The following is a 111,634-nucleotide window of genomic DNA, read 5'->3' as shown; positions in this document are numbered from 1 at the left end:
TGTGTAGTAGTATAGTAGCACTAACACAAGTCCCACATCGGGGAGAATTGGCGAAACCGTGAGGGGAAGTGGTTATAAATTGAAAGTATATGATATTGTTAAACAAACCTACTTGGATGGAGTTATTGTATATATATTACTGTCCTAATGACTTTACTCAATGGCGCGACATGCATGCAATGTAGAATTTTTGTTGTTCGTCGCTCTCATTGTGTAACGACATTGTTTGTGATGGTATAGATTGAGTCTCAAATTTCTTCATACCTTTCTTGACCTTGGGTTTGGTTTTGTTTTCTTGATTTCAAGTTCGCTTCTTTTTCTACTTCTATTTTTTTTTCCTTTTCCATAAAATATATTTTTAAGGAAAATGATACGATAACACCATTTTTTATGTACCACTCATGTACACCCACCATGTAGCAGGGTTATTTTAGTAATTTTACATCACACCTTTACCCCTTTTTGGATGAGTTTCAATGTTTTTGCCACATGTCACAATTGTATGTGGGTGTTAATGGTGTATGCCACCTAAAATGGGCCATGTATAAGGGCTGTATTTTGAATAACATAGGACACACAAAGAATGGGATCAAGTTTAACCGCAATCGACTTGCAATTGAAAAATTGGCACAATCATGCTATAAGTGAGTTCGAGGCCAATCCATTAAGATCAGATGGTTTAGATTTCAACCTCTGAATTTTAGATTTGAATCGCCCAATCTTGATTGGACAGATCCAAGGTGTTGACTGAACATGACTGCATCCAATCTTGAGTTCGCCTAATCCAATTCCCAAACAATGATTGATGGAAAGTGGTCAGACTTTTGACGATGGAGTTGAGATATCAAAACAAAGGATATGTTCACGTCGTCACACTTTTTGAAACCGTTGGATATTGTTGTTATTGTTTGTGTTGGTTGTGTCTGTCGGGTAATTTTTTTATCGTTGTCCTGTTTATAGCTTCTATTCTTTTTATTCTTGTTGTTGTTGGCTGTGCCTGCCTACTTTTTTTGTTATCACTCCGGTTCTCAATGGAAAAAGACTCTAATAACCTGGTGTTCGACTTTGAGGGAAGCAAAGGCCGATAAAAAAAATTGTTCCACTAATGAATCAAATTTAGGATCTTCTGAACAATTCGTTCTTGGTGAAACTCATTGACCATTTGAACCTAATGTTTGGTTTATGCTTGCTAAATTTTTGTTGATTCGGTTCCACAAGAAAGAGATAATCTTACGACCACTAAATTGATCTTACATATATAATTATTTGACGGCGTAAATGCAACAATACCCTAAAAATTCAGGTTCAGAAATCTTCAATACTTTAAATATATACTTTGATGATGCAACTCTATTATCAAGAATGCAACTCTATTATCAAGAATGTTGAGTACACTTTCACGATCATTGAGATTAGTCATAACCAAATAAACAATATATTTTGCTTAGACATAAAGTTCAAAGTATAGAGGCTTTAGTACAGTTTGATCACAATATATGTGAGATGGCAAGTTTTGTACGTTGTTAATTATGGGAAAACATCTATATGAAGAGGTTGGGCAAAAAAATAATTGAAAAATAAAGAAGCTAAATGGAACTGCTAATGCAAAATTGTTGTATTAATGAAGATTTTGATCATGATTAGACATAAATGTTAAATGACAGACACCACTGTCCCTTCCAATGGCAGATATTGTTATGTTTATTGATAAGTATTCATATGGTACCTTTTTATATATCTTAAAATTCATTTTGTTGTTTGCCAATTAGATTGTTGAGGTGAAGTCATGAATTTACTTATAAGTTGGAGCAAACTTACATCCATTTTTCCTCTGGTTTTGAGCAGCAATAGAAATGATTATACATTTTTAGCACAATTTTCCAAGCTTCATTTACTGTGTTAGCATGGAAATTGTTTTCAAGAACATGAAGCTAAGTAAGTTGATATATTAAAAACGAAGATTTTTCATTGAATAGACGATCATATTTTCACTTATGTTTTTTTTTTTTTTATCAACTTTTGATTTTCTTTTTTCTGTTGGCTCAACAAAATCTTTATCTAAAACTTATCCATAGCAAAGTTAAAGCATAGTTCCATCAACCTTTTCTACATAGCAAAATTTGTTCTTCCATCAGACTTGTAAAATGTTGATTGCACTTGCTGAATTTGATGTCATTTTGATTCAACCTGGCTCTTGTTACAATGTTGGCAATTTAAACAGAATTCTATGAACTCACAAATAAAATACCATTATTTAGCAGCACAAAAGCTTTGCATATGGAACTCGTTGGAGACTCCTTTTAATTTCTCTTATACTTCTCACACAACAACAAATTTACTAGATATGAAAAACGATGAGAAATTGTTGCGCAAGTTTTTTTAGCATTGAGTACAAGTGGCAAGTGAGGTGTAGATCGTAGATAGTAGAAATATGGTGCTTTAGTCCCAAATCACTAGTCAAGATATATAACATAGGTGGAGTTATTCTATATATATATATAACATCACGATGTTCTTCCAAGTATATATGGAGATGTGTCTATCAGTCTCAATGACATGGTTCCGTTCCTTATTGATGTGCAGATGTTGATGTTAATGTAAATATAGATTTTGGGTTGTCACATCTACACATCCATGAGGGCGGTAATCATGTCATTGTGTCGTCCGATGGCAGTAATTGAGTTTAATAGTTTTAACAATTTGCCCATTAAAAAATTGGTTGATACAATCATCTAATAGAATCAAATCAATTAAACTAAACAAACAATTTGTAAAAAAAAAAAAACAATAATTTTCTAAATTAAAAACTTAATGTAAATAGTTGATAATTTCATTAAAATTAATTTTTTTTTAAATTACAAAATAAGTTACACCAAAATTCTCTTTAAAATATAATCATAATACCAAAAATATCCTTGTTTATATACATTTTACAAAAACCCCTTTTCTTCTTGACTCTAATTATTTGCCTCTTTCTCTCTCTCAAACATCAAGTGAAAGGTGATCAAATTTTAATTGAAGGGTAAAGATTGAAACACAAAGTCTTCTATTTAACCTCTTTTCTTCATGTTAATGAATCATTCATTCACTACTTTGCTTGTATGTATAAATTAAGAATGGTAGTTGGTGGCGGACAAGAACAAATGAACAAATTATAGGTCCAAATCATGCGTGTCAAGTATGGTTGTGGTAGGATGAGTACCTCTCTTTTTTGGGTTGCAAATTTGTTTCCAAGAGACAAGATGACACTTCCTAAGAAATTTTAGAATATATTATTGAGAATTTTTGTAGACATTTTACCTTAATAATATCTTGACTTAATTACAATTTTGAAACGTCTAATTTCACTCACGAAATTGGTCCCTCCTTTTTAAAATCACCTAACTTTTGTACTTTATCTCATTTATTTTTACTTAAAAATGGTGTTGTGAAATATTTTAAATAACGTGTCATACAACCCAATGATGCATAATGATCAACAACCATAAAATTACCGTAAAAATCCTAAAAACATCAATTTAAATATGATATATCACCATTTTAAAGTTTAAAATTCTAAAAGAGAGCCCAAAAATTGGGTGACTTTAAAATGAGGCATCAATACCGTGAGTGAATGAAAATAGAGGGAAAAAAATTACAATTTATTGTGTGTGTGTGTTAGATTATTTTGAATTATCACTAAACTAAAAACAAAGAATTAATAGCTAGGGGTGTTCGTGGGTGGGTTTTGGGTTGGGTTTGGTCAAACCCAAAACCAAACCAAATATCCGTTATACTATTGGGTGGGTTTGGGCAAACCCACTAATTTTTGGGTAAGGTTGGATTGGGTAATGGGTTACCCAACTTATTTTTCTATTTTTTTAATATTAAATGAATAAATGACAAGTCCTCGTAATTTTGTTTTAAAATAGTACTCTACTTTTTAATTTTCTTAAAAAAAATGTTTAACTTATTTTACTATAATTTTATGCATCATAGAATATCAAATAATAAACTCCTTCATAAAATACTTGCAACAAACTAAAGTTGCATAACATAAAATTGCATTAGTATCAAAATAACCAAAAGTACAACATATTAATTTGTAACTCTAGTATATTTTGATTTTCAATATATAGGGTACAATGTGTATGTTTTGGAAATAAAACTTTCTTCTACCCTATGAAAATAAAAAAAAAAAAATATTAACATTATTGGGTAAATGAGTTTTTTGGGTTTGGGTCTGGTTTTACCCGAAACCCAATTATTTTTATGGGTTTTCCATTTTTAAAAACCATACCCACCCAATTACCCAACCCAACCCTTTTTTTGGGTTTTTTGGGTGGGTTTGACCGAGTTTTTGTGGGTTGACCCAACCCATGAACACCCCTATTAATAGCACTTTTGATCTTCATAATATGTTTAGATTAACGTTTTAGTCCCTCCACCACCACTCCATTTCAAAAACTGAGTTTTTGATCCTCCTATTTTATAACTTTCTAAGTTCCCACTAAATTTTGAAATTTTCTTTTTGATTTGGTTTCGTCTTAGTCCCGTTTAGATTAACGTTTTAGTCCCTCCACCACCACTTCATTTCAAAAACTGAGTTTTTGATCCTCCTATTTTATAACTTTCTAAGTTCCCACTAATTTTTGAAATTTTCTTTTTGATTTGGTTTCGTCTTTAATGACATGACGAGTGAGATGAAAATTTCTTTTTGATTTAGTGTTTTTTAATTTTTCATCCTATAAAAAAAAAAGAGAGAGACTAAAAGACTAGTAGTTTATTTAGGCATAATATGAGGACAAAAAGTTCATCCGAACCTTGTAAAAAAAATGTTGAAATTGGTTTTTTGTACCAATAAATAAAAAGTACCTTCATTTTTCTTAAATGAGTAACATCACAATTTTCTATCGACTTAGTTCAAACCAAAAAGCCCAATAATATAAAAATTTAAAAATTAATTTCCGTAGCCAGGAGTCGAACCCGGATTAGTTCAAACCAAAAAGCCCAATAATATAAAAATTCAAAATTAATTTCCGTAGCCGGGAGTCGAACCCGGATATCTAGTTCAAAAAATTTAAAATTAATTTCCGTAGCCGGGAGTCGAACCCGGATATCTAGTTCAACTTTGCATTTGCAGTTGAGGAAACATTCCATTGTGCTACTACGGAATTGTTATAATTAGAGGTACAAATTATTTTATTTATTCTGTAAACTGAAATCACACCATGTGGATTTCAAATTAATTAATCACTACTCCCTCCATCCCAAAATATAAGCAAAAATTGGTCAACAAAAGCTAATGTATTTGGTTAAAAATTTGTACTAAATACATTAACTTTCGTTGACCAATTTTTGCTTATATTTTGGGACAGAGGAAGTACAATAGAAGTTTAATATTAATGGTACAAATAAAAATAGTCTAAACATCAAAAGTTTAATATATTTTTTTCTTCAAAAAAAGTTTAATATTTTTTTATAAGAACATTAATTTTTTTTTTTGAGGGAGGGATTATAAGAACATTAATAAAAGTTAAAACTTTCTTTAAAAAAATATATTTTTATTTTAGATAAAAAAAACCGAAGTTAAAAACAAGTACTATATCTATACTATATATAAAGAAAATACGTTGTTTTAATCTGATTTTTTGTCTTTTCAATGATTCCCTTAAGTAAATTTGACTATAAGGATGTTATTTTGTTGGTGTCATTCAAAAAGATAAGATTTTATATTCTATTTATTCCTATATATTTTTTTAAAAGATATTATTTTTGTTATATTGTTAGTATTATTGGAAAAGATAAGTATAAATTGTTACAATATGAAAGTGTAAAATATATATTATCTATACCTATATTTCAAACAAAATTTGATAAAAACTACTGTTTGTAAATTATACGCATTAGTGTTATAAGAAGACAGGACAAATTGTGCCCGTCTGAACGCTATATATAAATGAAATACATGGTTTGTGGATAATTTTTTCATTTTTAGTTATGCTCTTAATCAAATTTTCCTATAAGAATTGTTATAGGATGTTATATTGTCTGCGTCAATAAAGAAAAGATAAAATTTTATATTATATTTGTTATATTGTTTGTGTCATTTAAAAAGATAAATATAATTTGTTTCAATATGACAACGTAAAATATCTCTATCTATAATTTTAGTCAAAATTAAAATTTTATAAAAACTAATGTTCATAACTTATACGCATTATCGCAATAAAAAAAAAAACGTTCATGATTCTAAAGATTGATCTTGAAAAAGCTTTTGATCGGATTGATTGGAATTTCATTTTGGACTCCATGGATAAACTACATATTCATAATAATATCAAATTCTTGGTTAGACATGGTATGGAATCGATCATCTCCATGTCCTTTTGTCCTTGCGATTGAAAGATTAAGTCTCAAAATCAAGGACATGGTAGAGGATGGAACATGGAAACCATCAAAATTTGGTAATGGCATATGGGTTTTAAGTTATCTCATGTTTGTTTTGCGGATGATCCTGTCTTTATTGCCTAAGCATCCTTAGAACAAGCTAATATGATCAAAAACTTGCTGTATGAATTTTTATGGTGGGTCCAAATTGAAAATGAACTTCTCTAAATCTAAAGTGTTCTTTATGAAGAACCTGCCAGATGATATGGGAAAGTAATATTAGCCATGTGTTGAGAATGGAGCAGAAGTATAACTTTGGCTCCTATGTTGCATAATCGCATCACAAATGACTTAAATGTATAAATTTACATGGCAGTTGATGGCGGACAGGAACAAATTATGGGTCCAAATCATACGTGTCAAGTACGGTTTTGGTCCGATGAATACCCGTCTTTCTTGGGTGTACAAATTCGTTCTCAAGAGATAAGATTAACACTTCCTTAATTTGCTCATTCCTTTGTTTGTGAATCATTCATTCATTAGTCAATTGTATAGTTGAATTCAATTGTATAGCAGCATACTAGCACTTACATAAACGGGCTAATAATTTTCCGAGAAAACCATGACAATGGTTTTGAAGTAGAGTTGGTGACAAAATGAATACAAAAACGCCAATATGATGATTGTGCCTCTGAATTTTGATGAAAATCACAGGAAAACATTGCCATGAACTCAACAACAGAATAAAATTGCCGTGGCATGAAAACGTGCAAAACGTAATTGACTGATGCAACAACTCAATGCAAACTAACAGACTACATATTGTGTATAGATTCAACAAAGGATTCTTCTAGTGAAACTTATCAAAAATTAAATAGAAGCATATGGTTCAGTGATGCTAATCACACAAAAGTTAGACCATAAAGTATCTCCATCTCTCACAATTCTTGTAACAAAACCACCACTGAAACACACCAAACATGAAAGAAGAAACGAGAAGAGTAGAGGGGAAGGGAGGAAACTATCAGCAAATAACAGTCTAATCAGCCGCTTGAAAATGGCCAAAAACTCAAGCTCAAATTTTGTTGAATGCGACATTGTCACAGCTCTGGACATACTCGTTAATTGGCTCAACATACAAGATCATCGATAATGGTCAACATGAATTGCAGCTTCTTGATTCCGTATCCAACAGCAACCAGCTTGGCTGTAACAAATGCAACAAACCACTTCAGTCACATAGGAATTAATTTTTTTTATAGAAGGTAGATTACATATGCGTGAGAAAGATTGAAGCAATTTCAAGTTTTTAACATACATGCTCCCCAGGTTAAACCAGGAATTTCAACGCTGCGAACAGCTTCTTCATGTCTGTCTCATCATCCCATGGCTTAACATCAAGCAGATTGGAAGACTTGCCTAAGAAAAAAAGAAAATGATGAGTTTCAAACAGTTCAAGCAAGAAAATATATTTATACATATAGTCTTTATGAGTCTGTCCTAAGTTAAGTCTCCATAACTTTCAACCATGTAACAATACATTTCCTACCACACCAAAAAACACTTTTTCACTTCAGGATTTCTTTTTCTTTATATATAAAAAGATCGATTGCCATCTCAATTACTTTTCCTTCTGGAATATTCAATCAAAGATAAGTGGGCTAAAAAAAGCACTAGAAGTATGGTGTTTTAGTCCCATATCGCTAGTAAAGAAAATATCAATTTTTAAATGTTCAAATATTATCTCCCATTTTAGAGCATACTTTGAAGAGGGTTGGAATTTCTAATGCACAAGTTAGGAGCTTGTCATTTGTGATCATTTTTACTTCAGCTTTGCTATATGGTGCAATTGATACAAGTACGACCTGCACACGATAAACGGTGGTTGTGGTTTATATTTTTGAAATAAATAAAAGTTTTTTTTTTTTTTTTAGGGAAAATAACTTATATCATTTCATTAGAAATTAAATTAGTAATACATGTTGGAATTTCATCAAAGATGTGGAAGCTAGGTAATAATGTGGCTGCCTTAGCTAACTCATGAGCAACCTCATTTGCTTGCCTCCTAATAAACTCAACATGAGAGTTTGTTAAAAAGGTATTACAAATCTGGATACTTTTATCCATAATGGATCCAAATTCGGTGCTATCTCCTCTGCCTTTGTTAAAATAATCAGCTACTGTTTTCGAATCTACCTCAAAATCAACATTTGTGAGCTGAAGTTCATTAATCCACCGAATTGCATGATAAAGTCCCAAAGCTTCTCCAATGTCAACTGGACATAGTGGTGAAAACCACATGGTCTTGGAACGAACGTGATTTCCTTCTGAATTGCGAATACACATGCCTATGCCTACTTTATTACTGGATGTAGAAAAAGAGGCATCGACATTGCATTTGAGTCTACCACTCCTTGGTTTCCTCCATCGGGTACTACCTTGCCTGTTATCCGTATTCTGACCACCCTGAGATTGAGGACCTGTGCTTGTAGGTGAGTGAGGCTGACCTAAGAGACCCTGCTTTCGATTCGCCTTCCTCCATCCTTCTAGGAGATGCTTAGCTCTTTCCAGAATTGTAACTGTCGACTCTGACACCTGTTGCCACAGCTTTAAATTACGGGACTTCCAGATACTCCACATTATTGTAACAATACTCTCCATTTGACTTGCCGACAACTTTTGCAATAGATTGAATATAATGTCTGGTGCATTATCAAACTGATTCAGGGATGGTGCAATCAAATGCCAGACATTTGCAGCGTTCCAAGCATCTATGGCAGTCGTGCAATGAAAAAATATGTGATAGCTATCCTCATGTGGATCATCACACTTAACACAAGCTGATGGACAATTAACTCCTCTACTTATCAACCTTACCCTTGTAGGGAAGCATTCTCTACACACTCTCCACACTAAATTCTTCACTCTTGGGGGTACTTTCAATCTCCATATACCACTCTAATATCCTGGTTTCCGCAGATGAGCATTGTTTGCAATATCTTCAATACATATACGGTAGGCACTTTTGACCGAGTAACAGCCATTCTTCTCGGCCTTCCCGAGTAAACCATCGGTATGCACTTGCGAATATAAAGGAGTATTCAAAATACTTTGAGTTGTTTCTGCTAAAAATAATTGCCTTATTAGCTGTTCATTCCAGACTTTATTACTTTGATCAATCAAATGCCCCACAGAGTAGTTTTGAAGGTCCATGGCACCAGGGCTAACAAGAGGGATACTCAATCCTGTCTCTATCCAAGGTTCACCAATAATAGGAATATTAAATCCAGACCCAATTTTCCAACGAGCACCTTGCCTGACAACCACCTTCGCGCTATGGATACTGCGCCACACAAAACTTGGGTTATGGCCCCATTTCGAATTCAAGTAACTGCTATTCGGATAATACTTGGATTTAAAAAGTCGTGAAACTAAACTATCTGAATCAGTTTGTAGCTTCCAACCCTGTTTTCCAAGCATTGCAACATTAAAGGCTGCCAGATCTTTGAAGCCCATACCTCCATGGTTTTTGTGCACTGATAACTTTTCCCAGGATAACCAATGCAGACCTTTGTTGCTTGCACCTCCATGTCCCCACCAGAATGCATTCATCATCTTTTCAATTTCGTCTAATAATGTATTTGGCAGTCTGAAGATACTCATAACATATGAAGGAATAGCTTGAAGGACAGACTTGATCATGACTTCCCTCCCTGCTTTGGATAAGCACTTGCTGCTCCAACTGCTTATCCTTTGCCACACTCTATCCTTGATAAAACTAAACGTTGCTTTTTTGTTACGCCCCACCATAGATGGCAGTCCAAGATACTTTCCGGTGCCTAAAACCGCACGCACCCCTAGAATATCTGTGATGACCTGTTGGAGTGGCTGCTCAACATTCTTGCTATAAAATATTTCTGATTTGGGGAGACTAATCGCTTGCCCTGAAGCTTCCTCGTACTTCAATAAGATTTGCTTCATCACATTTGCCTGGTTCTCGTCTGCTTTGAAGAACAAAAAGCAGTCATCGGCAAAGAGTAAATGAGAGACTACGGGAGCAGAGTTGCAAATTCGAATCCCTTGGAGTTCTCCTCGTGATTCAGCATTTCTGATTAAAGCTGACAATCCTTCAGCACAAAGAATAAACAAATATGGCGACAAAGGATCACCCTGCCGTAATCCTCTCCCTGGGATGATAGGGCCTACCATGTCTTTGTTCACAATAACTGAATAATCAACTGTCTCAACACACATCATAATCCAACTAATCCACTTGTCAGAGAAACCCATCTTATGCATCACATCTTTAAGGTAGGACCAATCTATCCTATCATAAGCTTTACTTATGTCCAGCTTTAGTGCCACACTTTTGTCCTTTCCTCGTGGTTTAGTATTCATGTAATGCACCACTTCTATTGCCACTAGTGCATTGTCCAAAATAGATCTACCCGGTACAAAAGCAGACTGAGTATCTGCAATACACTTATGCAGAATCAATTTTAGACGATTGGCTAAGACTTTAGCCAACAACTTATACAACACATTACAAAGTGCTATGGGCCTCCAATCTTTCATAGATCTCTGTTCTGAACCTTTTGGTATCAAGGCTATGTTTGTGGAATTCAGAGACGGCGGAAAATGACCTTCATTAAGCCATTGACAACATTCATGGAAGATATCATCACTACACGTGTTCCAAAAATGCTGATAAAAACCTGGATTAAAGCCGTCTGGTCCTGGACATTTGTCAGGGTGCATAGAAAACATCGCTTCTTTGAATTCTTTAATACAAAAAGGAGCTGTTAGTTGCTCGTTATCCTCTATACTGATGACCTGACTTAGCAAATTGACGACCGGATTACGAGAGCTCTCCTTTTCCTGAAATAATTCCTCAAAGTAATTTTTTGCAATTGAGCGCATTCCCACCTCGTCAGAAATACGCACACCATCATCATTTTCCAAAGCTAAAATCCTGTTAACTTTTTTCCTAGATGTTGCTGCAGCGTGAAAAAAACTTTGTATTCAAACCCCCATCTCGATACCAATGCGTTTTGGCCTTTGCCTCCAATACATATCATCTTGGATGAGTAAATGATCAAGTTTCTTCCTCAAGGTCTCAAAATGAAGTTCATCTTGAATTCCTCCAACACCTCGACTCCGGTTCAACTCCTTTCGACACACTTCAATGTCTATACGAAGTTTGTTGCAATGAGATTTACTCCATTGCGAAAGATCATCCGCACAGGCTGACAACTTATGAATGACATCTGAACCACTATTACTCTGCCAACTATCTTTAACAACCTCATTCACTCCTTCTTCTATTCTCCAAGCATTCTCAAACTTGAAAGTTCTTTTTATTCGAGTAGGGCGCACCACTGGTGTTCTTTCAAGCAAAATTGGAAAATGATCAGAAGAAGGGGCAGCAAGATTCTCTAATCTGACATGTGGAAACAATTGCATCCAAGCTTCATTAGCTAATGCTCGATCTAACTTTTCCTCCACGGCTCGAGGGGTACCTAAGCTTTTGAACCAAGTGTACGGGTAACCCTCCATATGAATGTCAATGAGGCCAGCTTCCTGAATAGCTTGTCTAAAACCACGAATAAGCCAATTTGGCCTAATCGCACGCCCTTTTTTCTCTTGGGCATGCAAGATATCGTTGAAATCACCAAAAATGCACCATGGGAGATTGATATTCCTGGCAAGACTTCGTATAAAATTCCAAGATTCCCTTCTTCTCCCACTTTCCGGATATCCATAAAACCTTGTTAGTATCCAAGGGCCATGGTTACCCTCTTCAATTCTTGCACTAATATGATTAGACGAATAGTTGAAAATATTCCAATTAATTGTTTTTCGCCAAAACAAAGCGATGCCTCCACCTCTTCCTATCCTATCCGGAGAAAAACAATAATCAAAACCCAATAAATAACGGAATTCCTCGATTTTATTAGTGTGGATCAACGTCTCACTTAGAAAAAGGATACTGGGATTGTAGTACCGTACAAGGAATTTGATTTTTGGAACTACACTCGGGCTTCCCAGGCCCCGACAGTTCCAACTGACGAGACTCATTTTTCCCGGCAGGCCTGGTGACCAGGACCCGCCGATATATCATTACCCTCAAAAACAGGATTATTTCTAAGAACAATTACATCATTATTATTTCTAGCTCTTTCTACTTGCATGTCCTCCTTTCCTTGATCACCTTCTTTAGCAATATCAGTTCTGGGCCTCTTTTTAGGCCCTTCTTTGAGCTCCTCCTGCTGCCCACCTGTTCTGTTGGCCCCACGTGCACTAGCCATGAAAGAACCAGGCTGCACAGGGTTGCGTGCCAGTGTAAACTTGCGCTGCTTGTTGTTTGGTTGGAAGTGAGCTGGTGCTTTATCCTTCCTGACTGGCTTGGCTCTGCTTGGCTGCACATTTTTGTCTTTATTGGTGGTAGAGTCAAAGAGAGCACGATAATCCACAGCCTTAAAAACAGGGGACATCACTGTTGATTGCACATTAATTACATTTTGACTGTTCTCCACTGTTTGCACCTGCAAAAGAGCTTTACTCACCTTAAAAGCAACATTATTCTCTGCTGACTTATTGCCAAATAGTTGACGAAAATCAGGTGCTGACATTTTCTTTTTATCATTAACCAATACTGACTGCAATAAAGGCTGACCGTGTGGGTCCCTTGTCTGCTGAAGATTATTGTGTAAAACAAGCTGTCCTTGATTTGCTACCCTTGTCTGTACACGTGGGACCATGCTGCCCCCTTCCATTCCTTCTTTCCACGTGACTTCATTCTTGTCACCATGTGGCACTTTATTGTTTTCTCCCACCATTGAACTTTGTGGGCTCAACCTAGCTTCTTGTGCTTCTTTTTCAATCAGTGCCCAGTATGCTTCTGCACCCCCGCCATGTTCAAACAAGAATCTATCCCTCTCTGTCATACCTTCTACCAACGCTTGATTAATTTGATCCGACTTTGTATGGTTCGGAGCAAAAACATCGTTCTTATTTTTGACCCGCTCATTTTTGGACCCATTAGTGTTAACTTCTGTAGGGTCAATCTCAGTCCACCACCTTACTAAACCTGCTCCGTCAGACCTTTGACATTCTGTGAACTTATAGAAAGTTAATGCCCTTGTCTCTAAACTAATATCAACTTTAACACGTCCATAAATGCTATGCATGGACTTTCCACAACCGTTATTTGAAATAAATAAAAGTTAAAATCAAAATCTAATCCAATGGCTATTATAAATAATCTAATGGATATAATTCATTCGTTGCTTTTCGTTTCTCTGCCATCGTACCAAGCAGCTTTTTCCTTTTTACTTGTTAGATTTTCAAATTCATTTTCTTCCGTATAAATCATGATACCATCTCAAACCTAGTCAAATTATCCTTATCAAAATGCGTTCGAACCTATAAAAAACATCAACAACCCTTTGCATTAAGGAATCAAAGCTTTCAGAAATATCCATAATTTCATCTTCCTTCAACATTATATGTTGGCTGAGCAAGACAATCAATTTGTTTACTCTTTAGCTTTGGTCTATATTGAGTAAACATTACAACCTAGTCGCCATATAAAATTCCTAACTTTCAATGAAATTCGTAGAGACCATAATCTTTAGCTTATTCATATTAGAAAATCGTTCATCACATACTCGATAAACACTAACATTTTTATTCTCCCTTCTTATTTATCAATAGTTCATTCCACATGCCTCCCCTAGCATTGATGAAGTAGTTTTGCATCAAAAACAAGATAAGTATTTGTATCGTCTCCACAGGGATTAGTGCGACATCACGGATATTTCAACATCAAATATCATTCTAAGTAAAAAGGGTGATTGTTTGTTTGAATTTACAACTATGTTAACTAAATGCAAAAAGTAAAAGATGAGATTAATAAGGATTGAAACTTGTTAGGAGTAGCGTTCCTTAACCAAGCGTCACACGTAAACTAATGATCCATACGAATTCTAGCTTTATAAACAACATTATCACAATCAATTCTAAACTATCCTTCGTGTCCAAAGCGATATAATTAATTCTAAGGTATCGTTTAAACATTCGTGTCCAAATCCCTTAAACGATAACAAAGTCGATCGAATAACCTAATCGACCGTGTCCAGCCTGATTAAGTATCCGAAAGCATTTAACTCTTGATTATGGTGATTATCACAAGATTAACAAACTTGTCAAGAATGATATAACCTAAGATATATTGCTACTCTAGCTCTAGATTCAAGAGTTTGTGTCCAAATCATCTTGAATCTCATTGAAAGCATTAACACAAGAATAACAACAATATTGAATATAAATTGCTAGAATCATATTTTGCAAGATCAAAAGATTACATGTTAGCAAGAATCAAGTACCTCTCATCCCAACAAAGAGTGTTTAGCTACACATCATCATGGAAGCCTTGCAAGGATGGATTGAAAAGGAAGGAACCATTACACTTGTGATGTCTCAACAAAGGAATAAGGATCCAACTTCCAAAATCACTCTCACTTCATATGATCTACCCTATTTTCTCTCTAAGATATTACAATGAAAACTAAGAGAAAAGCTATGAAAAACTAACTAAGTTCTAAGACTATCCAATAATTTCCCCTAATGAACTACTAATATATATAATAAAGCAAGCCCCAAAATATCTAAAAATAATATCTAACATAATATCTAATAATATCTTACATAAATATCTTACATAAATATCTTACATAAATAGCAAGTGGGCCACTTGAGTGAGGCTAAACTTCTATTTTAAAGGGCTGAGTTTTTTACACCTACGCTAATAGCGAAATATACGCTATTAGCGTGGTTGGTCGGCCTAAATGGTGGCCAATGAGATTCTGCCACGTTGCTCCTTTTGCCCTGCTTCGCCCAAATCACGCTAATAGCGTGATTTTCTGGAGCTTTTACGCTAATAGCGTAATATACGCGAATAGCGTATTTCTTCAAACCCAGCTTCTGCTTCGCTCCAGGTACGCTAATGGCGTACCTCTCTGGACCAATTTCGCTAATAGCGTGGAACACGCTAATAGCGAATTCTTCAAAACCAGCTTTTGCTAATTTGCACTTTTTCATGATTTTTGGTCTTTGCTCAGTGTCTTGGGGTAAATTTCTGCATAAAAGGATAGAGTAAGATATATAAAGCGTAATAAGGCATTTAACGCTAATTTCTCGGCTTTTCCTTCAATAACTTGCAAAACAAGTAACAAAAAGTGCTTAAAATATAACACGAAATTAACACTTTTTAGCACTTATCAAACTCTCCCCAACTTAACTCTTTGTTTGTCCTCAAACAAAAGATCAAACAAGTAAATGACAAGACACAAGTACAAAAGGTTTTGAAAACTTTCTCAGACGAATGATTTAAAAGTGAATGCGCGGGCAAGTCTAAGTTTCCAACTAATCTAAAATTCTACTACCAACATGAGATGAGTCCTAAGTACAAAGTTCGTATCAAATATTTCAAGACAATAATATAATTATTCACGAACCACACCTAACACACTTCTTTGAAAGTAGATAAACAATTGAAAACATAAAAATGAGGGTTATGAACACACATCCGGCAATCAAGTTAACATTCCAATCAAGTTATGTGTCCATCCAAATATCATTTCAAAAGGCATGAAAACATGGATCAAAAGGTCTTTGAGGGTTATAACTTGGCTTGGCTACAAAAGAAATGTCATTTGTGGGGCAATTGAAATCAAAAAGCCTATCAAAGAGAAACATTTCTTGTATCAACCATTAAAATCCACAATCTTTCCTACCAATCATCACAAACCCTTGGTGCTTAAACATGACAAACTTTGATCTTGACAACTTATTTTCTTTTTGGATTTTTCTTTCTTTTTCTCTTTTTCTTTTTCTTTTCATGTACACATTGTTTTTCTTTTCTTTTTATATTTACAACAACATATTGTCTTGATCAAAGATAAAATTACACCATTATACTTGACAAAAGATTTACATCTACCTTCTCTCCCCAACTTGAATCAAAATACACCCTATTTGAATGTTCCCTTACTCTAAGGCAAAAGAGACAAATAAACATTGAAGGTTTAGGGTTCAATAATTAAAAACATATCAGAGTCTTAAAGTGTGTCAAAAATGAACTGGATATTGAAAAGTTTTAAAGGCAAATTCATCAAGCATTGTGCTTATGAATTGACAGTTCGTAATTGAGGACTCCGATTCATTTGGCTCAAGTGGGTTAGCAAATACTCGCTCTTCTCACAAAGTAGGCTATTTGTGGTCAAGTATGTTTCACTCATTAACAAAAAATGTGCCTTGATCACTTCCATGCCTTCACACAATTCAAAACAATTATTGGATTTAAAATAACACAATCGAGTTAAACAATGAATCCGGTCTCCTTGCATATGTACAAACACTTGAGGTTTCCTCACTTTTAGGCTAGAACTAAGTGGTTCACAAACAAACACATTATTGCGAAGAACTAAATGACATGAAATTTACACAAAGTACCCGTTCCATATTCGAGTAAAAACCTAGAAAAACTGGAAACTTGTACCTTGGCTTTGCGCTTTTGATCACAACTATGAATCATTACCAATCATCTGAGATTTGAAATTAAGCAAGAGTGATACAAAAGACTTCCACAATAATATGAAGTACTAAATTAACCAAAAGTGCTAACACATTATTTTAACAGTAAGAGAACTTACCAAGTTGGGTTGCCTCCCAACAAGCGCTTGTTTAACGTCGTTAGCTCGACGCCTTTTTCGTTAGGGTGGCCAAAATGAGACGGACAATACATCATCCTTTGTATTCCTTCTTTTCGGGAGGAATTCCATGAACTTAAGATACAGATGATGTGGAGTCCATGTCCTCCTTAACTTTGATTTGAACAAGGCGAAAATTTCATCAATGACCCGGTCAATTTCAGCCTTGCTCACTTTCTTCCTCTTTTGTTCAAATGTTTCTTCCTTGCTAAGTAACCGTTCCTTACTCTCTACCACCTCTATCACTTCTCCGCTATCAACAGTTTTGTCCTCTTTAGTAAATGACCTTTCTTGAGGAAGTTCGATTTCATGTGGTGGACCACATTCCTCTACTATTGCATCTTCCTCAAGTTCAACAACACCTTCTCCAACAATCTCTCCGTCATGAGTGGATTGAATGTTGACTTGATTATCCATGATTTTAGCTTGAATCATCTCCAACTGAATTGATAAATTCCTCAATCTTTGGTTGGTATTTTGCATGTTTATCATGGATTGTTGCATGAAGATATTCAAAGTATTTTCCACATTGGTCATTCGTTCATCTTCAAAAGGATATTGCTGATGCTGTTGATATGGTTCATACTCGGGTGGAGTGTAGAAGTTGTTATAACCATGATCAGCCATGATTTTGTCTAGGTGATGATCTGAAATGGAAACAACTAACAAGAAACTTTTCTTTGTTTATCAAAGAGGGGTTAGTGGTAACAACTATTAAGTAAAGAAAAATATTTACGGAATATGTACGAATACTTAAAACAATAAATCAATCGTTCTATCTATGATATCTAAACACCATTCCCCGGCGACGGCGCCATTTTGATGAAGTAGTTTTGCATCAAAAACAAGATAAGTATTTGTATCGTCTCCACAGGGATTAGTGCGACATCACGGATATTTCAACATCAAATATCATTCTAAGTAAAAAGGGTGATTGTTTGTTTGAATTTACAACTATGTTAACTAAATGCAAAAAGTAAAAGATGAGATTAATAAGGATTGAAACTTGTTAGGAGTAGCGTTCCTTAACCAAGCGTCACACGTAAACTAATGATCCATACGAATTCTAGCTTTATAAACAACATTATCACAATCAATTCTAAACTATCCTTCGTGTCCAAAGCGATATAATTAATTCTAAGGTATCGTTTAAACATTCGTGTCCAAATCCCTTAAACGATAACAAAGTCGATCGAATAACCTAATCGACCGTGTCCAGCCTGATTAAGTATCCGAAAGCATTTAACTCTTGATTATGGTGATTATCACAAGATTAACAAACTTGTCAAGAATGATATAACCTAAGATATATTGCTACTCTAGCTCTAGATTCAAGAGTTTGTGTCCAAATCATCTTGAATCTCATTGAAAGCATTAACACAAGAATAACAACAATATTGAATATAAATTGCTAGAATCATATTTTGCAAGATCAAAAGATTACATGTTAGCAAGAATCAAGTACCTCTCATCCCAACAAAGAGTGTTTAGCTACACATCATCATGGAAGCCTTGCAAGGATGGATTGAAAAGGAAGGAACCATTACACTTGTGATGTCTCAACAAAGGAATAAGGATCCAACTTCCAAAATCACTCTCACTTCATATGATCTACCCTATTTTCTCTCTAAGATATTACAATGAAAACTAAGAGAAAAGCTATGAAAAACTAACTAAGTTCTAAGACTATCCAATAATTTCCCCTAATGAACTACTAATATATATAATAAAGCAAGCCCCAAAATATCTAAAAATAATATCTAACATAATATCTAATAATATCTTACATAAATATCTTACATAAATATCTTACATAAATAGCAAGTGGGCCACTTGAGTGAGGCTAAACTTCTATTTTAAAGGGCTGAGTTTTTTACACCTACGCTAATAGCGAAATATACGCTATTAGCGTGGTTGGTCGGCCTAAATGGTGGCCAATGAGATTCTGCCACGTTGCTCCTTTTGCCCTGCTTCGCCCAAATCACGCTAATAGCGTGATTTTCTGGAGCTTTTACGCTAATAGCGTAATATACGCGAATAGCGTATTTCTTCAAACCCAGCTTCTGCTTCGCTCCAGGTACGCTAATGGCGTACCTCTCTGGACCAATTTCGCTAATAGCGTGGAACACGCTAATAGCGAATTCTTCAAAACCAGCTTTTGCTAATTTGCACTTTTTCATGATTTTTGGTCTTTGCTCAGTGTCTTGGGGTAAATTTCTGCATAAAAGGATAGAGTAAGATATATAAAGCGTAATAAGGCATTTAACGCTAATTTCTCGGCTTTTCCTTCAATAACTTGCAAAACAAGTAACAAAAAGTGCTTAAAATATAACACGAAATTAACACTTTTTAGCACTTATCAAGCATCAATATAAGATCATGATACTAAGATTATTCTATCCGTGAAATGTCCTAACATCTAAACCAAAGAGAGAGTCGGTCTAAGAGCAAGGTTACCAAATCAATGACTTTATGTCTCTAAAAATAAACAAATTTTACTAAAATATTACTATAATCTTTAAAAAGACTTCATCATAAAATCTCTCTTTAGTCTTCATAATAATTCGTTTGTGTTACTGTCGGGTAGGTTGGGACCAAATAGTGTGCCAAATATTTATCAAAAAGTTATCACCAATCTTCCAACAATTTTATTTATGTAACAATATTTAGAATGTCAAATGCTATGCTAAATATAGTTAATCGTATCGTAGAGATTTTTTTTTACTGCCCCTATGACCAAAAAAATTGATATGTATGCCCCTAGTTGAAAACTATTGATACAAATACCCTTGTTCTTTATTTAAGTTGGCGAGCATAACCATTTTTTCAACATCTTGCAGGCTTTTTTCTGAACTTCTGTGCTGCTTTACATTTTAGTTGGCGAACATTTTTTTTTTTGGTTTTTTCTTCACGTTCTTTATTTTGAATGGCGAACTAGCCATTTTAGTTTTTTTTTTTTTGCTCTTTATTTAAAATGGCGAGCATGCCATATTGAAGTAATGAATGGGATTAATGGATGCTCATTGATTTGTACTTGTACATGTGTTCTTATATATAACTTCCAATACCAGTTGCACGTAACTAATTAAAAAACTAATTGAAAGAAGTTGCCTTCGTGATTCCCACAATATTACTGTCTTTATCTAATTGAAAGAGCATGTTCGCCATGTCAAAAGTAGAACAAAACAAAAAAATAAAAAATAAAAAATGGCATGTTCGCCATGTCAAACAAAGAACAGGAAAAAAATATATAAAAAATGGCATGTTCAGCTAAAGCCTGCAAGCTTGCAGAGAGTGTGGAAAAAAAGAATTTTTTTTACTGCCCTTATGACCAAAAAAATTGATATATCTGTCCCTAGTTGAAAATTATTGTTGTAAATGCCCTTGTTCTTCTTTTCATTTGGCGAACATGCATTTTTTTCAAACATCTTCTGCATGGTCTGAGTGAGCTCTACATTTAATTTGGCGAGCAACATTATTTTAAGTTTTTTTTCATGTTTGTAAATTCAATTGGCGAGCAAGCTAATTTTTTATCCCTCCCTCCATATACAAAACGGCGAGCATGCCATTTTTGTACTTCATATAAAATGGCGAGCATGCCATTGCTGTATAAAAAGCAATTTTATATCTACAAAATACAAACATGGTAGGTAGCATTGAGAAAATTAAAAAAGTTACAGCAAGCAAGTAGCTAGGGCTGTTCACATTACACACGTTGCAGTGGTTGGTTTGACAAAATATGTTCATGGCACCAAATATGTTAATATAACAATGGCATGCTCGCCATTTAAAAGATAGAACACAAAAAAAAAAAATTAAAAGAAAAAATCATGCTCGCCATTTGAAATAAAGAACAAGAAAAAAAAACTTAAAAAATTCCTACTCGCCAACTTAAATTCAGAACGCACAGAGTTGTACACAGAAAAGTTGAAAAAATGACATGTTCGCCAAATGAAAAGAAGAACAAGGGCATTTACAACAATAATTTTCAACTAGGGGCAAATATATCAATTTTTTTGGTCATAGGGGCAGTAAAAAAAATTTCGTGGAAAAAATGGGTATGCTTGCCAAGTGAAATGGAGAATAGGGGCATTTGTATCAATAGTTTTCAACTAGGGGCAGACATATCAATTTTTTTGGTGATAGGGGCAGAAAAAAAAATTCTCTCGTATCGTATGATATTAAACATTCATTATTGAGTAAAAAAAGTTATCATCATTACGTAGAAAGAGTCTTGGTGATTTTCGTAGTGCTGCAGCATAGTGGGAACCCTAGCTCACGTTAAAGGTAGTGATAATTAAGAGGTAGAGCCATGCTTTGGGGCCCTTACTGATTGATAGATATTTCCTAGAAATTGATCTTTATGCACCGATTCCTCTTTAAATCAGGTTCGATTTAATAAGAAAAAAAATGTCACATGAGGGTACTTTATTTTAACTTTTGTGTCAAATTAATAAATGATTTATTTTCTTGTCAGATAAGTTTATTTATATTTAAATAAAAACAGTTACAGGGATATATCCACCAAAATATACAACATTGTGCATAATATTCACCAAATTATAAATCACCTTGAGCATAATATTGATGTTGAGTGGTGTCACATTCTTTGTATGAAAAATTGAAAATATATACCAGAAATGGATGGAAAATGATGTCGGCCTAATGGTGTATATATATTTAAAAACACAAAGTAGTGACTTAACAAGGAAAGAAAGAAAATTAATTTTACACAAAAATTAAGAAAAATGGCCCATATGCAATCATATTTGAGACATATTTTTAGTCAGTCATGATAGTTTAGTCATTTTCGTTGGACTCAACTTCATTAACGATGGACTAATTAATTTTATTAACTGAAAATGAGTTTACTATCTTGAACTTAAATATGATGGGTCATTAAAATATTCAAACTTATATTTAGAAAAATTCTGGTCATGCATGAGGGACAGATAATAGATGTCGTTAGGGGTGTTCAAAACCGAACCAACCCAATAGAAAAACCGCAAACCAAACCAATCCAAACCGAAACCGCAAAAAACCGCACTTGGTTCGGATGAATTCGGATGACTTTTGCACTGAACCGCGTGGTTCGATTCGGTTTGCGGTTTGCATCTCAGCAACCGAACCAAACCAAACCAAACCGCAAGAATAATGAATATTACTTAAATATGTACTAGCCCAATTACATAGCTCAAGAATAATCTCTTTTGATTCGATTTTTCCATCGTTGCACCATCAGGTTTGATTATAATTCCTTTCCATCTCTTTCAATTCATTTCCAGTGATGAATTTGTTTTCTTTACTTCCCAATAATTTGTTTCATGCTTATGTTTTTTCTTAATTTTACCTATTTTGATATAAGTTTTACCTAATATTTTATCATATAAACATCAAAATAAAATGTCCTATGTTTATTTTGTAACAAGTTGGCAATATTAGAGTTAATGTAATATTTTTTTATCTCGCGATAAACCGCACAAACCGAACCAATCCAAACCGCATTGGTTTGGTTTGGTTTGGTTTGGATGACTTTTAAAAAATCAACCGAACCAAACCAAACCGCATGCTTTTTTATCTCGCGGTTTGGATGACTTTTTTGCTCAAAACCGAACCAAACCGCACCGCGAACACCCCTAGATGTCGTCAGTATTGTAAAATTTGAATGGATCCACCAAAATTAGGCAGGACCATTGATTATGAAATAGCCTTTAAAAACCACGACAGGGTGATGATATATATATATATATATATATATATATATATATATATATATATATATATATATATATATATATGGGTTATGATAGAAGACACCTTTTATGAAGGTGTCTTTTAGCAAAGTTATAACTAAAAAGTGAAAATCACACCTTAAGGTGTGACTTGTTAAAAGACACCACCAAAGGGTGGCTTGTAGCAAAACCCTATATATATATATATATATATATATATATATATATATATATATATATATATATATATTATGCCACCCTTTTATACAAGTAAGTCATGAATATTCTGATTTGGACATTTGTTTGACCTGAAACTTTAGCATTTTAATTTTAATCACTATTTTTCAATATGCTATTTTAAATTTTTATGTAGTATGTTGCATGAAATGTGTTGATAAATTTGTTTTATATATGTTTTTAATATAAATAAAAATAACTGAAAAACGTTTTAATGAGATGGTAAAAAATCTCTTCTACCTTGATCAGATATCTTTAGTTTGAATACAATCAGGAGAGTGCAACAATGTTAAATCTATTGATGAGAGTATTTTTTGAAAGATTAGTCTCTAAATTTGCTCGCAGAGGATACAAAGTTCACATAAAATAGCATAAACAAAAATAAATAAACGGTCAATTTGATCCCTAAACTAGCATTCTTTTATCAAGTTAATCCCTAAACTATTAAAATCAACTAAAATATCCTAAAGATATGAAAAATACATCAATTTAGTCTTTAAACTACTGTATCATGAATGAGGGACTAAATAGTTATTTTATTAATAAAGGGCTAAATAGTTAGATGAGAGAATAACTTATGAATCTTTTATTTGATTTTAATGTTTTTTTTTAAGAAATTGATTTTAATAGTTTAGAGACTAAATTTGCGAAATGTTGACAGTTTGCGAACTAAATAGTCTATTTATTCAAGTAAAAATAGTAGATGTATGACATTTTTTTTGGACAAAATGATAACAATCTCCCAAAATTGGATATATGATCAAACAAATAAGTTTCTGATTTAAGCAATAAATTAAAGACAATGAAATTTCGAGTGTTCATTAATAATCACAATAAAACCATTGAAAGATTGCTTTGGAACAAGAAAAGTGTTTATTTTAAAAAAATAAAAATAAAAATTAAAAAAATCCGCAGCCGGGAATCGAACCCGGAATTCAATTATCGAATTATCCAAGATGAGCTACTGCGGAAGACTTGTCATTCAACGCAAAATAAACTATAATATACATAGAGACCACTGTTATCTTTTATTCTTTGTGTCTATTCGTGGTACTTTTTCATAAAAGTATCTAAACAATTTTGGACTATTTTAGAGTCTATTTAATATGCATTAACAATATAAATTCGTGGTACTTTTTCATAAAAGTATCTAAACAGTATTTTTGGACTATTTTAGAGTCTATTCAATATGCATTAACAATATAAAAGAATTGTCATGTAAATACAATTAAAATGGTAAAATAGAACAAGGATATTTAATTTCTTAGGGTGGACTCGTACTCACAATTGTCCACTTCTTAATATTTCGTGTGTGCGCCTTTAACAGCCACAAAAAATGAAGCTTAATCTTATCAAGAAAGTGATAAAAAAGACAATTCTTTTGATTTTCTTTTGGAGAAGATACGAGAGTTCCTCTCCTTCCAAATGACCCAACGACAAGTCAACCAGATCACATGAAAACATTGACTAATATCCCTCATGAACAAATGAGAACCACCAAATTGCATTGTGTGCATGGAGACATCTCCCAGAAGAACAGAAGAAATCACCAACCAATATAAAACACAAGTCCAAATGCTTCTAAATAAATCATATTCTGATAACAAATGATTTATATATTCCTCTTTTTCGCCCATCAGAAAACAAAAAAGAGCCCGAAAGAACAACCCCACGACGAGGCTAATTGTCTTTGATCGGAATCCTCTTATTCAAAGTTCTCCATGCAAGAAGAAATACTTTAAGAGATACTGTTTTGTTCCAAACTAACTCTACAGCGGGGTACAGTCCAGCTGCTCATTTTGTCTCAGAACATGGTAAACTTCTTTTTTTAACTGAATGTCCTTCATGTTGATAATATTTCCAAATACATTTATCTGCCATATTATCATGCGATAAAAAAAAAAAACAATAAAGAACAAGACTCCATAACCTTCTCCTCTTCCCAAACAAATATATCATTATTTGTTTTTTGTCTGCATAAAAGTATATTTTTCTTTTCCGTATGCAAAATTTAACTATATTAGAATTGATCTCTATAATATATAAATATTTGATTTTAGTTCCTCTGATGTTAGAGAGATAAAAGACTAAAATAAATATTACAAGATATAACAAGGACATATTTTATATGAACAAATTTTGTAGGCACTAAAATAAAACTAAAGGACCAAAAGTATAATAAGATATTTTGTATTGGAAAATTAAGAAATTATTATTGATTAAATTGACAATAATGATAATTTTTTAACCGTCTTTGAGGGATTTGAATTTCGTTCCTTAAAATTATAAGACTAAGCTCTTACCACTAAATTAACACATCAAATAGGCTTAAATGGTCTGGACATGTAGAGAGAAAACATGTAGATGACGTCGTAAGAAGAGTAGATTAGATGGAGGAGAGTTGGGTCAAAAGAGGTAGAGGAAGACCTAAGAGAACTATAAAAGAAACTATTGTAAAAGATTTAGAGGTCAATAAGTTGAATCCAAATATGGTTTATGATATAATACTTTAGTGTAATTTGATCATGTGAATATTAATTGGTTTGTAGGAACAATACATTGTATTATATAGGGACAAAGTTCAAAACTTGAACACCCCACTTATACACTTTAAAAAGTGAATTCAATGCACTAGATTAGTTAAAAAAAAAAAAAAAAGTTCATCTAAACCAAAATTAAATTATATAAGATGAAATTCCTTTACTTATTTTTTACCAAAAACTCAAAAGTAATAAAAATTAAATGAATGACATCACAATTTTACTTCTAGTGAAAGAAAATCAATATCCTCCCACATAACTCAAACCAAAAGGCCATTTATATCAAAATATAAAAATTAGTTTCCGTAGCCATCCATTGTGCTACTACGGAACTGTTGTAATTAATGGTTCAAATTATTTTATTTATTCTGAGAACTGAAATCACACCGTATGGAATTTAATTACAAAATCAGCAAAGAGTTTAATATTTTATTTATTTATTCTTGCTGATTTTTTGTTGATCAAGATTTGCAAGAAAGAGATGATTCAACATTTTTCAATGTTCTGTTGTGCACTTTCTCCATCAGTTAGCACAATAATCTAATTTAACAATTCGATCATTGAAGTGGAAGTAACTAGTAAGTAGTATAGTGAATTAGTGATGTTAATATTATAAGTGGCGAGCAAGTGAGTGACGTGTGGAAGTAGAAGAGAGTAGAAATATGGTGTTTTAATCCCACATTGCTAGTAAAGATACATAACATATGGCGAGCATTGCTTCTTTTTTTTTTTTTTTAAATTTTTTTTTCCTTAAAGAACATGACATTACATAGAAAAGCCTGCGCACTTTAAATAAATTTTTTTTTAAATTTTTTCAATGATCGCCAAATCAAAATAAGAACATGAAAAAAACTTTAAAAAAATCATGCTCGCCATCTTGTTTGAAGAACTGGCCGAATGTTCAGAGAAAAGTCTGCGCAGCTATGCTCGCCAATTCAACTGAAGAACAAGGGCATTTTGATCAATTGTTTTCAAGTAGGGGCAGACATATCATTTTTTTTGGTGATAGGGGCAGAAAAAAAATTCTTAGATTGTTTGGTTAAACAACTTAATTAAACGCTTGTCATATAAGTTTTTATTAATAAATTATTGGATTTATTTTGTATACACCGATAGTGTAAAACTTATATAAGTGTAGTGGAAAAACTTTAATATTGGATGTATAAATATTTTTGGCGACCTCATCCTTTAAGATAACTTTTGAGATGAGTTCTAAGCCTATTTAACGATTTGAACTATCTCATTTGTCTTGTCTAATGAGCAAAATATGCCTGTATTTTATGAGGGGAGAAATAGGCAAGATAACATCCTAAGGCTAATGACTACTCAACTAATTTCAATCAATTTCTTATATAGGGTAATTGTGGTAGAGTTCATAAAACTCTCTCTATCTTTGTTGTGGTTTTCACTTATTACTAATAAACAAGTTCAATGTTTATAATTTGTCAGAGAACCAATTGATAAGATCTGCAATCTAGTAACTTGTTTCTTGCCCAAGGCTTGTTTACATCAAACTCTTTGCTGAATCTGAAGTCTTGCTTCAATAAGACTATTAAGGTGATTTGATTACATTATTAATAATGCAGGCTTGGTTTCTTAGTTGGACGTTTTAACACATTGTTGATTATGATGCTCCTCCAAAATCATTGTTAGTGTATGTGTAGTGAGTGTATACAATGCTTTGGGTGCCTGTTCCAATTCATATTGATTGGAAGCAGACTTACATCCTTTTTTCCTTCTCGTTTTGAGCAGCAATAAATTAATGAGTTCACATTTTTCATCATTGTTGAAAGGGTCATACACTAAAATACTAACTAGTTGTTGAAAGGGAAATACAGAACGTTTTCATGTGCAGATTGTGTAAAACTGTTTGGACAGAACACAACTTTTTTGTTCCATTGTCCTATTTCTCATGAGAAAATCACCATTTCAAACTCGATTTTGCTATACCCCAAAGTCAAAGTAAGGAAAATGAACTACCAAATCACAATTAGCAAATAATAATAAAATTAAGCAAAAACAAACTCATATTTCAATCAATAAAAAACACTAATTTATTGAGGAACAAAAATGAAGAGAACAGAACATACCTAGTAACAACATGTGAAGAGACAAAGTATAAAGGATTTTGCACCAACAAAGTATACCTTATACTTGTGGTGTGATCCTTTTTGGTAAAATTGTTTTTGCATCTTAAAAAAAAGACTTTTAAGTAAAGTTTTTTTTTTCTAAATAGTTTTAACTAAGTTTTAATATACTGTCATCATCTGAGCGCTCTAATATTGGACATTACAAGTGTCTCGGAAATTAAAAGCATTAAAAAATCACTCACTTACGAAGAAGGCTTAGGTAGGCACAAATACAAATGAAAAATGTTGGGACATAGTAATGTCCAATCCTATCTCCTATATATATAATCTAACCTTCCCTCTTTTTTCATAACTCTTTGCCACTCACACTTACTTTACAACCAAAATTCAAATTCAAATCTAAAAACAATTCAGAAGAATGGGTGATTTACAGATTCAACCAGAATCCATGTTGATCCCTCACAAACAGAAACAATCCATGATTATTCCAACATCATCAATGCTTCACCATCACACTATTCACACTCACAACAACTCTGTCAAACGCCGTTCACCATCATCATCTTCTGCTGACCAACTATCATCCAAGAAGCATTCTTTCAACGGAAGCAATATCACCCATAATGGCTTCTCTGCCATTACACTTCCTTTCAATCTCCGTGGCAATGCTCTTCGCAGCTGTGTCTCTGACCCATGCACCTTGCCGAATCAATTTATGCCGGTTAAAGTGTTGTCGACTAGTTTGCCGCCTCTGCCTCCAATCAGGAGATGTATATCTGAAGTTATTGATCCTTCTGAGGTTAAAGAAGCAGTTTCTTGTTATTTGAACTCTGCTGAAAAAACCACCCCTGAATCTGATTCAATGGTATGTATTGAAACTTGTGTTTCTTGCTAAAAAAGTAATCTTTTTTTATATTTGGAATCATGGGTTTTCTTTGATTTTTGTAGAAGCTTAAAAGGATGAAGGATCGGTTAAAAGAAATGAAGAAAGTGTGGGATGAAGTTATGGAAGACGAGGAAGAAAAAGAAAAAGAACAAGAACAAGAGCCCTCTCCTGATGCCGAAGATGAAAAAGAACAAGAACAAGAACACTCTCTTTACTCTTTTGTTGCTGAAGATGAAAAAGTCATATCTCAGGTACATGTCTTGAATCTTTGACTGGTATATCAGAATATCTGCATAAATAATGTAGAAGAATGTAATAAGTATCTAGACTTTCCCTTATTAACATATATATATCTGAAGTAAAAAGGTTATTTGATCAACTGTGTGTTGTGCTTCCCTTCAGTGAACTTTTCCTTTGGCTTTTAATTTACCAATATGTGAGAAGCTTCATGTTAAAGGGTAAAAATGAAATTTTTTAAAACAGAACTTTATTGAAGATGACACATTTAATTATAGTTTCTGAAGTGTAGTGTAGCTACCTTTATTCCCACTTAGTTATGTAGGATCTGGGAGTTTGGCTTAGAATCATAATAAATGGTTGATGTGATCATAGTTGCACTTGTAATCATGGTTTTAAATTGCGATTGCAGTTGCACTTGTGGTCACACTGTGAACCTTTACATTGTGGGAAAATGCGGCTGATGTGACTAAAATTGTAGTTGTGATGCCCTTGTAGAAACCTAAAAATCCTCTAAAATGCGGCTGCAATTGTGTTTGCAATGTAGTTGTGGCGACAAGTTAAAACTATATTCATGACTTTCAAGATTAATTGTTGTTTCATGCTGAATGAGTTCATTTTTGTTTTTGTAGGATGAATTGGGAAATGATTATGAAGAAGCTGTTAGTGTAGAGTGGATTGATAAGTGTTTAAGCCTTACTTTCAAGTGTCCATGTGGCAAGGGATATGAGGTTCTAATATGTGCAAACAATTGTTACTACAAGTTGGTGTAGAAGAATCAGTATGTTTAATTGATTCCTTGGGGAGGATCACTTTTGTTTATATTCTGTTTTAGTTTGGAAAAATCTTGTCTGTTTTCATTTGTAGTAGCATTTGGTTGTCACTCAAACCAATCTATCAGTTTAATAATCTGCTCAAATAGTATCATTAATAGATTGTTTCATTGCCTTGTGAAATATGTATCACAGGTACGCTTTGGTACCTTGGTTCCTGCGAATTCTGAGAGAATTATGAGAGAACCGGGTCGCCAAAGTACCGCGAACCGGTTCGCTGAACCCGGTTCGCGGTTCCTAGGGCGCTAAGTGAATTATGTAACTATGGTCCCAAGGCTTAACATCAAGCAGAATGGAAGACTTGCCTAAGAAAAAAAAGAAAATGATGAGTTTCAAACAGTTCAAGCAAGAAAATAGATTTAGAAAGGTAGTCTTTATGAGTATGTCTTAAGTCTCCATAACTTTCAATCATGTAACAAAACATTTCCTACCACACCAAAAGAACAAGGCAAATTGAACAAGTAATTTTTTTACATTAAGACTAAAAAGAATGTTTACTTTCTTTCTTCTCGGCGGGCTTTTTAGACGCATCCTTTTCCTTTGCTTCCTTCTTATCCTCTTCTCTTTCATCATCAAAGAGGTTAATACAATTATAACAATGATGATGGCTTAAACATCACAATAACTAAGGGAGATAGAAATAACTTCAACTTCACAATCACCTTCACAATAACTTATACTTCACTGCAATTCTAGAATACAAATACTAACTTAGATAATACTGCATCTTTACTACAAATACTGCCTCTTCTGTTTCTCACTCAAAGTTTTACCTAATAGACCTTAAAATATGTCTCTCACTCAGAGATAATTCTACATTCACAAATTCTAGGTACCCTCCAACTGCCACAATTTGATTCATCCAGCTAGCGATCCACATCCACCTTATTCCTTTTCAACTTCATAGCCTTAAAATAGAGAGTAGTAGTTTTTTTGTGCAAATGCACACATTTTGTCTCTTCGACCTACGAGGCCAACTCTAAGATCCAATAATGTTTCTTGCGCCACAACACTAGCTTTGGGCACACTTTGTGTATGTAGTAGTCTTTCCTTGAAGATGCGATATACAACTATGGATTGAAATCTATGCTCCGGCGGTAACTGTTTTGGACCAAAACTGAAAATCAGGTGTTTTTTGAAGCTGATCATTAATTTGTTTGTGCTTGAGCAAAGTTAATATCAACAAGAATTTAGAACTTTGTATTCATGTATTTCACATCACTCAAGTGCTGATCAGCTGGTGCTAACTTTGGATGCATCCTATTTGTACATTTTGTGTATCTTAATTCATTTTGTTGTTTGCCGATTAGATTGTCGAGGTGAATTCACGAATGTCTTCACAACAGTCAAACGAATATTTGTTTTGTGAAATAAATATTTCTCCAGACATTTGTTTAACCTCAATAGCCAATAAGTATGGATTGTATTATGGATGAGTTATTGATGAGATGAGATGGGAAAGGAATGGAATTGTTGATATGAGGATTCATGTGAGAACTTTTCATCCTTATGATGGTGATGTTGTTAGAAACTTGAAAACTAACAAGATTGATGAATTATATGTGTAAACACTAACACCGAGTCCCACATCGGGGAGAATTGGTGAAACCGTGAGGGGAAGTGGTTATAAATTGAAAGTATATGTTACCGAATGATATACTTGGATGGAGTTATTGTAAATTTTACTGTCCCAATGACTTTACTCAATAGTCCTACATTCAATAGTCCTACATGCATGCAATGTAGAATTTGTGTTGTATGTGGATATTGATGTGTTGAGTCACGACATTGTTTGTGATGGTATAAATTGAGTCTAAAATTTTTTTACCAAAACTTTTTTGCTTTGGGTTTTGGGTTTTCTGATTTCAAGTTTTGATACTTTCTGCTTCTATTTCTTTTTACGTAAGATATATTTTTAATAACCAAATAATAATTAATAGTTTTGAAGTTAATTTAGGTATATTGAAAATAGACTATACAAAAATAATTATGTATCCCAATTATTAGTATAATTTTTCATTGCAATTTTATACACCCTCCGGTCACTATTATAAACAAAAAACTACATTTTAGATTCATTCATTAAATGATGTATGAACCACATACATCATTTAATGAATGAATCTAAAATGTAGTTTTTTGCTTATAATAGTGACCGGAGGGTGTATAACAGAGGACACACAAACAATGAGATCAAGTTTAGATGCAATCCAAAAATCGATACAGTCTTGATATCAGTGAATTCGAGGTCAATCGATCAAGATCAGATGGTTTAGATTTCAACCTCTAAATTTAGATCTGAATCGCTCGATCTTGATTGGATGGATCAAAGGTGTTGACTGAACATGACCGCATCCAATCTTGAGTGTGTTGGAAATTTAGGTCTTAATAATAAAAACAGATTTCATAAAGCATGTTCAAATTCAGAATGAATAGCGGAAGCAAACAAAACATTGAACATGATTATGATCGGATCTACGACATGTTTGATTTATCAAGAATATTAAGAATTAGGTATTAGGAATACCTGGATGAAGCTTTGATGACATCCCTCTCAACAACAACGAGGAGAAACGATCTGAAATACACAACATATGTTAGCGGCGGCTGATTTGGTTCTTCCTCAACTAGTACCTTTATGCCTCAAGTTCTCTTCAGATGGGGAGAAGAGAGAGTTTGCCGTGTACGGTATATTGGGGACCATAGCCTCTTTTATATTGGATGGCATTAGGGTTTCCCATTATTCCGTTAATGGGTCATCCAGACATCCACTCATTGAGTCCATATCAACTAATTAAATATTTAATTAATTATCTAATTAGAAATCTAATAGCCTTATTACTTAATTTGATCACTAATCAATTAAGGCTCACAATTGATAAATAGCTAATATAATTATTATTACGATATTTGCCCACATAATGATATTGGAATATTATTAAATAATAAAATATTCCAACAGAGTGCGCCTATTCCAATTCCCAAACAATGATTGATGAAAAGAAGTCGCACTTTTGACGATGTAGTTGAGATATCAAAACAAAGGATATGTTCATGTCACACTTTTTGAAGCCGTTGGATATTGTTGTTATTTTTGTGTTGGTGTTGCCTGTCAGGTAATGTTTTAGCGTTGTCCTATTTATAGCTTTTATTCGTTTTATTGTTTGTGTTGGTTGTGATCGTTGTTGTCAGCTATGCCTGCTATTTTTATTGTTATCACTCCAGTTCTCAAGGGAAAGAGACTCTAGTAATCTGGAGTTCGCCTTTGAGTGAAGTAAAGTTTGACAAAAAATTGTTCCTCTAATGAATCGAACTTAGTTCTTCTGAACAATTCGTCCTTAGTGAAACTCATTCACCACTTGAACCTAATTGTTTTGTTTATGCCTGCTAATTTTTTGTTGATTAGGTTCCGTAAGAAAGAGATGATCTTACGACCACTAAACTAATCTGATACATAAAATTATTTGACCGCGTAAATGCAACAATACCCTAAAAATTCAGGTTCAGCAATCTTCAATACTTTAAATATATACTTTGATGATGCAACTCTATCATCAAGAATGTTGAGTACACTTTCACGATCATTGAGATTAGTCATAACCAAATAAACAATATCTTTTGCTTAGACATAAAGTTCAAAGTATAGAGGCTTTAGTACAATTTGATCATAACTTATGTGAATTGTCAAGTCTTATACGTTATGGGAAAGCAACTATATAAAGAGGTTAGACAAAAATATTTGAAAGATAAGGAAGCTAAAGTGGAACTGCTAATGCAAAATTGTTGTATCAATGATGATTTTGATCATGACCAGACATAAATGTTAAATACAGACACCGCTGTCAATCGTGCTAATCGATACTGGAAGGAAGCCAGAGTCGTTAAACGCTAGGGTTGTCGCTGCAGTGCCACATCAAGTTCATGATTGGAGTGTATTCTTCCGGTTGAACCGACAAAATATAGAAATTTGGAAGAAAAAACAAATTAACAGTATAAAATTAAGGACTTAAAGATTACTAATTAGTTCTAGGAACTAAAATAGTTTTTGAGATAAAATTTAAATTCGATAAAATTTAAATTCATTTAACAATATGAGCTATATAATTTGTCTAATCAGCAAAATATGTCTTTAGGCTAATGACTAAAGTTATTACAATCAATTTCTTATAGGATAATTGTAGTAGGGTTCACAGAACTCGCTCTATCTTTGTTGTGATTTCACTTACAACTAATAACTATTTCAATGTTTATAACTTGTCAGAGAACCAATTGATAAAGATATGTCGTAACTCGTTTCTTGCCAAGACTTGTTTAGATCAAACTCTTTGCTGAATCTGAAGCCTTGCTTCAGTAGGACTATTAGGGTGATTTGATTTCATTATATTAATGCAGGATTGGTTTCTTAGTTATCAATCTTTTCTGAAGCTGATCATTAAATTGTTTGTGCTTGAGGAAAGTATATTTCAAAGCCCTCCCCTCCCTTCCCCTTCAAACTCGCAAACAAAGCCTTTGGGGATTTGACGTTTGACACATTGTGGATTCTGACGTTCCTTCAGAATTACTGTTTAGAAAGTTTGTGTATGTGTATAGTGTATAACATGCTCCGGGTGCTTGGTTCAATTCATATAGGTTTCCAATTTGTACACCTTTATCTTCTTCTCCCTTTTCTTAGATATGGCATTAAAATGTTGATTGCACTTGCTGAATTTGAACTTGATGTCATCTTGATTCAACCTGGCTCTTGATAGTATGTTGGCAATTTAAACAGAACACTATGAACTCACAAACAAAATACCATTAATTTAGCAGCACAAAAAGCTTTGCATATGGAACTTGTCGGAGCCTCCTTTTAATTTCTCTTATACTTCTCACACAACAACAAAAGAAAATTTACTAGCTATGAAAAGCGATGAGAAATTGTTGCGCAAGTTTTTTAGCATTGAGTACAAGTGGCAAGTGAGGTGTAGATCGTAGATAGTAGAAATATATGGTGTTTTAGTCCCAAATCACTAGTCAAGATATATAACATAGGTGGAGTTATTCTATATATATAACATCACGATGTTCTCCCAAGTATATATACATGGAGATGTGTCTATCACGGTCTCAATGACATGGTTCCGTTCCTTATTGATGTGCAGATGTTAATGTTAATATAGATTTTGGGTTGTCACATCTACACATTCATAAGGACGATGATCATGTCGTTGTGTCGTTCGATGGCAGTAATTGAGTTTAATAATTTTAACAATTAGCCCATTAAAAAATTGGCTAATACAATGATCTAATAGATGATATCACTTTTATCAAAAAAAAAAAAAAACATTAGTATTACTCTTTGATAGTTTAATCAAATCAATTAAACCATACAAACAAATTTGTAAAAAAAAAAACAATAATTTTCTAAATTAAAAGCTTAATAGTTACCTAAAATGCTTGGGAAAACCCAAAACAAACCAATAGGATAACAATATTATTGATGTTTTAGAACATGTGAGACTAAATTAAAAAAAAAAACTAAAATATTAAAGTTGTATTGGTGTTGATAATTTCGTTAAAATTAAAATTTTTAAATTTCAAAATAAGTTACACCTGAAATTCTCTTTAAAATATAATCATAATACTAAAATTATTCTTGATTATATACATTTTTACAAAAACCCCTTTTCTTCTCTAACTCTAATTATGTGCATCTTACTCTCTCGAACATCAAGTGAAAGGTGACCAAATTTTAATTGAAGGGTAAAGATTGAAACACAAAGTCTTCTATTTAACCTCTTTTCTTCATGTAGCGAATCATTCATTCACTACTTTGCTTGTATGTATAAATTAGAATGGTAGTTGGTGGCGGACAAGAACAATTGAACAAATTATAGGTCCAAATCATGCGTGTCAAGTATGGTTGTGGTCGAATGAGTACCTCTCTTTCTTGGTTTTGCAAATTTGTTTCCAAGAGATAAGATGACACCTCCTACGAAATTTTAAAATATATTATTGAGAATTTTTTAAGACATTTTACCTTAATAATATCTTGGCTTAATTACAATTTTGAAACCTCTAATTTCACTCACGAAATTGGTACTTTATCTCATTTATTTTTACTTAAAAATGGTGTTGCGAAGTATTTTAAATGACGTGTCATACAACCCAATGATGCAGAATGATCAACAACCATGAAATTACCGTAAAAATCCTAAAAGCATCAATTTAAATATGATATATCACCATTTTAAAGTTTAAAATTCTAAAAGATGGATCAAAACTGGGTGACTTTTTTTTGGTGGTGGTCGGGGTTTGAACCCCGGACCTTGCATATATTAATTATGTATTGTCCATACCAACTGAGTTATGCTCAGGACAAAACTGGGTGACTTTAAAATGAGGCATCAATTCCGTTAATGAATGAAAATAGGGGGACAAAAATTACAATTTGATCTAATATCATACACACATATCTATTGTGTGCGTGTTAGATTATTTTGAATTCTCCCTGAAATAAAAACAAAGAATTAATAGCACTTTGATCTTCATATTATGTTTAGATTAACGTTTTAGTCCCTCCACCAGCACTCCATTTCAAAAATTGAGTTTTTGATCCTCCAATTTTATAACTTTTTAAGTCCCACTAAATTTTGAAATTTCCTTTTTGATGTTTAGATTAACGTCACCACCACTCCATTTCAAAAATTGAGTTTTTGATCCTCCAATTTTATAACTTTTTAAGTCCCACTACACTAAATTTTGAAGTTTTTGATCCTCCAAAATTTTATAACTTTTTAAGTCCCACTAAAATAACTTTTTAAGTCCCACTACACTAAATTTTGAAGTTTTTGATCCTCCAAAATTTTATAACTTTTTAAGTCCCACTAAATTTTGAAATTTCCTTTTTGATTTGGTTTCGTCTTTTTTTTTAGTGGTGGCTGGGGTTTGAACCCTGGACCTTGCATATATTATGCATAGTCTAAACCAACTGAGCTAAGCTCACGAGGACATTTGGTTTCGTCTTTAATGACATGACAAACTGAGTGAGATGAAAATTTATTAAAATTGTAAAATAGGAGAAAATATCCAATTTTAAAATAGAAGACTAAAACAATATTTCACTACCAAAAATAGAAGACTAAAACAATGTTTTAGTGTTTTTTATTTTTTTAATCCTAAAAGACTAGTTTATTTAGGCATAATATATGAGGACAATTAAACGAATAACATCACAATTTTCTATCGTCTTAGTTCAAACCAAAAAGCACAATTATATATTAGTGTTTTTTATTTTTTTCATCCTAAAAGACTAGTTTATTTAGGCATAATATATGTGGATAATTAAACGAATAACATCACAATTTTCTATCGTCTTAGTTCAAACCAAAAAGCACAATTATATAAAATTCAAAAATAAGTTTCCGTAGCCGGGAGTCGAACCCGGTTATCTGGTTCCTGGTTCAGGTTCAACTTGGCAGTTGAGAAAACATTCCATTGTGCTACTACGGAATTGTTGTAATTACTGGTGCAAATTATTTTATTTATTCTGTAAACCGAAATCACACCATTCAAATTAATTAATCATTACAATAGAAGTTTTGCAAATAAAAATAATCTAAACAGCAAAAGTTTAATATTTTTTTATAAGTACATTAATAAAAGCAAAAACTTTCTTTAAAAAAATTATTTTTGGTTTAGATGAAAAAAACGAAGTTATAACCAAATACTATATGTATACTATATATAAAGAAAATACGTTGTTTTTAAGCTAGTTTTTTGTCTTTCCAATCATACTTTTAAGTAAATTTGACTATAAGGATGTTATTTTGTTGGTATTATTCAACGAGATAAGATTTTATATTCTATTTATTATTATATATTTTTTTTAAAGATATTATTTTTGTTATATTGTTGGTATCATTGAAAAAGATAAGTAAAGTTTGCTACAATATGAAAGTGCAAAATATATATTATCTATATTCTATACCTATAATTTCAATCAAAATTTGATAAAAACTATTGTTTGTAAATTATACACATTAGCGTTATAAAATGACAGGACAAATTGTGTCCGTCTAAATGCTAGTATATATAAATGAAATACATGGTTTTTGGATAAATTTTTCATTTCTAGTTATACTCTTAATCAAATTTTCCTATAAGAATATTGTTATAGGATGTTATATTGTCCGTGTCAATAAAAAAAAGATAAAATTTTATATTATATTTGTTATGTTGCTTGTGTCATTTAAAAAGATAAATATAATTTGTTTTAATATGAAAGCGTAAAATATCTCTATCTATAATTTTAATCAAAATTAAAATTTTATAAAAACTAATGTTCATAACTTATACGCATTATCGCAATAAAAAAAATGTTTATGATTCTAAAGATTGATCTTGAAAAACTTTTGATCGGATTGATTGGAATTTCATTTTGGACTCCATGGATAAATTGCATATTCCTAATAATATCAAACTCCTGGTTAGACATGGTATGAAATCGATCATCTCCATGTCTTTTTGTCCGTGCGATTGAAAGATTAAGTCACAAAATCAAGGACATGGTAGAGGATGGAATATGGAAACCATCACAATTTGGTAATAGCATGGGTCTTAAGTTATCTCATGTTTGTTTTGTGGATGATCCTGTCTTTATTGCCTAAGCATCCTTAGAACAAGCTCATATGATCAAAAACTTGATGGATGAATTTTGTGGTGCGTTCAGACTGAAAAATAACTTCTTTAAATCTAAAGTGTTCTTTATGAAGAACATGCAAGATGATATGGGAAGTAATATTCATATTAGCCATGTGTTGAGAATGGAGCAGGCATATAACCTTGGTAGCTATCTTGGAGCTCCTATATATGATGCATAATCGCATCACAAAGGAGTTTTATTCCTTCATTCTAAAAAATTATCTAACTGGAAAGTCTATTCTCTTTCCATTGCAGATAGAGTTACTTTGGCTCAATCTTCTCTTGATTGCATCCCGGAATGTATCATGAAAACAATGGATATTCCTGCTTCTATTTGTATCGAAGCGGAAAAACTATGTTGTAACTTCATTAGGGGTAGTACAAATGAGCAAAGGAAGTGTGATCTTATCTCTCGGGAACAAATTTGCAAACCCAAGACAGAGGGTGACCTTGGCTTTAGAAATCTCATAACTTTGAATAATGCTTATATGTATAAATTTACATGGCAGTTGGTGGCGGACAAGAACAAATTATGAGTCCAAATCATACGTGCCAATATGGTTGTGATTCGATGAATACATTTTTTTTTTGAAGCGCACTAGGAAGAATCGAAATTGAGACCTTAATGAGGAACACGCTCTCAGGTACCAAGTCAATATCACCATACCAACCCAAGTGGATACCCTTATTTCTTGGGTTTACAAGTTTGTTCTGAAGAGATAAGATAACACTTCCTTAATTTGCTCATTCGTACTTCATTTGCTCATTCTTGTGTTTGTGAATCCATTCATTCATTAGTCCATTGTATAGTTGAATTCAATGTGACTCGAAGTGGTTTCATTACTCTACTAAAATTATTGTAGCACTATAACCTCTAGATAGTTTTACTATCTCTCACTCGAGGTTTTGCCCAAGGCCTTGCAATTTGTCTGCATGACCTTTTGTCAATCAGAAGAGGATTTCATGCGATCGAGATAATTTTACATTCATACATTCAATGTATCCTTCACAATTTGATTCATCCAACAATCCACATGATTTATTTTCCTCTTCATAGCCTTAAACTAGAGAGTAGTAGTTTTTTGCTCAAAGGCACACGTTCCTGTCACTTCGACCAACGAGGCAAACTACAATATTCCATAATGTATGTTCGGCCGCAACACCAACTTTTGACCATACTTTGTGTTGCAGTAATAGTTTATCCTAGAAGGTCCTATATATAGTTATGGATTCCGTCATCGTCTACAACTGATAGTCACTGTGAATCCCGCCATCATCAGGAAGGGTGGGCAAGAGAGATGACATCTCAGGACACCATTTTTGGGTGTCTTCTTTTGGGGTTTCCTTTTGCAACAAAAAATACAAAAAGACATTAGAATAGTTAAAATGACACATCTTTATATTGATTCAACCAAGACAAACTTTAAGACCACCCTGAACATCATACTCCAAAGTGGGATTTTTGTTCTTTTGGGTTTCAGTGGGACTTCATATTCATATTCAATATCGATATTTCAATACCATAAATGTATAAAATTGTAAACGAAAACTTATGTCCTTGTGTGTTTACGTGTTTACATGAAATTTGATCAAAACTTAAAGAACCATTTGATAAATCAAACGGGGATATGGTGCTATCCACGGCATGATCGCAACTTTACATATAAACCTTGAATGATTCCAGCAGTATACTAGCAAGGGCTCATAATTTAAGGGAAAACCATGCCAATCATTTGGTGACACAATGGAATCCAAGAACGCCAATATGACGATTGTGCCTCAGGATATTTATGAAAATCACATGTAACCACATGTAACCATTATTACCATGAACTCCAACAACAAAAAATCGGTGGTGTGGAGATATAGCTTTATATTAGACCACCATAACTGCTTTATTGGCATGGCATATGCAAAAGGTTATTGATTATTTTGACAACTCAAAGCAAACTAACAGACTTCATATTGTGTATCGATTCAATAAACGGTTCTAGTGAAACTTATAAAAATTTAAATAGAAGCATATGGTTCAGTGATGCTAATCCCACAAATGTGCATGGTGTTTGACATGAATAACATTTAGACCATTAAATATTTCCATCTCTCTCACTCCATACAATTCTTGTAACAAAACCACCACTGAAACACACCAAACATGAAAGAAGAAACGACAGAGTGGAGGAGAAGGGAGGAAACTATCCGCAAATAACAGTCTAATCAGCCGCTTGAAAATGGCCAAAAACTCAAACTTAAATTTTGTTGAATGCGACAATGTCACAGCTCTGGACATACTCGTTAATTGGCTCAACTGTGAGTCTTTCTTCAATGAGGTCGTCTACAGATACAAGATCGTCAATAATGGTCAACATGATCTGCAGCTTCTTGATTCCGTATCCAACAGCAACCAGCTTGGCTGTAACAAATGCAACAAGCCAAATCAGTCACATAGGAATTGATTTTTTTTTTTTTTATAAAAGGTAGATTACATATACGCGTGAGAAAGATTAAAATTTCAAGTTTTTAACATACATGCTCCCCAGGTTAAACCGGGAATTTCAACGCTGCGAACAGCCTCTTCCAGCTTCTTCATGTCTGTCTCATCATCCCATGGCTTAACATCAAGCAGAATGGAAGACTTGCCACCTGTAAAAATATCACTTAATGAGTTTCAACCAAACTCAATGACCACTTTTCTCAAAACTATGCTTATGCTTAATGTAATGCTTGATGTAAAATAATAAAAATTTATAACGACTAGAAGGAGAGCTTACTCTCTTTCTTCTTTGCGGGCTTTTTAGATGCCTCCCTTTCCTCTGCTGCCTTCTTATCCTCCTCTGTTTCATCACCAAAGAGGTCAAGATCATCATCATCTTCAGCAGCAGGTGCAGCCTGACAAATAAATTCCAATGATCAAATTAGTTAGTAGTTCCTTCAGTGACTTCAATACAACTGTAACAACAATAACCTAAACTTCACAACAACTTGGGCATGTGTATAATGTAACGTCAAAGTTTTAGAAGTATTTTTCTACAAGAAAAAAGCACTGTCCTTTCATAGTTACCAACTTAGCTAACAACTATGTCACTTGGTAAACATCTCTATCAGGTTCAACTAACACAGGATCAGTTATGTTCCATCCTTATAGTATGTCATGTCAAAAGTAAACTATAGTATTATGATTATACAACTACGCATTGTTTTATCTTGTTTTTTGTATTTTTGAGAAATACAAAAAACAAGATAAAACAATGCCTAATTGCCTATAATAAACATGCAATGATTAAAAACATGCGTGGATCTCATTAAGAAAGGAGCTCTACAGTACTGGTTGTCCCTAATACTACTCTAAAAAACCATCCATGTTGCTATCTTGGCTGAAAGCAATTTCAATAATAAAATTGTTGGAAATGTTTGAAACAAACTGACTTCACTTCTGAAATAAAAATAGAGTACTTTGGCAATAATGTTTCAAATACAGTAATATGAAAGACGAGAAGTATTGTCCTTTTTCGTGTGGATTATTTATTTCTTTGTAGTATTGATAATGAAAATTACAAAATGTCTTCTAGGCATGCTAAATTCGAAACAACCAATAAATAAAATCAAAGACTCAAAAATATGAAAAAACAGAATACAAAACACTAGAGTTGGCAATCATAATTATTGTTTTTCACTTTTGAGCATGGCTTGACTACTTAACATTTTTTAACCATATTTACAATTGACAATAACTTAATAACTATATAAAGTCAAAGATTTTATGTAGTTCAATTCTAGAATGTTCGCAGATTCTTCATTAATAATAATCTTTCAGTTAACTGTACATTATATACACAGACATATCGATATTGTTACAAACTCAAGATATCAAGTTCTACTTTCTGAAAATAAATGACTAGGTATGTATTAGCTTCTTGCTTATTTTCACTTAAGATGAAAAGCTTACAGGTTTAAAGGGATCATGAACTTAGACAAGTGACAAATTGAAAAGTTGAGTCTCAACAGATGCCGATTTCAAATTATGTTGGATGTTATAAAAATCTGAATATCATTGTAAGATAATTCAGATTTTCTGATTCCACAGTATATTACTGAAAAATGTACCCAGTGTTACTCTAAGAAATACATCAAATAGATAAACCATACAACTCTACGTGACATAACAGAAATAATGAACATATGAAGTAACACGAAAAATTAAAATTGAGGGAGATACATACAGCTTTAGCAGGTGCTCCTGCAGCTGGAGCACTTCCACTGAATTTCACACCTTGAGCTTTTCCAGGGAAACTAATCATACAAAATTAAAATCAATAAATAATTTAAAAATTAGCAAATAATAATCAAATCAAACAAAACCAAATTCATATTTCAATATAAAGATCAATAATTAAGGAATACAATTGAAGAGAACAGAGCATACCTTGCAGCAAGATGTGAAGAGACAACATCGTACCAACCAGCAACATTGGCAAAAGCATCACTTGGTTTCTCCAAAACATATCCATACACTTTGATATCATCCTTTGTCAATTGATCCCTGAATTTCAATAACCCAAATCTCAGAAACAGTAAAAAAAAAAAATCTTCCCCATTCAAAACAATAAAATAGAAAGAATTTAACAGAACTCATATAGAAATTGAAAAACCCAAATCTCAGAAACAGTAAAAAAACAATCCAGCATAGAATTTGAAAAACCCAAATCTCAAAACAGTAAAAAAAAAACCAATCTTTTCAATTCGAATCAATAAAATAGAAGGAATTTGAACAACCCAACATAGAATTTGAAAAACCCAAATCTCAGAAACAATAAAAAAACGATTTTTATAATTTGAAACAATAAAAAAAGTAGAAATTGAGAGGATTTTGGGGTTACCCAGAAATATATTTTTTTCCAGAGAGGAAATCATTGAGGGATTTGAGACCCTCTTCTGTGTGAAGATCTGAGAAGGTAACAGCCATTAGGGTTTGCGATGAATCGGTGGCGGAGAGTGAAGAAGAGAAGAGTGTGTCGAGTGTTGAAAGTTGAGAGTGAGTTTTGGGCTTCAATAATTGGTATTTATATGATGCATAATCTCAAACCCTAAATCATACACACAACTCTCCAATATTATTTTTTTTTTCTTCACGAAAATATTAGTATTAGTATATTCTTATTTGATTCGATTTTATTTTTTATTTATTTTTTTACATGTTTATTGAATTATTTGTGACATTTTACTTTCTCAATGGAGGGTCATCGTGTGAGTGGGGGTTTATGATGCATAATTAAAAAAATCAAGGTTACCAACTCACATTTTTCAATATACTTTTGCTGATTTGTTAAAATAAGGTGGGTTAGAGTTACTTTTTGACCTCTAAATCACTTTTAAGTTGTTTTTCTCCTTTCCTATTTAAATAATTGATTTTTTTTTCATATATTTAATTATTATTTTCATTGTTTCATCGTCTTAGTGCAAGGACGTTCTTGACTTTATCGTCTGTGTATCGTTGTTTGTTTTTCCCATATTGTGTTAACTGTTTGTTCGATTTAGATTGTCAATCAGCTTCGATTTAGTACAAATGCAATCAACGTGTTTGGTATCGTTAATGTTACAGATCCGCGTGCAATTAAATAGTCATATCGATAATATACTTTGTCGTTTTATGTCATTAAATGGATGTTGTTGAATTTGTTCACATATTCATTCATTTTGATGGATTTTCTTGAATTTTCTAGTGAAATTTTAGCATAAAAAAGTCTTTCATGAAAACATGAGATTTCTTGGGATTGTTTTTCTTTTAAAATTTTACTATCTCTCTCTCCCCTCATCTCCTATCCCTCTCTCCATCCCCTCTCTCTCCCTCTCTCTCTCTCCCTTCTCTCTCTCCCTCTCTCTCCCCTCTCTTCTCCCTTCTCTCTCTCTCTCTCTCTCTCTCTCTCTCTCTCTCTATCTATCTATCTCTCTATCTCTCTCTCTCCCTCTCTCTCCCCTCTCTTCTCCCTTCTCTCTCTCTCTCTCTCTCTCTCTCTCTCTCTCTCTCTCTATCTATCTATCTATCTATCTATCTATCTATCTCTCTATCCCGCTCTCTATCTCTCATAAAACAATAAGAGTTTGTATTGAGAATATTATGATAGAGAGTGTGTTGTAGTCATTTCTTTTCAACGAGTCATTGAAATTTATAAAATCTTTTGAATCCTTATAAATCTATAAAATCATTTCAAATCTTTTAAATTCTTATGATGTAAATCCATCAAAATTCAAATTTAAAATCCTCATAGTCTTTTAAAATCATGAAAGTCAATAAAATCTTGCAAAGTCTTTTAAAATCCTCGAGACTTTTACAACAAAAACTATCATTTAAAATCCTAATCCAATACACTCCCTGAATTGCAATAGATGAATACAACTTATTTTTAATGAAGCAAAATACTCATTTTAATCCTAATCCTTAAAGTTGACAAAAATTCCGAATTTAAGTTTCAAATAAATTCTCTTTAAGTTTTTCTAAATTTGAAATAGATAATTTAAGTTTCAAATAAATTCTTTAACTTTGTTAGTTTTGTAAGTTTTCATGTTTTTTTTTGGTGGTCGGGGTTTGAACCCCAGACCTTGCATATTTTGATGCATTGTCCATAGGGATGAGAATATGCCAGGCCAGACTTTGATAGACCTGAGCTTGGCCTACGCAATTTTTTGCAAGCTTCAACCTGGCCTATGGCCTTTCATAGGCCTATTTTTTTGGTTTGGCCTAATCTATTTAAAAGTCTGGTCTGACCTGGAAGCCTATTTACAGTCCTACTTCATTAAATATTCATTTTTGTCTAATTCTAAATAGGCCAAATTGGCTTTAAAGCCTATTTCATCGTAAGGTCTGTCTATTGCTATAAGGTCTTAAAAACCTATTTCACTATAAGGCCTCAAAGCGTATTTAAAAAGTTCATTATTTGAGTATTTTTCTTGATTTTTATTCTAATATAAATTATATTTTAATATAAATAAAAAATAAATTTTAATAATATGCATAAATAGACCGGCCTATCAGATTTCGTAGACTTTTTTTATAGCTTAAGCCTGACCAATTTACTTAAATATGTTTTTTAAAAAGCCTAAGCCTAACATTTTTCATAAACAGGTCAGACCAGACCAGACTTAAACAGACCAGGCCGTAGGTCCATGTAGGCTGGCCTGACCTATTCCCAACCCTAGTGTGAGCTAAGCTCTTTTTATGTTTTTAAAAGGGTAACAAAGTGAAACTTAAAAACTTTACGGGAATAATCAGGTATTTTTGTCAAATTAAAAATGAAAAGAGCTAATATTTTGCCTTTAATTTAATAAAAAAATTAGGTCATTTTTTGTGTCACTTTCACTTTCCCTGGTATCTACGAGTGAACCCTTCAAGCCGAGTTACGATATCTCCGAAGGTGCCATTTTTTTTATCCCTTTTGCTTTTCAATTCGTAATTTCCTTTTTGTTTCTTGCGATTTTGTGATTATCTCTGAGTTTGTTTCCCCTTTCATGTTTTTATGTTGTTATTGTTTTTAAGAGATCACGAATGAATTTATGATCATAGTTTCTTTTGTTTGATCACTTTATTTTCTTAATCCTTGGCTGTTCCTGTGTTTATTCTTATTCAATTCCTATTGCATGTTTATCTTTGTTTGAAGATGCCCCATTTGTTTATTGTTGTCTCCTATGATGCACGGATACAGACACGAGATATGACACAGACACCGACGCACCGACACCACTAATAATTTGAGAAAATCACATAATTAAGTGAAATCACATGTCCGACACCGGGAGACACCTAATGTCCTAATCCGAGGAGTGTCTGCGTTCATAGGTTGTCTCCTTTGTTGCCTTTGTTCCATTTTTTGACAAATTCAAGGTAGTAAGCATAAGTAGACACCTAAATGTACACGTGAAGAGGACCAACATGAGGTTCACAAACATGTTGGTACCTTTTTCTTTTTAGATATTTTGATTTGAGCTTCGTGTTTGGTTGTTATATTTTGGATTTTTTCAATACCATGTGGGTCAATTTAGATACTAACATCGTCCTTTTTTAAAAATTTCTACAAGGATTTATGAATTTTTGGGTCTAAACCAAACAAATCAAATACTACCTAAACATTGATAAAATGAACACTTTCACTAAAAAATGTTCATTTTAATTCAATGATTCAATACAAATTCACTAGTAAATGTTCATTTTTGTCTCTCATTATGGTTTAGATTTGGTTTCACTTGATTCTTCTGGTAACACTTGTTTCAGCTTCCGGTCATATCTTCTCAGGTGTTGATTTTTGCTCGATTTCCTTCTCGATGGCTTCGGAGAAGGATTCACCGGAGAATCAAGGAATTGAAGATAGCGAAAGAAGTCTCCATGGAAGTGTCTCTTTCCAAAAAGGAGACTCGTCTCTAACAGCCAGAGATCTTCATGATAAGCTTTCTCCTCTTTGGAAAGAGGTGGTAACTTCTTGGAAACTTACCTCCTTAGGCAAAGGCTACTTTGAGTTTCAGTTCTCATCGGTTGAAGAAATGCGTCAAATTTCAGCATTAGGTGTTGTTTATCTTAAACCTGGACTTCTGAGATTTTTTCCATGGTCCAAAGACTTCAATCCAAACAATCACAAGCAGTCTTATGCTCAGGTTTGGGTTCGATTTCGCTATCTCCCTCAGGAGTATTGGATGCCTAGAACTTTGTTTGAAATAGCCTCTGCCCTAGGTACACCGCTAGACATGGATGAAAACACTGGAAACAGAGAGAAAAGAACATTTGGGCATTATGCTAGGTTGCTAGTTGATGTGGACCTATCTAAAAAGTTGTATTACTCTATAATTGTTCAAAGAGACGGTTTCGAATTTCCTTTAGAAGTGATATATGAAAAACTTCCACAATACTGCAATATGTGCAATCAAATTGGGCACAAGCACAACATTAAGCGTTGTAAGAAGCTAGTGGAAAAATCTAGGGTGGATTCTAAGGAAAATCAGCCCAGGCCAGTTAAACATGTTTCGAAAGAGGATATTAGACCTAATGGGGTTAGCCTAGAAGCTGCAACTGTGGAGAAAGACAATTTAGCTAATAAAGGCACTTCACAAACTCTCTCAAAGGAGAACCCTGACCTTGTTTTGGACATAGCTAGAACAGTTGAGGTAGCTAGAGGCAAAAGCATTTCTGAAATTTGTGAGAAGGTTCATAATATAGATATAGATAAATTTGCTTTGGGGGACAACTTAGCTCTCCAGTCCTGTCTCTCCGAGCCAGCTTTGACTGCTTTAGCTAATAGTATCAATGTTCGGGGAATTAATAAGTCTCCTGTGTTATTTGGCGAGCATTGCAATCCTGTTATGGGTCAGAATCTTCAGACTTCTCCTGACAACATCATAACTAGTACTCCCTCGGCAACAAACTATACTCAAAAGTGAGTCAAAGAAAGTTGATGTATTTCGTCCAAATTTTGTACTAAATACCTCAACTTTCTTTGACTCGCTTTTGCTTATATTTTGTTACAGAGGCAGTAGCTCTCTTGATATGGATCAATGTTTTGACTTGTCTATCAATTACAACAAAGGAACTCTCAATAAAAATCTGGTTAACAAGTCTGCTCTTCAGTCTTCTACTCCAAGACTTGACTTGATGGGTTTGGTTAAAGACATCAACAATCATCTATGATATAGATTTCAACCCTTATGCCTCTTGTAGGCAAAAAAAGAAAAAAATTTGAACCAACAAACTAGAGAAGGTAACACTGGTTGCATCCAATCTCATTCAAAAACGAAGATTTTGTTATGATGTGCCCGTAATGTGGCATTGTATGATCTGGTCTAATTCTTTTAGCAGCTGCTGGATGTCGGTCTCTGTAGAAGTCTGGCCTTTACTTTGGATATCTGCTGTCCGGTTTGTAGTTTCAGCAGATTCTGTGTTTGCTAGTGCTTGTTAGTCTGCTGTGTTCATTTCTGATTTTTAATGTAATCTGAACCTTGTCTTAGGAGCAGGGTTTGCTTTGTTTTTCGTATAAGTAGATAGTTTTTAGTAGCTAGTCTGTCCTTAGAAGTGGTTTTAGACTGCTTAGGAGGATAGCTGCTTTTCTTTAATCTTTTTTGGTTTTATTTGGGTTTAAGCTTAGTCCCCCAATTTTATGCTATTAGTAGTTATTGATCGTTACTTTATAAGGTCAAAATGAACAAAAACATATGATGAAGCTCTAACTCAAACTGATGGTATGATCTTCACATTCCTTTAAATACTTTGGACAATTGAGAAGGGAAAAATTGCATTGGATTCTTTTCCAATCTGAAATAGAAGAAATTGTGGGTGTCAGTTTATTACAATCAACAAAATGAGTACCAATGAAAGAACACGACGACCTCTATAACACCGACACCTATGATCGAAGGTGTGTCGAGTGTTCAACATGTGTCGGTGTCCAACACCGACGTGTGATCACATTTTCAATTAATTTAATTCTTTAAATTATTACCAATGTCGATGTGTTAGCATCGTATCATGTGTTTGTATATGTGTTCGTAGATGAGAACACACAAAAAGTATGGCAGACAACCGAATTTATGTAGGGAAATAACAAACCTGTGTGTTTTTCATGTTGTAGACCAAGACCATGTATCGATCATTTCATCAATGATATACAGTCATCAGATATATAACAAGCGTAAATGTGGGAAATAGAACATCACCTTCATCATTAAGTTTCATATTCATCTTTCGAATACCAAATTTTGACTTTATTTCCACTTTTTAATATCTCTTTAGGCTTTAAATATTGAGTGTAAATATTCCGGTCCCTATACAAAATAAAGGAAAATATTATAAAAAAAAAAAAAAGAGCAATAACATATAGACAAACAAGAAGTCACCAAAGCACTCTGGCATAGATTGGTGTTTGAAATTTTCATTCTTCTACTGAAAAACCCCAAAGTCAAGCCAATTTTATGCGTGAATATGAAGTTGCAAAAGAACCATATGCTTCTAAGTTAGCCATGTAATATGGTCACTTTCTTATGAAAAGCAGAGAAGATCAATACTCAAGTTACATTTGAATATTAACACATTTCTACATAACAAATTTACTGGAAAATTAAAATACAAGAGAAAGAAAGACTCTGAAACCAAATAAATGGACATAATCATGTTAAACTTATCATGATTTTTCATTCTTTACAATAAGATATTTTAAACAGCAAGAAAAAAAAGGGAGTCCTGCCAAAGTACACATAATATGTAATGTATCCCAACGATAGTAGTAAGGTACCGTTTGGCCCGGCTTTTTTTTCAGCTTATCTACATTTTTAAGGAGAAGCTAGGCCAAACACAATATCAATAAAGTACCTTCTAAAAAAAGTACTTTTTTTAGAATGGATAAAATTGAATGGAATGAGCTTTGACCAAAAGTTGTTGAATGCTACTTCAAAAAACTACTTCTCGACAATTTATTTCACAAGCACCTCTCTTCAACTCACGCTGGCAACCTTTTATTTTATTTTTTCAATATGCTTTTTTCTTCCATTTTATTTTATTTTATTTTCTTGAACCGGTCCATTTAATTTTATTATCTATTTTTGAAGGAATTTTATTATCTTTTTATCACTTATATATTAATTTCAATATCTTTTAATTATCACAACCTCGCAAATATTTTTATTCACGCTGTCATTGAATGACACCGAATAATTTTATTACCTTTCTTCAACCTTGGAAATATATACACACACATATTAGCGTTTAGAGTAATACTTTATGTCCGTCTGTATATTTTTTTTGTTACACTAATGCGTATAATTTTTTTTAGTGTTGTGTAATGTTTATAATTATTTTTATAAAATTTTGATTTTAATTGAAAGTACAAGTGTAGTTGCCTAAAAAAAATTATACTTATATATTTTACACCTTTGTATTGTAACAAACTATGTATATCTTTTTCGTATTAAAAAAACTAAACATATCTTTTTCAATGACATCAACAATATAACAAATATAATATTATATAATATAAATTCTTATCTTTTTGATTGACACTAAAAATATGATATTCTTATAACAAAATTTGTTATAGAGTATAATTGGAAAAGAAAAAACCAACTATTCTCATTATATATACACACATATATCCTTAAAAAAAAAAAAATACACACACATATACATATTATAGATATATTCATAATAAATTCAAAGTTTTTTCCTTGTGAGTTTATCTCAGTTGATAAAGATAGTGCATAAATATATGCAAGGTCCGGAGTTCGAATCCCGGACACCACCAAAAAAGTAATAAATTCAAAGTTTTGTACAATATTTTGTCAAACAACTTTTAACTTAAAAATAACTTTAAAACTAAAAAACAATAAAGAAACCAAATATCTTTAGCTTCTTCCTTAAAAACTTTATTTTAACTTTGTTTTAAAGTAGCTTTTAGACCCAAAAAAAGTCTGGCCAAACGGTACCAGCAAGTTTTCATTACCACATTTCTTTACATTAGCTTTTTCTAGTACAAAAATTAGCCGACTCTTCTCAACTATGTGATACATAAGAGAAATATTTGTATAGCCATAATCTCAAATCAAAATCATTTAGACACCCACAATAAAACACATAACATTTAATTATTTAAAAAATATATATCATTTAATTATTTTCTCTTTCATACATTTTACATTTGTTTAGTTAGGATTTGTTAATATATATATTTTTTTTAAAGATAACATTGAATTTGTATAATTACTTTTAATTAAATATTTAAGACTTCAGGAAGCCAATTAAATATATATTTTTGGCAAACCAATTAAATATATATTTTTGGCAAACCAATTAAATGTGATTTTAAAGTCAAGGAATTGATTAAAAAAAATTAGTTCAGATCTAATTACAAGTTGTTGTTTAAGTTGCGGTCTTAATAATTTTAAAAAATTTAAGTAAAAAAAGTCAAGGAATTGACAAGAGCTCTATAGTCTATAGTACCAGACGCCCTTCATACTACTATAAAACATCATCCATGTTGCTATCATAGCTAATTACAACCTCACAGGTAACAGTTGTAGGGAACTCAGTTTGAGGCAAACCCACATACACTTAAAACATCATATTAATACTACTTAATTACAGAGAGGAAAAAAAATAATACAGATAGGTTACACCAAAAGAAAGGCCTCTAAAGTTGACCACAACTAGACCACTGCAAAGGTAAAACATCTACACGACACGACCAACAGAAGTTCCAAACCTAAGCCTTAAAGGATCCTCCTCATCCTCTAAAGAGACAAGTTCCTACGCAATATCATTCATGATTGTTGATGAGATGCGCCATAATTTGTTGTGGGGGCATGGGAAGAGATATGGTCTGTTTATTATTGACTTCACATCGGATAACTCGTCCGTCAGCTTTCGTAACCCTGGCTATAGCTCCAGTATACTTCAGCTGGTTTGATGTGTGGTCAATTTGCCAGGTTGATGGATTGTCTATCTCAAGGAAATCGAGCGATGTCTGGGGTGGCGTTCAGCCAAAAAAATGCAAGAGTCATCTCCCAACACAAGTAGGTAACACAAATAGGCATGTGTAACATTTAATTCACAAAAATAGCAAACATCATACATATGCAATTAAGATCAACACTTAATATCACAGAACATCACCCAATAATTCAAAACAAGAGATGCACCACATATCCTATTTGGTTAGTCTACATGCCGATGCATATGATTCCAGGACATCACCTCCCCCACAAGCGCAAAAATGTCCCAACTGGACAGCACCAATATTCCCACATGAATTACATGCCCAGAACCCGACCTAGGTATTATCTGAGGCACACCGCCTTTACAAGGGATTATCATCACCTACTTGCAACTAAATTCAAGCTCACCCATGTATGCAATGTAATCACCTTTATTAATCACCAAGTAAGGACTATTCACACGGAGTGTCCAAGTTAAATTTCAACTTTGTTACCAAACCCACCCAGGTAGATACAAAACCATCACCTTTGTCAACCATCTGTTACCAATCAATTTTATTTTTATTCTTTTATTATAGTGCGCAAATAACCATTCCTCGTCAACACAAAATATTGGCATAATTCAATCATACTCACATGCATCAAAATCATGAACATACATTTCATAATCTAAAAATCACCATAGCATAACTCACTTGAACATCAACAAGTAGCATACTCAATAAACCATTTAGTATCACATCATCATCACCAAAAACACTTAAGACATACTCGTATCCATCTGGACAAATAAGTGGAAAGATGCCCCTTACTGTTACAAAGGTCGTTCCAAAAATTATGTGCCGCGAGGTCTTGCTCAACTCCTAAACTCTTGCAACAGTCAAGGACAAGGGTTTCACTATTATTTTTCACTAGTTTTTTTTTCCCCCAATTGTCCATGAATGCGAGAGAGGGAGAGTAGTGAGGGGTCGGTTGAATTGTGTGAGGGTGCTTCTAATCACTTGTAATTATGGTTTCTTTTCTAGCAAGATTCAAATCTTACTACAGTAATAATAATTTTCTTTCATTCTAAACAAAAATCCTAATGTGATTATACTAATATTCCTGATCTGTTAAAAAAAAGTTATATATTCACCATTCAACCACATTTACAATTCACAGTAACTTAATAACTCAATAAATTATAAATTCAAAGAATTTATTCTACAATTCTAGAATGATTGCAAAATCTTCAACCTTGTTACACTAATCAATAACGATCTTTCAGTAATTGTACACCATATACATAAACATATCAATACTGTTTCAAAATCAAGATACCAAGTTCTATTCTTTTGAAAATAATTGCCTAGTTTGTATTAAATTCATGCTTATTTTCATTCAAGATGATATGCTTAAATGTTTATAGGGACCATGAAGTTAGAAAAGTGATAAATTGAAAAAGTTGGGAAGCAGCAGATGTTGATTTCAACTTATGTCAGAATTTTTTATTCGAAAATCTCATAGTCAATATAAGATCATACAAAAACTTCTGATTTCACAAATACTTATTTGAAAAATTTATTTTAGGTAACTCTAAAACACATAATAAAAGAATCCAGTGTTATTAAATAGCTGCTACAGCGGCGCTATACTGCTATAGCATAGCTGAATTTGGACAAACCTCTATTGTGCTGCGATACACTATTTAGTACAAAATATTACCAAATAGATGTTACAGTGGTGCTATATTATATGAAAATTGCTCATCTCACGAGCAATTTCAAAAGTGAGATGAGCTATGATGCATAGGTACGGGTACGGTACCCAGTACCGGTACGTAATACGGCAAATTTTAAAAAATGAAGGTACAGGTACGTTGGTATAAAACATATAAAAAAAAAAAAAAAAAGATTTTTCAAGTGAATTACTACACTTCTATCATCATGTTGCTTGGGAGTTTAACTTTTTGTGTGCATCCCCTCTACTATTTTCATCAAAAGCAAGAAAGAGAATTAAAATACAGTAAAAAAGAAAAATAATTTTGGTTATTTTTTCACCGCCCGTACGTTTTTGCTGCACCAACTACAACGAAACAACTAAGTAAAAATAGGTACGCTTTGGTGCTAAGTTACGAGTACCATATGCGTACCCGGTACCGGTACTTCTCCATGTTTGGAGTACCCATGCTTCAGAGGAGATGAGCAATGCTCATATTCTACAGCACTAATGCATAGCAGAATTTTAACAATCCACTATTTTCCACCATATGCAATTGACAAGATTGAAACAAACACATACCAAATAAGAAGCCATGCAACCTTTTATGGAAAGAAAATAACAGAAACCATAAACATGAATTAAATTAACACAAAGCAATGAAAACTAAGGGAGGTGCATACCGCAAGGACAGGTGCATTCCCACCTTGAGCTTTCACAGAGGCACTGCTCATACAAAATTAAAATCATAAAAAAAAAAGGTTCAAAAATTAGCAAAATTAAACAAAACCAAACTACTCAGATTTCAATCAAAACAATAAAAGAGGAAACCAATAATCTATGAGGCACAAACACTAGACACACTGACTCCAAACCAGTAATAATCTATGAATTACAGACCATGACACCAGACATACAACGACACTACACGACACTAGTAATAATTTGAAAAATTGCATAATTGAATGTAATATGTCGTGTCGAACACTCACAAGTGTCTGATACTGAACACAACTTCTATTAGAAGTGTCGGTGAAAGACAATGACACTGACTGAAAAATCACATAATTGAATGTAATGTGTCATGTCGGACAGTTAAAGGTGTCTCACACCGGACACAGCTTCTATTAGAAGTGTCGGTGACACACAATGACTTAAAAATAGATGTGTCACGTGTGGGAAACTTATAAGCTAGTACACATACTCCTCAGATTAGACGTGTTTTGGTGTCGGATACATATGATTACATTAAATTATGCCTTTTTTTTTTCTTCAAATTATTATCGGTGTTCACATGTGCTTCATACTATGTTATAAGTGTCTTACAGCGGACACGGCTTCTATTAGAAGTGTCGGTGCTAAAGAGCTGATAATTTAGAAACAAAAGCAAAGAGAGCATACTATACCTTACAGGAAAACGTGAAGACATAACATTATACCACTTATCAGCATTGGGAAAAGCGTCACCTGGTTTTCCCAAAACAGCATCAAACACTTGGATATCCATCTCAGAAAACTTATCCCTGAATTTGAACAACCCAAATCACAGAAACAATAAAAAATCAATCTTTAACATTTCAAACAGCAAAAAAAAGTAGAAATTGAAAGGATTTTAGGGTTACCCAGAAATATAGGTCTTTCCAGAGAGGAATTCATCGAGGGATTTGAGACCCTCCTCTGTGTGTAGATCTGATGAATTGCCATCCAAAAAAGAAAAGGTAGGAGCCATTTGAAATTGTGCGATTTCTTCCATGGCGCGAAGAGAAGAGAGTGTTGCAGAGAGTTGAGACTTGAGAGGATATAGAGGGAAAGATGGAAATTCCGTGGTTGATTGATGAATGAGAAATGAATAAATGATATTTATATGACTATTTTATAACAAGAGTTTTTTTTATTAATTTTTTATTTTACAATTCTCCCATTGATCTCAATTTGACTTGATTATTTTTTGGTAGTGGCTGAGGTTTGAACCCCAAACCTTGCATATATTATGGATTGTCCATACCAACCGAGCTCAGCTCACAAGGACTCAATTTGACTTGATTTAAGTAAAGCATGATCAATAATTGTTTCATGCAAAAATTGGTCTTGGGTTTTTTTAAACATTTTATTTTTTGATGGAGTTCATTAATCATTTAAGTTCAATTATTTGGTTTGAGCAAGAGTTAGGATTCTACAATATCATGTCTCTTGTAAATACTTCCTCTGATTTCATACATGAATAATTTTGTTTATATTAATCGAATGATTGATGTATTTTGTTAATATTATTATTAATCGAATGATTGATGTATTTTGTTAATATTATAAACTAGAAACATTAATTATTTAATAAACCTAAAAAAGAAAATCTTTGTTTCTACATGAGGTCGGAGGTAGTTCATAATTTCACAATAAATCTTGTATAGAGTTGGCAGATCCTTATCTTACATGGGGACGGCCCCCTAATCTAATGGAATGTATGTTTGTTTCAACTTTCAACTATATTAAATTTATTTATAGAAATAACTTTTATGAGAATGTAAGGATGAAAGTTTTATTCACCAACATTTTTAAAAAAAAACGTTCTTGCTTAGATATACGGGCTTACCTTGTCGATGATGTACTGCAATCAATGTCTTGAAATCAGTATTTATCGGCTAAAAGGAGAATGAATCTTTCAGTTCTTCAATCATGCATGTACAGAGGGTTGGAAGTTGTTTGTGACAAGAGAGGGTTGGAAGTTGAGAAAGGGTGAGTATTATGGTCAATATGTGGCTCATGATCTTGGTCATGGACAGATGTCTCATATTCGTGCTTTCTAATTGTGGTTTTGACGATGGAGTAATACATGAGTTCTATGTTGGGACGACTTAATCCTTCTGGAGTTTGGAGTAAATCTCGATCACGAATATATCCTTATGGATATTGGCATATGTTCGATGATTCCAGTATTGGCGTGTGATATATATAAATATGACCTATGCATGTATTACAATACGATGGTCCAAAAAAGATGTTTGATTAATGTTATAATAATTACGAAAATCTTTATAATATGTAGGTTAATAGGTGGTTGCAAATGAATTTTTTTTTCATCTTCGTGAAAACTTTATTCTCACCATGTTGTATAGTTGAGCTCGACTAAGATATATAAAAAAAAATTAAAGAAAGATTTTTTTTTAAAGAAAATTTAGAGAAAGATGAATTAGAAGAATTTGGAGGATGGAAAAGTTTATAGCGACCATCATTCACTGATAATCTTTAGATGGACTAAAAATGAAAATTGGTACATTCAAAGAGACTATACATATTTTTTTTGGTCAAGCAGTACATATTTAACTCTAACTATTAATTAACTTACTATTAACTAACTAAAAAATTACTTATTTATTTTTAGTTCCCGTGTGCTTAGCTCAGTTGGCAGAGACATTGCATAATCGTTGCATAATTTATGCAGGGGTCGGGGTTCGAACCTCGGACACCCCGACAAAAAAAAAACTAACTAAAAAACTTTTTTTCCCTAAAAAAAAACTAACTAAAAAACTTTTTAGAATACTTATCTATATAATTGGGTAAATGTAGGAAATAAATATACCGTCATTACTACCATCAAACCTAAAAAATATATCTTATAGGATCAAGTGAACAATCACACAAATAGCCTTCTTGTCCCTTCAAGCAAAGGCAATGAAATAACGTTTTGCTGGGTTTGATTTTCGTTGTTAGAATAAAGATAGTAAACTCATAAACCCTAATATAATAATTAAACCCGGATTTTTATTTTTGTAATTTGATTTTTAATTTCAGAATTTTCTTTTTTTATTTTAGTATTATTTAACTTAGATTTAAATAATTTTAGACATGGATATTAGTTAATGACATGGCAAACCTTTGATCGAACTCAAACATGTCAACTAAGTTATTTAATTGTAATAAATTAGTACTTTAACTTTTTTTGTACCACTTATATCTTTTAAGTTATTTTATTGTAATAAGTTAGTCATTTAAGTATTTTTAGTAACACTTGGGTCCTTTAAATTATTTAATTGTAACTATTAAGACCCGAATAACTTACATTTTTAAGATCTAAAATACCCCAAATTGTTACGGTTAAATAACTTAAAATCTAATTGGTATGGAAAAAACTTAAAGAACCAACTTGTTGCGATTAATTAACAAAAGAGACCAAAGTGGTACAAAAAAACTTAAAAGAACCAATTTATTACAATTAAATAACTTAAATAACCTATGTTTTAATTTAGTCTAATGATTGTTGTCACTCATCTTATTTGTCTGACTTGTTTGGTTATTTTAAGTATAGTATATAGGTATCAATTTTGATTTTTGAAAAAAGCTTGTTGGGTTTTTTGGTGGGACTATGTTTTAGCCTTGAAAAAACTACATATGCAATTGAGAAAAACTTGACCATTTTGGCCTTGTCCATATTTTTAAGTGGAACGATCTAAGCTTGTTTGAATCTTAGTGTGACAAGAACTTCATAAAAACCCCTAATATGATTTTACTAATATTGCTGATCCATAAAAATAAAGTTGTATTCACGATTCCACCATGACTTGCAATTCACGGTAACTTAATAACTGGATAAACTTTAAGTCATGATTTATATTCTATAATTCTAGAACTAGAATGATTGCAGAGTCTTCAACATTGTTATAATAATCAGTATTATCTCTCAGTAATTAGTTCACCATTTGCATAAGCATACAAAATCAAGATATCAAGTTATATTCTTTTGAAAATAATAGCCAAGTTTCCATTAACTTCATTCTTATTTTCATTTAAGTTGAGAAGCTTAAATGTTTATAGGAACCATAAAGTTAGACAAGTAACATATTGGAAAGGTTGGAAGGAAGCAGATCTTGATTTCAACTAATGCAAGAATTTGGAAATCTCTCATACAAAATTTCTGATTCAACAAATACTTATTTGAAAAATTTATCCAAGGTTACTCTAAAACACATAAAAGAAGTCAATGTTGTTAAATAACAGCTATAAGTAACACTATACCACTATATGCGAAATTTGGACAAAACACTATTGTCCCATGATATACTATTTACTACAAAATTAGTTAGTTATAATTTATAAAGATGTTTTTTTCAAGGACGGAAAAAATTAGTGGCATGAGATTTTAAGGGACAACAAATTAAAGATCATATAGAAGTTCTGAAACATATGCTGACAGTAGACAAAACACACAATTCTCAGAACATAAAAACAGAAAAATTGTGTTGCAAACACTATAAGCTTTTTATATCTTGTCATGCAAGTTACTGTCAAATAAACGACCGCCGGCTTCAACATCGTCCTCCATATTACTGAAGTCAATACATAGACATGGATCCATGAAGTCATCAAGGAGGTTTGCTTCAGCATCGTCATTGTCTAATGAACTGTTGTGTAACCAAAAATCTGGATCCATAAAGTCACCATGATACTGAGTCTCCATAGGTGGTGGAATTTGAGGATAGTCACCAAGCATCATAGGTGAAGGAAGTGGAGCCATAGGTATATGAGAAGTTCCAATAATGCTACCCCTGAAAGAAATTGATGAAAGTAACTGTAAATTTAACACCTCATATAAACAATTTTAACATATAAAAGAAAATGGAATAATTACATAATCTACTCACCTATCAATCAATGTTGAAGTACTTCCCACATTATTGTAGAACATGTTTGGGACATCAAAAATTGATGGATATTTTCTAAATTTCAATTGTGGTATATTAGATTCATCTTCTTGTGAATCCTCAACTTGTTGGCTACTATTCAACTCATCATCCGGTTCCATCTTGTCAGGGAAGGGTGACAAGCCACGCTTTTCAAGTTTTCTTTTTCTCGCATTCCAAAAGTTCTTGATGTCATTATCGCTTCTTCCCGGTAACTGACACAAAAAGAACGAATACAAATTAATGACATGATCAACAAAATAAGCAACACACAAGTGGTGAATATTATAGAAGGATAGATCAATATTTCAAATTAAAGAAAGTAAAAGAAGTAAAGCATGAATAAGAAATTACCTCCTGAGCCAGCTTAGACCATTTGAGTTCACCAAACTTTTCATAGAACTGAAAAACTTTTGTTTTTTCTTCTTCACTAAATGGACCCTTTTTCACATCTGGTTGTAGGTGATTATACCATCTTAGACGACAACTTTTACAGCAACGTATAAGCCCCGCATTTTTTGATACCTCGTTCCAATTTCTTGTTCCATGGTTTTCCACATATGCTTTTAATATTTCATCTTCTTCTTTGGACCATGTTCCTTTTTTAGTATCGGCTGATGATGATGAAGACATGATGTTAAACTAACTGATTTACGTAAGGCAATATAGTTTTTAATGATGTTAAACTAATGTTGAACTAACTAATGATTCATATTTATAATAGATTGTTATAACTGAATTGCCTAAATACCACAAAGTAAGGAAGTTAGAGTATAGTTTAAAAAGATAACTATAGTTTTTTTTTTTACAAAATATTAGTATAGTTTGTTTTGAGAAAAAAAGATAAAGTATAGTTTGTTACAGTATGAAAGTGTAAAATATACTTACCTATAATTTTAATCAAAATATATAATAAAAAAATATTGTGAAAGTTAAGATAAAGAGGTTAGAAATAGAGTTTTAAGCAAGGAGGTGAGATTTTAGTTCAATATAATACTAAGTAAAGATTAAAATAACCCATAAAAGAGATTAAGATAAAGCTATTTTAGCAATACAAACAAAATAAAACTTAAAATAAAATTAAACCACATTTTCTCAGAATTTAACTCGAATGGATAAAGTGCACTTTATCATTTTTTTTATGAAATCCACTTTATCATTTTATTGGAGGAAAGTGTTCTTTTTATTGCTATAACTCATGTAAATTATAAACGCTATTTTTTTATTTTCACTCTTTTGGCTCATACTTCCCTTAAAAAAAAACTCTTTTGGCTCATACTTATTTTCTCTCGACTCGTTCAAAAAGATCTTGCAGGTTTGAAAAAAAGTTGATTTACCCCTTTATACTCCCTCTAAGAGTGTAAGTGGTTCAGATAAAATTGGTGAATATGAAAAGCAAACCAAACAAAAAAAAATTCCAATCTTTTCTGGTTAGGGTTTAAATATATTTTTCATCTTTTACTATAAATTCATTTTGGTTCTTTATCTTTTTTATGAATTGTTTTAGTTCTTTATCTTTTTTAAAAGGGTGACGTTTTAGTCCTTTTAACACACCAAAACAAATGAAAATAAAAGACTAAATATCACATTTTTAAAAAGACCAAGGATTAAAATGATTTAAAAAAAACTAAAACGACTTTACAAAAAAAAAAGACCAAAACCAATTTTTAATACAAGATAAAGGATAAAAATTATATTGTGTTGAATTTTGTATACAATAGAGTCAATAAAAAAAAACTACTTGGATTTTTCTAATGTATTCATGATTGTACGCAAATAACGGTCATTAATTTTCTACCTAATTTTATTGTCCAATTTTTTTTTTTAAATAATCAATTATCTCTCATCTATTTTATCCAGTTTCCTCCAATCTTTCTTCCCCGACAACATAGAATTTTTTATCTCATTGTTTTGGTTTAAACTACTCTTATCTGTTCTAGTTCTATAGAATCTTGCAGGTTTAGAAAAAAATTGATTTGCCCTTCATGCTCCAGTTAATGGTGTATGCGGTTCAGACACAATCTATAAACTCGAAAAAACCAAACCAAAAATTATCCAATCTTTTTCGGTTAGGACAAACACTCAACCAAACTGAACTGGATTGATTCAATTATTAGTTTTTAACTTTGATATCTAAGAAAACGATGTACCGAACCGATAGGTTTACTAAACTTGCAAATCTCAATTTGACTTAGGCCAGACCCAAGATTTTACTAATATCATCTCTCAAACAACATGAGTCAGCAAGCTCGTTACTCACACTCAGGGTTGGAGGGTTGAGGAAGTGAAGCAGTTGCCATCTCATACTCAACAAAACAACACTGGTGGTTTCTCCCACTCAACAATAGGGGATGGGTTGGAAGGTTGAGGAAGTGAAGTAGGATACCATGTTAAGAAGGCAGATAGGGTACTAACGAGAGTATTGAAGAACTGTAAATGTGAGTTTCTACTTTCTAGTTTTGAAAATTACATTTTTCCGTCATTAATAGAGGGGCCTCAAAAATTGAAAAAATTGAAGGAAAAAAAAACTTGTACTACGGCCAAAATCCGTCATTAAATGTCCTTTTCTGTAGGTAAAAGTCTTAAAGACAACAATTTTGCTTTCAATTTGCATTATCCATAGGTAAATACCTATTTTCTGTGAGTAAAATTACTATTTAAACTATTACTTATATATTTAACTACAACTCAGTTGTCTGTAACTATAAGTGGTGTTAGTTTTTTTTTTTTTTTCTTTCAATTATTTTTAAATGAAAAAATATCAAGATTATAACAGGGCCTGTGAATTGTCGGGGATGGCCCTGAGTCTTAATATGAACTTATATAACTTAATTAAGTTTATGTTTTAAGCAGAGAATTTTAAGTATTAGAAAAAGTTAAGTGTTTACCATCATTCACATGGTACTGCAGAGTGCAGTTGTGATCCACGATGCATCTGGAGAAATCAATTCCAAAGTTTTTCCTTTGGGCTCCTAATGGATACAAAAATATACTTACGTGTCTCTCTTGATTATTTATCTTAAAATTTTCCTTGGTCTCGCTTTTTCTCTAATTTGTTTTATTCTTAGCCTCAAAAGTATATTGCAGAAAAAATAAATTGGAAATCAAAGAATAAGTGTTAACTACTATTATGAACTGAGTCACATAATTGCAAACTTTGTCCACAATTAATATATGTAATTTACTAATCAATCAAAATTTTGTTTCCTTTTTCACCAATTTTTCTTTTGGAAGTGGGATACAAAATCAGTGTTGACAGTAGGTTAGCATTTGGAGCAAATCAGAATATTATTGAGGCGGAAGTTGCAAAAAAGAAGGAAGAGTATATTAAAAAGAAGGAGCTTTTGCTCATATTTATATACTGTATAAATCAATGAAGGTAATTTGAAAAAAATGTCATATGTTAACTATTACTGTAGCTAATGAACAATATTGGGTTTAATATATAGAAATAGCTATAAGATCTTCACCTAAGACTACTTGGTTGATACTAGTCAGGTAAGATGAAATCAAGCTGATCAATGAAATTACTTTTGCAATGAATCATCAAATTAATTAACAACAACCTCATATATCAATGAAAATTGTACCTTAATTGGTCACAAGAATAAGGAGTTCCAATAGAATTATACGTATAAGAGGACCAATAGACATTACTCCCCAACAACAAAGAATTTCATATGGAACTTCTGAAACATATGCTGACATACAATCACATAACTTTGTCAACCAAATATCAGAGAAGAAAATAACTTCTTTAATGAAGTTGCACTCAAAAATGGAGAAACACAAGTAAAAAAAAATTAACAACATATAGAAGAGATAAGTGGAAAAAATATAGAAGACAAATCCATGATCAAAAAACCAATATATTAATAAATTTGAATCCATACAATTGACTATACTCAAAAACATTAGTGAACTACACCGGACATCAAAAAATTACAATGCCAAAACTGTTTTAGAATATCTTCGAATTCATCGTTTACGACGTGTAGTCCATGAAATTCCTTCTTCTTGGAAAAATTACGTTTCAAAAATAGTTTTAGAATATCTTCAAATTCATCATTCACGATATTCAGTCCTTGAAATTGCTTCATCTTAGTTTTTGTAACCGTATCCTTAATCGCAAAATCCAGAGAAGTCTTCGGGAATTCAATCACCCTCCTCGTTGATGACGGAGGTGGAGGTGTAGTAGGAGGAGATGAATCTTCTAATGGAGGAACATGAATGGAATTGAGCGAGTTGACAGACAGCTGTTTGAGCTTGATAGTAGAAGCCAAAGAATCAGAAGATGCCTTGTCGTTGTCAACATGGACAGGGAAGAGGAAGACCCTTAACCTTGCAGGCTTTGCTGAATTGCGACACATACGATCATACTCGAACATCATATGATCGAGATCTTCTTCGTTATCGACTGGGATCAAAGAATTGAGATCTTCACCAAGGAGTTGATATTTGAAGCAAACATCGGAAACCGTCAATGTAGAAAGCTTTACCATGAGATTAGTAAATTTGATACTACGATCAACGGTGATGATTTTGTTGTCGCCGCCGATGTAGAAATAGCGACGATGATGATGAAGATTGGTAAGCCGAGGTTCAATTTTTCCACCATAACTAACCATGAGTTTGACTCTCGAACAGTTTGGGTACTCCATGGAAGAATTTAGAAGTGTGTTGAGACTTGAGAGTGAGTGAAAAGAGGATTGGGAAAAAAACAGAAGTGAAGTGAGACGAAAATAAAAGGTAAGTGTGAGGATTTATTTATAGTGATGTTGTTTGTTACAATTTTTGTTACTAAACTAACTGATTTACGTAAGGCAATATAGTTTTAAATGATGTTAAACTAATGTTGAAATTTCCTCAAAAAGTTAAACTAATGTTGAACTAACTAATGATTCATATTTATAATAGATTTTTAAAGTAGAAAGATATTAATAGTTATAACTGAATTGCCGAAATACCACAAAGTAAGGAAGTGAGAATTTTAGTTCAATACTATAATCTATATACATACTAATTGTTCTCATTTAAAAAGATAAGAATTTCTTCAAAAAAAATATATGAATTTAAATTATATTTGTTATATAATTGATGTCATTTAAAAAGATAGGTATAGTTTTTTTTGTTACAAAAGATTAGTATTGTTTTTTTTTGAGAAAAAAAAGATAAGTATAATTTGTTACGATATGAAAGTGTAAAATATATTTACCTATAATTTTAATCAAAATATAATAAAAAATATTGTGAAAGTTAAGATAAAGAGGGTAAGTAAAGATTAAAATAACCCGTAAAAAGAGGTTAAGTTAAAGTTTTTTATACAATACAAAAAAATTATACTTAAAATTAAACCTCGTTTTCTCGGAATTAAAGTCGAATGGATAAAGTGCACTTTATCAGTCCTCGTGAGCTTAGCTCAGTTGGTATGGAAAATATATAATAGATGCAAGGTCCGGGGTTCAAACCCCGACCACCACAAAAAGTACACTTTATCATTTTTTTTTATGAAATCCACTTTATCATTTTATTGGAGGAAAGTGTTCTTTTTATTGCTATAACACACGTAAATTTTAACGTAAAAAAAAAACATGTAAATTTGCTACTGCGGTTATTATCAGTACATGCAGGATCATTTTATTCAATTCCGTTACAGTGGTGGTATCACAAAGACTCGACTGTCAATTTTATAGGTTATATGGTTTGCTACAGTCTGTGAAATTTGGAACGAAAAAAGAAATAACAGGCTATTCAATGACAAAGAATTCCCGGTAATTCAGGTGGTTGATAAGATTAAGTTGCTCACATTTATGTGGTTGAAGATGAAATTTGTTTATTTTCCCTTCAATTATCATAGCTGGTGGCTTAGTCCGTTTACCATGTTGGGTATAGGCTAGTAGTTTTTTCTTTTCTGGTTTTAAGTTTATGCTCAGATTCTCTTGTAAATATTGTTTTGAATTTGTTGTTTCTTCCATAGTACTCCTTGTGCTAGGAAGAACACTTTGATTTGGTAATATATTTCATTTAGCCTCTTCAAAAAAAGAAACACATGTAAATTATAAACGCTATTTTTTTATTTTCACTCTTTTGGCACAAACTTATCTTCTCTCGACTAGTTCAAGAAGATCTTGCAAGTTTGAAAAGAAAAAAGTTAATTTACCCCTTCATACTCCATCTAAGAGTGTAGTTGGTTCAGAAAAAAATTGATGAACATGTACATGAAAAAAAAGTAAACCAAACAAAAAAAAAAATTCCAATCTTTTCTGGTTAAGGTTTAAATATATTTTTCATCTTTTATCTTTTACTAGAAATTCATTTTGGTCCTTTGTATTTTTTCTAAATTGTTTTAATTCTTTATCTTTTTTCTAAATCATTTTAGTTATTTATCTTTTTTAAAAGGATGCCGTTTTAGTCCTTTTAACACACCAAACAAATGAAAATAAAGATTAAATATCATATTTTTAGAAAGACCAAGGATTAAAATGATTTAAAAAAACTAAAACGATTTTTAAAAAAAAGACCAAAATGAATTTTTAAACAAGATAAAGGATATAAATTATATTTAAGCCTAATTTTGATATCCAATGAGAGATTTTCTTAGTGTTGAATTTTTTTATACAACCGAGTCAATAAAAAAAAACTACATGGATTTTTCTATTTTTTTTTAATATAATCGATTATCTCTCATCTATTTTATCTAGTTTCTTCCAATCTTTCTCCCCAACAAAACAAATTTTTTTATTCTCGTTCTTTTGGTTTAAACTATTCTTATCTCTTCTAGTTCTATAGAATCTTGCAAGTTTAGAACAAAATTAATGTGTCGTTCATGCTCTAGTTAATTGTGTAAGCGGTTCAGACACAATCGATAAACTCAAAAAAACCAAACCAAAAATTATCCAATCTTTTTTGGTTAGGACAAACACTCAACCAAACCAGAGGAAATTGAACTGGATTGATTCAATTATTAGTTTTTAATTTTGTTATTTAAGAAACCGATGTATCAAACTGATAGGTTTACTAAACATGCAAATCTCAATTTAACTTAGGCCACAACCAAGATTTTACTAACATCATCACTCAAAAAACATGAGTCAGCAAGCTCGTTACTCACACTCAAGGTTTGAGGGTTGAGGAAATGAATAAGTTTCCATCTCATACTCAACAAAACAACACTGGTGGTTTCTCCCACTCAACAATATGGATGGGTTAGAAGGTTTAGGAAGTGAAGCAGGATGCCATGTTAAGAAGGCAGATAGGGTACTAACGAGAGTGTTGAAGAATTGAAAATGTGAGTTTCTACTTTCCTCAAAATTTGAAAAAAATCAAAAAAAAAAAAAACTTATACCTACAGCCAAAATCCGTCATTAAATCTCCTTTTCGGTAGGCAAAAGTCTGAAAGACAACAATTTTGTTGTCAATTTGCATTATCCATAGGTAAATGCCTATCTTTTTGTGGGTAAAATTACTATTTAAACTATTACTTATATATTTAACTACAACTCAGTTGTCAGTAGCTATAGGTGGTTAGTTTTTTTTTCAATTATTTTTAAATGAAAAAATATCAAGATTGTAACAGGGCCTCTGAATTGTCGAGGATGGCCCTGAGTCTTAAGTTTCTGTTTTAAGCAGAGAATTTTAAGTTTAACATATACAGGTGTTTCTTAACTTTTCTTATCCCATTTTTATTGCCTTCTATATATAAGCCGTATAACTGTTTGAAATATATAAGCCATATGACTTCTTCCACATATATTGCTACAATAATGTTTCACGTGAATTATTATATAAGCCATATAACTTATCCCATTTGTATAAGCCATATAACTTATCCAAGTTATATTGCCATGTTTATCACACAAACCTACCTGCAATCCCAACTAATTAATTTTTTTTATTTGAACTAAGTAGTATTTTTTGTTACTTTATAGTTTTGTTTGTAACAATAATATCTTTTAAATTAGAAAGTTATATGATATTTTTTAGGGAAAATTAGTTTAGAATATATGACTAGATTCATATTTTCGTGTTGGCATTTCTAACTTAACAATTCATATTAAAAAAGACTATAAAATCAAAATCAGTCCTCGTGAGCTTAGCTCAGTTGGTATGAACAATGCATAATATATGTAAGGTCCGAGGTTTGAGCCTGGTCACTCAAAAAAAAGACAATAAAATCAAAACTAAAGAGAGTAATAAACTTTAAAATTAAAGTAGACATCGCTCATGAACAAAGTACTGTAAGAGGTATTTTCCATATCCAACTTTTGTGATCGTCAGAGTTATAATCTTGATATATAGAAAAAGCCAATGAAACCTGCTTCTGGTAGGAAGTTCCCTATTGAGATTTACATTCCATAACCAGTAGTCTTCAATCGAAGCAACAAAAGTTTGTTGCAATCTTTGTATCTATATAGTAAATTTCTTGGGGTAGTGGAAGAATTAGCATTGTAATGATATTTCTATCATCAACTCATAGATCCTTGATCTTAAACTACATAAACTGGGGTGGGATATCTTGGATTATATCACAAAGAGGATGCTTTGAGAGAGCCAAAACTGGAATCAGAAATTAGTATCTCCATCTCCTGTCTTAAAATTGAAACCATCTTGGCTTCTGTTTTGGCCAGCATGCATTTTGGCTGTTGGCTCATTGTGGGGTCGGTGGTGCGTTCCGATGCTTTTCTTTCAATGTTTTACAACTTTATAACCCCAAAACAACATCTAGGCAATGCACATAACATCAAACGATTCTTGAAATGAAAATCATGGCAATCTTAACATGAATGGCAAGAGTGAATCAAGAGAGTTTAAGCCAAATTACTCGGGTAGCAAAGACCTAGGCAAGTAATGAAAGTAGAGCCTTGACATAGCTTGTCAAGAACTAGAATGGCTTGTCTAGAACTAGAATAACTAGTAAAGAAATAGAATGTTAGACATGAGTTTATGCTTGATTAGATACGAAGTGACATAGATTGTTCCCTTCATATCGAAGATAGAAAGCCATACGAGTATGGCAAGATGTGAATTGATTAGATATCTCTTCACATAGAAAGTTAAGCAAGCATTTAGTTTACCTCTAGAGGGATCGTTTAAGGATCTGAGGTAAAATAGATAGTATGTATAGATTTAATACTCATGCATTTATAGACTCGAACTTTATTAAAATTGTGAAGCGATTAGATATCCATTCACATAGAAAGCTTAAACAAGATGTAGGTGTCGTGTCTCTTGTGATCCACATTAGGTTGGACATAAGGGTTTTCCACTAGGTGAAACGGGGTTAGCCGTAAGGATCCCGCACGCCACTGTAGGAGTGCCGTTGGTTATTCCTTAGATAGGTTCCATCGGTTAGATAGGGATTGTGCTCGGGTTTACTCCACCCCGGGGCTCTCCGTAAAATGAACTCAGATAATATTTGTTGTTACACGCAAACATAATCAATGAATCTGATTATGCATAATTATTAGACATGTTTATGTTATGTCATAGAGCCTTGACGTAGATCGTCAAGAATTAGTAGAGCCTTGGCGTAGCTCGTCAAGAACTAGCATGATAGCAAGATAGAATATGTTGTTAGAAACAACGTAGTTATGCATAGAGCAATAGAGAAAGTTATGCCGATGACGATCTTAGTTTTCCCCTGATCGTCCGGTTTAGAATCGTGTCATGATTATGTTATGCTTAGGCCTCGATACGTAGAGCGTAATCTTGGCAAAGCGGTCCTAGAATCCCCTTAACTGCCATGACACGTATAAGAAGTGAAGCCTATAACAAGGTAAGAAGAATCTTATGACGGCCCTAGTATGCACGACCGTCTAGGAAAGCAAGTCCCCACACACGTATAATCAACCGGCAAGTTGTATTTTAGACACGTGGTGACCGTAGGTTTCCCCTGAGGTTACCTATAGCCTAGGATTAGGTGGAACTCACTGAGACATTATGTCTCACCCCAATCCTTATTTGTTTCAGATAAACAGGTTGAATGGCAAGCTAGTAGCCGAATGGATGTATCAGCAAGTGTTCGTTCGTACCTGCTGCAGGATGATATGGGTATGCAAGGACGCATTCATTATTTTAGAAAAGTTGTGTTACTTTATTATTGTACCAACGCACATTATTGTATAAGATATTCATTCGAAGTCTTTATGCTGTAAATTTTTAATGTATCTAGTATCAACTTAATGCACATGCTAAACTTCCTAGGTACGTTTAGTATGAGTATTACAATTGTAGTCTATTGTGCAAGTTTCCTTTTTTTTTTGAAAAAGCAAAATCAGATATTATTGATTAAATTTGTCCAAATGGACTTCGGTTGTAATACAAGGGGGTGTATCTTCAAGCCAAACAACATTAGGCTCTATCAAGGCTTGTTGGGCCAACCTATGTGCTACCCGATTTCCCTTTCTACTTACATGTATGTAGGACACTTGTCTGAACCAACTCTTTCTCTTCTGAATGCCTCTTACTATGTTACCCAAGTAGCAATTTGGAACTTCTTTTTTTCCCGTGAGAATGTGAATCAATACTTCATTATCAGATTCAAAGATAGCATCAAAAAACCCAGCTTGTGCTGCGAGTTCCATTGCCATGTACACTGCAAAGCCTTCAGCTTCAACCGGTGAGTTTGCTCCTTCCCGTTGCCAGGTGGCTGCTGCGAGGACATCGCCATCGCTGTTACGGCAGATTGCTCCTAGTCCCCAGTATCCTTCTTGACTCAGGTTAGCATCCGTATTTATTTTGTAGAAATTGGAACTTGGTTTTTTCCATTTAAAATTCCTAGATCTGCTGCGTTGAGGTTGAGTTTGAATGGAATGTTGTTGCATTGATTCTGATTTGTTGTTAATAGTTGCACAAGTTTTGTAGTCTTCAATGGTTATGCTGATTTGTTTAATAACTTCTTCTTCCTTAGTTGGTTTATCTTCAAAAATGATTTTATTTCTGGCAAACCATAAGTTGTAAATTGTAGAGGCAACATAGATGATAGTTTCTGTATCTGCTGTAGAAATTAGGTTGTGTAGCCAGTCTTTGAAATCATATTCCGGCTCTTCGGGGAATTTAATGTTTAGGTTAGATCCAAACCAGATCTTTCTTGCATAAATGCAATTCATGAATGTATGGTTTAAGTTTTCCAACTTAGTGGGACATCTTGGACAGAACAGATCAGTGTGTATACCTTTTGTACTGAGAGCACTCTTGGTTGGAATAGAGTCATTTAGTACTCTCCATAAGAGATCTTTGTGTCTAGGTATGGTGTTAATGCTCCAGAATTTCTTCCAAAAAGTTGTCATTGCATCAGTGTTTGAGGTTCCTTGAGTTTTGTTATGATGCCATTCTCTAATTGTGTTGTATCCAGATTTCACAGTGTAATTTCCATCCCTAGTGTACATCCACATGTAGCTATCTGTAGTGATTTCTTTAATTAGGGGAATTTGGTGTATATGTTCTTGTTCAAACTTATGAAAATGAGTGTCTAACACTGCATGCTTCCAGTTTGCAAGTTGATCATCTAGTAAATCTGTTACATGAGTTATAGTAGTTGGGGTATGGATGTGGGATAGAACCTTAAACCCATTTTGATTGGGCAACCAGTTGTCTTCCCAAACATTAATGTTTCGTCCATCTCCAATTTTCCAGCAACCACCCTTTTTGATAACCCATTGTGCATTATAAATGCTGCTCCAAATAAAACTTCGTCTGTGCCCCAATCTGGCTTTTAAGATGTCAGTGTGGGGATAATACTTAGGTTTTAGACACTGGGCCAGAAGAGAGGTAGGGTGTTTATGTAGTCTCCAAACCTGTTTTGCTAGAAGTGCTTCATTGAAGCTTCTCATGGTTCTAAAGCCTTGTCCCCCTTGATGTTTTGACCTGAAGAGACATTCTTTGTTTTTCCAATGTATTTTCCTTTTTCCATCATTGCCACCCCACCAAAATCTGCAAATGGCTTGTTCAATTCTATCACAAATACCTTGTGGGATTAGGAAAACACTCATAACATAAGTAGGGATAGCTTGTATAACTGCCCTGATGAGGACACCTCTTCCTGCAAAGGATAAGTTCCTTTCCTTCCAGCCTTTGAGCTTTTTTCTAACTCTATCCATGATAAAGTTAAATATTTGATTTTTTGATCTGCCTATCTGAGTGGGAAGCCCCAAATACTTGGAGATGTTTTCAGTTATTTGTATGGGCATGAAAGATTGAAATTCATTCTTGATACTTTGCAAAATGTTGGGACTGAAAACCATTTCTGACTTGCTTAAATTAATCTTTTGTCCCGAGATTCTCTGATATTCTGCAAAGATGTCCATTAGATGATTTGCTTCTGTCTTGTTAGCCCTACAAAAAACCATGCTGTCATCAGCAAAAAATAAATGGGATATAGAAGGAGCATTTTTGGCAATAGTTATTCCATGAATTTTGCCTTGGTCTTGATAAGAAGATATAACACTAGACAAAACCTCAGCGCAAATAATGAAAAGATAAGGGGAAAGGGGATCTCCCTGCCTAATTCCTCTTTGAGGCTTGAAGCTCTTAGAGGGTTGTCCATTGATGAGGACAGAAAAAGTCACACTTTTAACACAACTCATAATAGTATTGACCAGTTTAGGAGGGAAACCCATAGTGAGCATAGTAGTTTCAAGGAAATTCCATTCAACCCTGTCGTATGCTTTTTCCATGTCAAGCTTTATACCAACAACACCTTTCTTTTTATTTTTTTGTTTTTTTAAAAAGTGAAACGCTTCATAAGCTAGAATTGTGTTGTCTGATATAAGCCTTTCAGGGATAAAAGCACTTTGTTGAGGGCTAATGATAGTAGGTAGAATAGCTTTTATTCTATTTGCAATAGTCTTAGTAACTATCTTTAAGATGACATTACATAAAGCTATTGGCCTATAGTCAGACGGAAGATTAGGATTTTTAATTTTTGGGATAAGGCATAAGAGAGTGTGATTGATATTACCAGGGTCACCATAATTATTGAGAATATTTAGGACAAATTGAGTAACATCAGGGCCTACAATATCCCAGAAAGATTGATAGAACAAGGCATGAAGCCCATCAGGGCCTGGGGCAGATGTACTCTTCATCTGCTTGATGGCATTATAGACTTCTGTAGCACTAAAATCTTTTTGTAAGTAGTCAAAGAGCTCGGGCTTGATTCTGTCTTTTACCACCTCAATGGATTCCTGCATGCATATAGGGTTAGAAGTAGCAAAGATGTTATTAAAATAATCAATAAACACATTACTAATGTTTGTGGCATCAGTTCTACTGTTTCCATCTGTATCCTGAATGCTCTTTATAGTATTTCTCCTCTTTCTTTGAGATGCTTTTATGTGAAAGAACTTTGAATTTTTATCTCCAGCTTTCAACCAATCAATTTTTGCCCTCTGAGCCCACCAAAGCTCTTCTTTTTTCAGAAGATCATCTAACATTCCTTCAAGCTCTTTTATTTTCCATAATATGTTAGAATCAGGATGACTTCCTTTTAGGATCTGAATCTCTTTCTGAACTTTATTAATATTCCTAGGGATATCACCAAAATATTCCTTGCCCCAGTCGTGGAGGTGGCATAGAGTGTCTTTGAGCTTATCTTCAATATTTCCTCTGCTGGAATCCCAAGTAGTTCTAACCACATTAGTGCTCTCTTCATTATCCAACCAAATTTGCTCAAATTTTGGACTATTGTTGTGCTTTTTTGGCATCCTGCATTCATTGTTAGTCCAAAATTCTAAAAGTATAGGATTGTGATCAGAGGCATATCTAAGAAGGTGATTATTATGAAAATTTTGAAAATAATCAGTCCAATTTTGGGTGGCCAAAAACCTATCTAGTCTTTCTTTGATATGATCTGTATCTGCCTGATTGTTGGCCCATGTATATATGTCACCTTGGAAGCCAAGGTCAGTGAGATTGCAGTCGTTGATGGTATTTTGGAACATGTCAGTAGCATGGTAGTCAATATTATTACCACCTTGTTTTTCATTACTAGTTAGAATCATATTAAAATCACCAAAAACAATCCAATTGTCATGATTGTGACTAGCCTTAATAGTTTTAAGAAGGTCACAAGTCTTATATTTTTCATTATGAGTAGAAAAACCATACACACCAGTAGCATACCAAGTAAAATTATTCAGGGAGCAGGACACATAGCAATCAATAAATCTTTCATTGAAATTGTGAATTGATACATTTACATCATTATTCCAAAGCATAATAAGACCCCCAGACCTTCTACCCTTATATTTTGCACAATTAACAAGGTGGTAATTAGGCAAAATATCAAAACTCAATTTAGACTTTAGGTTTAGATCAGACTCACAAAGCTTGGTTTCACTTAGGAAAACCATGTCAGGGCAGTGGGTTGTAATGAGCTTTCTCAAAGCTCTAACTGCAGTAGGTTTGCCCAAACCTCTGCAGTTCCAGGCTAGAATCTTCATGTGCTTTGGCCAGCCTTGTCTTCAAGGCTTGCCATTAGAGTTGGTGCATAATTGTTGTAAGAGTCCTGCATGATGCTGCTTTCTGATAGAATTTTTCTTTTCAAAGGGTTTGGTTGTTGCATGTACTGATTTTGCCTTCCTTGCATATTAGTTTGCTGAGTAGGAGTTTTTTCCTTAGTATTCTGAGCTGCCTGAGCTTTTTTAATCTTCAAATTTGCCATCATATCAAGCATGGCCTTTGGAATGGGACTGAAATTGCTTCCACTAACTGACTTCATGGGGTTACTGTGGAATTTTTGGTCTTTTTTTCATTAACTCTTTTCCCATAAACATTTGATCTAAGCCAAGGGCCTCTAGGGTTAACTGTGCCCTCTTGGACTTCAGCTGAAGCATTTTCACAATTTTCTTCATTATGCCCTATTAAACCACATTTGAAACAGAACAAAGGTAGATTTTCATAACGGAAATCCACCCAGTTTATCCCATCCTCTTCATTCCCAATGTACATTCCTGCTTTGATTGGTGTGGCCAAATCATATTGGACTTTGATTTTTATGATTTTTGCATTATTTGGGTATTCATAAATGGAGGATTCTTCCACCTTGCCAAATTTTGTTCCTAATTGCATTCCCATAGCCACAGTTTTGCAGTGTAAAGGTAGCCCCCAGACTTGTATCCACAATGGTGCGTGCTGAAAATCCAGTTCTTTGATAATAGTAGTTCTGCTCCATAGATGTAGTTTCAACCAAACATTCCTAATAATCCAGGGTTGTCCTTTAAGAATTCTGATTATCTCAGATTCTTTTTCAAAGGAGAATTGGAACATATTGTTTTCAAGCTCATTGATTTTAAAACCAGCTGGGCTGCACCAGATTCCCATGAGAGAGCTATGTAAGACTTGTTTAGGGATTTGCTTTGAGGCTAAAATTTTACCAATAATGCTGTTCTGACACTGTTTGATTCCATCTCCTATGTGTTCTTCTTCATACATAAAGAAATCCTCCTCTGCAGTAGTATTAGGTTCATCAGTATTTTGAAAAAAGCTTTCTTGATGTGTTCTTGTAGCCTCCTCATCCATTTGATTGTGTGTGCCATAAAACTGTTGTTGTCCTCCACTTGTAGATGCACCAAAATCTTGGTAAAGGCCAGGTTCCATATGAGGAATTGCAATTTTCTGAATTTTTTGTGATCTCTGGATATTGTTATTTCTGGTTTCAGACTGGTTTGTGTTTGGAGAGTTGATGATATCTTTTTTGTTGTTTGTCGTCATGATAATAGGTGCTAGGAGTAAAATCAATAGAGACGGGTGAAAGGGAAGAAGAAAGATGCCAGCAAGAAGCCGGTTTAAACAGATCAATCAAGGAAACGCCAAAGGATTAGACAAGAATCAGGAAGGCAGGAAAAGGTTTTCCTCTAGAAATCAAGAATCAAAAACCAGATCAGGGGTGAGTAGGAACAGATTAAGGAAAACCGATTATAACTGGAGATTGAATACTAGGGTTTGAGAAAGGTATGAAGATTTGTAAAGGGAATTCTGGGTGAAGGTGATCATGAATGGTATATAGAGAAGAAGCAGAATATGATAAAACAAAGAAAAAACTAAGGCCACACAAAGTGTAAACAAAAGGAACAACTATCCATAAACAGGAAATTAAACCTGATTAAGGAAGGATAACAAGGTGAAGGTGAAAGGTAGGGATCAAGGTTGAATTGTAGAAAAGCGATTAGGGTTTGGAATTGAACGATAGAGAACGATAGAGAGCAAAAAGCGTTTTTACGATTATTTTCAAATCGTAACTATAGAGAGCAAAAAGCGTTTTTACGATTCTTCCTACTGTTTTTTTTTTCTTTTCAAATCTTATTGGTTTCATTGTGCAAGTTTCCTTGAAACTATATCAAATGTACATCTCTGAAAAGTATAATATCTCTTTTCTCTTTATCTTTCATCCGGGCCGGCTCTTTCTCTTTCAAGAAACTGTGTGAATTTCGGTCCACTCAGAATCATCATCTTACAGATATTTATAAGCTATATATTAGCTACTCAAGTAACATCATTCAGTAAAAAAAGAAACAAGTTACAACACATCAAAATGCACGCGAAAATAAAAAAGCACTGTAAAGTAGCAAATTAGAACAATTTATATATGAAATTTTCCATAATGTGATTGAGATTAATTATTCAGCAATTACAAGTAAGCTTCTGTACCATGACATTCTCTATGACCTCAAACCTAATATCATCATCACCGAAAAAATAAAAATTAAGACTTGTGTTGTTGGGAGTAGTACGTAAGACAACATCCGCCACAACAATGGCAATCCACTCTTCCACTTCCCTCACGTGCAACACAAGGTGGATCCGGCTTCTTTTTTACTTTCCTCCGAACATTCGACTCTGTCCTCACAACCCAAGATGGCTTTCTGATTGAGAGATGAGGCATTGTACTACAGGTTGATATGGCGGCAAACCGTTAAAACCTGTTGTCTCATTTTGCACCGTTGTTGATAAACTCAGAGTCACAACGAAACCCATCTATGCCAGCAGAACTCAATTTAAGTGTCTACACAAAATGGAATCTGAAACAAGGTCTAGTTTCTGAACTCAGAGAAAATATATTATAACTTATTGGCTTTACGAAATAGTTTCAAATGCATATAGTATAAACAATAATTACCGTCTATGAAGCACGGACACTCCTCAGATTAGGCGTGTCTTGGTGTAGGACATGTGTCGTGCCCGACACCGACACGACACCGACACATATAATTATATTGAATTATGTGATTTTATCACATTATTAACGGTGTCAGCATCCGTGTTGTGTCCGGTGTCCGTGTCCGTATCCATGCTTCTGAAAGTTGATGCATTTCTTCAAATAGGGCAGCTTCTTGTTTGTGCCGCCCACTGGTATCAACAGCTATAAGATCACAGTTTTCTTCCTTGAATCTCTCCACACCTTCCACATCAATTTTAACAGGATCTGACTCCATATAGCTTCCATAAAAAGGAATGTTTTAGTGGCATTTTGCTTCAATTGATCAAATGCACCAGCGCTAAATGGATCTGACTCCATTATTTCTTCTGATAATAATGCGCATATTTAGTACAATTTGTAGACTTTCCAGAACCTGGATTTCATTTTAATAAGTGTCTGATAAAAAAATGCTGAAATTAATTAACTGAGGTAAATTAATGTAAAGTAACAAACCTTGTAAACCAACAAACATCACAACACTTGTTTTTCCTTTCTTGGGAACGAAAGAAGAATACTTAATTCCAGTAGGATCCAACATTTTACAGAAACACAGCCTACAAACAACAAAATTTGTTACTTGTTGGATGATCTTACGTTTGTTGTGACCGGCAGCGAGATGATCGAGATCGACGATTTTCTTAATATTGGTGTGCATGTTATGGATGAGGTCGAATCGAACACCGGCTTGAAGGAGAGTTCGAGTGATCTCGCTGAGACAATCATGGAGGAAAGTCTCGCTGATCACCGTTGAATTGCTCTTCTTCTGGAGAGCACGCGAAAATGCTCCCTCCTAAAGTGATTACTTGGGATATACTTGATGTATTCAAGAAATGCCATTTTGGAATATTTTATCCGGCACAGTCATTCTTCAAATATTATTAATTGTCTTGAACTGCTAATAATACTTGTTTAGTATTAGAAAAAGTGGAGTTTGTTATTTTGGTAGCCGAAAATATTTTAAGAACTCTGGTATTACTCTTACATTATATATATATATTGTCTTAAACATACGTGAGATCGGCTTTATGGATCAAACCATATATGCCATACAATTTATATATGAATTTGTGTATGGATAAACAATATACTTATGTGTCTCTCTTGATTATTTATCCTAAAATTTTCCTTGGTCTCCCTTTTTCTCTAGTTTGTTTTATTCTTACCCTCATAAGTATATTGCAGAAAAAATTAATTGGAAATCAAAGAATAAGTGTTAACTACTAGTATGGACTGAGTCAGATAATTGCAAACTTTGTCCACAATTAATATATGCAATTTACCAATCAATCAAAATTTTGTTTCCTTTTTCACCAATTTTTCTTTTGGAAGTGGGATACAAAATCAGTGTTGACAGTAGGTTACCATTTGGAGCAAATCAGAATATAAAAAATGAGCTTGCTCATATTTATAAACTTTATAAATCAATGAGGGTAAATATTCAAATTGCTAATGGCTACGTACTGCGTAACAATATCAGACAAGTAAAAAAAAAATTAACGAACATATAGAAGAGATAAGTGGAAGAACTATAGGAGACAAATCCTTGATAAAAAACCAATATATTAATGAATTTGAATCCATCAATTGACTATGCTCAAAAACATTAGTTAACTACACCGGACATCAAAAAATTACAATTCCAAAACTGTTTTATAATATCTTCAAATTCATCGTTTACGACGTGTAGTCCATGAAATTGCTTCTTCTTGGAAAAATTACGCTTCAAAAACAGTTTTAGAATATCTTCAAATTCATCATTCACGACATGTAGTCTATGAAATTGCTTCATCTTAGTTTTTGTAACCGTATCCTTAGTCGCAAAATCTGGAGAAGTCTTCGGGAATTCAATCTCACTCCTCGTCGATGGCGGAGGTGGAGGTGTAGTAGGAGGAGATGAATCTTCTAATGGAGGAACATGAATGGAATTGAGCGAGTTGACGGACAGCTGTTGGAGCTTGATAGTAGAAGCCAAAGAATCAGAAGATGCCTTGTTGTTGTCAACATGGACAGGGAAGAGGAAGACCCTTAACCTTGCAGGCTTTGCTGAATTGCGACACATACGATCATACTCGAACATCATATGATCGAGATCTTCTTCGTTATCGACCGGGATCAAAGAATTGAGATCTTCACCAAGGAGTTGATATTTGAAGCAAACATCGGAAACCGTCAATGTAGAAAGCTTTACCATGAGATTAGTAAATTCGATACTACGATCAACGATGATGATTTTATTGTCGCCGCCGATGTAGAAATAGTGACGATGATGATGATGATCGGTAAGCCTAGGTTCAATTTTTCCACCATAACTAACCATGAGTTTGACTCTCGAACAGTTTGGGTACTCCATGGAAGAATTTAAAAGTGTGTTGAAACTTGAGAAAGAGTGAAAAGAGGATTGGGAAAAAAACAGAAGTGAAGTGAGACGAAAATAAAAGGTAAGTGTGAGGATTTATTTATAGTGATGTTGTTTGTTACAATTTTTGTTACAAAACTAACTGATTTACGTAAGGCAATATAGTTTTAAATGATGTTAAACTAATGTTGAACTAACTAATGATTCATATTTATAATAGATTTTTAAAGTAGAAAGATATTAATAGTTATAACTGAATTGCCGAAATACCACAAAGTAAGGAAGTGAGAATTTTAGTTCAACTAGTATGGACACCCGTGCCAAGCACGGGCTAGATTTTCGTCATATTTGAGGGAGAGAATGTTGCGATGTATCAAGTGTCAATTAACAAAAATCTTATTTGTAAGCCTTGAAGTTTTGGATGAAGATATGGTGGTATCATTTTCACTTGCGTGGTTGTTCTTTCTCCAAATTGTCGATCTACACCAGTGTAGGCTCCTCTAGAAATTCCAATGGTGGTATCACATCCCGGTTCAATATTGTGGAGTAGCGGGAGTGATTCTTGGTAGTGGATCATGGACAGGGAATTCCAGACACTTAATGGAGAGATGTTAATGTGTCAAGTGTGAGTTAAAATTCCACATTGTAAATGCGAGCAACATATAAGTGAGATTACTCATATACATAAAGCCTTAAGACTTTGAAAGAAGATGTGATGTGAATCTCACTTGTGTGACTTCTCTTAGTCTAATGTGATAATACAAAGCGATGTAGGCTCCCATGGAAGTTTGAACATAATAATGATTTGTTTTGTTAGTTTTTGGGTTTATCTGTTTGATTTCTTTATCTAAAAAATTTGTTTTGAATGTCGTTCGCTTCCATGCAAAAAACTTTATTCAACCTCTCTATTATTTCAAATTCCTTCATTTTTGATATTTTGTGGGATCTTACAATGGAAAAATGTAGATGTGTTATGATGTGTTGACAAAATACATGTTTATTAGATATTTTAAATTAAGTGACATTTTTTTATGAGTCTAATTTTTTAGCAGCGTAATTACCTATTTTAAATTAAGTGGCATTTTTTTAATGACTCTTACGGATAAAAACACTCCTTATTTTTTTCTCTTATAATTTCTCTCAAGTTTAAATTCATTTGTCATCTTCTTTCCTTTGCTACTTTACTTTATCTCTTATTGTGAAAGAATGAAACAAACAACCCTCTTTGAAATCGCCGCCAACCGATGTTTTTTTACCATGTTGTGCCTCTGAACTTATGTGGCTATCTCACCATAACACAAACATATGAAGTCTCGCATTTAAGGGAGGGATGTTTATGTGTCATGTGTGGGTTAAACTTCTTCATCAGCTGCAATAGTATATACTGAGTAACATATAAGCGAGATGAAAAATATACATAATGTCTTAAGATTTTAGGCAAAGATGTGATCTCAATCTCACTTGTAGGGTTTCTCTTAGTCCAATGTGATGGTCCAATCCATTGTAGGCTCCCTCAAAACTCCGAACATTATGATGAAATGTTCTTTTAGTTTTTGAATTTTAATTTGCTCAATTTTTTATATCAAATATAAGTTATTGGATGTCGTTTGCTTGCACGTTTTTTTTATCCAACCAATAGCATATAAATTACCTTCACATTTTGGTCTTTGGTTGAATCACTTAATGGAAAAATACATATGTGTTATGATGAGTAGAAAAAGTACGTGATTATTCCCTTAAAAAAAGTACGTGATTATAAGACATTTTAAAATGATGTGCCCTTTTTTAACCGAGTCTATTTTTTAACAGAGTTTATTTACTCTTAAATCTCCAACTCTTTTAACTAACCCATAAAATTATCAGTAACTTACTCTATTTCCAATACTTTTATGGACAAAACACGCTACTTTTTTTTCTTCTACCATTTTCTTTATTGTTCAAATTTCTTTCTCGTATTCTTATTCTTTTTCTTTCTTAATTTTTTTTCTCATTTCTTAAAAGATAGGAACATAAACTTCCCTCCATGAAAACACCATCAATCCATCTTTTTAACCATGTTGTGCCTCCTTTTAAACTTATTTGACTGTCAACAAATCACAGATGTATAAAGTCTCACACTTAAAGGATATATGTTAATGTGTCAATTGTGACTTCTACGTTTCTATTAAATAATTGATAAAAATAATTGATAATGATAATTGATTAGAAATATGATATTGTAAAATTTACATTTATGGGTTAATGTAAAAGCTGAGACCCAATTAGTTGTTAAGGAAAAAAAAACCTTTTATATTTTCATATAATTGTCCTTTTTTTACTTATTATTTTCATTGAAGTAATTATACATTTTTTATTATTATCAAGACATATTTGTCTCTTTAATCATTGTAAAATCTACATATTCTTATTTGAATCTTTTTGTTAAGCCTTATTTGAACGGTTATTTTTCATATAAATTCATTCATGAATTTTTATTGTCATTTAATCCTTCCTTTAATTTAATTATACATTTTATAATTTGATGATATAAAATTTCCACTCCAAGCAAGAGAAGTCAAATACATTGATTGATTAATTTTTTTACATTAATGGTTGATTCATATTCAAAAACGACGGAAATGGAACATGATATATTGATTTCTTTGACAATAATTAACGATAGTGTTTTATGAAAATGGAATCCGAATCATTGATTTATATCTTTATTCCAAAATAACTCCAAGAATAATATATTGTTATATAAGGATCAATATTATGTCGAACATAACATTCTTGTATAAAAAAAATGTAGAATATGACAAATTTAAGAAAAAAAGAACATATATAAAGATCAAATCAATTAAGATCATTATCCTAGCAATGTCTAAAAAACCAAATACAATCGACTATTCATTATTAGGTATGGGTTGAGTCAGTCAATTCACCTACTAACTGAAGATTATAACAATGAAGTTTGGATGCCCATTTTCTAAAACCAAAGTTTTACCAAACTTCATCAACATGACCATGTCGAAAAAAAGTGTCAATCTTTTTAAAATAAGATTATTTCTATATTTGAATATTTCTGGAAAAAAAATTAGAAAGCAATGAATAGTTAGAATATTTTCAAATGAAATTTAAGATGACAGTAAAGATAATTGGGACAAAGAAAATCATAGAAATTAATGGAAAATATTGTGTTGCCAATTTTTTTTAATCCGGTTTATGTTCATAATTGTTTATTAGGTTAAGTTTTTTTTTTCTTTTTTGGACAGAATATTGGGTTAAGTTAATGTCCTTTAGTTTTTTTATTTTTCATTTTTTCTTATTAAATTTTTAGCTTAAAAAAACTTGTTAGAAAAGATGTTTAAAATATCTATAATTTGCTATTTTTAATTTGAAAACTGTCCTAAATACTATTTACAAATGAAAGACATAAGATTTTATTCATTATCACGGTTGAAAAGTGATTGGCTAATAAAAAATAAATGAGTCATGATTCAATTTAATTGGATGATAAATAAGCATTAAATGAGATGGAGAATGTGAAGATGTCACGTGTACTTTTGATTTGAAGCAAGCCAAATGTTTAATAAACCGTAAAACAATAAAAAAAAAACCAATGACATCCAAAAAACTAAAATTTAAGAAAAAGGAATTTACTCGTTTGATGCTATATTTTTTAAGCAAGCCAAATGCTATATTCTATTAATTTTGTTTTCTTAAATTATATTGAAAAATACCATTAAATTCCAAAAATTTAGTGATATAATTCAACTTTAATCTTTGGAAAGTAACTTTGTACACAATATCCATTTTATATACAAAAACACAATATCAAACAAAACTTCAAGGTACCTAATAATTTTTACAAAAATAAATAAAAAAAAAGTAGCAATTATATTTTCATCACAATCTTTTAGTGGCAAGTCTATATGTCCGGACATTTAATTTTAAATTGAAATTTTGTTTTTCAAATATGTTCCGGTAATTTTTTATTGAGAATTTTTTTGGACACGAATTGGCAAAAGGAGGTCAATTCATGTCCATGGTCAAATTTGTTTAAAAAATGTACAACATAAATAGAAAATTGTGTTATAATTAAATTTGAAAATAGAAAATTGTGTAAATATATGAACAAACCAAAGTTGAACAACAAAAAGAGGGATATTGAGAAATTGATTCCATGAAAAAGAATTTAAAATTTAAAATAAAGAAAACGTTTCAATAAACCTAAAGAAATGTTTTGGGAAAAATATTGAAATTTGAGAATGAATTTCTGAATGAAATGAAAATGAATTAATAAATATATGAACAAACCAAAGTTGAACAACAAAAAGAGGGATATTGAGAAATTGATTCCATGAAAAAGAATTTAAAATTTAAAATAAAGAAAACGTTTCAATAAACCTAAAGAAAGGTTTTGGGAAAAATATTGAAATTTGAGAATGAATTTCAGAATGAAGTGAAAATGAATTAGATCTTTTATTTTATAGATGAATTACATCCCTACAAAGTTAATACAATTAATTTTTATTTATTGTCATTATTAGCATGTTTTCAAAATAGGTAACAATTTGAATAAAACATTCCATTTATTCTATTTTCATTATAAGCTCTTTAGTCAACTTGCATGATCAAGCATAACATTGAATTCTAACTTTCTTTCTTAAAAAGAACAATGAATTGTGCTAATCTTTTTGTTTTTTCTGTTTATGAATCCGTACAATTGTGCTAATTTATTTTTCACGAATTGAGGCATAGAATTGTACGAATTGAGGCATATCATTTCCACTGAAGTCAAGGCAAATAAGACATATCAATGATTTTTAAATAAGTTATTGTTTTTTTTTCAATGCATCCTTAGTAGTTAAGGCAAATAAACATTCCTTAAAAAAAAATTATTGTCACTATCAAATATCGTGGCGTAAAATTATAAACTCAAACACTAAAATTTTAAACAATGTAGCAACAATTTTATAAATACTAAAATTTTCAAAAAACAAAACAGTAATTTTTTAAGTTGATTATAATTGTCAATAGAATTTTTAATTGATTAGTCACAATAAGGTCACAATTGTTATAAAAAAAAATCAAGAAAATCATTACCCTTTGTTTTCCAAAATTTTCAGTTGCAATCCTGGTACATTAAATACTCCTCCAAATTTTAGCACATCAGAGTTATTTTATATGTAATGTTACGTTTATTAAAAAAAAAATCAAGAAACTCATTACCCTTTGTTTTCCAAATTTTTTGGTTGCAATCCTGGTACAATAAATATTCATCCAAATTTTAGCACTTGTCATTTTGGTGTGTATATTCCCTAAAAAAAAACATGTTGGCGTGTAGATGAAAGAAAACATTAAATGCACATATCATTATAAAGTTGCCATGTGTACTATCAAAATAAAATAGGGGAAATGTTTATAATAGAGATTATTGTAGCACTTGATTGCAAATTAACCATTAATCAACTATTTCCTTCTATACACTCTACTACTACATGATATCAATCAACTATTTCTAAATAAGAAAAAAAACTCCTTGAGTGCGGCAACACTGATCATTTGACCAAATCATTATTGCTTTGAGTGGGCAACACCATATGGTGTAGAAAAATCGGTGATGAAATGGTAAAGAAGTTACCATATATATATATATATATATATATATATATATATATATATATATATATATTTAAGAAAGAAGTTACCATATTTGTAAACCAAATTAATTATGTATTGATTACGGCAATAGCATGATATCATAAAAAAAACGGAAACAAAAAAACCAATATGGCAAAAATAAAAAACATTGGAGTCCAAACAGAGTAATTGCCAAAAAAATGGTATTGCCAATTGCTATTTTTTTCTGATAAAAAACAGTGTATACGGACGACATTTTTTTTCGGAGACTTAAAAAATTAGTTTGATACGATGATATATAAAAGTGGTACTCTATTTTGATACGATGTACATAACGTTGATCCTATTTAAGATAAATCTTATTTCCGAAGATTAAAAAAATTTCAGAAAGAGTATACAATAATTAATTCCTTCAAAAAAAAAGTACACAATAATTAAGTTATCTCCGAGTAATCACAACAAATATCGGTAACTAATATGTAAAATTGATCGGTCAATTAGAGTCGAAATTAGAGTGGAAAAGAAAAAAAAAACTTTAGTCTGGAATGAACGTATATAATTGATAGATCTCTGGCAAGTGCACCAAATACTATCGAAGTAGTAAAAATATCGTTCCCACGAGGACTGTTTTTAACTTCAATTATTCAATTTCGTTATAAAAGTAGGATGTATAAAAGTTTATTTTGTTTTGCCACTAGGCAGTAGATTTGGTTTGATTTTAAGAAATCAAATAAAAAAGTAAAGATTTGATTAAGAAAATAGGAGAGAGATGAGATCAGGTCTTCGAATCCTCTATGTTTCCCCTAATTGGTTACTGCACCTATTATTACTAATGATTCTCTAGTTTCACGATAGTTAACAAATTAGCCCTAATCAATCCCTTGAGTTAGGACCCTCTTTTTAAACTACAGCCCCTAATTCCTTAGGTGGTCTAATAATCATCAAAGGTTTAAGCACGTTAACCTAATATCACTAACAAACGATTATCCATTCCTAGACTAACCATGTTTATTAGAACAATTCAATTTAGGTCTAAGTCGAAAGCTATGGTCAGTAGTCATTCGATCTCACAAAATCATGTTTATATTTGATCAGGATATAAAAAGCAGTAAGAACAATTGAATTGAATGAAAACTAGAATATCATTAATAAGTAATAGAGTTTCACAGCAACATATGATCAATTAGGGTTACATAGGTTCATCTCCGACCTAATCTCTAAGAGATTTAGCTACTCATAATTGAGTTTACAAATAGCATAATCAATGAAAGAATTAAAACATACATAAACTGGGTTAGAGATGATGAAATCCTCTCCGCTGCAGCCTTCTGGGTGTTAAAATCGCACTTTCGTTCTCCAAAATCGTAACCCCTGTTCTTCAGATTGAGTGCAGTATTTATAGAAGTCATGGGCCTGACCCATCAAAATCGCGCCGCGCCTTGTTAATTGGCGTGCCGCGATTTCCCCTTTACAGGAAGTGTGTATTTTTGCTTCAAAAATCGCAGCACGGCTTGAAATTGGCGTGGCGCGATTTCCTTCGAACAGACTTCAAATTTTAAGCTTTTTGCACTCCAGAACAGTATAAATTGCATGAGAACTCTATCAAAATGTCACAATAAGTCCCTAATATTACGTAATGACAGAATGTCATCACAACCCCAAACTTAAACCATTCCTTGTCCTCAAGGAATTTGCTTGCAACAGTGACAAACGACAGTAAAATAACAGTTACCTGACAAAACGATAGTACCCAAAAGTTCATTCTCCTTCTAGCTAAAGATGAGCTAGTTTGACTTGTTCGCATCCACCAATTCACAACTCCACGCAACAATATGAAATAGGGTTCTACCAGTCGACATGCAGGTCTACATATTACCATACGCTTGAAAAGTTTCTAAACATCAATCAAAGTCAATATCATTACACACTTTTGAGGTCTTAGGGTTGTAACGGGGCTTAGGTGAAAGGTGGGATATATTTGGATAAGTAGGCTACACAAAATTTGAGTTAGGCATTCCTACGGAAATTAAAGCACAAAATTCAATCCTTCGATCATTCACCTTGTGGAAATACAATCAATGCAAAGGTACTAGAGAATATTTTTAACATTTAGGGACAATCAAGTTTGAAGTTACTCGGATTTTCAATGTTTTGTCCCTTTTTCATCATTCAATTTCTTTTTTTTTTTTTTTTTGATACACCATTTTTGTGTATATTTTGCATGACAATTTCATATTTTTCTTTCATTTTTGTTCTCTAATTCTCTAGTACCCCCACCCCAAACTTAGTTGGTTGCAAATTCCAATAGCAACCCCAAACTTAATCTTTAGCAACATTCTACAATGCCTTAACTCAGAAAATACATTAAGGGACAAGTCCTAAAAGTCTCTAGGCTTGTAATGTAGTTTGTCACCGAACAAAAAGTTCTAATCCTACCGGCTCACAATTGGTTAAGAAAGGATAAATTCAACAAATTAAAACAGGGTAGGCTTCAAAAAGGCTCACAGGACCAAGCACTTTTGCCTCAGTGTGTAATTGACAGAGACCAATCAATAATAGAGAAACAATGCAAGTTCTAGAAATGTAGTTGCATGGAAAACTAATCTAAATATAAGTAAATTGAAAAACAAGATTTGGCAATGAACCTTATGGCTGAGATTTCTGGGAGTATGTGACTACCTAGCAACGCCGTACACTTCGCCTTTGAATCAAGTCACCCCTCCTTGAGAACTTTTGGAATACCGTTTCATCAAACAACTGTTACTAAACTGTAATAGGTCACATGAAACAAAACAAATTCATTAATAATAAACAAGTGCAGGAGCAATTACAATAGGGAAATAAGTTCAATGTACTTCGACATTAAAAAGAAGATAAAAAACTGAATGTATTGAAAAACAAAGTAAATCTAGTGGGTTGCCTCCCACCCAGCGCTTCTTTATCGTCACTAGCTTGACTACTAAGGATCCTCAAAGGTCCTTCAGAATGAGTGCCACCCTTCCTTTAGGTAGGTCGCCACCTAGGTATGGTTTAACTCTTTGTCCATTTACTTTGAAACTTCGATCTCCTTCAGGTGTCACTAGTTCAACAGCTCCATATGGTGACACACTTTTGACCAAGAATGGTCCGGACCATTTTGACTTGAGCTTCCCAGGAAACAGCTTCAACCTGGAATTATACAACAAAACTAGTTGTCCACAGTTAATATCCCTAGGCACTAAGTTTTTGTCATGATACCTTTTTGTCCTGGCTTTATAGATGAGTGCATTTTCATACGCTCTAAGCCTCATCTCCTCAAGTTCATTAAGTTTCAAAATTCTTTTCTTACCAGCGGCTACTTGATCAAAATTTAAGGCCTTAATGGCCCAATAAGCTTTATGTTCTAGCTCGACTGGAAGATGACATGCCTTCCCATATACTAACTGATAGGGTGAGAACCCAAGATGGGTCTTAAAGGCTGTCCTATATGCCCACAGTGCGTCATCTAACTTCCTGGACCAATCTTTCCTATTTGACGCAACTGTCTTCTCCAGAATCTGTTTCAGCTGTCGGTTTGAAACCTCTGCTTGACCACTAGTTTGTGGGTGATAGGGAGTTGCAACTTTGTGCTTAATGTTATACTTTTTGAGCACATTTTCAAGAAAATTATTGCAAAAATGCTTCCCCCCATCACTGATCAATACTCTAGGGGTTCCAAACCTAGTGAAAATATTCTTTTGAAGGAAATTGACAACCGTTTTGGCATCATTAGCAACACATGGTATCGCTTCAACCCACTTTGTGACATAATCAACACAGACTAGAATATGGAGATAAGAGTAAGAGGAAGGGAATGGTCCCATAAAATCAATACCCCAACAATCAAATGGTTCAACTTCAATGATTCCTTTTAGGGGCATTTCATTCCTCTTTGATATGTTACCTGTCCTTTGGCATCTGTCACATCTTGTGACAAAGTCGTGGCAATCTTTGAAAAGGGTGGGCCACCAGAATCCACTTTGCAAAATTTTTGCAGCTGTTCTTTCTCCACTGTGGTGGCCTCCATAAGCTGAGCTATGGCAGTGCCACATGATACTATGTGCTTCCTCACCTGCAACACAACGTCTAATCAAACCGTCAGTACCTACCTTAAACAGATAAGGGTCATCCCACAAGTAGTGGTTCGCATCTTTGAAGAACTTTTTCCTCTGAGGATAGGTCATATCATCAGGAACTATGTTACCGGCCTTAAAGTTTGCCATGTCAGCAAACCAAGGTCTTTCTCCAATAGCAAACAGCTTTTCATCAGGGAACTCGGCCTTGATGGCCTTCTCCTTCTTTGTTACCTCATCATTTTCCAGCCTTGAGAGGTGGTCAGCTACCACGTTCTCGACTCCCTTCTTGTCACGAATTTCAAGATCAAATTCTTGCAATAATAGGATCCACCTCAACAGTCGAGGCTTTGAATCCCCTTTAGTTAAGAGATATTTGAGAGCTGCATGATCTGTAAAAACAATGACTTTGGAGCCTATTAGATAAGAACGAAATTTTTCCAATGCGAAGATTACAGCAAGCAATTCCTTTTCAGTTGTGGAATAGTTAACTTGATTTTCATTTAAAACCTTGCTTGCATAGTAAATTGCATGGAAAAATTTGTTCTTGCGTTGGCCTAGGACTGCACCAACAGCATAATCACTTGCATCACACATAAGTTCAAAAGGTAAATCCCAATTGGGTGCAATGATTATTGGTGCAGTCACCAACTTGTTTTTAATCAAAGAAAAAGCATTTAGACATTCCGAATCAAAATTAAACTCGTTTTCTTTGACCAAGAGGTTACAGAGGGGTTTGGAAATTTTAGAAAAGTCTTTTATGAACCGCCGATAGAACCCGGCATGCCCCAAGAAACTCCTCACTCCTTTAACATTGATTGGTGGAGGAAGTTTCTCTATAACCTCTATCTTAGCTTGGTCCACCTCAATGCCTTTAGCACTTATTTTATGTCCCAAAACTATACCTTCAGTTACCATAAAATGACATTTTTCCCAATTCAAAACAAGGTTAGTTTCGGTGCATCTTTTAAGTACAGCATTTAAATGGAACAAGCATTGATCAAAAGACTTACCAAAAACAGAAAAGTCGTCCATAAATACCTCAATGTTCTTCTCTATCATATCAGAGAAGATGGAAAGCATGCACCTTTGAAAGGTTGCCGGTGCATTACACAGCCCAAAGGGCATCCTTCGATAAGCAAACACACCGAATGGATAAGTGAAGGCAGTCTTTTCTTGATCTTCCGGAGCCACTGCGATTTGATTATACCCTGAATACCCATCCAAGAAGCAATAAAAGGCTTGGCCAGCCAATCTCTCAATCATTTGATCCATGAATGGTAATGGAAAGTGGTCTTTCCTTGTTGCGGTATTCAACCTCCGGTAGTCTATACACATTCTCCAACCAGTGACGGTGCGGGTAGGTATCAATTCATTTTTTTCATTTGCTACCACCGTCATTCCTCCTTTCTTGGGTACCACATGAACTGGACTTACCCATGAGCTATCTGAGATAGGATAGATCATACCTGCATCTAATAACTTCAGCACCTCTTTCTTTACCACTTCCTTCATGGTTGGGTTAAGTCTCCTTTGAGGTTGAACCACTGGTTTGTATTCAGCCTCCATGTGTATTTTATGCATACAATAAGCTGGACTAATACCCTTTAGATCAGAAATGTTCCACCCCAAAGCTCCTTGATTGTCTCTTAACACCCTCATTAATTTTTCTTCTTCCAAGGGTGTCAAGGTATTGCTGATGATTACTGGTTTAGAGGCATCCTTAGTGAGAAAAACATATTTCAAGTGAGAAGGGAGTTCTTTTAATTCTGGATTTTTCTCTCCTTCTCCACTCAAAATAGGGACATCTATGGAGTGCTTACCCATTAATTCTTCTATTTTTATCGGACCCAACTCTTGCTTGCTTGCTGCTAGTTGCTTCACACAATCACTTACTTCAAGATCTTCATCATCTTCACCTTTTGCTATAGAATTCACAATTGCACGTTCAAGAGGGTGTGTTGGTTGATGTTCACAAGAGTCATCTTTAACTATTTCTTCAACAATGTCAATCCGGTAACACTTGGGATTTTCATCTTTGTGCTTCATGGCCTCAAATATATTAAATACTACTTGCTCCTTATGGAATCTCAACATTAGCTCTCCTTTCTCAATATCAATCAAAGCACGGCCAGTCGCAAGGAATGGTCTTCCTAGAATGAGTGGCATATCTTCATCTTCAGCCATATCTAAGATCACAAAATCTGCTGGAAATACCAAGTCATTAACCTTGACTAGCACATCTTCAAGTATACCGAAAGGGTAAGAGATTGACCGATCAGCTAAAGTGATGGTCATTCTTGTTGGTTTTGGTTCCCCACATTTTAGCTTCTTCATCATTGAAAGTGGCATCAGATTTATACTTGCTCCCAAGTCACATAAAGCTCTTCCAATGTCTACAGGTCCAATTGAACAAGGGATAGTAAAAGCACCAGGATCCTTCAGCTTGGGTGGCAGCTTCTTTTGAAGAATAGCACTACAATTCTCAGAAAGTGCTATGTTCTCATCATCCTTAGGCTTCCTTCGTTTAGTCAACAAGTCTTTCATGAACTTAGCATACAACGGCATTTGATCAAGAGCTTCACCGAAAGGAATATTCACCTGAAGTTGTGAGAAAAGTTGCATGAACTTCTTGAATTGGCCTTCATCCTTTTCTTTCTTCTTTGAAAGGTGAGGGTATGGAAGCTTCACATATGATGGAATAACTTGTGGTTTGTCTCCATCTTTCAAAATTTGACTCTTCGACTTCCTCAAGATTGAATCTTCATCAATTAACTTCTCACTTTTTTCTCCCTCTATTTTTTTCTTCCTTTCGTTTTCAACTACTCCATGATCATTTTCTTTTTCAACTACACCCTCATCATTTTTTTCAACTACATCCTCCTCCACCTCAACTACATCATCAACCTTCTTTGGAGCTTTTGGAACTAAAGGTGTCAAAACCTTTTTGCTCCTCAGTTCAATAGCATTACAAGACTCATTCTTAGGGTTATCTTTAGTGTTACCTGAGAATCCGCCTTTGTTTTGTTCAGCCAACTGCTTAGCTAATTGCCCCAGTTGAGTTTCAAGCATCTTCCTAGAAGCTTCATTGTTCTTTCTTTCAGCTTCTTGACTCTTCTTCATCTCTTCAAAGTTGCCTTGAGTCATCTTCATGAAGTTCATCATAGTTTCCTCAAGAGCTGATGGCTTCCTTTGTTGTTGTTGAGGAGGAGTGAGCATCTGAGAGTTCAAAGCATTGTTATTTGAGTAGCTTAGATTTGGATGCTTATTAATGCCTGAATTGTAGTATTGATTCTGCCTTTGATATCCTCCCATGAAGTTAGCTTCTTCACTTGATCCTTCCGGAACACATTCACCGTTGGGATGTTCTTCACCACATAAGTCACACTTGATTGCAGCTACTTGTTGTTGCTTTTGAGCCAAAGTGAAGCCTTGAAACTCCTTAGTTAGAGCTTCGATCTGTTTGTTCATTGCTGCTTGGTTGGCAAGGATAGCAGTTTGTTCACTCACCCCAAACACTCCTCTTTCTTTCTTTTTAGCTTGATCACGATACTCATTGCCAGCCATGTTTTCAATTAGAGCTTGAACTTCATGATCAGTTTTACTTTTGAGACTACCTCCCGCGGAAGCATCTAAGAACATTCGAGTGTTTGGTGTTACCCCCTCAGTGAAGATTTGGAGGTATTGCTTCTCGGTGAACTCATGATTAGGGCATCTCTTGAGAAGCAAATTGAATCGCTCCCAAGCATCATACAATGATTCACCTTCTCCTTGCTTGAAGTTAGAGATCTCCATCTTCTTGTCCCAATACTTAGACATAGGGAAGTATTTCTCCAAGAACTTCAGCTCTAACTCTTCCCATGTTTGGACAGTCCCGTTTGGAATTGTTAGCAACCAATCTTTTGCTCTTCCCGTCAAGGTGAAAGGAAATAGCCTTAGCTTCTTTTGTGCTTCAGTCACGGTGGCTGGTTGCACACAAAACTCACAGGTTTCAGCAAAACGGCTCAAGTGTTCATGAGGACTCATAGCTTCAGTCCCATCGAATTGCTTGTCCCTCAAACCATTGAGGACAGTTGTCTTGATGTCGAACGCTACGGGGTTAGCTGGTTGAAAAGTGTGGGTCAGTTGACCGCGATGAGTCGCTAACCCGTAGTCTCCAAGCTTAGGTCTTGGTGGTACAACTCCTTCTCCTTCCATCGTTGCAGATTTAGGAGAAGAGATTGTTTCAGATTCACTTGAGAGTTGCTCCGGTACTTGTTCTCGAACACCCGGTGGAACGGATTGAGCTAACCTTTGCGATCGGACAGCTTTCCGAAGTGCTCTAGCAGTTCTTTCAATCTCCGGATCGTACTCTAAGTCGTCAGAGCTCTGTTTACCTCGCATAAACAGCAAAATACCTTAGTAGCACTGCACAACGCAAAGTAATCAAGTGAATATGAAAACAGAAAAATAAAAATAAAAAAACAGAAAATTAAATTGCAAAAACCCTAAATTATAACGTAATTGCCTTGTTGAAATAATTCAACAGTCCCCGGCAGCGGCGCCAAAAACTTGATAGATCTCTGGCAAGTGCACCAAATACTATCGAAGTAGTAAAAATATCGTTCCCACGAGGACTGTTTTTAACTTCAATTATTCAATTTCGTTATAAAAGTAGGATGTATAAAAGTTTATTTTGTTTTGCCACTAGGCAGTAGATTTGGTTTGATTTTAAGAAATCAAATAAAAAAGTAAAGATTTGATTAAGAAAATAGGAGAGAGATGAGATCAGGTCTTCGAATCCTCTATGTTTCCCCTAATTGGTTACTGCACCTATTATTACTAATGATTCTCTAGTTTCACGATAGTTAACAAATTAGCCCTAATCAATCCCTTGAGTTAGGACCCTCTTTTTAAACTACAGCCCCTAATTCCTTAGGTGGTCTAATAATCATCAAAGGTTTAAGCACGTTAACCTAATATCACTAACAAACGATTATCCATTCCTAGACTAACCATGTTTATTAGAACAATTCAATTTAGGTCTAAGTCGAAAGCTATGGTCAGTAGTCATTCGATCTCACAAAATCATGTTTATATTTGATCAGGATATAAAAAGCAGTAAGAACAATTGAATTGAATGAAAACTAGAATATCATTAATAAGTAATAGAGTTTCACAGCAACATATGATCAATTAGGGTTACATAGGTTCATCTCCGACCTAATCTCTAAGAGATTTAGCTACTCATAATTGAGTTTACAAATAGCATAATCAATGAAAGAATTAAAACATACATAAACTGGGTTAGAGATGATGAAATCCTCTCCGCTGCAGCCTTCTGGGTGTTAAAATCGCACTTTCGTTCTCCAAAATCGTAACCCCTGTTCTTCAGATTGAGTGCAGTATTTATAGAAGTCATGGGCCTGACCCATCAAAATCGCGCCGCGCCTTGTTAATTGGCGTGCCGCGATTTCCCCTTTACAGGAAGTGTGTATTTTTGCTTCAAAAATCGCAGCACGGCTTGAAATTGGCGTGGCGCGATTTCCTTCGAACAGACTTCAAATTTTAAGCTTTTTGCACTCCAGAACAGTATAAATTGCATGAGAACTCTATCAAAATGTCACAATAAGTCCCTAATATTACGTAATGACAGAATGTCATCAATAATAATATCGTACGTATACAATACGGTTGGATTCCTCCATAAACATAAAATACGGTTGGATTAAAATGTATATAATACATATTGTTAAGGCAAAATGCACATGTACATAAAACAACACTGTATATTTGATACCATTTTTTAATCAAATATTTACATAATACATAATTAACGCAACTATCTTGATCAAAGGTCTAATCAAAGGTCTTATGCATTGCAAAAAATTTGTTTGAGGAACATTAAATGCTATAAGTAAAATGAGGCGCCACGTGTACTTATGCGCATAAAAGTATCCTTTTGTATTATATAAAGATAATATAATCGATATCCATACTAATTTTTCTCATTTAAAAAGATAAGAATTTTTTCTAAAAAAATATATGAATTTAAATTATATTTGTTATATAATCGATGTCATTTAAAAAGATAGGTATAGTTTTTTTTGTTACAAAAGATTAGTATTGTGTTTTTTGAGAAAAAAAAAAGATAAATATAGTTTGTTACGTTATGAAAGTGTAAAATATATTTACCTATAATTTTAATCAAAATATAAGAAAAAATTATTGTGAAAGTTAAGATAAAGAGGTTAGAAATAGAGTTTTAAGCAAGGTGGCGAGAGTTTTAGTTCAATATAATACTAAGTAAAGATTAAAATAACCCGTAAAAAGAGGTTAAGTTAAAGTTTTTTTTATACAAAACAAACAAAATAAAACATAAATTAAAAGTATCCCTTGAGTTTAACTCAGTTGGTAGGGATATTGCATATTATACGCAGGGACCAGTGTTCGAACCCCGGACACCCCTCTTCTCGACATTAAAATGTGGGAGCTCTAACCACTAGGCTACTTGACCAAAAGAAAAATTTAAATTAAAAGTAAACCTCGTTTTCTCGGAATTTAAGTCGAATGGATAAAGTGCACTTTATCAGTCCTTGTGAACTTAACTCAGCTAGTATGGACAATACATAGTAGATGCAAGGACCGGGGTTCAAACCCCGACCACCACAAAAAAAAAATGCACTTTATCATTTTTTTTTTATGAAATCTACTTTATCATACTCCATCAAGACGATCTTGCAAGTTTGAAAAAAAGTTAATTTACCCCTTCATACTCCATCTAAGAGTGTAAGTGGTTCAGATAAAATTGATGAACATGAAAAGCAAACCAAACAAAAAAAATTCCAATCTTTTCTGGTTAAGGTTAAATATATTTTTCATCTTTTATCTTTTACTAGAAATTCATTTTGGTCCTTTGTCTTTTTTTTTAAATGTCTTAATTCTTTATCTTTTTTCTAAAGTATTTTAGTTATTTGTCTTTTTAAAAAGGGTAACGTTTTAGTCCTTTCAACACACCATACGAATGAAAATAAAGACTAAATATCACATTTTTAAAAAGACCAAGGATTAAAATGATTTAAAAAAGCTAAAACAATTTTTTTAAGCAAAAACCAAAATGAATTTTTAATACAAGATAAAGGATATAAATTATATTTAAGCCTAATTTTGATATCCAATGAGAGAGTTTTTTAGTGTTGAATTTTGTATACAACAGAGTCAATAAAAAAAACTATATGGATTTTTCTAATGTATTCATGATTGCACAAAAATAACGATCATTAATTTACTACCTAATTTTATTTTTCAATTTTCTTTTAAAAAAAATCGATTATCTGTCATCTAATTTATCCAGTTTCCTCTAATCTTTCTCCCCAACAACATAGAATTTTTATTCTCGTTCTTTTAGTTCTAGAGAATCTTGCAAGTTTATAACAAAATTGATCTGTCCTTCATGCTTCAGTTAATGGTGTAAGAGGTTCAGACACAATTGATAAACTCGAAAAAACCAAACCAAAAATTATCCAATATTTTTTGGTTAGGACAAACACTCAACCAAACCAAAGGAAATTGAACTGGATTGATTCAATTATTAGTTTTTAATTTTGATATCTAAGAAACCGATGTAGCGACCTGATAGGTTTACTAAACTTGCAAACCTCAATTTGACTTAGGCCCATACCCAATATTTTACTAACATCATCACTCAAACAACATGAATCAGCAAGCTCGTTACTCACACTCAGGGTTGGAGGGTTGAGGAAGTGAAGAAGTTGCCATCTCATACTCAACAAAACAACACTGGTGGTTTCTCCCGCTCAACAATAGTGGATGGGTTGGAAGGTTGAGGAAGTGAAGCAGAATTCCATGTTAAGAATGCATATAGGGTACTAACGAGAGTGTTGAAGAATTGAAAATGTGAGTTTCTACTTTCTAGGTTTGAAAATTCCATTTTTCCATCACTATTAGAGGGGCCTCAAAATTTGAAAAAATCGAAAAAAACTTATACCTACGGCCAAAATCCATCATTAAATGTTCTTTTCCGTAGGTAAAAGTCTGAAAGACAACAATTTTGCTGTCAATTTGCATTATCCATAGGTAAATTCCTATTTTTCTGTGGATAAAATTACTATTTAAACTATTACTTTTTTTTTGAAGGGATATTTAAACTATTACTTATATATTTAAATATAACTCAGTTGTGTGTAACTATAAGTGGTGTTAGTTTTTTTTCAATTATTTTTAAATGAAAAAATATCAAGATTATAACAGGGCCTCTGAATTGTTGAAGATGACCATGAATCTTAATATGAACTTATATAAGTTAAGTTTCTGTTTTAAGTTTAACAACATATACAGTTGTTTCTTAACTTTTCTTATCCCATTTTTATTGCCTTCTACTCCCTCCATTCCTTTTCTTTTGATGTTTTAGAATTAAACTTTATTCCAAAACTTTTGATGTTTTAGAATTTTTAATATTTTTAATCCAATTTTACCCTTGTTGAAAAACACACTTTGAAAATTGGAAGTTTAAATAATAAATGCAATTTGTGTGGTGAGTTTCAATAATTAAGGAGATTAGAATTTTGAGAAAAAAAAAATCAAGGAGTAAGTAAGGGTATTTTAGTATAAACCATACAATTATTCCTATAATTTAATGATTCCTTAATATTTGTGCAATCACCTAAAACATCAAAAGAAAAGGAATGGAGGGAGTATATACAAGCCGTATAACTTTTCCCAGTTATATTCAGGGGCGGATCCATTTGAGAGCAATGTGGAGCTAAAGCTCCACATGAAATTTTTTTTTTTTTAATAAATAAAATACATGTTAAAAATAAGATCTTTTGAATGCTTTGTCACTTGTTAATGATACCAAAAAATAATTATAAGAAATGAGGAATGAGGGATGAGAAGAATTTATATCTAAAGTTATTAAAATTTGCAATAAGCATGATATTGATGTGCTTGATATGGATGCACCGCATGCACAAAGGAAGTAACTTTCATTGAAAAACACCAATATTGTTTATTAAAAAGTTATATATTTAATATAAAATACACAAGTTATAAGACAAACTTACCATTTTAAATTTCTTAACATGTGCAAATTTGCATATGGTAGAAAAAACTCTTCTTATTTTTAATATAATTTGCATTATTGTTTCTTCAAAATTTTAGCTCCACGTATAATAAATGTCTGGATCCGTCCCTGGTTATATTGCCTTCGATATGACTTCTTCCACATATATTGCTACAATAATGTTTCGCGTGAATTATTATATAAGCCATATAACGTATCCCATTTATATAAGCCATATAACTTATCCCAGTTATATTGCAATGTTTATCGCACAAACCAACCTGCAATCCCAATTAATTAATTTTTTATTTGAACTAAATATTATTTTTTGTTACTTTATAATTTTGTTTGTTACAATGCTATCTTTTAAATTTGAAAGTTATATTATATTTTTTAGGGAAAATTAGTTTAGAATACATGACTAGATTCATATTTTCAAGTTGGTATTTATAACCTTACAATTCATATTAAAAAAAACTATAAATCATAGCTCAGTTGGTATGGATAATGCATAATCTTGATATATAGAAAAAGTCGATGAAACCTGCTTCTGGTAGGATGTTCCCCGTTGAAATTTTCACTCCATAACCAGCAGTCTTCAATCGAAGAAACACAAGTTTGTTGCAATCGTTGTATCTATATAGTAAATTTCTTGGGGTAGTGGAAGATTTAGAATTGTAATGATATTTCTATCATCAACTCAGAAATCCTTGATCTTAAACTCCATAAATTGGGGTGGGATATCTTGGATTATATCACAAAAAGGATGCTTTGAGAAATTAGTATCTCCATCTCCTATCTTGAAATCGAACCCATCTTTCAACATGTCAAAAGCCTTGAGATATTGAGATATTCTTCCCATGTATATGGAGCCAACTTTTTTTTTTTATTATGTCCAAGAACATATTACCTTCAAAGAGTTATTTATTTTCCAAATGAAAGACTCAAAGCTTCTTGTCTAATTGCGCTAAACTTCAAACAAATTTGTCTATTAAAAAGCAGTGTTATGCAAACAGACCGAATGAATGCCGATTCACCTAATTGTGCATAAAAAAAAAAAAAACAAAAGAGTGTAACTAACATTTTGCTTACAAGTGTAGTTACCTTTGGCTTGCAAAAAAAGTAAGTGAAAAAAAAAAACATTTACTGTAAAATGCGAGTAAAATCTAAAAAGTCGAGCTTTAATTCAATTGTTTTGAATAAATTGCCCTAATTATGTATGAGTTAATTAAATTGGGTTCCCCAATTTAATTAACTGACACATAACAAGGTTAATCAGTCAAATGAGTCTATTATTTTTTAGCTAAAGAGACATATTTGGATCCTTTGGCGCTCAAGGAGATAATCTAGAATAAATCAGTTCCTCTAAAAGTCTCTCGATTTTCTAACAAGACACTTCCAACGAAGGATAATTTAGTTTGGCATGATATTATAAACGTCGATTCTTTATTTAGTTTAGGAGCTTGTGGGAAAGAGATTCGTAATTGCTTGCAGTTGATATGGTTGATGTCCATTTGGATTATTTTGAAAGAGAAAAATAATTGCTTGTTCAGTAATACGAAATTGTTTCAAGAGCAAATGCTTGATAAAATTAAAATTCTTGTTAAGTGGTGGTGATTAAACTTTAAAGTCAAAGAAGATATATATGAACTAGTTTGACATTAATCTCTCTGGTCGACTAATCCTTATTCTTGTATAAGCTATACATGCTTTTGATTTCGCCTTGTGTTGTTATTTTCTTTTTGTGGGGACTTTATCCATCTCAGCAACAATGCTGCACCAAGGGGTCCTATCAAGTTCAACCTTGTAGCAGCATATACAGTCCCTAACTTCAGAGAAGAATCTCAGCAGACACCGCTGAAGCTACCCTTGCGAGATTGATGCCTTTCGACCCACTTCATTTGTAAGGGTAGCATCCAATATCCAGTCAAGTTTATGCCTTTCGACCCACTTCTATTTATATTTAAATGGAACATCGAATGCACGGATGTTATTAGCTCTGATCAATTTGGATAAAGTTTGAAAGCCTTATGTACTAACACCCTTGTCTTGTTCTGGATAGTGAATGCGAGTATGCAAATCCTCTAAAATGGGACATCCAGAAAGAAGCTTGCTGAAATTCTCTTTACTCTTGAGATCAACTTGATCTAAATAAAGGGTCTTAAGCGAGGGAAGATTGACAAATATATTACCAACCACCTTTAACGTCGTCAATTTGAGAACCACAACTGTTGGAAAAATGAAAATAATTCGCCTGAAAGGATCAACCGATGCAAATTAGAGATCTAGAGATCCTCTATAGGATGTCGTTTTGCAATTTCGATCCAACTGTCCACGTTGAAACGGTCCCAATAATATGCATGACGGACTTGTAAATAAAAAGGGTGCAAAGTTGAGGGACAAAATCACTCATTTTGAACTTAAGAGACGAAAATAGCACAACTGTGAAAATCAAAGGCCAAAAATACAATTAAACATTACTATATTTGATTCATTAACAAGTGTCTTTAGAGCATTTAGATACACCTAGTTAGTGTTTCCCTAAATTTTTTTCATATTGGGTTTGTTAAACTTAAATTGAGATGAATTTTTTAGTTTATTTTTATAATAATAATAAGAGAGAAAGATTAACGAACAACAAGGGTGGATACACCATTATATGATACAACACCAAAAAAGCATTAATGGATTTTTTTTTTTTTAAGAAAAAAATGGTATATATTAATCTCCAGAGATCCACGCACCCACAAGATGGTAAGGCTAGGACTCAACAAATGTTACTTGATGAACAATCGATCACTACAAGAAAATCCTGTATTTCCTACAAAATTTTCCTACAAAATTACCTAGGACACGTTTACCGAGGAATTACCGACGAAATTTTCGTAGGAACGCATCTGTCAGTCAAAGAGGGTCCCATATACACAGAAAAGTGGTGCGTGGCAGGTTGTGAATGGCTAGATTTACCTAGGAAATATTTTGTAGGAAAGCAGCGGACCCACATGGAGAATAACATTTAAAAAATGGTATGTGGCAACTTGTGAATGGCTGGATTTACCTAGGAAATATTTTGTAGGAAAGCGGCGGACCCACAAGGACAATAACGTTTAAAAAATTGTGCGTGGCAACTTGTGAATGGGTGGATTTACCTAGGAAATGTTTCGTAGGAAAGCAGCGGACCCACATGCAAAATAACGTTTAAAAAGTGTACGTTGAAGAGATCCGTTGTTGTTACCGTTGGTAGCATTATATATATGTGCTTCTGCATTCCACTGAGTACCAATTCCAACTATTTTCCTTACCATTTTCTTCACTTAATTCTCAATCAAATTTTCTTAATATCACTCAAATTTTATTCTTCATTATTTACACTATTTTTCATCATTTTACTATCATTGTTGAAGTTTCTAGCACAGGTTATTATTGTTATTTTTTATAATTGATTTCAATTTTATGTGTTTGAATCTATATATTTTTAACATAGTTATTAAAATAAGTTACGTTTTTTTTTTATAGTTTTGTTGGTTCCGATCGATTTTGAGGTTGGTGGTGTTGTTCGTTGCTGTTGATTTTGCTGCCTCCAATTAATTCGTCGACTTATTATGAGGTTGGTATATTTCTAACTTAGTTTAAATAATTGGTACAATGGTATGATATTAGTAATAAATATTAGTTATTAGAAAAATAGTTAGTAAACTTATATTGTAAATAAAAATGTTATTAGGCTTTTTGTATAAAAAAAAATGTTAGTTGGATTAACTTCATCAAAAAAATATTTAGTGGGATTAAATTTAAATTTCAACTTATTAGTGTTTCTTTCAAAACAAAAAAAAAACTTATTAGTGTTAGAGAGTATAATAAAAAAGGTGTTATCTTGTAGAAAAACTTGTAGTTTAATTAGTTAAAATAGTTATTAGAAAAATAGAAAAATAAATATTAGTTCTTAGAAATAAATATTAGTTATTACAAAAATAGTTAGTAAAATTATATTGTTAATTTATTTATTAAAATGTGTTGCATTATTTTTTGTAGTCGGATTAACTTCATCAAAAAAATATTTAGTGGGATTAAATTAAATTTCAAATTAGTGTTTCTTTAAAAAAAAAAACTTATTAGTGTTAGAGAGTATAATAAAAAAGTGTTATCTTGTAGAAAAACTTGTAGTTTAATTAGTTAAAATAGTTATTAGAAAAATAGAAAAATTAATATTAGTTATTATATATAAATATTAGTTATTAGAAAAATAGTTAGTAAAATTCTATTGTAATAAAATTATATTGTTAATTTAGTTATTAAAATATGTTGCATTATTTTTTGTAGTTTTCTTGCTTTGGATCCATTTTGAGGTTGGTGTTGTTGCTGGCTGGTTGTTGCTTTTTTTTTTTCGCATCCACTTGTTCATTGGCTTGTTATTTGAGGTTAGTATCTTTTATTTATTTAAAATTAACTCAATGGATTAGTAATAAAAATATTAGTTATTAGAAACATAGTTAGTAAAATTACATTGTAGTAAATATGTTATTTAGATAAAATTTGTTTTACTTAAAAAAAATGTAGTTAGTAAAAATGTTACCGTAAAAAAATGTAGTTAGTAAAAATGTTACTGTAGTTCTTTAAAAAAAAAGGTTAAGTTAGTAAAGAAATATGTATAATAAAGTTTGTTAGAAAAATAATGTAAATTAGTAAAAAAATTATGAAGTTAATTAATATGACATATGTGAATTATTTTGTGGGAATTAGTTTTGGTGTCCGCGCTTAACATTTATTTGTGGTTCGTAAGTTGTATATGCGCGCAATTTATTTCATACAAATTTTAGAAAATGTGATATAGATTACAAAATGTTATATATTTTAGTCATAAAATATAAAATATTATATAATTTTTATGCGATACCATGTTTATTTTGTACAAATTTCTAAATATTTAGGTGATTAGAAAAAAATTGTTATTTATATTAGAAAAATATTTACGTATAAAAAATGGAACTAATTTGAGTCAACTGCAGTGACGCGAAAAATGGACCAACATATTTTCCATCGTAGTTGGATGTACGATAGAAAATATCCGGGGAAAAGGAAACTTAAGGCGGCTTTTGTGGATGGAGTTCGTGATTTTGTTGCTTACGCCATGGCGCAAGATGCCTTTCAATTGGAGGGAGGGATAAGATGTCCGTGTGTTAAATGTACGTGTAGGTTGATTCGGAGCCCAAAAGATGTTCTAAACCATTTAAAGGACCTTGGGTTTATGGAGAATTATTATGTGTGGATTTATCACGGTGAACAAGAGCCGACAAATAATACCGAGTCTGATGTTAATATGCACGCTTCAAGCAGTGAGGCGCGTATGGAGTTTGAAAACTTTGGCGTGATGGAAGATATGGTCGGTGATGCTCTTGGGGTGAACTTGTCTTACAACGAGGGTGGTGAAGAGGAAACAATCCCGAATGAGAAAGCGTTGAAGTTTTACAAGATGATGCAAGAAGTAAACAAGCCGTTGTTTGAAGGGTCGTCTGATTCTAAGCTATCCATGAGTGTGAGGCTTTTAGCTGCCGCGTCAGATTGGAGTGTAGCCGAAGAAGGCTCAGAGTGTTATACAAATATCATGAGGGACGCAACTCCTGTAAAGGACAATTTGCCCTTGAGTTATTATGAGGCTCAAAAGTTGGTGGAGAAGTTGGGATTGGAAGTTAAAACTATTGATTGTTGCGTTAATGGGTGCATGTTATTTTACGACAACGAATTTGGTAAAAATGATGAGGCGTTGGTGGCGTGTAAATTTTGCAATGCACCGAGGTATGAAGTATGTGATGATGCCGGTTCTCAGAAGAAGAAACAAGTCTCAGTCAAGTCAATGTTTTATCTGCCAATAATACCAAGATTGCAGAGATTATTTGCATCAACTCACACGGCCGATAAAATGACGTGGCATTATTACAATAAAACTAATTCAGGTGTGATGCGACATCCTTGTGACGGAGTGGCATGGAAGCACTTTGATCAAGTACATCAAGATTTTGCAGAAGATCCACGTAATGTGAGGCTTGGATTATGCTCTGATGGATTTATTCCGTATATCCAAGCATCAGCAACGCCTTATACTTGTTGGCCAATTCTTCTTACCCCATATAATCTTCCTCCTGAGATGTGCATGTCAAAGCCTTATTTGTTTTTGAGTTGTATTGTACCGGGACCTACGAGCCCCTTAGATGGTATAGATGTGTATCTACAACCCTTAATTGATGATTTGAATAGATTGTGGAACGGTGTATCGACATATGATATTGCAAGGAAGAAGAATTTTAGAATGAGGGCAGCTTTGATGTGGACTATTAACGACTTTCCTGCATATGGAATGTTGTCTGGATGGTCGACTCATGGCAGATTGGCTTGTCCACATTGCATGGAACGCACAAAGGCCATATGGTTGCATCACGGAAGAAAGCATTCGTGGTTTGACTGTCATCGTCCGTTTTTACCAGCGACACATGAATTTCGTAAGAAGAGGAATTTGTTTACTAAAGGAAAAACAGAAAAAGGTGGTCCGCCTCCTAGGACAACATCAGAGGAAGTATACCGCAGAGTCAATGAACTAGGACTTTTAAAATTCACAGATGTTGGCAAAAGAGTCAGACACCCAGAATACGGTGAAGAGCACCATTGGACAAAAAGAAGTATCTTCTGGGATCTCCCTTACTGGAAAGATAATTTACTAAGACATAATCTTGATGTGATGCACATTGAAAAGAACTTTTGTGACAATATAATTCACACGGTGATGAATGTCTCTGGTAAAACAAAAGATAATGAGAAGGCTAGAATGGACTTGCCATTGCATTGTAACAGACCAGAAATGGAGCTACAACTTCTTCCAAATGGAAAATATCTAAAACCCAAGGCTATTTATAGTCTTACTGCTGATGAAGCAAAATCTGTTTGTCAATGGTTGAAAGAATTGAGGATGCCAGACGGATATTGTTCTAACTTGTCGAGGTGTGCCGACGTCAACTCAGGAAGACTGCATAGAATGAAAAGTCATGATTCCCACGTTTTCCTGGAACGCTTACTACCAATTGCGTTTAGTTCATTGCCAAACAATGTTCTAAAACCATTGGCTGAAATTAGCCAATTTTTTAAAGACTTGTGTGCTTCAACCTTGAGGATGGATGAACTTGTTAAAATGGATCAAAATATGCCTATCACTCTTTGTAAATTGGAGCAAGTTTTCCCCCCGGGTTTCTTTGATTCTATGGAACATCTTCCTGTGCATCTCGCATACGAAGCTTGGCTCGGTGGACCTGTCCAATATAGGTGGATGTATCCTTTTGAAAGGTTCATGGGTTATGCAAAGCGAATGGTGAGAAATAAAGCAAGGGTTGAGGGATCAATAGTTGTATAATTATGACAGGGATGTCTGGGCGAGACAAGGATAGGGGTAAGGCTCATGTTGTAGATCATGGGAAGCCGAAGAAAAAGAAGAATGGAAGAATAGATGTTTCCTCGCACCCTACCAGACAGTGGGTTCGGCCGACGGGGGTTACCTTCCGTAACATTGATGAACGGACAGGTACTCCTATTCCTACTACTACTACTCCACCTCCTTACTCCACTCCATTCCCGACTATTCCTTCCGAACCATCCCCGCCTAATCCTCCCGCACCATCCCCGCCTATTCTTCCCGCATCATTTCCAGCAGCTACTACTAGTCAGGCTACTACTAGCCAACCCCCCATATATTCTAATCATGGTTTTGCCATGCCTGGATTTACTCTGCCATCCTCACACTCACCAAATTACAACACCACCCCATATAATGTCCGACAAGGCTTTAACACATCCGTTCCATCACAATCATCAACGGAACTGATGCAAGATCTTATGCAAACTGGCAATTTCCTAGCCTTACTTGCTGATCAACGGCCTCAACAACAGCAACAACAACAACAACAACAACAACAACAACAACAAAACAACCAAAATGAAGAGGTACCATCTGGGGGTGATCAACAACGACGACAACGACGTCACATCATTGAAGACTGGGAGTATGTGGATAACCTTGTTGTGGTTACACCAACACCTGAAACGTAAGTAATAAAAATTTAATTTGTTACCTATGTTTGACTTAATTCTTATTAGTTTTTTAAATGCATAATTTAATTAACAATTCAATTTTGTAGGTTGGAGCCATCCCACGGAGTATCAGAACATATTAGAATGGCGATTCAGACGTTTTACCCTAAAGATAGGCGTTGGGCCGTATATACAGATCTTACTACCGATGACAGGAAGGACCTTTTTAAATACTTTTCGGTAAACACATTTTATTGAATATTAAATAATCGTATTTACTTTATAATATGGTTTACTTTTTTACATTATTGAATGTCTAGTTAATAACCTCCTTCATTGTATAGAGCCTTAAGTTTTTCTCCTTAGTTCATAAATAAAAAAGAACCTCCAAGTTTTGATTAGTTAAATCAAATTTCTTCAATGAGCCATTGTTTATTGTTTTTAATCTTTAACTTTGATTGCAAAACATACAAATTGATTTTGAAATTGCTCTTCTGCAGTGTGGTTTGTCATGTATGATTTTGATGTCTTGAGTTTAGAGTTTGCTTGATTTTATTTCTACTGTCTTTCGTATCTTGATCCAATAGCCAGCCAGATTGTTCCTTCCCTGATTGCTTAATTTCAGCTTTCCTATAAGCGGGGTTATGCTTCTCTTTACTCTTCTTTTACGATACGTTATCAAGAATTATTTTTGTAATTTTTGGATTATTGAATATAAACATCATTGGATAATTAAGATACAATTGGACGTTTTGCAGCGAGCTGAGAAGTCTTGATGACTAGAATGGTTTGATACGAAAATGGGGAATGGCTCTAGATAGATAAATCATTTTTTTTATTGCAGGATTTTTGTAGATGGGAAGCTCATCATCACACTCTTGTAGAGAGAAACTTTCATAGGGTAGCTGCAAGACGTTTATCAGATTTATTGTATGATGAACGGCAGGAATTGAAAAAACGTAAGGGCAACTATCGTACGGAATGGATCGGAGAAAAAAGCTGGGACTTATTGCTGAAGTATTGGAATGAAGATCCACATTTTAAGAACCGGTCCAAAGCTAACAAGGCGAACAGAGCATCTATTGTTGGAGGACAGTTGCACGCACAAGGCTCTGTCAGTAGCGTTACCCATGCTAGAAATTTGGTAAAAAAATATATTTAACTATTAATATTTTTATATATGTATATATTAAATTTGCCAAATGTTCTAATTGGTTAATATTTACGTGTACAATTAGCGAAATAGATTGGGTAGAGATCCTTATCCGGAAGAGATCCATGATGAGACTCATTTCAGTCATAATCTTGGTCGGTATGTCGATGCTCGAGCTAGCAATACCCAGGTAAATTTTTAATAATTTTCTGTTCTCTGCTGTGTTCAAAGGATGTGTGTCGGTCATATGTGCATTGTCAATTGGTGCTTGTTTGTTGGTGCCTTTCATTTTTATTTGATGCTTATAAATATCACATTGTTAGTTAAATTATTAAAGCTTGCTGCTACCCAGAAAATGTTGTTCTGTTCTGTTCTGTTTGCCCGTTTTTTGTTGGTTGGTGCCTTTCATTTTTGAAATTGAAGCTATCAGCATTTTTTTGTTTGTGGCTTGCTTGCTGCTGCTGTGTCTGTGTTTTTTTTCTTCCCGGTTTTGATTTATTGTTTATTACTTTTCTTTATAGGCAGCTTATCGCACGAGTGCAGCGGAGTTTTTGGAGGAGAATTTTGAGGTTCCATCATATCCAGAAATTCCCTTCCCCATTAAACTTCAATTATGGGCAAAGGCTGGAGAAAAAGTAAGACCGGATGGAGGAAAAGGAAGAAAGGGCAGAATGTACGGTCTTGGGCCGTTAGCCGGCAATGTGGTACATGGAGATTTGTTCTATGTTCCTCCTCCACCAGAGTCCTCATCTCGTTCTAGGGAGCTGCCTCTTGAGATGCAAGCAATGATACAACAAATGAACCAGGAGTTGCAATCTCAAAAGGAGGCGTTGGCAAAGAAAGAAGAATCCGAGAATGAGTTAAGGGAATTGCTGGCCAAACAGGCAGATGAAATGAGAAAACTCAAAAGGATGGTTACAAAAAGGATGGGTGGCATGAAGAGTAGGAAAACATTGGAATCATCGTCGCCATCGAGTCAATCATCACCATCGGTTCAAGAAGACCGATCACATGATGACGATGACAACGTTGATGATGATGAGGACGACGAGCGGGATGATGATCATAGCGAGTAATTTTTATTCTTGTGTATTTTGGTGTTGTTTTTAGCAGGTTTTTTGGTTAGGGACTGGTTCGGGGCAGTTTTGGGGTGTTTTAGGTTGTTTGCAGTGGTGATGTGCCACTGTCAAAGAAAATTCTGGTTGCCTCACCACTGTCACAGATAATTTTAGTTGCTTTTATGTAATTATTATCAGCACTCTAAACTCTGTTGCTCACAGTCTAGTAGGGCTGTCAAAAACTCATGGTGATAGAACCTTGTTGGGGCATGTCCCATATCAGTTAAATCCTGTTTGATTTGCTGCTAGTTCAGCCTCTGTTTGTGTTTAATATAACAGGTTTCACGTCAAAAAAAAAGGAAACAAATTCTCAAAAAAATTTGGGTATTTTTGAAATTTTGGTGCACTTTATTTATTTGTTTTTTTTTAAATTTGATTTTTCTGAAATTTTGGTTTCATTTTCATTTCAAATTGGAAATTTGGATTTAATTATTTGTTTTTTTAAATATTAATGTTTCCTAGGAAAGTTTCGTCGGAAAGCGTGTGGCAGCCTGCAAAGTGCTTTCCTACCAAAATTTCGTCGGAAAGCATGTGTCAGTTGTGACAGTCTGCAAAGTGCTTTCCTACAAAACTTTCGTCGGTAAATTCCTCGGAAACAATATTTCCTCGGAAATTCCTCGGAAGACTCGTAGGAATAGATCTAAAATTTCCTACAACGGGTTTCCTCGGTAATCCCTAGGAAAACAGTGTTTTCCTATGAAATAGGCTTGTTTTCCGACGAATTTTTCCCTAGGAAATCAACTGTTTTCTTGTAGTGGATGAAACACATGGATAAAAACACTACTAGCTTAATACAAAATAATTAGCTAGGAAGCACGTTGAAACACCGAGTGGGATTGGTCCACTAGTGATGAAAATCAAATGCAAAGTTTTTATTACTTTGCTTCAAGCCATCTGAAAAAGCAAGTTTCACGCTCTCTTTCTAGCTGATGTAAAAGTTGATTTGACTGTCGGAAGATGCGGCTATTTCTCTCCTTCCAAATAGTCCAAACAATCGCTAACCAAATCATATGAAGAGCTGCACGTAATTTTTTAAAATCTCCTACTAAATAAGTAAAAGGGGTAATAGTCATTTTAATTCTCGAATGTGTAAGGATTAATTAGAATAGTCCCTGAATGTGTAGACATTACAAAATAATCTCTCATCGTGACTCTGTTAGTTAATTTATTCCCTGAAGTTAAATAACTCCGTTAATGATGACATGACGTCTGATGTGGCCGATTAGTGAGTATTATCTTTGCTATTTGCTATGAAATACATGTTTTGTAACTAATATATGACTTCAATTGCATGGATAGTATGCTTCAAATTGGTCTCTGGCCGTATTTTTTACTTTTAAAGGAAATTGCAAACTTTAAGAGTTTAAGGACCGTGATGAAATTGGGTACTCCTTTGGAATCTTAAGGTGCCTCCTAAGGTGAAAACTTTTCTCTGGAGATCGTGTAGAAATGCTCTTCCTACAAGATCGTGTAGAAATTCACTTTTCTCTGAAGGTTTTCTGTTGTTCGTTCAAATTTATAACAATTTTTCACGCTTTTGCAGGCTACATTTTCCGACATTTTGAAGCTACTCGGTATGTGCCATTCTGTATTATTACCTTTTTTGTCCTTGGTTTAAGTTTAATAATGATATCTTTTTGAGTTGCAACTGTCAGATTACAAATGAATGTGACTTTTATGGATTTAAGATAGAAGGAAATTGTAGTTTTGCTTAATTTTATATACGTGACGACTAATAATGTTGCTGACCATTGTTCAGGTAAGCAATTTGACGAGAATCTTTTCCTAAGAAAAAGACTTTTATTCAGCAAGAGCTGGCAAAACTATAGCTGAAGAAGATGAAGAAAGAGAACAAAGAGAATGGCGGGTTGATGCCTGACCGAGGAATTAGGTGCGACTGGTTGAGATATGGACTGGTTGTTGATTCAATTTGTGGTATGAGATTCTCGAATAACTATCTCAAAACTGAGCTGACAGTACGACTCTTCAAACCAGAATGCAATGGATTCTAAATACATGATATGAAGATTGAGTGAGTGTGTGCAAAACAATGTTAAGTCAAATTTTTATCTTCTTTTTTTCTTTTTCAAATTGAAACCGTAAGTAGTGAACCACTTTTCTTCTCTAAGCTAATATCAAATACTATACTAGTTGATGCACCAAATATAATTTATAAATTCATATCAATGCCTTTCAAATATAACACTAACAACCATTGAACCATAAATAAATCAACCATTTTCTGTTATTTGTCTTTTCATTTGGTTTCCTCTTCGCTAAACATAGTATCTCAATTGTTGCTTCTGGTTCAATTTTTTACAAGAGTTGCTTCTTGTTGATTACATCATAGAAGTACATAGAAGCAATGTCAATAGTGGTGTACTGCCATACCAATATGCTCAAAAAGTAAAAATAAAATAAAATAGCACTTGTATCTATAACATAATTATAAATAACTCATTTAAAATCATTATAATCATCATAGTCATGTAGTAGTATCTCTAGTGTGAAAACAATATAAAAAATTATTATTTATAAACTATTATACGGCATTCACGTTCACCTTTAATACCAAGACTCATTTAAAATCATTATAATCATCATAGTCATGTAGTAGTATCTCTAGTGTGAAAACAATATAAAAAATTATTATTTATAAACTATTATACGGCATTCACGTTCACCTTTAATACCAAGGTCTTCAATTCTTCTGGTGCTTAAATTAAACAAAACTAGATCCTTATCCTTTTTCATGAAAAAGATATCGCCCTTCTTACCAACTCCAATAGGACGCTCAACGTCGGGCAACGGACCCACAATGAAGAGTTTGATCCATGACTCTTTAACCCCAACTTCACCCAAAACTGATATATGAAAAGTAGTCATGTTTGCATAATTTGAAACCCATGCAATCGATCCATTTAACACAAATAAATGTCTAAATATGATTCCGGAAACTTTTTTTTTTTTTTTTGGTCTTGTGATTCCGGAAACTTTATTATCCATGTTTGAGGGTATTGATGTTTCAACATACACCTCCATGTTTGAGGGTATGGATGTTCTTTCAAATGTCTCGTTGCTCAAGTCAAATGACACCAAACAAACATTATCACGTGTTTTACTTTTATGCTGCCAGTGACACACTCCATCTGTGTACACTTGAACACCCAAACCAGAATATTGTGAAGGCATGTCTATATCAAGTTTTCTCCAAGAGTTACTTTTTAGACAATATATCTCCCACAAGGGGCGACGGTGTCTATCTTTCCACATCTTTATTCTATCTTCACAAGTTCTAGGATGACAATCTTCTTCGGTTCTAGGTTCAAAAATTACTTGTCGAATCACCTTATAGTCATCTCCAACTTGGTCGTAACCAAATCCATGAATAGTAATATATGGACGACAATAAGGAGATTCAAATGCAAAAGGACTAGTAGGAGTGAATTTGAATTCTCCGGTAGAAGGATTCCACAACACAACTCTCCCTAATTCTTCAATACAACGAATGCCCCTTCTCCCCACATCTTGAATACAAAGAATACCATTAACACTAGCAGAACAATGTACAATAAAATCAAATTGTTCATCATATGGATTTGGCCAATTTAATTTAACCTTATTCTCGAATCTCTCGCCAAGAAGAGAATACAACACAGGTTTATATTTGTAATCCATATGATTCAGGAGGAGAGATGTATCCTCATAATAAGAATGATCCTTAGATAAGAAATTCTTTCGTAACAAATTCATG

The 111,634-nt window shown here is 33.2% G+C and overlaps 11 protein-coding genes, 1 non-coding gene and 1 pseudogene across 12 annotated transcripts in view; 5 read left to right on the top strand and 8 right to left on the bottom strand.

The window, feature by feature from the left end:
• Positions 1 to 14,713: 14,713 nt before the first annotated feature.
• LOC146924626 (uncharacterized) lies at positions 14,714 to 18,836 on the bottom strand. The gene is made up of 2 exons (XM_085709568.1): positions 17,085 to 18,836; positions 14,714 to 15,508 (listed from the first exon to the last, which is right to left on the bottom strand). The coding sequence occupies exon 1, from the start codon at positions 17,766 to 17,768 to the stop codon at positions 17,145 to 17,147; it is 624 nt and encodes a 207-aa protein (XP_085565694.1). The 5' UTR covers positions 17,769 to 18,836; the 3' UTR covers positions 14,714 to 15,508; positions 17,085 to 17,144.
• A 9,232-nt stretch (positions 18,837 to 28,068) lies between these two features.
• Positions 28,069 to 29,658, top strand: LOC146924625 (uncharacterized). The gene is made up of 3 exons (XM_085710952.1): positions 28,069 to 28,605; positions 28,689 to 28,877; positions 29,496 to 29,658. Exons 1-3 carry the CDS (start codon positions 28,159 to 28,161, stop codon positions 29,634 to 29,636), a joined length of 777 nt encoding a protein of 258 aa, XP_085567078.1. The 5' UTR covers positions 28,069 to 28,158; the 3' UTR covers positions 29,637 to 29,658.
• Positions 29,659 to 40,323: 10,665 nt separating this feature from the next.
• On the bottom strand, positions 40,324 to 43,406 carry LOC146924624 (Translation elongation factor EF1B/ribosomal protein S6 family protein). The gene is made up of 6 exons (XM_085709566.1): positions 43,256 to 43,406; positions 42,802 to 42,918; positions 42,599 to 42,668; positions 41,150 to 41,267; positions 40,908 to 41,021; positions 40,324 to 40,791 (listed from the first exon to the last, which is right to left on the bottom strand). Exons 1-6 carry the CDS (start codon positions 43,339 to 43,341, stop codon positions 40,628 to 40,630), a joined length of 669 nt encoding a protein of 222 aa, XP_085565692.1. The 5' UTR covers positions 43,342 to 43,406; the 3' UTR covers positions 40,324 to 40,627.
• Positions 43,407 to 45,723: 2,317 nt separating this feature from the next.
• LOC146924623 (uncharacterized) lies at positions 45,724 to 48,587 on the top strand. Its single transcript, XM_085709565.1, has 2 exons — positions 45,724 to 45,787; positions 46,642 to 48,587. Exon 2 carries the CDS (start codon positions 46,692 to 46,694, stop codon positions 47,796 to 47,798), a length of 1,107 nt encoding a protein of 368 aa, XP_085565691.1. The 5' UTR covers positions 45,724 to 45,787; positions 46,642 to 46,691; the 3' UTR covers positions 47,799 to 48,587.
• Positions 48,588 to 51,314: 2,727 nt separating this feature from the next.
• Positions 51,315 to 55,363, bottom strand: LOC146924622 (uncharacterized). Its single transcript, XM_085709567.1, has 4 exons — positions 55,157 to 55,363; positions 54,941 to 55,057; positions 54,218 to 54,260; positions 51,315 to 51,865 (listed from the first exon to the last, which is right to left on the bottom strand). The coding sequence occupies exons 1-4, from the start codon at positions 55,285 to 55,287 to the stop codon at positions 51,659 to 51,661; spliced, it is 498 nt and encodes a 165-aa protein (XP_085565693.1). The 5' UTR covers positions 55,288 to 55,363; the 3' UTR covers positions 51,315 to 51,658.
• A 3,273-nt stretch (positions 55,364 to 58,636) lies between these two features.
• Positions 58,637 to 59,842, bottom strand: LOC146924621 (transcription repressor MYB6-like). Its single transcript, XM_085710951.1, has 3 exons — positions 59,564 to 59,842; positions 59,171 to 59,424; positions 58,637 to 59,074 (listed from the first exon to the last, which is right to left on the bottom strand). The coding sequence occupies exons 1-3, from the start codon at positions 59,840 to 59,842 to the stop codon at positions 58,789 to 58,791; spliced, it is 819 nt and encodes a 272-aa protein (XP_085567077.1). The 3' UTR covers positions 58,637 to 58,788.
• Positions 59,843 to 63,123: 3,281 nt separating this feature from the next.
• Positions 63,124 to 63,843, bottom strand: LOC146924620 (RAF-like serine/threonine-protein kinase PRAF). The gene has a single exon (XM_085711880.1). It carries the CDS (start codon positions 63,835 to 63,837, stop codon positions 63,124 to 63,126), a length of 714 nt encoding a protein of 237 aa, XP_085568006.1. The 5' UTR covers positions 63,838 to 63,843.
• A 12,562-nt stretch (positions 63,844 to 76,405) lies between these two features.
• LOC146924619 (signal recognition particle subunit SRP54 2-like) lies at positions 76,406 to 77,575 on the bottom strand (annotated as a pseudogene).
• A 434-nt stretch (positions 77,576 to 78,009) lies between these two features.
• On the bottom strand, positions 78,010 to 78,732 carry LOC146924618 (RAF-like serine/threonine-protein kinase PRAF). The gene has a single exon (XM_085711878.1). The coding sequence runs from the start codon at positions 78,721 to 78,723 to the stop codon at positions 78,010 to 78,012; it is 714 nt and encodes a 237-aa protein (XP_085568004.1). The 5' UTR covers positions 78,724 to 78,732.
• Positions 78,733 to 92,175: 13,443 nt separating this feature from the next.
• Positions 92,176 to 92,282, top strand: LOC146924617 (small nucleolar RNA R71). The gene has a single exon (XR_015013029.1). It is a non-coding gene; the product is annotated as a small nucleolar RNA R71 (small nucleolar RNA).
• An 8,543-nt stretch (positions 92,283 to 100,825) lies between these two features.
• Positions 100,826 to 104,935, top strand: LOC146924616 (uncharacterized). The gene is made up of 3 exons (XM_085711877.1): positions 100,826 to 100,955; positions 101,056 to 101,146; positions 102,546 to 104,935. The coding sequence occupies exon 3, from the start codon at positions 102,557 to 102,559 to the stop codon at positions 104,933 to 104,935; it is 2,379 nt and encodes a 792-aa protein (XP_085568003.1). The 5' UTR covers positions 100,826 to 100,955; positions 101,056 to 101,146; positions 102,546 to 102,556.
• An 11-nt stretch (positions 104,936 to 104,946) lies between these two features.
• LOC146924615 (uncharacterized) lies at positions 104,947 to 108,128 on the top strand. The gene is made up of 5 exons (XM_085709563.1): positions 104,947 to 105,623; positions 105,717 to 105,849; positions 106,454 to 106,753; positions 106,848 to 106,952; positions 107,284 to 108,128. Exons 1-5 carry the CDS (start codon positions 104,947 to 104,949, stop codon positions 107,836 to 107,838), a joined length of 1,770 nt encoding a protein of 589 aa, XP_085565689.1. The 3' UTR covers positions 107,839 to 108,128.
• A 2,401-nt stretch (positions 108,129 to 110,529) lies between these two features.
• Positions 110,530 to 111,634, bottom strand: part of LOC146924614 (F-box/kelch-repeat protein At3g06240-like) — a 1,260-nt gene continuing 155 nt past the window's right edge. Inside the window, exons 1-2 of the mRNA XM_085710949.1 lie at positions 110,906 to 111,634; positions 110,530 to 110,836 (exon numbers count right to left, since the gene is read on the bottom strand). The exon at positions 110,906 to 111,634 is cut by the window's right edge and continues 155 nt beyond it. Of these exons, the coding sequence (XP_085567075.1) occupies positions 110,530 to 110,836; positions 110,906 to 111,634 (1,036 nt within the window). The remainder of the gene's footprint in view (positions 110,837 to 110,905) is intronic.

This window comes from Medicago sativa, chromosome 5 (genome assembly GCF_051527215.1).
Source record: "Medicago sativa cultivar Bolivia chromosome 5, Bolivia_mono, whole genome shotgun sequence".
Classification (NCBI taxonomy): domain Eukaryota; kingdom Viridiplantae; phylum Streptophyta; class Magnoliopsida; order Fabales; family Fabaceae; genus Medicago; species Medicago sativa.
This window is presented reverse-complemented; position numbering and strand designations above follow the sequence as displayed.

Coding starts and splice junctions, on each gene's coding strand:
- LOC146924626 (XM_085709568.1), bottom strand. CDS start 17,768: ATGGCTGATCATGGTTATAACAACTTCTACACTCCACCCGAGTATGAA.
- LOC146924615 (XM_085709563.1), top strand. CDS start 104,947: ATGTCTGGGCGAGACAAGGATAGGGGTAAGGCTCATGTTGTAGATCAT. Junction 105,624..105,716: donor GTTACACCAACACCTGAAAC/GTAAGTAATAAA, acceptor TCAATTTTGTAG/GTTGGAGCCATCCCACGGAG. Junction 106,754..106,847: donor TTACCCATGCTAGAAATTTG/GTAAAAAAATAT, acceptor GTGTACAATTAG/CGAAATAGATTGGGTAGAGA.
- LOC146924623 (XM_085709565.1), top strand. CDS start 46,692: ATGGCTTCGGAGAAGGATTCACCGGAGAATCAAGGAATTGAAGATAGC.
- LOC146924622 (XM_085709567.1), bottom strand. CDS start 55,287: ATGGAAGAAATCGCACAATTTCAAATGGCTCCTACCTTTTCTTTTTTG. Junction 55,058..55,156: donor GGAAAGACCTATATTTCTGG/GTAACCCTAAAA, acceptor GTTCAAATTCAG/GGATAAGTTTTCTGAGATGG. Junction 51,866..54,217: donor GGAATGCACCTGTCCTTGCG/GTATGCACCTCC, acceptor ACGCCACCCCAG/ACATCGCTCGATTTCCTTGA.
- LOC146924624 (XM_085709566.1), bottom strand. CDS start 43,341: ATGGCTGTTACCTTCTCAGATCTTCACACAGAAGAGGGTCTCAAATCC. Junction 42,919..43,255: donor GGAAAAAAATATATTTCTGG/GTAACCCCAAAA, acceptor ATTGAAATTCAG/GGATCAATTGACAAAGGATG. Junction 40,792..40,907: donor CGGTTTAACCTGGGGAGCAT/GTATGTTAAAAA, acceptor CATTTGTTACAG/CCAAGCTGGTTGCTGTTGGA.
- LOC146924618 (XM_085711878.1), bottom strand. CDS start 78,723: ATGGTTAGTTATGGTGGAAAAATTGAACCTAGGCTTACCGATCATCAT.
- LOC146924625 (XM_085710952.1), top strand. CDS start 28,159: ATGGGTGATTTACAGATTCAACCAGAATCCATGTTGATCCCTCACAAA. Junction 28,606..28,688: donor CCCCTGAATCTGATTCAATG/GTATGTATTGAA, acceptor TGATTTTTGTAG/AAGCTTAAAAGGATGAAGGA. Junction 28,878..29,495: donor ATGAAAAAGTCATATCTCAG/GTACATGTCTTG, acceptor TTGTTTTTGTAG/GATGAATTGGGAAATGATTA.
- LOC146924620 (XM_085711880.1), bottom strand. CDS start 63,837: ATGGTTAGTTATGGTGGAAAAATTGAACCTCGGCTTACCAATCTTCAT.
- LOC146924616 (XM_085711877.1), top strand. CDS start 102,557: ATGGACCAACATATTTTCCATCGTAGTTGGATGTACGATAGAAAATAT.
- LOC146924621 (XM_085710951.1), bottom strand. CDS start 59,842: ATGTCTTCATCATCATCAGCCGATACTAAAAAAGGAACATGGTCCAAA. Junction 59,425..59,563: donor GGTCTAAGCTGGCTCAGGAG/GTAATTTCTTAT, acceptor TTTTTGTGTCAG/TTACCGGGAAGAAGCGATAA. Junction 59,075..59,170: donor ACTTCAACATTGATTGATAG/GTGAGTAGATTA, acceptor AATTTCTTTCAG/GGGTAGCATTATTGGAACTT.